At 39.1% G+C, this 120288-nt stretch overlaps 1 protein-coding gene and 1 long non-coding RNA gene across 3 annotated transcripts; one reads left to right on the top strand and one right to left on the bottom strand.

The window, feature by feature from the left end:
- Positions 1–11365: 11365 nt before the first annotated feature.
- LOC127416399 (D-glucuronyl C5-epimerase B) lies at positions 11366–112766 on the bottom strand. Of its 2 annotated transcripts, XM_051655755.1 has the most exons (6): positions 112623–112740; positions 78540–78611; positions 52278–52380; positions 25432–25937; positions 17188–17427; positions 11366–15025 (listed from the first exon to the last, which is right to left on the bottom strand). In XM_051655755.1, the coding sequence occupies exons 4-6, from the start codon at positions 25925–25927 to the stop codon at positions 14001–14003; spliced, it is 1761 nt and encodes a 586-aa protein (XP_051511715.1). In that variant the 5' UTR covers positions 25928–25937; positions 52278–52380; positions 78540–78611; positions 112623–112740; the 3' UTR covers positions 11366–14000. The 2 variants fall into 2 exon arrangements, with proteins under 2 accessions (XP_051511715.1, XP_051511706.1); XM_051655746.1 differs by lacking the exon at positions 78540–78611 and having other exon boundaries at positions 112623–112766.
- Positions 91660–98854, top strand: LOC127416491 (uncharacterized). Its single transcript, XR_007893118.1, has 3 exons — positions 91660–91687; positions 92260–92283; positions 97597–98854. It is a non-coding gene; the product is annotated as an uncharacterized LOC127416491 (long non-coding RNA).
- Positions 112767–120288: the final 7522 nt, after the last annotated feature.

Genomic DNA, 120288 nt, shown 5'->3' with positions numbered 1-120288 from the left:
TGTGACACTGTCAGATATAGATATAAATAAAAAAACTCTGTCGTCTTTTACCCTTGCTACAGTATATAGATCACCTGGGCCTTATTCTGATTTCCTTGGTGAATTTGCAAATTTTTTATCAGATCTTGTAGTTACTGTAGATAGAGCTTTAATTGTTGGTGACTTCAGCATTCACATAGATAATGAAAATGACACATTGGAATTAGCATTTATCGATATTCTCAACTCTCTTGGGGTCAGACAAAATGTAACAGGATTAACTCATCGCCATAATCATACACTAGATTTAATTCTGTCATATGGAGTTGATGTTGATAATACAGAAATTCTGCCGCAGAGCGATGACATCTCGGATCATTACCTCATCTCTTGTATGCTGTGATCAGCCAATGTTACTCAATCTACACCACGCTATCGTTCAGGTAGAACTATTCTTTCGACCACTAAAGGTTGCTTCACTAATAATCTTCCAGATCTATCTTATACACTCAGTAAACCCCATAGCCTAGAAGAACTTGATGAAATAACAGAAAATATATATACAGTCATCTCTAGCACTCTTGATAGTGTCATCGTTCCCCCTCGATTAAAGAAAATTAAATAAAAAATCCCTGCACCATGGTACAATGATCACACTCATGCTCTCAAGAGAGCAGCTCGGAAAATGGAGCGCAAGTGGAAGAATACAAAATTAGAGGTATTTCGCGATGCATGGAAGGATAGTGTCTGTAGCTACAGACAGGCACTCAAAGCTGCCAGGTCAGCATATTTTAGCAAACTCATAGAAAATAATCACAACAATCCTAGGTGTTTATTCAGTACTGTGGCTAAATTGGTAAGGAATAAAGCCTCAGCAGAACCAGATATTCCGTCGCAGCACAAGAGTAATGACTTCATGAATTTCTTTACTGATAAAATTGAAATAATCAGAAATAAAATTGGAATTATGCAATCATCTGTCACAGTACCTCAGAAAATAGTGTCTCATAATTTTACTCACGTGCAACTTCATTCCTTCGCTGTCATAGGTCATGAAGAGCTAACAAAACGTATCGAAACATCAAAAGCCACAACATGTTTGTCAGATCCAATACCAACCAAGCCCTTAAAAGAGGTATTCCCTGTAATCTCAGAACCTCTTCTCAATATTATTAACTCCTCGCTATCCTTAGGACATGTCCCAAGAAACTTTAAAATGGCAGTTATAAAACCGCCTATTAAGTAGCCACAACTTGATCCTGGAGAACTGGCTAATTATAGACCGATTTAAAATCTCCCGTTTATGCTGAAAATACTAGAAAAGGTAGTATCCTCCAAAATATGTTCATTTCTACAGAGAAATAGTATATATGAACAATTTCAGTCAGGATTTAGGCCTCATCACTGTACAGAGACTGCACTTATCAGAGTTACAAATGACTTGCTCTTATCATCTGATCGTGGCTGCATTTCACTTCTAATGCTTTTAGATCTTAGTGCTGCATTCGACACGATAGATCACAACATTCTCTTGAATAGTCTAGAGAATTATGTTGGCATTTGTGAAGTTGCATTAGCATGGTTTAGGTCCTATATTGCAGACAGCTACCACTTTGTCTATGTAATTGAGGAAATGTCAAACCAAACAAAAGTAAAGTATGGAGTGCCACATGGATCAGTTTTAGGGCCTCTGCTTTTCTCCTTGTACAGTGCATCCGGAAAGTATTCACAGTGCTTCACTTTTTCCACATTTTGTTATGTTACAGCCTTATTCCAAAATGGATTAAATTCATTATTTTCCTCAAAATTCTACAAACAATACCCCATAATGACAACGTGAAAGAAGTTTGTTTGAAATCTTTGCAAATTTATTAAAAATAAAAAAAGAAAAAAAAAAAAAAAAAAAAATCACATGTACATAAGTATTCACAGCCTTTGCCATGACACTCAAAATTGAGCTCAGGTGCATCCTGTTTCCACTGATCATCCTTGAGATGTTTCTACGACTTGATTGGAACCCACCTGTGGTAAATTCAGTTGATTGGACACGATTTGGAAAGGCACACACCTGTCTATATAAGGTCCCATAGTTAACAATGCATGTCAGAGCACAAACCAAACCATGAAGTCCAAGGAATTGTCTGTAGACCTCCGAGACAGGATTGTATCGAGGCACAGATCTGGGGAAGGGTACAGAAAAATTTCTGCAGCATTGAAGGTCCAAATGAGCACAGTGGCCTCCATCATCCATAAATGGAAGAAGTTTGGAACCACCAGGACTCTTCCTAGTGCTGGCCGCCTGGCCAAACTGAGCGATCAGGGGAGAAGGGCCTTAGTCAGGGAGGTGACCAAGAACCCGATGGTCACTCTGACAGAGCTCCAGCATTTCTCTGTGGAGAGAGGAGAACCTTCCAGAAGAACAACCATCTCTGCAGCACTCCACCAATCAGGCCTGTATGGTAGAGTGGCCAGACGGAAGCCACTCCTCAGTAAAAGGCACATGACAGCCCACCTGGAGTTTGCCAAAAGGCACCTGAAGGACTCTCAGACCATGAGAAACAAAGATTGAACTCTTTGGCCTGAATGGTAAGCGTCATGTCTGGAGGAAACCAGGCACCGCTCATCACCTGGCCAATACCATCCCTACAGTGAAGCATGGTGGTGGCAGCATCATGCTGTGGGGATGTGTTTCAGCGGCAGGAACTGGGAGACTAGTCAGGATCGAGGGAAAGATGAATGCAGCAATGTACAGAGACATCCTTGATGAAAACCTGCTCCAGAGCACTCTGGACCTCAGACTGGGGTGAAGGTTCATCTTCCAACAGGACAACGACCCTAAGCACACAGCCAAGATAACAAAGGAGTGGCTCCGGGACAACTCTGTGAATGTCCTTGAGTGGCCCAGCCAGAGCCCAGACTTGAACCCGATTGAACATCTCTGGAGAGATCTGAAAATGGCTGTGCACCGACGCTCCCCATCCAACCTGATGGAGCTTGAGAGGTCCTGCAAAGAAGAATGGGAGAAACTGCTCAAAAATAGGTGTGCCAAGCTTGTAGCATCATACTCAAAAAGACTTGAGGCTGTAATTGGTGCCAAAGGTGCCTCAACAAAGTATTGTGCAAAGGCTGTGAATACTTATGTACATGTGATTTTTTCGTTTTTTATTTTTAATAAATTTGCAAAGATTTCAAACAAACTTCTTCACGTTGTCATTATGGGGTATTGTTTGTAGAATTTTGAGGAAAATAATTAATTTAATCCATTTTGGAATAAGGCTGTAACATTACAAAATGTGGAAAAAGTGAAGTGCTGTGAATACTTTCTCGATGCACTGTATATGCTTCCCCTGGGAGATATTATCAGGAATCGTGGAATAAGTTTCCACTGTTATGCCGACGATACCCAACTTTATATTTCTTCAAAACCTGATGAGATTTCACAATTCTCCAAATTAGCAGAGTGTATCAATGAAATAAATGATTGGATGGCCAGAAATTTCCTTCTGCTCAATTCCGACAAAACAGAGGTACTAATTATTGGACCAAAAACCTCTAAAAATAAGCAGCTAATATATAATTTGACTCTCGATGGATGTACTGTTACATCATCTTAAACAGCGAAGAACTTAGGTGTTATATTTGATACCAATCTGTCCTTTGAAAATCAAATTACCAATGTCTGTAGAACAGCATTCTTCCACCTAAGAAATATTGCTAAATTACGACACATGCTCTCTGTTGCTGATGCCGAAAAATTAATTCATGCATTCATTTCCTCAAGACTAGATTATTGTAATGCATTACTGGGAGGATGTCCAGCAAGATCAATAAATAAACTTTAATTGGTTCAAAATGCAGCAGCCAGAGTGCTGACGAGAATCTAGAAATATGGTCATATTAGCCCCATTTTATCATTGTTACATTGTCTACCTGTTAAATTTCATATAAATTTTAAAATTCTGTTAACTAAGTACAAAGTTTTAAATGGTCTAGCTCCGCAGTACTTAAGTGACCTTCTACCATGCTATATTCCATCACGTTCATTACGATCGCAAAATTCTGTCCAGTTAATAGTTCCTAGAATATTGTTGGGCCTCATGTATTCAGATGGAAGACAAAGGCAGGCCTAACACAGTCATAAAACCTAACTGAGGCCCACACACAAATTCATAAATCTTACTGATAAAAACTGCGCCAAAAGGAGTCCAAAACAGACTACAAATCCCATGAAGCCTTGCTCACTAAAGGATCAAATTCTAAACTCCTATTGGATGAGGCACACAACAGAATGCCCCTCAACCATGAAGTCATCAGGAGTAGAAATATCTCTGAGATCCTTCCGGGAATTGCTTCAAGCAACTTTGCTCGCCATGTGTAGACGCAGCTCATCGCTGCTCTCATGTGTAGCCTCGTGGCACAAGGAAGTAACATCCGACTTGAAACTGTAGCCATACAATCTCCATCTCGCTGGACGAGTTGAGATTACTCTGTGTTCCACCGAACACTCTAATGGATCCGAAGGATTCATCCGTTTGCCTGCAGAAGTGAAGAGAAAAAGATTTCTCTTCCATCTTCAATCAAGTCGATGTCGCTGATTTCTCCGCCAGCCCGCCAAGAATCAGCAGCCATACCGCCCGCCGACAGAGCAAGGAAATGGCCTCCCGTCATCACCCAAGCCTCAAGGAACCGAGTCAGAGTTAAAGGACGGATGAACACACATTCTACCTGCGTCCTCATACGATTCAAGTAAGAAGTTTACGTCTGAGCAGAGATAGAATATTAAAGTGTGTTATTCTTGTGTATCAAGGTTATTGCTTGTACAGTTTACGGACTGCTGAGTCTGCTCATTGCTGCTAATAATACTCAAGGTATTACTGTAATGTTTTGTTATCACGAATGAGATCTGCTGTGTTGTAGTCCAACCACATTGGACTGTTGTGTATTTCCGCCATCGCAGGTGAGACCGTCACACTGAGTTTATCCATTAAAGAACCAAAGACCGCGGGACGGTTTATGAGCCGTCCACCGCGTCTCTGAGTGATAAACTAACAGCTGCTTTCTCTCCCACGATCGCGAAACCAGCTTTGGTGCCACCACTTTATTCTCTCTCTCTCTCTCTCTCGTACTAACCACACACACACGTTACCCCTCACAAACATTCTCGCACACTTTTTTGGCTAGTAGATAACTTTGTGATAAAGCTCAGCTTTGTCCCTAAGTTATCGTACAAGCGGAGACACGCAGTAAACTGGCAGACGCCATTAACCGGTTTCTCTCCGCCCACATTCGCGGCCATATTCTCTGGCCGGAAATCTCACGTGACGTACTCTCCACGAGAGTCTCGTCCCCCATTTTGTGTGTGTCACTCCTTACACACACACACACACCTTCCTCTCATGTGTTATAGAATTATTTTGGTTACCATATCTAATCATGTCACTGTTTAGTTTGTAGTTGTAAGTCGGAAGTTTATTGACTGCATTGTATTGATTATTAATTGATATTACTGCATAAATAAACTTTGTTATATTTCAAAGAGAAGTGTTTTGGTTTGTTTTGCATACACCTGTGTCAAATGCTGGCAGGGGATGTCAGTGCTCGGATTCAAGCTTTCATTGTTTCCTTTTGAATGTCGATATTCTTAAGAGAACAATCTAATATTGAGACTGTTATACTGTATGGTTATTAGTCCCTGATTCCAGGGTGGTGCCCCGGCGATATTAATCCTTATTAACATTCTATTGATTTTGATAACTGATAATTATCTTTGATGATTGTTGAATCTGAAGGATCAATAAGCTAGTGTTAATTCTAATCAATGTTCCATTGATTTTAATAATTGATTATCTTTGATAATAATTAATATTCTATTGAATTTGATGGTTATCTTTGTTGATGTGAAGGATTAAAAGAGCTAACATAGATTCAAATCAATGTTCTATTGATTTTAATAATTGATAATTATCTTTGATAATTATTAATTATTGCTAATAACCAAACCCGCTCCTGAACATAGCGCACTACATTTACTGGTGCCCCGTATGAGGCATTAATGAGTTAGATTCTATTATTTTATTTAAATATTAATTAATAACTAAAGAAATAATTATTAATTATTTCTGATAGTAACACTGATCTAAATAACAAGTAGAACCTACAATATCAAAATCCACAAAAGGAGGTAGATCCCTTTCATATTTGGCTCCTAAACTATGAAATAGTCTCCCTAACACAGTTCGAGATGCAGACACACTCACTCAGTTTAAGTCTAGACTAAAGACTCATCTATTTAGCCAGGCATACACCTAATTTATCTTTCAGCTCACAATTAGGCTGCTTTAGTTAGGTCTGCCAGAACCAGAAACAGTGATCATGATCTATAACTCTGCAATAAATTGAATGGCATCTATGCTAATATTATTTTATTTGTTTCCCCGTCTCAACCTCGGGACTCCTATCCTAAGGTCACCAAAACCGGCTGGATCCAGCTCCATTCCTACTTCGTGTTGGACTCCACTGCTACGTGTCGCTGTGTGATGATGACTAATAGCAGCCGTTGCCAGCCAAACATCACTTCAGTCTATTACGATGGACTTCAGAGGATGAACTGATGCCAACTCCAACCGTAAAGACATGGGATACTTCATATGCCATTGCCTGAACCTTGGATTTAGGATAGACCTCACTGAAATTACCAGCCAGGTTGAACTGCGATGCACTTAACTGATCTCTGCCTGAATCACCTTGGTCTAATGATGGACTACACTCTTGAAATGGAATACATAGACTATCAATTAATTGCCAATAAAACCCTTCATCAGCCAACTAACAAGTACAATTGCATCTATGTGAACTTCTGCAGTTAATCCAGGATGGACTTTAGTCATTAATCTTACAATTCATACAAAATCTTTGTTTTAAACACTGACCTTTAACACTTACTTAGTTTAATAATTTTAAACCATGACTTGTACTATACATCAGTAATATTGGCATTATATTCATGATGTTAGCCAGAGGGGAACTAGCCCCCACAGTGAGTCTGGTTTCTCCCAAGGTTATTTTTCTCCATTAACCAACATCTTATGTAGTTTTGTGTTCCTTGCCACAGTCGCCTTTGGCTTGCTCACTGGGGTTCTAAATACAATTATTATTTATTACTTAATTTTAAACACAATTCTCAATTGTATTTTATCAAACTACACAATGATGACTCTAAGACATTACAGATATTACAGTTTTATCTTCTGTTAATGCCTGATCTTCTGTAAAGTTGCTTTGAAACAATGTGTGTTGTGAAAGGCGCTATACAGATAAAAATGACTTGACTACACCACTGTAAAGGATGCATATTGCTCTGTCCCACGTGCAGCTTTAGTACTCTCTGGTTCATATTCTCCTGACCTACAAGCAAAAACTAAAATCAGTTAAGCCAGTAATAAGGACTGTAAAGAGATGGACCAGTGAAGCAGAGCTGGAACTACAAGCCTGCTTTTACTGCATTGATTGGAGTGTTTTTGAGGCTGCAGCCACAGACCTGGACGAGCTCACAGATACTGTGACATCATATATCAGTTTCTGTGAGGATATGTGCATCTCTACTAGGACATTTTTATCATTCAATAACGATAAACCATGGTTTACAGGAAAACTCAGACAGCTTTGTCATGCCAAAGAGAATGTTTACAGAAGTGGGGATAACACATTGTACAACCAGGCCAGGAACACACTTACTTAGGAAATCAGAGTGGCTAAAAGAAGCTACTCTGAAAAGATAAAAAAAACAGTTTTCAGCCAATGATGCTGCACCTGTGTGGAAAGGCCTAAAAAGCATCACCAAGTACAAGACATCTCCCCCTCGCTCTGTAGAACGTCAATTAATGGCTGTGAACTGAATGTGTTTTACTGCAGGTTTGAAAAGCCCAGTCTCACACCCCTACCCCGCTCTGATCTTCACTTCACACACACACCAACACCTCCTGGAATCCCCAACTTGCTACTCAATCTGCACTTATCATCTATGAGGAGGATGTGTTCCGTGTCTTTCGGAAACAATAGACTAGGAAAGCTTCAGGCCCAGACGGTGTTTCACCTGCCTGTCTGAAAGACTGCACTGAACAACTGGCCCCCATCTTCACACAGATCTGCAATAGATCACTGGAGCAGTGTGAAGTTCCCTGCAGCTTCAAATGCTCCACCATCATTCCGGTCCCCCAAAAACCCAAAATCAAAGGACTTAATGACTACAGACATGTCGCTCTCACGTCTGTGGTCATGCAGTCATTTGAGAGACTGGTTTTGGCCTACCTGAAGGACATCACTGGACCCCTGCTGGATCCCCTTCAGTTTGCTTACAGAGCAAACAGGTCTGTGGATGAAGCAGTCAATATGGGACTGCATTATATCCTGCAACACCTCAACAGACCTGGGACTTATGCAATGATCCTATTTGTGGACTTCAGTTCAGCATTCAATACCATCCTGCCTGATCTTCTCTCAACCATACTAACCCAGCTCTCCGTGCCCACCCCAATCTGTCGATGGATCACCAGCTTTCTGACAGATAGGCAGCAGCTAGTGAGACTGGAAAAACTCACATCCGGGACCCTAACTATTAGCACTGGTGCTCCTCAGGGATGCGTTCTCTCTCCACTGCTCTTGTCCCTGTACACGAATGACTGCACTGCTAAAGACCCCAGTCAAGCTCCTGAAGTTTGCAGATGACACAACAGTCATCGGCCTCATCCATGATGGTGACTAGTGTTCATACAGACGGGAGGTTGATCAGCTGGCTGTCTGGTGCGGTCACAACAACCTTGAGCTGAACATGCTCAAAACAGTGGAAATGAAAGTGGACTTCAGGAGAAATCCCCCCACTCTCCAATGGAGTTATTCTACTCCAATAGAGGATTATTGATGCCCCCTGCCCACCCTCCAAGTCTTGTAATTCTCCAGAGTGAGGAAACATGCAGGTAGAATCACTCTGGATCCCACATACCCTGCCCACTCCCTCTTTGAACTGTTGCCCTCTGGCTGGCGCTACAGAGCACTGAGTGCCAGGACATCCAGGCACAAGAACAGTTTTTACCCTCAGGCCATTTTCCTCATGAACAATTAAATTGCCTCAGGACTCCCCCATAGTGCAATAATGTAAATACATATTTCATGTTCATATGTAAATTCACTCATATTTAATTCAATAACTGTACATATCCCTACCTTGCACATACATTACCTCTTGCACATGTACATATGCCATTCTGTTATATGTCCTATTATTTGTGTCTATATATACTCTAACCTTGTTTTATATTCTGTGTCTCACTGTAATGTTCTGTGTGCACCTGTTTCTCCTATCACCAAAAAAAAAGGAAAAAAAAAAAAAAAAAAAAAGGAAAAAAAAAATTCCATGTGTATATGAGAACATTTGGCAATAAAGTTCATTCTGATTCTGAAACATTACATTTGTACTCCAGTGATGGTTAGGCTTGGGTTGGGAGGTACAGTTAAAAAAATATGCATTCCTCTTCACTATATTAAGCCTGTACAGCTAAAAACAACTTGCTTCACAACTCCCTTTTGGCACCCCTCCATGGACATTAAACCCAGAAAATGGATTTCACATGTGCCCATACACCCAACAACAGTTACAGCTTTGACCACTGGGGGCAGTGCTTCGAATTTCAGTAAGCACAGATGGATTTTAGCTAAAGAAAAGTCAACCTAGTGTTTCTGATTTCACTGTTGGATCAGTCTGATTGTTGCTAGAAGCATTTTTCATTTTACTAATAAGATTTTGAATTGATCTATCCAGTAACCATTCTGACTAGTTACATTTGACAAGTAAAAAAAGCAGTTCCAACTAGTGAAATGAGAAATTTTATGAACAACATTTGGAATAGACACTAGTGCTTAATAAATAAGCACTAGTATCTAATAAATATACACTCACTCAGCACTTTATTAGGAACACCTGTACACCTACTTATTCATGCGATTATCTAATCAGCCAATTGTGTGGCAGTAGTGTAAAGCATTAATAGTATGCTATAAACAGAATAGTATCTCAGAATACACAGCACATCGAACCTTGAGGCGGATGGGTTACAACAACAGAAGACCACGTCTGGCACTTTAGTAGGCCCATAGTGTTCCTAATAAAATGCTCAGTGAGTGCAACTACTACTAAACTGGAACAGATTCTAGTCACTATTGGAATACTTAGTAGGAATAAAAAATAAGTACTGGTAACATAAAAATAGATTTTAGTAAGCTTTAAAAAGTATGCCGGTAAAGGTGTTTACACGCAGACCGAAATCAGGGTAATGGGCAAAAATCTGTCTATGTAAAGGAAAACCGTTGTACGTTTAAAGTGTTTACATGACCTTACATGTTGTCCGCTTATTAAACATGATCGGTGAAAGATGTAAACGCGCTCACTCTCTGCACTCCCATTGATAGTCGTTGAGTTGCTCATTTGAATAAAGTTGAGCTCAGCTGTGCTCTTGTCACCAGAAATCACCAGCTCATTAAAAAGGAATGACTTCCAGTTGCTTTGTCGCTGTAATTCGCAGCAAAATTCTAGGTAAAAACAAGTGATAATCTGATCAGACAGTCTTAAGGATGAGCAGCATGGGGTGGCTTCACGTACAGTCTTCAAGCACCATGTGCTCAGCTAATGACATCTGCAATAACATACAGACTATGGAGACAGGCAGAGATAGGAAAGAAAAACAGTGTGAAATGCCAGAACAGACCCTAGGCTTTAGCTAATAATTAAACTATAGTGTTTGTATGTGTGACTGAGATAGAAAAAATGTTGTAGGGATTACAGTGAATGGGAATGTCCGCGTTGATTAATGCTTCTGGAGGGTGATGCAATGGTCAGGCAGCCTCAGACAGTGTACAGCACCCTCCGAATAGTCATTTATTAAATAAGTCAAATTTTTTTCATTATGGTTAATTACAGACCACACTCTCTCTCTATTCTCTAAATAAAAAGCACACTGGACTAATTTATGTATAAAAAAATGCCTTTATTTATACAACTTTAAAAAATCAATTTAAAGCACAAAGACTTTAATAAACATTTGTCCTGCATAAAAATGATCGCATGTGCACATTGTGCTTCCACAGTAAAGTCTGTACAACCACTGTGCATGCAGCTATTGCGATCCAGTTATACCATTTATTGCATACACATGAAACCCCGCATGTTGATTTATAAAGCATTCATGAAAAAAAAAAAGAAAAAAAAAAAAAAACGGAAGAAAGAAAAGGGGGTGGGGGAGATTAACCACAACTCTACAGTTTTACAATTCTAAACAGTAGCAGCTTTCAGAGGAGGGCTTTGCAAATTGTCCAGAGCAGAAATATTATTGAAATGAAAAAAAAAAAAAAAAAAAAAGATGAGAATAAATGAACGTAAGAAACTATAGTTGTGCTTTAATGTTGTTACTCCAAGGAGTTCACTCAAATGCAAACAACAAGGCTTGTTAAAACCCAACTCAAATAGGAGGCTGCTTTAAAGCAAGGCCTACAAGAACAGATCTGCTTTTCCAACTCTCACTTTTCCCTTTTGAAATATGAAGCACTGAGCACTAGCTCTCTACATCAAGAGTTGCACACATCCCCATAGATAGTGGTGATTAATAGTATTTCCTGTTCCCTTCTCTACACATTTTCTATTATAGAAATCTTAGACTGAAAAAATAACTGTATCAAAAGGCATTTCCTTGGAGGAGGAAGGCATATATACCACCCCAAAACATTCCTTTTATTACATCTTTTCCAAAAACAAATACTAGAACACATGCACCATGGTCTTCCATATACAACAACACAAAAACAAAAACAGATAAACAATAACCCAAACTTTAAATACTTTGGTTTAAACAAAATGTAAGCTTTCTGAAGTTTTCCCTCTTAACATACTTTTGTCCGCCCATTAAGTGACAAGTATGAAATGTGCATAGTATTATTTGTGAGATCAGTATTAGTGAAAACTAGCAGCAACCTAGTTTTCATGGGAAAACTAATGATTTTTAAACTGAAAATGGGTTAACACAGAGGTATGCCTTAGGGCTTAAGCACTGAGAATAGCCCAGAGTCTCTAAACTATATCTATACCAAACAAACATCAACAAACCAGCATCTTTGACGTCAAACATTTAGAAATGTCAAATTGTTCTACTCTGTCTGCTTGCCATTTATCTTCTGAACAAAATCTAAAGCTAAAAGCCCACATTGGAATGTGAACATCTGTTGGAGATGGTTCTGAACAGCAGGTTGGCAGATAATGGGAGTGTCTCTGCATTTTAGCTGCTGTGGTCATGTGGGATTAGAACAGACAGGACACGGCCAGGTGGAGGTTTTACTGCTGAGGTAAAGTGGCAGATCCCTCTGAGAAACATCGGGAAGTGAAATGGCTAAAACACTTCCAAACTCAAAATACTGTATGTCAGTCTCCAGGCACTCCAGACTCTTGGGTGCACTAGCCAGGGAGCTGTTTAAATGATTCTGTCTATGTGGGAAGACATTTAGATACCAAATAGATGTTATGCTTTTAAATGTGGATAATTTCATTTTTTAAATGATAAACGTAGTGACCATTTCTGCTTTTAATACATGAAAACCTCATTTTATTTATATTCATTTTACTTTTGCTTGGCTGAGATACAAGATATTCAACTGAGCGTGAGAATAAACACTCTCATTCTTTTGCTCTACATAATGTACGCAATTGTGTTGCTTGACATTCATCACCCAAAATATGGAATTAGATGTTACCTTAAACAATACAGTAGTCCTTTCAAATTATATAGAGTAAATGGGTATAGCTACAATAAACTTGGAGTCAGAGAAATCCTTACAAATGATTCATTGTCATCAAAGCATGAGATGTAGAAATGAAATACTAAATTGGTGTTGGGATTGAAATCCTAATTCAATCACAAATGCTTCTAAAAAGATATCCCAACAACACACACACCACACAAGTAAAGTGCATGACTAGTTTATATGTAGTACAATTCAACTGATGTTTGACATTTAGATTACACGGACAAACACCATGGCCAACAAAACCATTTTGTATTCCTTATGTTAATGTGCTGATTTCACCTTTATTAGTGCAGTACAGCGGTGTCAGGGTGTACATCATAAGAACTACATTTATGTGTCCCTAAATTTGATGTAATCGTCAAGAAAATGACCTACAACCTCTCTAAAGCTTTAAGTGCATTATGGGCAGGTCTGGGCCACATTAGTGACAGTCCAGTCTGATTGTGGTTAGGGTTTGACTGAGCAAAGGATCATGATATGCAGACTGAAGTCTGGACAATGAATCATAGTGTGTGGCTTCAACTAAAGGTGTCGTGTTTCCCTCCAATGTCAAACTGACCGAGTAAACCTTAACTGTTCTCTGACATTTAATAATGCTACACTTGTGGACATTTTCAGCATTTTTCTCTACAGCTTGTATGCATTAGTATTCCGCTATTGGGCTATGAACTTTAATAACTTAAATCTATTGCAGCTAATTTTTTATTTATTTTTTCCCTCTACAATCATTTCAACTGCTTATTTTGCCCATCTGGTTACTAATTATTTTCTGAGCTTTACTTTGGAAGAAGCTTCTGAAAGCTGCTTTGCGATCCGTTGTTTTGACTGAAGTGTGCCCAAAAGTGGCAAATCTCAGCAGACACATCTCTCACTCAAACCTGCAGGTCTGGAGCTTTGATTATTAAATAACCAAAGCCCTCCCCCTCCTCATCCAGACACATGCTGCAAGCAGCTGTGTTTGCTTCTAATTAAAACCTCAGCACAGACACAAGAAGCACTGCAATTACAGTCTCAAACTGAAAATCAGAGGGCTACTAGAGTGTTCAGTCTTTTTTTTTTCTCAAGACACTGCAGCAGATTGCGGCTAGCAGCTTTACACTTGGCCTCCTCTGGCTCTTCCTGTGGCAGTCATGAAGAGGATTTGAGAGCTTGAAGAGATATTAGAGGCCTCCTGTGCTCTAGTTGTGCTTGGCCCTCCCTCCTTTCAGGTAACTTTTCCAGCGCTTGATGAAGTCCCTGAAGATAGGCGAGTTGTCAAAAGAGCCCAGGAGCTGTAGCTGGTTGATGTGCGTTGTATGGTAATCCCAGCGAGCCAGGTTGGGTGCCGTGCCCAGTATAAAGTGGCGCAGATCATAGATGGTGCCCGACCCTGTATCGTACAGGGGCAGCATCACTTTGAGGGACTCCATCCCCTTGCTGTACAGCTGACCTGCGTCCCGACCAAGTTTCTCACCGGCTGTTTGTGCCAGGTCATAAAGGCCTATGAGGGAATAGATGAACCCATTCAATACAAAGGAGCTAGGGATTGTGGGATACTCCTCATACCAGTCATATTTATTCATGAAAACAGCTTTTACTCCATGCTGCTCTGAGGGCAGTTTGAAAGGTCTGGTGGCACGCAGAGCAGACTTTAAGTAAGTGTCATCTTTTGTGATCAGATAGGCACGCACTAGAGTAGACATTGCCTGTCCTTGAGCCATGGCAGAATACCAACCAGACTCCAGCGCACTAAAACCATCCCCAAGTTTACGAGTCACCATGATTGGCCAACCACCACGCTCGTCCTGGTTGCGCACCAACCAATCACTAGCAGCAAAAAAGGCTGCCATATGTGAAGTGGTGGAGATAGTGATATTGTCTATTGCTCCGTGACCATGTAGCACTATCTTTACGACATGCCGAGGCATGGTCTTGGTGGCTTTGACCGCCTTGGTGTTGGAGAGGCCAATGCCTTTGCGGAGGTCTGTGAGAAGGTCGCGGGTGACCATAGTCCATGCAGTCCGAGGGCCAATGCCATAGGTGATGTCACGATCCTTGAACGAAATAAGCTGAGTGGTGGTGACGTAGTGGATAACAAATGGAGGCCCTTTTTCTGTGGTCTCCAAGACGACAGAGACGCTACCATTAGATGTAAACTTCAGGTCAAAAGAGATGATGAAATCTTTCATGTTGCCAAGAGGAAGTGAGATGCCCTCTGAGTTTTCTAAAAAGAACAACAGAAAAATAAAATATGTTACAACAGCTTGTAATGTCTTGCACACACGCACGCACGCACACACACACACACACACACACACACACACACACACACACAAGTGACTAGTGCTTGTGAACACTGAAGGTAGTGTGTGGTCTTGAAGGAGCAAGGTTTCATGTGACACTTTCTCCTGGGGTTAATTAAACAGACAAGTTAGAGGCTGTGAGACAGCTGGGCTCCAACTGTGATAGAACAACTGAAAAATAATCCATCTCATATAAAACTCGTTTCTCCTGGAATACTGTAGAACACACTGCAATGCACCTCAGAGTGAGCAAATCAGAGTTTCCTATCTCTTAAAGACCTTCATCTCCCTTTCAACAGAAATGCATACTCAACACTTCATCCTAAAGTCATCTCTCATCATTAGCATCACATCCCTTTACCTGCCACTCTCTCTGTTGCATTATGACAAGCAGAACATAAAGTAAAACTCCTTATACCCTCTACTGAGGAGATAGAGAGAAAAAACAGAAGCATGAGAAGTGAGAGAAAGGGAATAGGAGGTTGAGTAAGTGAGCAAGAGAATATTAACAGCATTAAAGCAACAGAGAAAATAGGCCAGAGGAGGGATAAAAGACAAAAACAAATGTAAAGGTAAAGAGAGACAGCCGAGGACATTTATGCTCAAGGAGCCTCCTATCACTATTTAATGCACTCATAAATCTATTACTTAAGGCAATGCAGAGACTAAGTGGATTTGTACTGTCCTGCTCTGATTCCTCCTCCCCCCCCAAATACCAGTGATGTGGACAGAGGGAGGAGGTTGAAGGGAGCGCCAGGCTGGAGCCTTGGGCCCAGCATGTCCTAGTTGGCCAAGCTCTAATCAATGCTCTGGGTGATGACACCAATTACTGCCTACCAGCACAACATCCCAGTTAATTCTAATGACCACTGATTAACTCTATGCTAAAAAACAGCAGGGTGTGTTCAAAACCTTAAAAATGCTGTCTTATTATGCAGTACCCTGAGGGAAGAGAGCATTAAGGCATGTCCGAATCTAATGCTCACGTGACATCCTTCCTACTGAGATGGCTCCAAATGGTTGTTTTCAAAAGGAAGCATAGTTGTATTTAAGGCTCACCATTAAGCTATTCAAGGTACTTTTCTTTTGGACAAATAAAACTGATGTTACTTGTCTGAAAGCTTAAGTCACTTGCCCAAAAACAGGTTTTCTTCAATACAGAAACAAACTCTATGGAAGCACAAGATACTTCTAGCTATGAAAGCTCAATTTCGTGCATCACTGTTCCGAAATGTATCAGAGACCAATTCATAAATCAACACCAGTATGAGTTGCATTCTCAGCGTTGCCGCAATGGGCACTATAGTGGACATTAATGTGCACTGTACCCCAACAAACTGTGTGTGCGGTTCGGCATATGATTGAAAAATAAAAATGGTGTCCAAAGGAGTGGTTGAAAGTCATTTCACTCATAACTGTACTTTATTTTTTAACTTAAAATTCTATTTCTACTAAGAAATAAGCATTGTTGTCAGATATATAAATATTCACTTATCTTTAAAGTCTAATGCCAGTTTACTTATTAGTTACCTTCATATCAAAAGGCTTTTTTAAGCCACTGGCTGTATGGGAACTGCCATCAGTTTCAAACACACCCTCAGTGTAATGCTAACTAGAAAATACATGAGGCTGGGTGAAATGAGAGCAGGAGCAGAGTATGTTTTGAAGTTTTGTATGTGTTTGTGTGCATGCCCAGCGGGGCAGTGCAAAGATTCTGAAAAAAGTGATAAAAGAACACAGAAGAGATAGAGTGAGAGAGACTAAAATAAAACAGGGTGCAATAGATAAGAACAGATAAAAGCAATTGTTAAGGAAAATGGAAAATGAGAAAATAAGAGTGGTTTATGGGAATATAAGGAAGGGAAAGGTGTGGAAACCAGATTGAAACGTGAAGGTGATAACGTTATGAGGGTGGGGGAGATAATCCAAGAAAAAAAAACAAAAAAAACATTACAGTGCAAAATAAACAAATGAATTTTAGAAGAATTTAAAAAAGAATTCTAGGTTAACTAAAAATGCAGAAAATTACAGTAATGATGTAAAGAGAAATTCAATGCATGAAGCTCAATGTCTGCTGTGGTACCTGGAGCGCTGAACTGTCGCACTGACGTGGCTCTCGTCTTATCGTAGACTCTGTTGAGAGCGCAGCCCTTAGGGACACTCCACGGGCCAGACCTGCTGTCTCTCTCCTCCGCTGTGTCATACACCTCCACATGAGGCGGCCGCTCTGTCAGGTTCTTACTGTAATGACTCAGGCCATACTGAGCTATCTGAATAGCATAGAAATACCCTTGAGGGCCCCACTGGGTGGACAACGGTACTCCTGTTGAGAGGCGAGGAAACAGAGGAAGAGGGGATATGCTGTTAGGAAAGATAAATTGGTAAACTTTTGTTTGGGAGCTATAAAACAAATTCACATATAAAAATCAAGGGCGGTATAACAATATATACTGTGCAATAGTAAAACTGTGTCAATTAGGTTCTGCTATATAATTTATACCGTGGATTGATATAACACTACTAATTTATGTTTTCCATGATTTTCAAAACTTTTTGACCTAAAGGTTTTGGAGACAAATTTGTGTCTACATATAAATGTTTGTAAAAAATGCTACTGAATTCCTCTATTTAGGCATCCTTATGTTATTATATTGATGCTAATCAAATTTGTGGGTAAGAGGTGATAAATAAATCTAGTTATTGATATTGAATATGTATGGGTCACTGACAAATAAGATTGTTGGAGGTGTTTAAAGAAAACAAAAACAAACAAACAAAAAAATCTTTAAAAAAAATCTAGTTTAAAACACGTCAAGTTCGTAGAAATGTAATCTTTGAGTCCATGTTGGTTTCACAAATAAAAAAAATAAACTAAAAAATGTATAGTATTTTCTACAAAAAATAAAATAAAAAATAAAAATAAATAAAGATTAAAGAGCACTTAATGACTTTAAAAATGTTATGTGGTGTAACCATAAAGTTAAAAAGTACTCAAATACTTTCCTTGCACTTTGAACACATGTACGCAACCAAAGTACATTTTTTGTTTTAAGTTTTTTGTTCGTTTTACTGTCTCCGGACAGTTACATCACATGACATTTTTACATTTTAAGCCCCATAAAAAAAATATCTAAATTACTTTGAACTCAGTAATTGAAAACATGTTCATCATATAAGAGGTGTATTCAAATAATTATTTTGTGTGAATTTCATTTGTAAATGAAAAATCAAAATCCTTGCATTCCGTTCCATTCAGTTTTGCTCTGTTTGTTTGAACAGCCATTTTTAAGGTTTTGAACACACCCCGCTGCTTTTTAGCAAAGAGTTAATCAATAGCCATTATAATTAACTGGGATGTTGTGATGGCAGGCAGTAATTGATGTCATCACCCAGAGCATTGATTAGAGCTATCCATTTGAAAATGGATAGTGGATATTATTAAAAATTATTGCTTTCAGTTCCATTCTGTTTTGCTCCATCTGTTTGAACAGCCCCTGAGCTCATAGTCTGAGCAGCCACACCACCGACTTCAGCCAAATACTATTACTATATGGGAATATTGCTACCGTACATACAACTGTAATGAATGAAAAACACTGTGGTGTCGCTGTTATTACGAAGCTGAATGAGATTATGCTGTTGGCACTGACAAAAACGCTAAGGGCTATAGGTCATTAGGCTTTTCATCCACCCTCTCTCACTCTCTCCCTCAACTACAACTTACCTTTTCTACAGCCTGGCAGGACAATATTAAGCCACAGAAAAAACACTGAGACCACACTGCTAGTTTTAAAGCATCTATCCACAAGCATACACATAATAAAAAAAAAAACACATGTAGAGTTAAACAGACATAATGCAATAGAAATGACAAACACTCCAATGAGTCTGCCTCTTTCCATGGTGTGTGTGCACGCACACGCACGGTCTATGTGGGACCTGTATGAGGAGGCAGATGGGCGCTGTGGAGACTCTTTCTGGCCTAGATTCTATTCAGAGCACTCTGATTCTCTGCTGGAGGAGACGCCATCCCTCTAACTGAAGGAGGAGGAAAAAGGAGCTCTCTTTCACTGTCACCCTCCATACTCATCTCCTTTTCATTCCTTTTTATTCTCCCTCCCTCCCTTTCTCCTTCAGCTTTGGCATGGAGACTGATGAGTCTGTCCGCTGTCTCTGATAATGGGCTCTCTGCTCTAACACACAGCCACAGGCTCATGTGGCTTATTACCTCTGAGCTGAACATACTTGTTTTTCTGCCTCTAAACGCCCAGGATAAAAACGAGGGGAACAGAACCTTTAATTAATCTTTGTATTTTGTGTTTGTGTGCGTGTAAACACTGCAAAGTTCTTCCGACCTCTCAAACACATCTCACAAATGAATATACTTCATACCACAGCAAATAAAGCAATTAAACAGCTAACTGCCATGCTACATTTGAATAATCTTTAACATACACCTTAGCCAAATACATTAGTAGAGAGAATGATTTATTTCAGCTTTTATTTCTTTCATCACATTCCCAGTGGGTCAGAAGTTTACATACACTTTGTTAGTATTTTGTAGCATTGCCATTAAATTGTTTAACTTAGGTCAAACATTTTGGGTAGCCTTCCACAAGCTTCTCACAATAGAATTTTGGCCCATTCCTCCAGACAGAATTGGTGTAACTGAGTCAGGTTTGGAGGCCTCCTTGCTTACACACGCTTTTTCAGTTCTGCCCACATATTTTCTATCGTACTGAGGTCAGGGCTTTGTGATGGACACTCCAATACCTTAAATTTGTTGTCTTTAAGCCATTACGCCACAACTCTGGAGGTATGCTTGGGGTCATTGTCCATTTGGAAGACCCATTTGTGGCCGAACTTTAAATTTCTGGCTGATGTCATGAGTTGTTGCTTCAATATATCTACATAATTTTCCTTCCTCATGATGCCATCTATTTTGTGAAGTGCACCAGTCCCTCCTGCAGCAAAGCACCCCCACAACATGATGCTGCCACCCACATGCTTCACGATTGGGATGGTGTTCTTTGGCTTGCAAGCCTCACTGTTTTTCCTCCAAACATAACCATGGTCATTATGGCCAAACAGTTAAATTTTTGTTTCATCAGACCAGAGGACATTTCTTTAAAAAGTAAGATCTTTGTCCCCATGTGCACTTGCAAACTGTAGTCTGGCTTTTTTATGGCAGTTTTGGAGCAGTGGCTTCATCCTTGCTGAGCAGCCTTTCAGGTTATGTCGATATAGAATTCGTTTTACTGTGGATATAGATACTTGTCTACCTGTTTCCTCCAGCATCTTCACAAGCTCCTTTGCTGCTGTTCTGGGATTGATTTGCACTTTTCACACCAAACTACGTTCATCTCTAGGAGACAGAATGTGTCTCCTTCCTGAGCGGTGTGATGGCTGTGTGGTCCCATGGTGTTTATACTTGCATACTATTGTTTGTACAGATGAACGTGGTACCTTCAGGCATTTGGAAATTGCTCCTAAGGATGAACCAGACTTGTGGAGGACCACAATTTGTTTTCTGAGGTCTTAACTGATTTCTTTTGATTTTCCCATAATGTCAAGCAAAGAGACACTGAGTTTGAAGATAGGCCTTAAAGTACATCCACAGATACACCTCCAATTCAGTACACCTCCTATCAGAAGCTAATTGGCTAATTGTCTAAAGGCTTGACATCATTTTCTGGAATTTTACAAGCTGCTTAAAGGCACAGTTAACTTAGTGTATGTAAACTTCTGACCCACTGGAATTGTGATTATAGTCAATTAAAAGTGAAACAATCTGTCTGTAAACAATTGTTGGAAAAATTACTCATGTCATGCACAAAGTAGATGTCCTAAACGACTTGCCAAAACTATAGTTTGCTAATATGAAATCTGTGGAGTGGATAAAAAATGAGTGTATGTAAACTTATGACTTCAACTGTATCATATCACTTCTGAAGATATGGTGTAAACCACTGGAGTCGTACGGATTACTTTTATGATGCCTCTATGTGCTTTTTGGAGCATCAAAATTTTGGCACCCATTCACTTGCATTGTAATGACCTACAGAGATGATATCTTCTTCTAAAAACCATAATTTGTGTTCTGCAGAAGAAAGAAGACATACACATCTGGGATGGCACGAGGGTGAGTAAATGATGAGAGAATTTTCATTTTGGGGTGAACTATCCCTTTAAAGTGATAGTGCAGCCATAATTTAATATTCTGTCATCATTTCCCAACCCTCATGATGTTCCAAGCACGTGTGACCTTCTGTATTCTGTAGAACACAAAATATATTAGACAGAATGTTAGGGACAGTCTCAGTCACCATTCACTTTCAATATATATTGAAGGTGTATATAAAAAAATACATTCACTGAAGGTAAATGGTGACCAAGGCTAACATTCTGTCTAAAATATCCTTATTGTGTTGCATGGAAGAAAGTAAGTCATATGGGTTTGGAACAACATGATGGTGAATGATGACAGAATTTCCAACAATAGTAATAATAATTCTGTAATACATGTAAATGTGAATTATGTAATGAATATAGGGGAGTTAACATCCATTATGTTATTTGTGAAAGTAATGAGTTACTCACTACTTGAGCACTCTTTTAATTGGATACTTTCTTACTCTTCCTCAAGTAATTATTTATGTTAGTACTTTTACTTCTACTTGAGTCATTTTTTTATTTATTTATTTTTTTGCTTTATGGACATATGTTTGGTAAACTAATCCGGTCCAAATAGGGCTTTACTTTCTTCTGTGTAACCCAAAAGGAGATTTTGGGCAGAATGTTAAGTATCAGTCACCATCTACTTTCATTGCACCTTTTTTCAATACAATGAAAGTGAATGATGACTGAAGCGTTTGTGTTCAACAAAAGAAAATCAGTTATAGAGGTTTAGATCAACATTAGAGTCAATGCTGACAGAATTTACATTTTGGGTCAACTATCGCTTTAAAAATGTGCAATTAGATACCAGTCACTAAATTTAAATACATGCTAAAAGATAATCCATGTTACCACAGAGATCCAGCATTGATGCCCATAGGTCAGACAACCATCAGACCAGTACTGTAATGTTCCTTGAACACTGGACTCAAGTCTGTTTTTGAATGTTACACTTGTGCTTTGTGGCAGCGCTCTCTTAAATTTTCCATGATACTAGGCTAGAATCAGCAGCCAAAAAAAAATAAAAAAAAATTCCCCAACACGCTCCATCGTTGCAACACGTTCATTAATGCTACAGAGCTTCCGTGCAGCTCACAGAACAGAGAGCAGCACAATGTACTGTTAACACAATCTCTGAGTAATGGACTGCCTCTTGGTTATGGAGGAGAGGACACAAGAATGGAAACAAAAGCAGGGGACTAGTACAAACTCCATTGCTTTTGTGCTGCCACAGAAAGTGAGAATTTTATCTCAACTCATAGATAACCCAATTTTTCCACCTGCCACAAAGGATTATTGTACAAATGTGCCACAGAAAAATGTGTTTCTTTGAATGCCCACTCTGAAATGAACGAGGTCTAAATAACACTTGTCAAAAAAAAAAAAAAAAAAGGCTAGAAATCTATTTATTCCTGAATGCCAGTCAATGACTTTGCAATATGTGAAAGCTCTTCTTAGCAGCATGCCTAGATGTGCTACATTTCTGCATTTTTAATACAGTATTGATGAATATTTCCATTTCATTGGTGTGTAAAGTGTGCAAAAGTGCGTATATTTAAACATTTTGTTATCCTGATGTACTGTACATGTACAAACAAATAAACTGATTTAATCTGCTTTGAATTTGATTAATATTAATTTGATTTCAAAATGTTCAGATTTTATTTTTGTTTTATATTCCACTTATTGTTAGCTATTTGTATCCAGTGATGCATTCTTTACTGAGTAAAGAGACTTCACCATCAGTGAATAATAATGTTGTTGTGGTTTGGAGAGCATTCTTTATACTCCAGTATTGATCAGACGACCTCATTGTCAATATTTCCTTAAGAACTGATTAATTCATTACCGAGTCTCTTTATAAAGAAATGAATTTACAACAGTGAAAGGGAACTGAGTGGATCTGTCTTCTCTTTACAGAGTAGCACATACTTTTTCCAAAATGAAAATTCATCATTTTTTCATCTTCATGTCGATCCAAACCCATATGACTTTCTTTCAAAAGGAGGTGTTAGGTAGAATTCACTTCCATTGCATTTATTCCTTCAATGAAATGAAACAATGAAAGTGAATAGTGACTGAGACTGTCATTCTGCCCAACATCTCTTTTTGTGTTCCACGGAAGAAAGAAAGTAATATAGGTTTGCAATGACATGAGGGAGAGTAAATAACTGAATTTTCAATTTAGGGTGACCTATCTCTGATATGGTTATGGTGGTCTGATGGTTATAATGCCCCCCCCCCCCCACACTACACATTTTGGATATCTCCCTAATCAAACACACCTGATTCAACTCATCAGCTTGTTAGTGGAGACCTGAATTGGGTGTGTCAGAAAAGAGAGATATCCAAAATGTACAGTGTTGGGGGGCCCTCCAGGAATAGGGTTGGGAACCACTGCATTAGAGATCTGAGCTGTTAACGCAAAGGTTGCAGGTTCAATCCCGAGTAGAGGTGATCCAAAAACTGCCATGTTACTGGGATCAGAAAAATGCTCCATCACTACAATGCTTTGAGCAGAGCACTTAACACTGTCTGCTGAAGCACTGTCCTTGAAATAGAGAGATAAGAGAGAAAGAGAGAGAGAGAAAGACAGCAGGAAATGGTTGAAAGTAATCTGCCAGGCCAGAGAGACAGTGGTAGATCACTGACACAGCAAAGAGTAACAGATAGAAAAATCTGCTCAATGGACAGTGAAACGCATCTGAAGGACACAACTGAGACCACCATAATCATTCCTCTTAACGTATTGTCTATTTTCTTTAATAATGTAGAAAAATTAATCGACTTTAAATTTCTCTTTGGTTTACCTTTTTCTCATTGACCTTCAAATGTAAGACACATGGGAGTCCAAGCATAACATTTTTCTCCATTAAGTTTAAGGTCATCAAATCAGCTCTTGTAATGTGGCTGAATCAATCCCACTTTCATTTGCTTAATGTATAGTCCATTGAGAGTGCATTACTCACTAAGAGGCAAATGTAGATCACTTGAGTCTGGCTTCCAGGAAACTCATCTTGGACTGCAGTAAATGACTATTAATGGCCACTAACATGTTGCGTTAGAAATGAGGCAGGTCGCTTTGCCTATTACTTCTCCCAACCTGCTATAATTATGTGCTGCTCTAATGTGACATGCATTTACATGAATCTTGACGATGAGAAAGGAGTAACTGTGTAATTGTACTGAGAAACATTTAGGATGGACAGTTATGAGTTAGCCAAACAGACAGTTTAAAGAAATGCTCATTAATGCATTTGCATACAAATGACAGAGTAAATCTAAAGTAGAAAGGACAATCAAAACCACCTCAGACCGCGCTTACATCTGGTATTAACATAAATCTTGGGAGATGCAATCACAAGTGGACAGCGCTTAATACAGATGTACACAGTGTCCATTTCGTCTTGTGATTTGATCACTCAAACCACTTTCTGAGGTGGTCAGAGACGCATAAGTTCACATTGCACTTGTAGCATAAAATGCTAATGTTTGCTGACACATCCTGGACAAAGTCAAATGACCATCTACTCATGTAACAAGTAATCATTGCACTAAAACAAGGGTTTTAAACTTTGCAAGCTATGTACAGATTTAAAAGGAATCAATCTGATTGAAAAATGTAGAAAAGCATTGCACATATTCATAGAAGACGGAACATTTTCACTATGCTTTATGTTAACATGCAATGACACTGATCGCGTGAATCATGAACATCTGAAGATCTGTTAATAAAAGTGCTTGACCAAAATAATGAGAATTCTGCTTGAAATGTCACGACTGAGGTGAGATTAAAATTCAAGTGTATTTAAGAGCATCAATGTACCAACATTTTTTGTACTTTATTAAAATGCAGTGACACATTAAGTTAAAATAAAGCTTGTAGTTATGAAGTAAAAAAAACCCTCCCCTACGTCAAGTCCAATAACAATTGATCACTCTAGACGCATGTTAATTCCAGGTGTAAACGGCAATCTATCTTGACTGAACACTTGTGATCAGACACCTCAGAAGGATGCTAATGCCAGGTTTATATAGAGCCATCATAAGAAGTAATTAAACAATCTCGCAGAGCATTGTTAAGCAGTCATGACCATATTAGATTCAGCATAAAGTATGGAAGAGCTGAAACCATCGACATATAACTCACCTTCCACTCCACTGATGCACTTGACTCTGTCACGCACCTCCACGTTATACCCCTCAAAGGACATGAAGACTCCATTGGGGTGGTACGGCCCTCTCTGGGTGTATACTTTGGAGTAACTGTGAGAAAACTCGAATCGATCGTAGCCGTCATACTGTACCACCTTCCCGTATACCTCAAAGTACTTCTCCATCCAGCTGAAAGGCATGTACACCTCACTGCCTTCTCGACGGCCTTTAATGGTGGCATCCTCGTTGATCAGGCAGTCAATCTCTTCATAGCGTAGTCCACCGACCACAGGTGGTGGTTCGGGGGGCTGGGGTTGCTGTGGGTGGCTGTCTATTTTAGGGCTGGGAGGGGGCTGAGGATGCCGGGGGAGGAAGCGGAGTGCTTTCTCACTCGTGCACTTGTTCCACAGAACAACCGTGAGGAGAGTGAGAAGTGTACAGATCACTATCAGGGTCTTGTAGGGAACCCGGGCTGCCAGACAACGCATCATCACTGCTTACCTAGAACAAAAAACACATTTCATGAAATAGAACCCATTTGAAAGTCACAGAAAAATGCACAATCATAAAGTGCTTTTCCACAATCGGGCCGAATGGTTTTGAGCAATGTGAGTAACCGTTTCAGTTGCATTTCCACGTGCTCATGGTTCGGTATGGTTCAATTACAAACCGTTCCGGGTCCAGATTTCTCAGCACTGTTAGCTAACTCTACACAGGACAGAGAACGGTGCTGGTGGAATGTTTTTAGTGACGTGGTGACTCACAATTGGTTATTTGCTCAGTCAGTCCAAGCCATCGAGCCCGGATAGGTGTGGAAAGGCACAGTTCAACAATGAGATAAATTTGGCCCGATGGTGGCTACAGACATTACACCACACTACACCAGTGACATTTTATATTTAAGCTTTGGCAAAGTAATCAGTAATTCAGTTAGAGAAAATGTTATGCATTTCTACAAGGAATTAATCAGTTTAAAAGGTCAAATCAATACTTTTCCCTCTGCATGAATAATCAAATGCAGCATTAGAGAAATTCAATATCTGTCTGGACAACTGTGCACAATGTTAAGCATTCAGCTCACAAAATTCATAGCAGCAGCAAAAACAAAGTAGAGCGATGCAACCACACCAAATAAATGTTAAAAATCATTCCTTTCTAAGTTCGTCATTGAGGGTATAATCTGCTGTCTTTCACATAAAAATATGCACTGTGGTATCTGACTTACTATATTTATAAATATAACTGGATTGTGATTTTTATTTAACAGTTCATGTCTCAAAGGCAGTGCTCCACATTGAGCAAAAGTTTCCTCTGTATTTGGTGGGAGTTTCTAGCAGTCTATGTAGTGACTATTGCTCTTACAGTATATTAGTAATAAACAATGTTTTCACTACACATTTTCTTTACAAACAGAATTCCTTTCATGTGGTCTCTGTACGATGGAAAGAATCACATTAACTTTGTAAGCACAGCTCATAACACAAATTAGCAGCCTTTCGCTCATATCATAACATCTCTCTTTGGCATTTTATCATCCTTGCAAAGAATAAAAATCAATAAGCATAACAGCACTGCCTCCTGCTACAGTTAATTACTGCACTGGGCTTGGCATGGAAAACACGCCAATGCCATCTTTAGCAGTCCACACCACTCTGAAGCTAAAACTAAGTCTAAGGTCAGTTTAGAGTAAAAACTTATCAATTTCACAATGGATGAGATCCATCAAAAACTATGAGTGCCACGTACTCTATATTTAACAAGTTGGCAAAAATATGATGAATGGGAGCCATAAACACAAACACTTTTGGCCTGGCCTCATTATAGTAGGTGGAAACCTGATTTCATATAGTTCACGCCTGCAGATCTGAAATGCTCGCTGCTATGAAAGATCAGGGCAACTGAATCATTCTTGGTCCCACCCTCTCTATTTAATCCTCTTTCCCGAGCTCACACTTGTTTCGCAGACCTGCGCTCCATCACTTTCTAATCTCTCTCCCATTCATTTCCACTTTACTCTTCCTTCCCCATGTTGACTCCGCACCCTCTGTTCAGAGCAGAGAGTAGGCCAACGTCTGGCTGCTCTGTAAAAGATAAGCAGCTCATCTCTTTTGCAGAGGCTATAAATAATTTGATCTTTATGGCTTTTGCAGGAAGGGAGGTAGAATTCAGATGGGCAAATTTAGAAAGTGCCATCTGAATCCTAACACAGAGCACCTGATTCAAGCCTCCCTGATGGAGCATTTGGTTCAGGCGGCCCACCGCAATGCAGGGTGCATCAGTGTGCAAAGATAATTTGTATTCAAAATCCACTAATATGCAGGAGATATGGCTGAGCTCTGTATAATCCAGAGATCAAACCAAAAACAGGAGGAACACGGATGTAATCCCTCCTCTGAAAAAGTGGCACAGCGGACTTAAAGGAAGAATACACTAGGTCCTAGAGAGCATCATACCATGTTAGATTTAAGAAAATGGCTTTTCGTAGAGTGGGTTGGGGATGAATACGTTTTTACAACACACCGTCCCCATAGCTAAAGCTGTGGCAAGTCTGTGAGAGCTGCTCCTTTGAGGAAAGACGTGTTGAGCTTTTTTCTTTTTTTTTTTATAAATGCAGTGCTCTTAAAAACTGAATTTCAAAATAAGCACATCCATCTCTGCAGAGCAGTCCTATCAGTATGCACTTCGCACCATCTCAGTTGTCAAGCCGACTTGTCGCTGGCCACGTCCTCTCTGCATCCTCCTCATCATGTTGATTCATGAGCTAACCTTTCATCTAATGCAGCCCACTATCGATTTCCCACATCCTTAGTCGTTTCCTGCTACCTGGGCTCAGGAACGACACCCACAGGAGTACAAGCTGCCCTGCTCCACCTAACACAGCTGCACTAGGGGTGGGTGGTATGACCAAAATTGTAGTCAGGTGTTGTGTTAACCAACATTTTTTTGTCATATACAGATCATTTAAAACAATGGCAGTCAATTTAAAATGCCGTCCATCATTTTGACAGATAGAGAACCATTTAAAATAGCGCATTAGTTAAGAGAGATTTTTTATATGAAGATATATGCATTAATTTATCCAGTGTCATATAAATAATGTATTATGAGTTAAATTTATAATTTGTAAATTACTGTTGTAATTACGCATTCTGAGATGCTATTCTGCTCACTACAATTGTTACTGTAACTCGAACCAGTCTGGCCATTCTCCGCTGACCTCTCTCATCAACAAGGCATTTCCTTCCGCAGAACTGCCACTCACTTATTCTCAATAAATTCTAGAGACTGTTGTGCGTGAAAATCCCAGGAGATCAGCAGTTACAGAAATACTCAAACCAGCCCGTCTGGCACAAACAGTCATACCACGGTCGAAATAACTGAGATCAGATTTTTTCCTCAATCTGATGTGAACATTAACTGAAGCTTCTGACCCGTATCTGCATTAATTTATGCATTGCACTGCTGCCTCATGATTAACTGATTTGATAATCGCATGAATAAGTAGGTGTAAAGGTCTTCCTAATAAAGTGCTCCGTGAGCATAGATCACTGAGTCATATGTTGGTTTGGATGCATGTTAAATGTTGCACTGTTGCCTAATTTGCTAAAGGCACCACATTTTGTTTATTGCTCTGAAATGTGTAAAAAAAAAAAAAAGAAATGTGTAGGAAAATGTACAACTCAGTCTGTAAGAAAGATGGATACAGATTTGTTCTTGTGTGCAACCTCTGATCATGGTATGAGTCATTTAATGGTATACCGTATATCAAGACATTTTTCTGGAAATTCTATGAAAAATGTGCTTATACAATCACGTGGTAATGACTATTTTTGGATAATTCTGTGAATTAAATACTTCATAAATTAAAGGTACTTTTGTCGTTTTATTATTTTCTCTTTTTATGTGGAACTTCATAGGCACAAACCAAAAGGGAAGATTATTGTGTCAGTGCATGTAAAAGATTATTGCCAATGCATGCAAATCATTTAAATTCTATATTAATGTGGCAAGTTGTTGCTCGGCAACCGTAAACAACTAAACTTTGCTTAGTGTTGTAAACCCCTTAATAACAAGTTCTTCATCATCTTAAGTATTTTGGGGCAAGTCTGTTAGTTCACATTACTCTGTGTTTCTTCATCACTCTAACATGTAAACAAGGTAAAGCAATACTGCCCATTGATAGCCACACAAATATATCCACCATGATGTAAACAGTATAGCTCTGCCAGTTGACACGTTTCTACAATCGCATTGTACCGTCATACCGCTCAGCCCCAGGCTACGGTCCTCTGCTGGCACCATGGGCTCTGGGAGACAGTGGGAGGCATTGTTGACACATTAAATGCTGTCAGTAAAGGGGGGACAGAGCTGGCACAGAAGAGCTGAGTACAATGAATACCAAGGTTTCAGCTCATTTGTCACCACAGCCCACACAGACCTGCTCCCGGGATTGCACGCCTGTCCTCCCTACTCAGGCCTGCCACAGGCCCTTCATACCAGACAATGCTGAGAGGAGCTAGAGCCCCACTGATGAATGCAAGCTCGTGAATGTGTATTTTTTTTAATTTTTTTTTTTAATAATGTGCAAGTCATGGTAATCACAATCAGTTCTGCTAATGAGAATGAAAGCTTTAAATATTGGCTTTGGATTTTAGAAAATCTTAGAACTGCAAACAAACTGACAAATCTAACCACAGGGAACTTTCTAATGTATATGCTTAATCCACTATAAAACTTTTATCAAATCTAAACAGTTTGGTGATAAGAGTTTGGCAGGGAAAACAACATTAAGAGAATCAGTATCAAGCTGAATGGTATCAATCTGCATTGTGAAATACCAAAGTGGAATAAGATTTCTAGCACACCACATATTAATCACTGAAGACCTCAACAATTAGTAATTGTGTCGCCTTGTAACTCTCAAGCCAAACACAGTCTACACTATACTTTCCTCTAAAATTAAAGGCAAAAATGGATATTGGATAGTGAATGTTAGTCTATCCTATTAATGTTCAATTCCACCCCATGAGCAGAGGCTTGGATATATCAGCAAACAATTTTTTTTAATTCTTTTATTACAAAAGTAAATCACTCAATGCTCTTTTTATGCTGTCTTTAAGCACAATTAAACAAATGCAAGTTTGTTTGCTAGGGCTAGGTACTGGCAACCATCTCACAATAATCATCACAATGCATATGCATAAGCCGATGCTGATGTCATGAGAGCAGGGTGACTGAAAGGCCGATATAATGGCGATATATCACATAATTTTATATAATAGTAAATGACATACATAAACAAACCAAAAAATGAGTGATCTTTTATTTAGCATTATATTTTCTCAAACTTTCACACAAAACTTTGTAAAGGAAAAAAAGAAAAAAAGAAAGAAAAGAAAACCCAATAAAATCTTAAAAAATAATTAAGGGCTCTTCTGAATATTTGGGCTGATGAAAATGTACAACGTCGGGTCAACAGCATCTGCTGAAACGAAGACATGATTAAGAATATAGTCGCAGAATTTGTGTATCCAGTAGTGTTGGGTTGAGTCCACCTTAGACGAGTCCGAGTCAAGTCCGAGTCTTTAAACAATCGAGTCCGAGTTGAGTCCAAGTCCAAAAGGGGCCGAGTCGGACTCAAGACCAAGACCGAGTCCATAACAGGCCGAGTCCAAGTCGAGTCCGAATGAATCTGTTCATGAATCTGAATTAAAATTGTAACCGTAAACTCAACATCAATATTTTAAGCTTATTTTAAACTTCACAACTAAGAAAAACTGTTTGTCAATATAAATGTAACAAAAACACCTCTGTTGCCTTTAATATATATCTTTTATGATTAGAATCCTGCTGAACTAACTTCAAAGTGGATTCAGAATGAAAGCATATGCTTTAGGTGCATGAAGACAAAACTGTCTTTCAACACATTTCTTATTGCGTTCTGTTGTCAATTCAATTTGTTGCTTTTTACCTTCCACTCAAACATAGACTAAAGAAAGTGAAAGCTGCATTAGTCATTACAACCAGAGTTATTATTTCGAATTTTAATGTAGTTTTTATTTCTACTTCATTTTCAATTTGTCAATTCAATTTAATTTAGTTTTACTTAAAATGATCCCTATCTAAAGAAATAATAGTCTATACGGATATTTCTTTCTGAATCTTTTTTCTCTATCTGCCTACTGATTTGGGAAAATACATACTGTACAAATGAGTCAACACAGTAGTAATTAGCACTCGCTGAGAGGTTAAGTCTCACGATTTGACAGCAAATACTACAACCAAAAACACTGGAAAAGCCCACTGATAATATTAGGGCCATGTCGTCATAGACATGATTTTCTAGTTAATTTGAGAGAAACCACACAATGCAGGGCAGCTCTGCATGCTGCTTGTGCACCTAAATCACTGATGCGTCCATGTACGTCTCGCAGCAGCTGCCGCAGATGATACATTTTTTTTTATAATAATTGATATTTGCTTGAGCGGCAGCCACATTGGTCTGCAATCAGTCTGAAATCTTTCAATACCAACAACAACAAAAGATTATTTCATTAACCGCAAAAACATGGAGAATAATAATCTTAAATCATAAATTTAACAGAATTGTCCTTCAAAAGTGTCAGAGATATAGGTTAAAAAAAAGACGTGCATAAGTTACCCGGTGGTTTACAATAGAAATAAAATAAACATTTAAAATAAAAACGGCATAACCAACTAAATTAAACTTGTAACATGAAGTTTAGCTTCATACACAAACTGTCATCGAATAATACATTTATTTTATAGTCTATAATTAAATTAAAAACAAAATTTTTCACTGCCCAAAATATCCTAATATTTTATTGTGCATGGTTGAATTTTGTGAATGGTGGACAAATGCTGTAAAAGAATGTATTTTAAGCAGCTCGTCAATGCTTTGAAAATAGTCAACCAATAATAAATAGGTGCTGTTTATCTGTTTAGAGTTGCTGTCTGCTTTAGCAATAACGCTTTTTCCCCCGACTATTTAAAAAGTTACACAGTTAATTCATCAAGCTATTATGGACCAATTCAAGCTGACAACACTGCCCACAGGAGACTACAGAAGCATACATGTGTAGATACATTATGTCTAAAAAGACTTAATATCCAATATTAATACTATTTTTATTTCGATACGCTGTTTTTAGTAAACTGTGAGAGACCTGACTCAATGAAGTTCTTGATTTTAAGTTTTTAACCATGATGAAAACAAAATGCGAGCACCAGCTTGGCTGCTCAAACACCACATGCAATTTTACATGTTTTCGTTGTACCAGCCACCTCGGTAGTCGATTTTGTACAGTAGTCTCTGTAGTATCATTCAAACGTATTGGTTCACTGATGAGTGTGCCTGTGCGTGTGTGTGTGTGGGTGTGTTTGCTTAAACACAGTGAAACAACTTTGGCTACATCTACAACTTCATTACACTAATACAGCTGCATGCAGACAGAGATGTGTTCATTAATTTCTGTTTTGTTATTTATTTTTTCATTGCATCACAAATGTCATGGACTTGGCTGGACTCCCGAGTCCCAAAGGCTCGAGTCCGAGTCAAGTCTGAGTAAAAATGCATCCGAGTCTTTGACAAGTACAAGTCCATTAAAATTGGAGTCCAAACTCGAGCACCCCAACTCTAGTATCCAGGGCACAACGGTACAGGTTCAGGGAAAAAAAATTGTGGACACAGAACAATTCAGTGTTCATTTTGAGGGCTGCTAGTCTCCAGAGTCTGATACCTCAGCTTGAGTTTCCCTTTTGCTTGTGAAATGGGCAGGGTGTGTGATGTTGGCACCAGGACGGCGTCTTAAAGGCAACGCTGCGGGGCTATTTGCCCGATGGCGGGAATGCAGATTGATTTTGGTCTCGAGGTAAAAGGCTTTTGGCCCTGGCTGACCAGTTTATAGCCCTGGCTCACACTGGCCCGATAGTGGAAAAGCGGCTAATGAGAAATGCAGGTCTGAAAGTTTGCACTTATTAAGAAAAACTGCTTTATCACTGAAATTTTAGACAAGATATGAATATACAAATAGAGTAATAAAAATATTGATATCTCCGATATCTCAATAAGAAATTCATAATATATCTTAATATGATTGTATCGGCACAGCCCTATTGTTTGCATTGTACTGTAAATTGAGAATACTCTTCAATATTCTTTTTTTTTTTTTTACCCAATTCCCAGTGCGCTTTTAAGTCCTCGTGGCCGCGTAGTGATTTGCCTCAATCCGGGTGGCGGAGGATGAATCCCAGTTGCCTCTGCGTCTGAGACCATCAACCTGCGCATCTTATCACGTGGCTTGTTGAGCGTGCTGCCATGGAGACAAAGCGCGTGTGGAGGCTTCACGCCATCCACCGCGGCAACCACGCTCAACTCACCACGTGGCCCACTGATAACGAACCACATTATATTGACCACGAGGAGGTTACCCCATGTGACTCTACCCTCCCTAGCAACCGGGCCAATTTGGTTGCTTAGGAGACCTGGCTGGAGTCACCCAGCAGGCCCTGGGATTCTAACTTAGCGAACTCCAGGGGTGGTAGCCAGCGTATTTTACCACTGAGCTACCCAGGCCCCCTACTCTGCGATATTCTTAAATAATTCAATGCAAAAGTTGCTTGGAAAATGGTCAGGATCAGGTCTTAGCCTGCTTTCTAATCAAATACATCGTCTGACCTGCCAACAGTAGCAGAAATAGTCCACTGCAAGAGATATGTTGCCCTCCAGGTAGCATTGAGGTGCAAGTAATGTGTCTGAGCTCAGGTGCGTCAACTCTAACTAAACTCCTGACATTTCCACTCCCCTGACTTGCTGAACAGGTGGGGCATGAATCATGGGCAATCAGCAGCTACATGAGTTACAGACTGATCACTCATTCCAGACCTTGCAAATTAACGAAAGAAACTGATGAAATGAAATCTCAGCAATCCCCTTTGTTCTTGTATGAATCAACTACATTATTAGGCTCATTAGAGAAAAAGAAATTGCCGGCTGTGCTACTGTGCCTACTACAGCCCATCAGAGGGGTTCCCCCTGTGGAACAGATGCAGCCCATAATATATACTGTTGACAGGCTAATAATACTGCACTGGATGTAATTTAGTCTAATTCTCATTAAAAAGGGGGTGCAGGAGAACTCCACCATCAACAAAACAGCAGTAACAGAGAATGCACACATATGGACATTAACACACACACGCAAACATAACAATCGGAGGAAAGATCTTAAAGGAATGCTCCAGGATAAACAGAAGTTTGGTTCAATCAACAGAATTTCTGGTTGCGTTTCATTGTCAGACATTATGAATGTATGCAGTCAACAGGGAGACAAGTTTATGTTCTAGGGCTGAACAATTAATCAGCATAAAATCAAAATTGCGATATGACGTAGTGCAATTATCAAGCCGCAAGGGCAGAGATTTAAATAAATAAATAAATTGTCTGCACATGCTGCTTACTACTGTATGTGTACAGCGCTGTTCTCTGTAGTCTATTAAACATACTCAAAGCACAAGGGAGGCTAATGAGCTGATGGTGTTAAATTTACAGCACTCTAGATTCACTATTTGAACATTTGTGTAATTCCAAATATGCTTGGCCGCTAAAAGTTACAATAGGCATTAAAAGGTAGTCTTGTGTATAGTCAGGCGGCAAAAGGTCTGATCCATATTGCAGCTTATTTGGTCTTTGTTTCTAAGTGCCATTTAGGGGGTGGGTTATCTGAAATATATTATACCACAATAATGCACCAAACAGAAATACAATTCTCTAATATTGCTGTAGCAGTCTGTGCAAATGATAGACCTTTTTCACACTGGCTAGTTCTGGTGAGCACCACTGAGCGTGCAATGAAACTTCTAGTTTATCCTTTATCAATGGCAGCGACCATATTATTGTTGCTTTTAATTAATAATTTATCGAAAATATTTAATCTAAACAACCGTACCTCATTTTCTAATGATTTTCCACAGACGATGAAACCAAGAAAAGGGTTTTATGTTATTCTTCTGATGAAAGTACGCATTTGTAGTTTCAAAGGGGAAAAATGCATACATGAGTAACCAGCAGTGCAGAGTCTGACTACTTTTTCAATAAAGAAATGCAAAAATACTAAAAATATTGCACCATATTAAATAACATTAGAGCATGACAATGCCACACACCACAAAAACTGTACATTTATTTAAAAATAAACATTCTGTACATTCATAAAGAAAGAATGTGCAGATTAAGCAATGATAGCATCATGTAGATTAAACAACGGTAGTCTGATGTTCACATTGCCCTCAAGACCTTACTATTCATATACTGTAATCTCCATGTATGTTTTCAGACCAACTTTAAATTGATGAAATAAAAATAATATTTTCACCTCAAGGTTTAATTATTCAGGAGCCACTGTTTTAAATGTCTTAAACTCTGATTTGAGTGGAAGGATTGGGTAAATGTTCACCGGTGACTATAAATACGACAAAATACATTCCAGACGGGAGTTTGAATTTGGGAGTCCTCATCTGATTTGTAAGCAATATCAATAAATACATATGTAAAAAACAAAAAACAAACAAACATGGAAACACTACTTTTGTGATGTTTGGTTTTTAGTAATAAATCATAGTCCTTCAAGTTGCCTCTATCTTTATTGCTTGTTGAGTGCTCTTAACATGCAACACAGCAATTGCATTACATTTCAAATACAAATGGGAAATGAAAATTATGCAAATGCATCATCAATTAAACACCGTGTTAAAAGTAAAATGAACTTAAAAATGTTCTATTCGGTCTTGAGTTTGCCATGTTGATTCCTCAAATAATAAACGACACAGGGATGTGTGAAAAAGGTTTGTTATACACAAAACACTGGAAAATACTGGAAAATGTGTGCAGCTTCTGTAGTCATAAGATTAGAGGCCTGTCCAAAAGTAAGAAGCACAGACTTAAACTAGAAAAAAATTGTGATTATTTACCATTATTTACCATCAATACCATTTTTGCGTGTAATATGAGCCAGTTGGTGACGTGTTTATATTCAACAGCACTCCGTGATCGCTCGTATTACTACTACACTACTAAAGCTTGGAAATAGCTTTAAACGGCTTTAAACTAACAACTTCAGCATTAAGGCTTATCACAGCTGAGAGACACAACAGAATGATTAATTACACAAACTCAAGGTGCTTACCTCTTACCGGAGTTTCCACATTGGAGAGGACAAAATGGCAGAGGACATTGCGGTTTCTATAGTGAAAGACTCTTGTGCACTGTCTACTGTGAAATAGAGAGGAATACCCCCGCTTGGATGGCTATTTTTCCACAGAGAAAATAGGATGCATTTCACCAAAATGACATTATCTTCATAAAGCTGACTAACACACTACAGCAACATCAACAGGTGATCACACACACTACATCTCTCTCTCTCTCTCTCTCATCACACACACACACACACACCCTTGTTTCTCCAATAACATGCTAGTACTAGTACATACTAGTAGTACTGAAGTGATGTTTTTTAGAGGCTTGGACGCATCATTTGTTTTGAACCAGCAATGGCAGATTCTGATCCGTCGCGTAAGAAATTAGTTCCATGCACAAATGCATTTTTTGTGATTTTCTTTTCAAATTTACTTGTTCATTGAACTGTTGTATATAAGCAATATCACACTCGTGCTATATGGCCCTAAATCAGCACTGCTGCGATTACCTTCGGCCTCGTGCTTGCGGCCGAATCACAGCAGTGCTGATGTAGGTTTTCGGAAGTGGGTAGAACAGCGATTAACACACACACTTTGGTTCCGGCTGTAGAGCCCCAGCAGCAGGGCGTTTGGGTGACATCTCGGCAGCATACTTGCTCAGCAAAGCGACACCACTCTCCCGTTCCTGTTAGGGTTTCCAATCGATTCTCCCCACTCAGTGATGCACCCACTGAGAATGATGTTGAAAGCGCCCTTGTTTTAGGAGATTCTATTGTAAGGAACATGGAAATAGAGACTCCGGCCACTATTGTTAAATGCATTTCAGGGTGTCTAACATCAGATCAAATTTACAAGTGCTGGCTAATGCTAAATGTAGATTTTCTAAAATTATTATTCATGTCAGCACTAACGATGTCAGGTGTGTGATAAAGAGGTGTGTGAACTTGCAAAAACAATGTCAGACACTGTAATATGCTCTGGCCCCCTCCCTGCTCGTTGTGGTGACGAGGTTTATAGTAGATTAGTGTCACTGAATGGCTGGATGTCTGAGTGGTGTCTGGAGAATAGAATAGGATTTATAGACAACTGGAAGAGTTTTTGGGGTAGACCTGACCTGCTAAAGAGAGACGGACTCCATCCCTCTAGGGAAGGTGCCGCTCTCCTCTCTAGTAATTTGGCTCATAGTCTTAATAGTGATAGTATTTCACTAACTGGGGCCCAAGTCAGAAAGCAGACAAACTGGCTTAACCGAAAGTCTGCTAGCTGCCTTGAGACGTCACACAGGTCACATAAACTACAACACATAGTGACTGTAACCCCAAGATATCACATAGAGACTGTGTCTGTTCCCCGAACTACTAAACACAAACCGCTCACTAAATCATTTAGAAAAATTAAGGTAAAACTTGAAAACATTTTTTTTTTTTAAGATAAACATCATATAAAGGTAGGGCTACTAAACATTAGATCTCTTTCAACCAAAGCACTAATTGTAAATGAAATTATTACAGATCATAGTTTGGATGTGCACTGTTTGACAGAAACCTAGCTTAAACCGGATGAATATATTAGTTTAAATGAATCTACTCCACCAGGGTTATTGTTATAAACATGAGCCTCTTCTGAAGGGTCGAGGAGGAGGTGTTGCTGCAATTTACAGTGACGTATTTGGTGTTACTCAGAGGACAGGATATAAGTTTAAGTCTTTTGAACTAATAATGCTTATGTGACACAGTCAGAAACAAATAAAAAATGTATGTTGTCATTTGCCCTCGCTACATATATAGATCACCCGGGCCGTATTCTGATTTCCTTGGTGAATTTGCTAATTTTCTATCAGATCTAGTTGTTACTGTGGATAGAGCTTAAATTGTTGGTGACTTCAACATTCACATAGATAATGAAAATGACACATTAGGATTAGCATTTATTGATATTCTCAACCCTCTTGGAGTCAGACAAAATGTGACAGGACCAACTCATTGCCATAATCATACGCTAGATTTAATTCTGTCATATGGAGTTGATGTTGAGAATATAGACATTCTGCCGCAGAGCGATGACATCACAGATAACCTCGTCTTGTATGCTGCAATCAGCTAATGTTACTCAATCTACACCACTCTATCATTCAGGTAGAACTATTCTTTTGACCACTAAAGATAGCTTCAATAATAAGATTTATCTCATATACTCAGTTAGCTAAAAAGTACAGAAGAATTTGATGAACTTGATGTAATAACAGAAAGTATAAATACAGTCTTCTCTAGCACTCTTGATAGCATTTCCTCCCTTCGATTAAAGACAATTCAAGAAAAAAGCCCCGCACCATGGTACAATGATCACACTCATGCTCTCAAGAGAGCAGCTCGGAAAAAAATGGAGCGCAAGTGGAAGAATACAAAATTTGAGTTATTTCGCAGTGCATGGAAGTATAGTGTCTGTAGCTACAGACAGGCACTAAAAGCTACCAGGTCAGCATGTTTTAGCAAACTCATAGAAAATAATCACAACAATCCTAGGTGTTAATACAGTACTGTGGCTAAATTGGCTAGGAATAAATCCTCGACTGAACCAGATAATCTGTCGCAGTACAATAGTAATGACCATGAATTTCTTAACTGATAAAATTTAAATCATCAGAAATGAAAATTGGAATTACGCAATTGTCTATCACAGTACCTCAGAAAACAGTGTCTCAATTTTTTTTCACGATCAACGTCAATCCTTCGCTGTCATAGGTCATTAAGAACTAACAAAACTTATAGAAACATCAAAAGATACAACATGTATGTTAGATCCAATACCAACTAAGCTCTTAAGAGGTATTCCCTGTAATCTCAGAACCTGTTCTTGATATTATTAACTCCTCGCTATCCTTAGGACATGTCCCAAGAAACTTTAAAATGGCAGTTATCAAACTGCTTATTAAGAAGCCACAGCTTGATCCTGGAGAATTGGCTAATTATAGGCCGATTTCAAATCTCCTGTTTATATCGAAAATACTAGAAAAGGTAGTGTCCTCCCAACTATGTTCATTTCTACAGAGAAATAGTATATATTAACAATTTCAGTCAGGATTTAGTCTCCATCACAGTACAGAAACTGCACTTACCAGAGATACAAATGACTTGCTCTTATCATCTGATCACAGCTGCATTTCTGTTCTAGTGCTTTTAGATCTTAGTGCTGCCTTCGACACCATAGATCACGACATTCTCTTAAATAGGCTTGAGATTTATGTTGGCATTTGTGGACTTGCATTAGCATGGTTTAGGTCCTATTTAGCAAACCGCTACCACTTTGTCTGTGTAAACGAGGAATTGTCAAATCAAACAGAAGTATGAAGTGCCACAGGGATTGGTTTTAGGACCTCTGCTTTTCTGCTTATATATGCTTCCCCTGGGAGATATTATCAGGAATCTTGGAATAAGTTTCCACTGTTATGCCGACAATACCAACTTTATATTTCTTCGAAACCTGATGAAATGTTACAATTCTCCAAAGAAGCAGAGTGTATCAATGAAATCAAAGATTATATGGCCAGAAATTTCCTTCTACTCAATTCTGACAAAACAGAGGTACTAATTATTGGATCAAAAACCTCTAAAAAAAAAAAAATCCGCTATAATATAATTTGACTCTCGATTGATGTACTGTTACATTGTCTTCTACAGTGATGAACTTAGGTGTTATATTTGATAGCAATCTGTCCTTGAAAAATCACATTTCCAATGTTTGCAGAACAGCACTGTTCCACCTCCATTCCACCACCAATATTTCTAAGTTACGACACATGCTTTCTGCTGCTGACAAACTAATTCATGCTTTCATGACCTCAAAACTAGATTATTGTAATGCATTACTGGGAGGATGTCCTGCAAGTTCAATAAATAAACTTCAATTGGTTCAAAATGCAGCAGCCAGAGTGCTGACTAGAACCAAGACATATGATTATATTAGCCCCATTTTATAGTCATTACATTGACTACCCGTTAAATTTCATATTAATTTTACAGTTTGGTTAACTGCATACAAAGCTTTGAATAGTCTAACTCTGCAGTACTTAAGTGACATTCTACCACACTATATTCCATCAAGTTCATTATGAAGGCAAAATTCTGGCCTGTTAATAGTTCCTAGAATATCAAAATCCACAAAAGGAGGTAGATAATGTTCCTATTTGGCTCCAAATCTATGGAATAGTCTCCCTAACACTGCTCGGGATGCAGACACACTCACTCAGTTTAAGTCTAGACTAAAGACTCATCTATTTAGCCAGGCATACACCAAATTTATCCATCAACTAACAATTAGGCTGCTTTAGTTAGGTCTGCCAGAACCAGAAACATTTATAATGATCTATAAATCTGCAAAAAATGTAATTGCATCTAAGCTAATATTATTCAATCTGTTTCCGTCTCAACCTCGGGTTTCATATACCGAGGTTACTAGAGCCGGCCAGATCCAGCTTCATTCCTGCTTGGTGTCGGACTCCAGTGCTATGTGCCTCTGAGTGATGATGACTAAATGCAGCCGGTGCCAGCCAGACATCACTTCAGTCTATTACAATGGACTTCAGAGGATGAATTGATGCCAACTCCAACCATAAGTCATTGGATACTTCATATGCCACTGCCTGAACCTTGGACTTAGGATAGACCTCACCGAAATTAGAGCCCGACCGATATGGGATTTTTGAGAGGGAAAATTCACCGATTACCGATATGGTGGCCGATATAGTTTATTTTTGAGCTGGAATTAAAACAGACCTTTTCTATGTGGATTTTTCACCGATTTTGCACCGATATGACTATGCAAAGGTACCCAGAAGGCTGCTTTCTTAAATATTTTTATCAAAGAATATTTGACATTATTATTATTATAATACACTGTCAACAAATTCTAGAGATGAACACTGAGAAAATAAAGAATAAATAAAAATAAATAAATAAAAATACAATAAATAGCTTAATAAACATCAGTACTGTATGTTTAGTATAAGTCAATTGCTGACCATTAAAATAAAGAATAAACAAAATAAAATAAATAGCTAAATAAACATCAGTATTATTGTTTAATGTACTGTTTAGTATCAGTCAAATGCTGACCATTTAAATAAAGAATAAATAAAAATAAATTAAGCTAAATAAACATCAGTATTACTGTTTAGTATCAGTCAAATACTGACCATTAAAATAAAGAATAAACAAAAATAAAATAAATAGCTAAATAAACATCAGTATTACTGTTTAGTATCAGTCAAATGCTGATTATTTTAATACTGCCGAGTCACGATAAACAGCGGCAGTGGTGTTACACTGTATTCTGCTATACAAGTTCAGGGGAAACTTTCAATGGTGGAAAACCAGACTTTTAAATATTACATTTTGTAAATGCAGCGACTTGAATTGTTTGGTTGAAGGGGGTACCAAACTGAAATCCTGAACAAAACAGTTTGGTGAATACATGTTTACACATTAGCTTCCACTCAGCTGACAACAATGAAAGTAGCTACGTGATTAGCTAGTTAGCTATAAGCTCGTTGTCACGGGAGTAAAAGACGGACATTGTTTATTTTACTTTCCAGCATTGTGTCTCACCAACTAGATAATAACATAGCATGAAATCAACACACAATCCACAATCCACCACTGCACTGATGTCTGCTGAGCTGCAAAAAGATGCTCTGATGTTTACCTTTCAATCTGCTACATTAATGACTGCACTGACAAATTATAGCTGGCTAACATAGCAAACAATAGCAAAGATAAACATGAGTGACATGGTTGTCAGGGACAGGGTTAACATTATATTAGTAATATTGAAAAGGGAAAATGATGGGGTCATTGTTTATTAACTTTCCAGTATGTATTTCACAAACTAGTTAACAACTTACTGAGACAGCTTAACTCCGCCTTGTCTGCAGAGCCGCCATCAGCTCAGAGTCAGCTCTGTAAACAATGGAGTCGGAGCACACTCTGCTGGACAAACTACACTATGACACCAATTCTAAAGCATTGTTTTCTGCATAATATGTACCGACGGTCGGGCACTAACTGAAATGACCTGCTGGTTGAACTTCGATGCACCTCACTGATCTCTGCCTGCATCACCTTGGTTTAATGATGGACTACACTCTTAAAATGGAATGCATAGACTATCAATTAATTGCCAACAAAAACCTTCATCAGCCAACTAACAAAGGACAATGCATCTTTGTGAACTTCTGCATTTAATCCAAGATGAACTTCAAAGACATTAGTCATTAATCTTACAGTTCACGGGGGCCTGGTTAGCTCAGCGAGTAAAGACGCTGACTACCACCCCTGGAGTCGCAAGTTCAAATCTAGTGCGTGCTGAGTGACTCCAGCCAGGTCTCCTAAGCAACCAAATTGGCCCGGTTGCTATGGAGGGTAGAGTCACATGGGGTAACCTCCTCGTGGTCGCTATAATGTGGTTCGCTCTCGGTGAGGTGTGTGGTGATTTGTGCGTGGATGCCACGGAGAATAGCGTGAAGCCTCCACACGCGCTATGTCTCCGTGATAACGCGCTTAACAAGCCATGTGATAAGATGCGTGGATTGATGGTCTCAGACATGGAGGCAACTGAGATTCGTCCTCCGCCACCTGGATTGAGGCGAGTCACTACGCCACCATGAGGACTTAGAGCACATTGGGAATTGGGCATTCCAAATTGGGGAGAAAAAAAAATAAAATCTTAGTTCAAACAAAATCTTTGTTTAAACACTGGCCCTTAACACTTACGTAGTTTACAAATTTTAAACCATGACTTGCACTGCACATAAATAACTAATATTGGCATTATATTCATGCTGTTTAGCCAGAGGGGAACTGGCCCCCACACAGTGTGCCTGGTTTCTCCCACGGTTATTAACCAACATCTTATGGAGTTTTGTGTTCCTTGCCACAGTTGCCTTCGGCTTGCTTACTGGGGTTCTAAATACAATTATTTATTTTTATACACAATTTACAATAATATTTAATAAAACTACACAATGATGACTTTAAGGCTTTATAGATATTAGTTACATTTTCTGTTAATGCATGATTTTCTATAAAGCTGCTTTGAAATTATGTGTGTTGTGAAAAGCTATACAAATAAAAATGACTTGACATATATATATATATATATATATATATATATATATATATATATATATATATATATATATATATATATATACATACATACATACATACATACATACATACATACATACATACATACATACATACATACACACACACACACACACACACACACACAATACTCTGCAAAAGTCTGAGGCACATAAGATGTTTAACAAAAACATTTGTCTTAAGATGGTTATTTATATCTTTAGCTGTAATGTGTCAATAGGTAATATACATTTTAGACTCCCAAACATTCCTTCTGCAAATAGAATAGAATAGAAGAACATGTAGCCCTGCAACAGATGGCATGGCCCCACGGAGACCCCCACTGAACATCGAGTCAGTCTGGGATTACATGAAGAGACAGAAGCAATTGAGACAGCCTAAATATATAGAAGAACTGTGGCGAATTCTCCAAGAAGCTTGGAACATCCTAGCATTCTGAGATGATATTCTTCTCACCACAATTGCACAGAGCAGTTATCTGAGTTACCGTAGACTTTGTCAGTTCGAACCAGTCTGGCCATTCTCTGTTGACCTCTCTCATCAACAAGGCATTTCCATCCACAGAACTGCCCATCACTGGATGTTTTTAGTTTTTGGCACCATTCGGTGAAAATTCTAGAGACTGTTGTGTGTGAAAATCCCAGGAGATTAGCAGTTACAGAAATACTCAAATCAGCCCATCTGGCACCAACAATCATGCCACGGTCCAAATCACTGAGATCACATTTTTCCCCATTCTGATGTGAACATTAACTGAAGCTCCTGACCCGTATCTGCATGGTTTTATGCACTGCACTGCTGCCACACAATTGGCTGATTCAATAATTGCATGGATGATTGTTGGTGCCAGATGGGCTGGTTTGAGTATTTCTGTAACTGCTGATCTCCTGGGATTTTCACACCGATGCTATTCTGAGATGCGGGTTGGTGCTGTTTTGGCAGCACAAGGGGAACCTACACAATATTAGGCAGGTGGTTTTAATGTTGTGGCTGATCGGGGTGTGTGTGTGTGTGTGTATATATATATATATATATATATATATATATATATATATATAGACACACACACACACACAGTATATATTTCTATTATTTTGTCAAAAACTAAAGAGCATTGGTGGAGCACTAACAGCACCTTTACCATGACCTGCTTTTCTGCTCATTGATGTTGTGACATGTCTTACTTTGCAATGTTTCTTCCCACATTACGTGAAGGGCATCCAACACTACAGGAAGCTGTGCAAGTGGATTATGTATACACTACAGATAACAGACTACTGATATTATTAAACACCCAGTTATTACAGACATACCCAGAATGATAGCATGATGGTAAATTATGATTCCACACTACTGGGTAGCTTAATTTTTTTTTACAAATATAGTAAAAATACCCAAACTGGCCAAAGCAAATTTGCTGGTCAATGGCCTATTTAAATTAGTGCAGCGACATAAAACAGTGTTTATACACGATCTCTTCCTGCAGTGGGTTAACAGAGAAACTGCTTTGAAGCTAATGCCCCCTCATCCAATTCATCAGCAGTCAGAGGATTAGAGCTGTTATATTACCAAAAAGCTTATGATCTTACAGTCTAAGGGGGATTAAACACTTCTCATCAAATGAAGAAAGGAGAAGCAAACCATCTGACATAGCCATTATGACCCACACGCAAACAGTTCACAAACTGCATGAACAAACACACTGTAGTCACTCTTAAGGGCGGTTCATACTGACAGCAAAGTGAAAATGGCCAATGATAGTTGCCAATTTCCGGCTACATAAGCGACACTGATGTTGGCAATGCAGTGCTCAATGTGATTATATATATATATATATAAATTCATAACAATTTATAACTTATAAAGTCAAAGTCCACTACTGCAAATGCTTCTGTTTTGCCGTTTTTAATAATTTATTACAAATATTTTCATTACAATTAGCATAATTTGAGTAAAAGATTGAAAAATGTATGGAACATACATTCAGGATTATTAGTATTTGGTATGTCTTTTTTGCTTCAATGACATCATGCACTGGAGCTGGCATAGACTCCTAAGTTGTCAAAACCTGATGATCCATGTTATCCCAGAGTGATTTTACGATGAGTATGTTTACATGCACTCATTTTCGTCAATCTGAATCAATTTAATCCAATTGCTGTACAGATTATATTTGCCTTAAACTTTGCAATCGGGTAAAGATGTTTGTTTCCATGTGCATTACATGTATTCCAAACACAACTTTTGCACATGCGAAGATCGTCAGTCATGAAGAAGCAGAGAAAGCCAATCTATCTAAAAGAATATGCCAGGAAATCGTCATGGTTACTTGTGTAACCTCCATTCCCTGATGGAGGGAACGAGACGTTGTGTCGATGTAGTGACACTAGGGGTCACTCTTAGGAGCCCGATACACCTCTGGTCTTTGATAAAAGGCCAATGAAAATTGGTGAGTGGTATTTGCATGCCACTCCCCCGGACATACGGGTATAAAAGGAGCTGGTATGCAACCACTCATTCAGGTTCAGCGTTGTGGCAGGAGGGACACAACGTCTTGTTCCCTCCATCAGGGAACGGAGGGTACACAAGTAACCATGACGTTCCCTATCTGTCACTCACTCGACGTTGTGTCGATGTAGTGACACTAGAGGTCCCTATACGAAACGCCACAACTGGCTGAACTGTTTTATGTGAGCTGGCGGTGTGTGGTGGGCAGACTACTGTGTGCCTCATAGCCAGCACACCAGGTCGACACGTAACCTCCCCCAACATAGTTATGAGTGTCGAATGGCCCTTTGGGGACAAGTCGACTACCCAAAAGATAGAGACAGGCTTAACCCAGTCGTGGCCTCTTTTCCCCTTCTCTTTTTCCACTCCCTAAAAAAGATGGGGGATTATCCGACTGGGCCGCCAGGTCTAGTCGGGGGGTGTCCCTCCCAAGGGGAAGACACAGCGGAGACCACACCTCGCCCATAGAGGGGGGGGGGATATTTAAGTGGAAGGATACATCACATGGTCTTTCCAACCATGTGAAGAGTCTTCAAGGTAGATCCTGCCCAATGGGGGAGGAGTTACTACAAACATGGAGACTGGGGCAGAGGGGCTCTGCCCAAGGAAGAAGCAGTTTGCCAACAGGGAAACTAATTAGCGGAAGATATATATCACATGGGGTTAACCTTACAGGGAACCCCCACATGCGGAGCACCTACCCCAGAACAAGACTCTTAGCGCATGTACTGGGCTGGCAGCGAATCTCTCCGAAAACTCGACTGCCACAGGGCTAGGAGGAAGTCAACCAGGGAACAAACTTGTGAACACTACTAGGAATTAATGGGGCACGTCTTCAGCTCAAAAGGTGGTGGAAGGCACTATGTGCAAGCGATACACCCGGCCGGCTATCCCGGGCTTATCCGCTTGTGTTGCATGCCACTACCTGGGACGACCCGGAGGTTGTAGAACCTTGCAAAGGTGTTGGGTGTTGCCCAGCCCGCTGCTCTGCAAATGTCTGTTAGAGAGGCACCCCTTGCCAGGGCCCAGGAAGCCATTACACCCCTGGTAGAATGGGCTTGTAGCCCTACCGTGGGCGGCATGTCCTGGGCAACATATGCCATAGTTATGGCGTCAATGAGCCAGTGGGCGATCCTCTGCTTGGAGACAGCGCTTCCTTTCCGCTGTGCACCAAAGCAGACAAAGAGCTGCTCAGAGGTTCTAAACCTATGCGTGCGATCCAAATAGATGCGTAAAGCGCGCACCGGACACAGCGATGACAGGGCTGGGTCTGTCTCCTCCTAGGGCAGCGCTTGCAGGTTCACCACCTGGTCCCTAAAAGGGGTGGTGGGAACCTTGGGCACATAGCCCGGTCGGGGTCTCAGGATCACATGAGAGTAACCCGGACTGAACTCCAGGCACGTTTCGCTGACAGAGAACGCTTGCAGGTCACCTACCCTCTTGATGGAAGTGAGCGCAGTCAGGAGGGCAGTCTTCAAGGAGAGTGTCTTAAGCTCGGCTGACTGAAAAGGCTCAAAGGGGGCTCTCTGTAGACCCTGAAGAACTACAGAGAGGTCCCATGAGGGACGAGGCGCGGTCTGGAGGGGTTCAGCCTCCTGGCGCCTCTTAGGAACCTGATGATCAGGTCGTGCTTCCCTAAGGACTTAACGTCGACACCTTCAAGGTGGAAGGGTACAGCCTCCCTTCCAACCTCTCCTGCAGGAAGGAAAGCACTGATCCATCTGGGGGTCTTCGCGTCGGGAAGAACACCACTTAGCGAACAGACGCCACTTAAAAGGCACACAGGCGCCTCATAGAGAGGTCCCTAGCCTGAGTGATTGTGTCTACCACCACAGTTCCACGTCCCGTCCAGGGGCCAGACATGGAGATTCCAGAGGTCTGGCCGCGGGTACCAGAGGGTGCCCCGTCCCTGAGAAAGAAGGTCCTTCCTCAGGGGAATTCGCCAGGGGGAGCTGTTGCGAGGAGCGTGAGGTCCGAGAACCACATCTGGGTAGGCCAGTAGGGTACTACCAGGATGACCTGCTCCTCGTCCTCCCTGACCTTGCACAGAGTCTGTGCAAGCAGGCTCACTGGGGGAAACGCATATTTGCATAGGCCAGGGGGCCAGCTGTGTGCCAGCGCGTCTATGCCGAGGGGAGCCTCGGTGAGGGCGTACCAGAGCGGGCAGTGGGAGGATTCTTGGGAGGCGAACAGGTCCACCTGTGCCCGTCCGAATCGACTCCAAATCAGCTGGACCACCTGAGGGTGGAGTCTCCACTCTCCCCTGAGGGTAACCTGCCATGACAGTGTGTCCACTTTAGTGTTGAGGCTGCCCGGGACGTGAGTGGCTCGCAGCGACTTGAAGTGCTGCTGACTCCAGAGGAGGAGACGGCAGGCAAGTTGTGACTTACAATGAGAGCGCAGACCGCCTTGGCGGTTGACATATGCTACCATTGCCATGTTGTCTGTCCGAACTAACACATGCTTGCCCTGGATCAAAGGCCGGAACCTCCGCAGGGCGAACAGAACTGCCAACAACTCGAGGCAGCTGATGTGCCAATGCAGTCGCGGGCCTGTCCAGAGGCCGGCGGCTGTGTGCCCATTGCAAACAGCGCCCCAGCCCATTTTGGAGGTGTCTGTCATGACCACAACGCGCCTGGAGACCAGTTCTAAAGGAACACCTGCCCGTAGAAACGAGAGGTCGGTCCAAGGGCTGAAAAGATGGTGACAGACCTGCATGATGGCCACACGATGTGTCCCGGGGCACCATGCCCATCTCAGGACTCAAGTCTGGAGCTAGTGCTGAAGCGGCCTCATATGCATCAACCCGAGCGGGGTGGCCACCGCCGAGGACGCCATATGCCCCAGGAGCCTCTGAAAAAGTTTCAGTGGAACCGCTGTTTTCTGTTTGAACGCCTTCAAACAGGCCAGCACCGACTGGGCGTGCTCGTTTGTAAGGCGCGCCATCAAGGAGACTGAGTCCAACTCCAAACCGAGAAAAGAGATGCTCTGAACTGGGAGGAGCTTGCTCTTTTCCCAGTTGACCCGAAGTCCTAGTCAGCTGAGGTGTGATAGCACCAGGTCCCTGTGTGTGCACAACATGTCTCGAGAGTGAGCTAGGATTAGCCAGTCGTCGAGATAGTTGAGAATGCGAATGCCCACCTCCCTTAACGGGGCAAGGGCAGCCTCTGCGATCTTCGTAAAGACACGAGGAGACAGGGAAAGGCCGAAAGGGAGGACTTTGTACTGATACGCCTGACCCTTGAATGCAAACCGCAGGAAGGGTCTGTGTCGAGGAAGGATCGAGATGTGGAAGTACGCATCCTTCAGGTCTACCGCCACGAACTAATTTTGATGCCAGACGCTCACAAGAATGCGTTTTTGCTTCAGCATCTTGAACGGGAGTCTGTGTAAAGCCCGGTTCAGTACTCGCAGGTCCAAGATTGGCCGCAACCCACCGCCTTTTTTCGGTACGATGAATTAGGGGCTGTAAAATCCTTTATTCATCTCGGCTGGAGGGACAGGTTCTATCGCGCCCTTCCGTAGGAGAGTAGCGATCTCCGCACGCAAGGTGGCAGCATTTTCGCTCAACCGAGATGAAGTGAATACCGCTGAACTTGGGCGGGTGCCTGGCGAACTGAATCGCATAGCTGAGTCGGACGGTCCGGATCAGCCATCGCGACGGATTGGAAAGCGCGAGCCACGCGTCCAAGTTCCGCACAAGGTGGATCAAGGGGACAACGTCGTCGGATGTACCAGCAGGTGGGGCCTCGTGGTGGGGTGGAACTCCAGATGTCACACCACGTCGTGGCCGTGCTGAGTCTAGGGACATCGAAACACTTACCTGGCTCCTTATGACCACACCCAGAACAGTCTGACTGCCACATCGGGGGCGGCTACGTGCCACAGCTGGGCGCCCAGGGGCCGAAGGGAACTGCGGAATCGGGGCCAGGCAGTAAAAGTTGCCTCCCACGACTTCGTCAGCTCCTCGTGCACTTCCGGGAAGAATGGCACTGGAGCGGGGCGTAGCTGCTTTGAGCGGCGCCGCGAGCCCAGGAACCAATCATCAAGCCGCGAGGGTTCAGGGGAGAGCGGAGGGTTCCACTCTAACCGACGCTCGCGGCCACCCGGGAAAGCATGTCCGTCATTTCGGCATCAGCCTGTGGCTGGGCAATCGTCCCCGAAGGGGGAAGCCCAGCTGAGGCTTCTGCGCCCGACTGGACAAGCCCGCTCTCCGATGCTGCGCTCGAGAGCTCATCATCTTCGCGGGCTCCAAACAAGAAGCCCTTTTCTTATGAAAGCAAGCCGCGACCGCAACGTTGCCATGGTCATGTTCTCGCAGTGAGAACATGAACCATCCACAAACGCTGCCTCCGTGTGGGTCGCACCCAGACACGAAAGACAGCGATCATGACCATCCGAAGTTGAGAGATAACGACCGCAACCAGGAATAACACACAATCGGAAAGGCATCTTTAAAAAGACGAGTCTTTAAAAAGATGTTCTGTGTGTGCCGCTCTTTTAGAGGAGGAAAAGCTTTTTCAGAAAATATACTCTCTTGTTTTTCTGTCGAAGCACCCAGGGGCGTTCTCTGCAGTGCACCAGTGCAGAGGAAGGAGAAGCCGCTGAAATGCGCCATCAGATCCAGCAGAGGTGAATGAACAGTAATATTCAGCTCAGTGAGCATGACCGTTTGACTCCGAATAGAAAATATGAATGAGTGGTTGCATACCAGCTCCTTTTATACCCGTATGTCTGGGGGAGTGGCATGCAAATACCACTCGCCAATTTTCACTGGCCTTTTATCAAAGACCAGAGGTGTCTCGGGCTCCCAAGAGTAGACCCCTAGTGTCACTACATCGACACAACGTCGAGTGAGTGACAGATAGGGAACTTTATTCTTATATTACTCACTTTACTTGGCAAACAAAGAGAATTACAATCAGCATCACAAAATCCTGTCTGCTTTAACTATATTAGACTTGGTTCCATTCCCAGGGGTGGAAGGAAAAAAAATCATACACCAGTAAACATAAGTGCCTGTCCTAAAAACTACTTAAACAAGAGTAAAAAGTAGCTAATTCAAAAGTTATCAAGAGTAGCAAGTAGTGAGTATTGGGTTACGAATACAATGTCCCCTTTTAATAAACACTGTACAATGCAATTTAAAAATGTGTCATACATATTGTAAATCACATTCCATTTTATGGCTGTTTGTCAGAAAGAATGAAAAAATATAGGTATCCTCCAACAGTTTTATTTTTGTCTGCCATGTTTCAAAATTCATGTCAAAGTTGACGCGTTACCGCATGCGATTTATTTAAAAAGTTTTACGCCTTCATTTTTCTTAATCGCGATTAATGAATTTACCACTAATAAAGCAGAAACCAGAATATTCACTTGTCGGGGTAAGGTAGAACCTTAGCGATGTGTCTGCCCGGAGTCATTACACTGACGCACACGCTGTGACGGAGAACAAATGATGGGGAAAGGACCTCTTAATGCTATTTGTTGTAAAAACAAGCCCAGATGGGTCTTGTGACAGAAATCAAGCACTTTGCAGCCTCTGTTATGCACAACTTAATTACCACTGAAGCACATCAAGCAGGGGCGGACTGGCCATAGGGAGAACCAGGACTTTTCCCGGTGGGCTGGCCGCGATATGGGGCTGAACATAGCTGAGATCTGTGTTAAGTAAATTTAGTTTTTTTCGGTGATGGTGGAGTAATTTAGTGGCTGGGCTTGTCTATACAGTATTAAAAAAAGAACTTCAAATCAACATGATCACCAGAGTGAATTACCTCAAGCTGATCTGAAGCAGTAAAACCTTTAGCAAAGATCCAGTAGGATGTTTTCAACATAATCAAATGTGGATCCATTATTACATTTGGAACAAGATTGTGTGAAAAACACAATTAGTTGATTGCAAGCTTTAGGTTTTTTTTAATTAACACCACTCTTTCATATTTCTTACCCAGCTCCATTCACCAGAGAATGTCTGACTGCGCTGTCATTGCACTCTATGCCCCAGTTTTGTTCCTCATTTAGGGATCCATTTCACAGAGAGACTGTCATACCTGAAACAGAGGAAACAGAAACAGTATAAGGGATTAAGGCCTCTGCATACTCCTACGAAATAAAAGAACAAACGGGTGTGACATCATTTAGAACTAAATTTGGCCAAAAATAAGGTGTTTTTGCAGTTTTGAAGGTGGTTCATAACAGTTCTCCTGGGCGAACTTTTAGGAAAACTTCTTACTGACTGCTAAACACCTTCTTAATGCCATTAGTCCACGTCATTGGTAGGAGTGACTAGGGCTGCAACTAACGATTATTTTGATAATCGACTAATCTAATGATTATTAGAACGATTATTCGACTATTCGGGCGATTATTGCAAAGATTAATCATTAGCCCTAAACCGACTATTCAGCTTGTGCCCCAAGTTAAAAGGTTGTATTAAACGTGCTTACTAACAATAAAAAAGACAAAATCATCTTTTTAAAATACCTCTAAATGACATTCACTGAATTAAAAGAAAAAAATACTTATTATGTTTAATTCAGTAAAAATTTCACTACAAAAAAATCCTATTGTTATCAAGTGTATTTGTCTTTTTTTCCATTTAAAATTGTCTAAAAATCTTTAAAACAAGATACATTTACTTGAGAAGAAACATATGAGATATTTAGACTCGCTTTAAGAGAATGTATCTTAAATATAAGTGTATTTTGTATATAAGTGTATTTTTTTTTAACTTTCTTACGCTTCTGTGAGTGCAGTAAAGACAAAATATACTTCGATTCTAGATCTATTCTCTAAAAGCAAATCTAAATATCTTATATGCTGCTGCTCAGGTGAATGTATCTTTTTTTAAAGGATTTTTAGATATTTTAAAATATTTGTATTTTTTATATTATATTCAATATTCTCAGATTTAAAAAAAAAAATCTATATATTCTGCAGTATAGCTGCTAAAGTAAATGTACGTTGTTTTAAAGGAGTTTTAGATATTTATATTAGAAAACAAGCCAAAACAAAAACAAATAAAAAATGTATTTTTTTGCAGTGTATAATGGGGCGAAGACTACCCTCTCTCACCTTTTTGTTCACTTCAATCCATCTTTAACTCACAAAAAAACAAACTCTCTCTTATTAATAAAGTTGCGTTGACAATTTTTTTCACAATAAGAAATGCACAGTGACATATATTATGATTCAATAAGTTGCCATTGCGTTATAATTTAGCTGCATTAAGTGAGTGTACCTCAACCGGGTGCAGTTACAATCTCTCCCCCTTAGATTGGGACACTTCGCGCAACTCATAGAAGAGGCGCTGACCGCACAGAGAAATGCCAGTTTCCTTATTATTTGAACTTTAATAAAGCTATAACGCATTAAATATAACTGCATTAAAGATGTAACGATGGAAAGATGTTTCCTTTAAAGACGCTCGACACGCATGTTTTGCTTAAGCTGAGTGTCAGCTCCGGCTCTGCTTATTCCACAACAAGAGTGCTTCTGTATTTACTTATTTTGTATTTTTGCATTATAATTCCCTCATAATTCACAATCTACATCACCTGAAGCTGTTTGGAAAGTTTAGAGTGCGTCTGGACTGTGAGATGTGTTTTCTTCCTCTCCTCAGTCAGGCAAGAGCTGCAGTGCTGCTCTTGTGTGCAATCATTAGAGTTTCATATGATCTAATGTTACGTTAAGATCAAACGACTATTCGACAATGAAAATATTTGTTGACAATTTTTTTTATTGTCGACGTTGTCGATAATGTCGACTAATCGTTTCAGCCCTAGGTGTGACCTGGAGCTCCACCTACAGTACATTCAGAATGTATTCAGACTCCATTTTTTCACATTTTGTTATGTTGCAGCCTTATGCTAAAATGCTTTAAATTATTTTTTATCTACACCTATCTACACTCCATACCCCATATTAACAAAGCAACAACCAGATTTTTGATAACTTTGCAAATTTATTCAAAAGAAAAAACTGAAATTCCACCTTGACATAAGTATTCAGACCCTTTGCTTTGACAACTGAAATTTAGCTCAGGTGCATCCCATTTCTCTGGATCATCTTTGAGATGTTTCTACACTTTGATTGGGGTCCACCTGTGGCAAATTCAATTAATTGGACATTCAATTGATTTAGAAAGGCACAGACCTGTCTATACAAGGTCTCACAGCTGAAAATGCATATCAGAGCAAAAACCACGCCATGAGATCAAAGGAACTGCCTGCAGAACTTAGAGACAGCAGTGTGTCCAGGCACATATCTGGGGAAGGCTACAAAAATATTTTGGCTGCATTGAAGGTTCCCAAGATCACAGTGGCCTCCATAATTCTAAAATGGAAGAAGTTTGGAACAACCAGGACTCTTCCTAGAGCTGGTCACCTGGCCAAACTGAGCAATCGGGGGAGAAGGGCCTTGATAAGAGAGGTGACCAAGAACCCAATGGTCACTCTGGTTGAGCTCCAGAGATCATGTGTGGAGATGGGAGAAACTTGCAGAAGGACAACAATCACTGCAACACTCTACCGATATGGGCTTTATGGCAGAGTGACCAGACGAAAGCCTCTCCTCAGTGCAAGACACTAAAAAAACACCTAAAAGACTCTCAGACTGTGAGAAACAGATTCTCTGGTCTGATGAAACGAAGATTGAACTGTCTGGCCTCAATTCCACACGTCATGTCTGGAGGAAACCAGGCACCGCTCATCATCTGCGCAATAATATCTCAACGGTGAAGCATGGTGGCTGTAGCATCATGCTGTGGGGGTGTTTTTCAGCAGCAGGGACTGGTCAGGGTTGAAGGAAAGCTGAATGCAGCAAAATACAGAGTTATCCTTAATGAAAACCTGGTCCAGAGCACTCAGGACCTCAGACAGGGCTGAAGGTTCACCTTCCAACTGACAATGACCCCAAGCACAAAGCCAAGACAATGCAAGAGTGGCTTAGGGACAACTCTGTGAATGTCCTTGAGTGTCCCAGCCAGAGCCAGGAATTGAACCCAATCGAACATCTCTGGAAAGACCTGAAAATGGCTGTCCACCGACGGTCCCCATCCAACCTGAGAGAATTTGAGAGGATCTGCAGAGAGGAATGGCAGAAAACCCCCAAATCCAGGTGTGCAAAGCTTGTCGCATCATACCCAAAAAGACCTGAGGCTGTAATCACTGCCAAAGATGCTTCAACTAAGAACTGAGTTAAGGGTCTGAATACTTCTGTCAATGTGATATTTCAGTTTTTCTTTTTAATAAATTTGCAGTTATCAAAAATCTGGTTTTTGCTTTATCATTATGGGGTATGGAGTGTAGATTGATGTGAAAAAATAACAAAATAAAAATGTAAAGCATTTTAACATAAGGCTGCAACATAACAAAATGTGAAAAAAAGGAGTCTGAATACTTTCTGAATGCATTGTACTTTGAGGCCAACAGCTAATTTTTGTTCAGTCAGTTAAAATCAGTCAACATGAACACACAGGGAACTGGTGCAAACTTACCACCATCTGTACAATCAATTGCTTAGAGACATTTTCCAAGATCATGTCATACAGTTTTTTTGTTTAGTCTACAAAAGGAATTAAATCTACTAAAATATTAGAATATTATTTATAACTACAATAAATTACAATAACAGAGTGTAATCAGTGCATATTAAGGCCGCATACAGCATGTTAACTCTATGAATTCAGAATGTAAACAAGACAAATTACACAATATCTACTGCATATACTGTATATTACTTAAAATCATCACTGAATGGTTAAAACAGCATCTTTTACTGATCTTATGTGAATTCTACTCATAGAATGAGGCATGATGTCATTGATAACACATTTCAATGTCACAGCTGTATCCTCATATTTAAAAACGCCACCCACAGCAGCGTGGCCAGTATCTGAATGTTCGCTAAAATTATGTCGTTGCTCAGCTGTTTCAAACAACTTTTTACCTCTGAACAAAGAATGAAGAAGAACTTCTTCGCAAGTGTGCTGGGGCCTTAGTCAAGTTAAGCTGTTGGGATAAATGGACAAATTGGCTAAAGTAAAAAATAAAAAAACAAAATTACCTTGTATTCAAGAAACTTGACTGAGCTGGAAAAGCACTTTCAGGGGTACCAGCATATTCCATGAAGGAGTTCACTAACATAACTTCTGCAACTTGAGGGCTGCATTATCACTGAGACCATCTCTTCTGAGGAAGTAATCCAATTTGAGATTTCATATATTAACACCAACTGAGCCCATTTACTGGTTGCCATTTCATAAATTGGCATAAGCTATCCCATCCTATAAAAACTGTCCTGTTACCTAGTGTAACCTCGGTTCTCTGAAGGAAAGGAGTGAGACACAGACCACTCTATGGGAAAGGTGCACCCTCGCGCGACTGCTCTTGAAGCCTTTTAAAACATGCCTTTAAGCAGCAGGAATTGGCTGCTGACATCGGGAGCCCCGCCCTTCCAAATAAGGGCAGCAGCTCAATTCCTCTTCAGAATAAATAGCTCTGAAAGATGAAGTTGGATTGCAGGGCCCTCCTGGTCTGTCTCTCACTACTTTCCTTCAGAGAACCGAGGTTACACTAGGTAACCGGATATTCTCTTTCAGTCAAATTGTTTCAACACAGACCACTCTACGGGATGTTTTAAACACGCCCCACAATACAGTATACATTATTCATCCATCTCCAAAATTGAACTTCCTGTCCCTAGAACAGCATGAGCCACATTAGGCACGGTTACATCACGCCTGTAATACTTGACAAAAGTGTGAGAAGAGGCCCAGCGTGTAGCTGCGCAGATATCCTCAGAAATACCTTTAAATAAGGCACTGGATGACGCCACTGCCCTGGTGGAATGAGCTTTAACAGGACGTGAAAGTTCTTTCCCTGCAAAATGATATATGCACAAGAAATGGCCTCGAAAGGCGCTGCTTAGATAAAGCACGGCCTTTAACCGGCTCGGAAAATCATACAAACAATTGTGCATCCACTGTATACGTCACTGGACTTCCTGTTCCTGTTGCTGACAGCACACTGCACAAGTGTTTGTAGCCTGCTTAGCATTGCTTACTCTTATTCTCATACGTTCGTCTATTTATCCTTTGTCATTTTACTGTGTGTTTCAGGTTTTCCGCTTTTCTACTGTTTCATCTGTGTGTATTTTACCTGTTGCTGCTGGCGCCTAGCTCAAGTCTGTGTTTGTAGCCTGCTAGCTTTTTTTTTTTTTTTTTTTTTTTTAAATCGCTTATCTGTTTTCAGCCTTTAATCCTTAACATCTGCCATTTTTCAGCGTGCATCAGGTTTTCCCCCGCATTATTCTCTTATCGTTATTCAACTGCGTGCATTTTCCACGTGCATCCACTTTCTATTTTTATTGCGATTAAACTGCGTGCATTTTACAGCCCGCACCCATTTTACTCCTCTGTGTTACACGGATTATTGCATCGATCTCAAAGCACCACTTATCAAGAAAAAACAACAACAACAAACAACTGCGTGAGGGATTAACATCGATCTCAAACCGTCACCGCTCAGGAACAACCAACAACAACAAACAACTGTGGTAAGTCATGGCATATGCTCATGTTATTTCTTCCTGCATTGCATGTCACATGTTTACAATAGCCTCTTCCGTCAGCAGTGAGGGATTCACATGTGATAAACGTAAGGAATTAGTCAGGGTGACGGAGAAGGTTAACGAGTTAGAGACATTCATCTGAACGCTAGTGGAGGTTAGTGAGAAAGAGAAGCCGGTAGATACTGTTTCGGATGCGGGCAGTACAGAGAGCAACACAGACACTTTGGTTCTGGCTGTAGAGCCCCCACAGCAGGGCATTTGGGTGACGTCTCATCGGCATACTCGCTCAGCAATGCGACACCACTTTGTGATGCACCCACTGAGAATCATGTTGAAAGAGCCCTTGATATTGGTGAATCTATTTTAAGGAACGTGGAAATAGAGACTCCAGCCACTATTTTTAAATGTATTTCGGGTGCCAGTGCATCTGACATCAAATCAAATTTACAAGTGCTGGCTAATACTAAACGTAGATTTTCTAAAATTGTTCATGTCGGCACTAATGATGTCTGGCTTCGCCAGTCGGAAATCACTAGAGATAATGTTAAAGAGGTGTGTGAATTTGCAAAAATGATGTCAGACACTGTAATATGCTCTGGCCCCCTCCCTGCTCAGCGTGGTGACGAGGTTTATAGTAGATTAGTGTCACTGAATGGCTGGATGTCTGAGTGGTGTCTGGAGAATAGCATAGGATTTATAGACAATTGGAAGAGTTTTTGGGGTAGACCTGACCTGCTAAAGAGAGACGGACTCCATCCCTCCAGGGAAGGTGCCGCTCTCCTCTCTAGTAATTTGGCTCATAGTCTTAATAATGATAGTATTTGACTAACTGGGGCCCAGGTCAGGAAGCAGATAAACTGGTTAATCCGAAAGTCTGCTAGCTGCCTTGAGACGTCACACAGGTCACATAAACTACAACACATAGAGACTGTATCACCTAGATATCATATAGAGACTGTGTCTGTTCCCCGAACTACCAAACTCAAAACCCTCACTAAATCATTTAGAAAAAATTTGATGAAGGTCAAACTTGAATGAAACAAACAAATTAAATATAAACATCATATAAAGATAGGGCTACTAAACATTAGATCTCTTTCTACCAAAGTACTAATTGTAAATGAAATTATTACAGATCATAGGTTGGATGTGCTCTGTTTGACTGAAACCTGGCTTAAACCGGATGAATATATTAGTTTAAATGAATCTACTCCACCAGGTTATTGTTATAAACATGTGCCACGTCTGAAGGGTCGAGGAGGAGGTGTTGCTACAATTTACAGTGAAGTATTTGGTGTTACTCAGAGGAACTAATAATGCTTAATGTGAGACCATCAGATATAAATAAAAAAACTGTCGTCTTTTACCTACAGTATATAGATCACCCGGCTGTATTCTGATTTCCTTGGTGAATTTGCAAATTTCTTATCAGATCTTGTAGTTACTGTAGATAGAGCTTTAATTGTTGGTGACTTCAACATTCACATAGATAATGAAAATGACACATTGGGATGAGCATTTATCGATATTCTCAACTCTCTTGGAGTCAGAAAAATGTAACAGGACCAACTCATCGCCATAATCATACGCTAGATTTAATTCTGTCATATGTTGATGCTGATAATATAGAAATTCCGCTGCAGAGCGATGACATCTTGGATCATTACCTTGTCTCATGTATGCTGCGATCAGCTACTGTTCCACAATCTACACCACGCTATCATTCAGGTAGAACTATATCGACCACTAAAGAGAGCTTCCATAATAATCTTCCAGATCTATCTCATACACTCATTAAACCCCAAAGCCTAGAAGAACTTGATGAAATAACAGAAAATATAAATACAGTCATCTCTAGATAGTGTCACCCCCCTTCGATTAAAGAAAATTAAAGAAAAATGCCCTGCACCATGGTACAATGATCACACTCATGTTCTCAAGAAAGCAGCTCGGAAAATGGAGCGCAAGTGGAAGAATAAAAAATTTTTGCTATTTCGCGGTGCATGGCAGGATAGTGTCTGTAGCTACAGAGAGGCACTATAAGCTGCCAGATCAGCATATTTAAGCAAACTCATAGAAAATAACCACAACAATCCTAGGTGTTTATTCAGTACTGTGGCTAAATTGGTTAGGAATAAAGCATCGACTGAACCAGATATTCTGTCGCAGCACAAGAGTAATGACTTCATGAATTTCTTTACTGATAAAATTGAAATAATCAGAAATAAAAGTGGAATTATGCAATCATCTGTCATAGCACCTCAGAAAATGGTGTCTCATAATTTTACTCACGTACAACTTCAATCCTTCGCTGTCATAGATCATGAAGAGCTAACAAAACTTATCGAAACATCAAAAGCCACAACATGTTTGTCAGATCCACTACCAACCAAGCTCTTAAGAGGTATTCCCTGTAATCTCAGAACCTCTTCTTAATATTATTAACTCCTCGCTATCCTTAGGACATGTCCCAAGAAACTTTAAAATGGCAGTTATCAAACCGCTTATTAAGAAGCCACAACTTGATCCTGGAGAACTGGCTAATTATAGACCGATTTAAAATCTCCCATTTATGTCGAAAATACTAGAAAAGGTAGTTTCCTCCCAAATATGTTCATTTCTACAGAGAAATAGTATATATGAACAATTTCAGTCAGGATTTAGGCCTCATCACTGTACAGAGACTGCACTTATCAGAGTTACAAATGACTTGCTCTTATCATCTGATCGTGGCTGCATTTCACTTCTAGTGCTTTAAGATCTTAGTGCTGTATTCGACACGATAGATCACAACATTCTCTTGAATAGACTAGAGAATTATGTTGGCATTTGTGAAGTTGCATTAGCATGGTTTAGATCCTATTTAGCAGACCGCTACCACTTTGTCTATGTAAATGAGGAATTGTCAAACCAAACAAAAGTAAAGCATGGAGAGCCACAGGGATCAGTTTTAGGGCCTCTGCTTTTCTCCTTGTATATGCTTCCCCTGGGAGATATTATCAGGAATCATGGAAAAAGTTTCCACTGTTATACCGACGATACCCAACTTTATATTTCTTCAAAACCTGATGAGATTTCACAATTCTCCAAATTAGCAGAGTGTATCAATGAAATAAAAGATTGGATGGCCAGAAATGTCATTCAACTCAATTCCGACAAAACAGAGGTACTAATTATTGGACCAAAAATCTCTAAAAATAAGCCGTTAAAATATAATTTGACTCTCAATGGATGTACTGTTACATCATCTTCAACAGCTAAGAACTTAGGTGCTATATTTGATACTAATCTGTCCTTTGAAAAACAAATGACCAATGTTTGTAGAACAGCATTCTTCCACTTAAGAAACATTGCTAAATTATGACACATGCTCTCTGTTGCTGATGCCGAAAAACTAATTCATGCGTTCATGACCTCAAGACTAGATTATTGTAATGCATTACTGGGAGGATGTCCAGCAAGATCAATAACTAAACTTCTATTGGTTCAAAATAGCAGCAGCCAGAGTGCTGACGAGAACCAAGAAATATGATCATATTAGCCCCATTTTATCATCATTACATTGGCTACCTGTTAAATTTAAATTTTAGTTTTAGTTTTAAAATTCTGTTAACTACGTACAAAGCTTTGAATGGTCTAGCTCCGCAGTATCTAAATTACCTTCTACCATGCTATATTCCATCACGTTCATTACGATTGCAAAATTCTGGCCTGTTAATAGTTCCTAGAATATCAAAATCCACAAAAGGAGGCAGATCCTTTTCATATTTGGCTCCTAAACTATGGAATAGTCTCCCTAACACTGTTCAGGATGCAGACACACTCACTCAGTTTAAGTCTAGACTAAAGACTCATCTATTTAGCCAGGCATACACCTAATTTATCTTTCAACACACAATTAGGCTGCTTTAGTTAGGTCTGCCGGAACCAGAAACACTGATCATGATCTATAACTCTGCAATAAATTGAATGGCATCTATGCTAATATTATTTTATTTGTTTCCCTGTCTCAAACTCGGGACTCCTATCCTGAGGTCACCAGAACTGGCTGGATCCAGCTCCATTCCTGCTTCGTGTTGGACTCCACTGCTACGTGTTGCTGTGTGATGACTAATAGCAGCCAGTGCCAGTCAAACATCACTTCAGTCTATTACGACGGACTTTAGATGATGAACTGATGCCAACTCAAACCATAAGAAATGGGATACTTCATATGCCATTGCCTGAACCTTGGACTTAGGATAGACCTCACCGAAATTACCGGCCAGGTTGAACTGCGATGCACCTAACTGATCTCTGCCTGCATCACCTCGGTCTAATGATGGACTACACTCTTGAAATGGAATACATAGACTATCAATTAATTGCCAACAAAACCCTTCATCAGCCAACTAACAAGGACAATTGCATCTATGTGAACTTCTGCAATTAATCCAGGATGGACTTCAAAGTCATTAGTCATTAATCTTACAGTTCATACAAAATCTTTGTTTTAAACACTGACCCTTAACACTTACTTAGTTTAATCATTTTAAACCATGAATTGCACTATACATAAGTAATATTGGCATTATATTCATGATGTTAGCCAGAGGGGAACTGGCCCCCACAGTGAGTATGGTTTCTCCCAAGGTTATTTTTCTCCATTAACCAACATCTTATGGAGTTTTGTGTTCCTTGCCACAGTCGCCTTCGGCTTGCTCACTGGGCTTCTAAATACAATTATTATTTAATTACTTATTTTTAAACACAATTCACAATCGTATTTTATCAAACTACACAATGCTGACCCTAAGACATTATAGATATTACAGTTTTATCTTCTGTTAATGCCTGATCTTCTGTAAAGCTGCTTTGAAACGATGTGTGTTGTGAAAGGCGCTATACAAATAAAAATGACTTGACTTGCAGACAAAGTCAAAACTCCTTAGTCCTGTCTATATAAATACGCAACTCGTGAACAGGGCGAAGAGCATGCAATCTCTGGCATTCCGCAGATGAAAAGGGAGGTGGGCAGGAATGACGACAGTTGAAAAGATGAATCTGCATAAGCCTTAGGAACTTTAGGTATAAAAGCAGCGTTTGGATGTAAAATGACTTCAGAGCCATGAGCACTGAACTCAGTACATGACGGATGCACCGACAGCACATGAAGTTCCCCAACGCACTTTGCGGAGGCGAGTGAGAGTTAGATCTTAGTCTTGTAAGACAAGATCTTAATATCCACCTCATACAATGGCTTGGATGGTGCTTCACACAACAAACTCAAAACAACTGTCAAGTCCCATGAAGGAAATACTGATTTAGGAGTCGTGCAAAGCCGACGAACCCCTTTTGAAAAAAGACACGCAAGTGGATGTGCCTCTGGCAATACCCCCTCAAAGCCCACATGACAGGCTGATATCACTGACAAATAAACCTTTAATGTGGAATACGCTTTGCCTTGTTCATACAATTCTTGCAAAAATTTTAAAATGTACACAATGAAACACTGAAATGAAATAACATTGTATCGATTACACCAAGAATCAAACACATTCCACTTGGCACCATATAAGGATCTAGTGGAGAAAGCCCTAGCACTTTGAATGGTTTCAATAACATTTCAAACACACAGTTTATTCCTCTCAGGAGAAAGGCCAATTGATTCCAAACGGCTGGGTTAAATATCTGCCTCCTTGCCTGTGATAGGAGGTCTCAGTGCATCGGGAGGCACCAGGGTTCCCCCTCCAGCATTCTGAATATTTCCGCCAGCAATGGTCGATTGTGCCACCACGGGGCCACCAATATAATCGTTAACCCTTGTTCGTGCACCCTCGCTAAGATATGAGGAATGAGGTGTACAGGAGGGAATGTGTAAAATAGTATATTCGGCCACTGGTGAGCCAGTGCATCTATCCTCAAGGGTGCATCTCATTCGCAAATCAAGAAGAACATCTCCCACTGCGTGTTTTCGCACAATGCGAACAGATCTACAGCAGCCCTGCCACACCGTGCCCAAATCATTTCTATCACTCGAGAATGCACTTTCCATTCCTGGTTGGAAATTGAGGTCCTGGACAACAGATCCGCCCCCGAATTCAGGTGCCCAGGAACATGCGTTGCCCTCAGTGAGCTCAGGTGATTGTCTGCCCACATTAGAATTACATGGGCCACCTGATGAAGGCGCTTGGAGCATGTTCCCCCTTGGCGATTTATTTAAGACACTACCGTAGTATTGTCCATTCTCACTAGAGCATGATGTCTATGAATGAAATGTAGAAAGTGCTTTAGGGTGAGATACACAGCGAGTAACTCCAGAAAATGTGTTTGGTACTGACTCTGAAGAGCTGAACATGCCTCTCGCTGCACGCCCCTCCAGCAACACTCCCCAACCCGTGAGGGATGCGTCTGTCGTAATGACCTTGTGAGTCATAATCACGCCCATCGGCACGCCCCTGGGTAACAGGGCTGGATCCCTCCACACCTGAGAGATCTGAGGGATCACAAGTGCTCTGAGGCATGCACAAGAGATTAGAACAGTCTCGTTCCTGTGCGCACTCTGCTTTGTGTCCAGGCTCAAAGAATGTACCCATCTCTGAATGTTTCTCATAAATAAACGTTCCAGAGGAATGACAGCAATCATAGACACCATCAGTCCGAGCAGACGCAGATGCCTTTGCCCTTCCGTCCAACACCTTTGCTTTGAACGTGACTGAGTCCAAAGTGAGCCCCAGGAAATCTATTCTCCGAGTCAAAGTAAATACACTTTTCTGATGGTTGATTATAAACCCTCAGAGACTGCAGGTGAGAGACGAACATTAACATATGTTCCCTCGCCTGTTGTTCCTTTGCTGAAAATATTAGGTAATCATCTATATATGCCATGATTATCAGCCCCTTCTCCCTTAACGGGGCGATCGCAGCTTCTGCAATTTTTGTGAACACTCTTGGGGCCGATCTCAGGCCGAATGGCAGAACCGAAAATTCGAAGGCTTGGCCTTCAAAAGCAAAACGAAGGAACTTCCTGTGTGGTTCGTGAATTGATACATGAAAATATGCATCTTTCATGTCTATTTTCGTAAACCAATCTCCCCATTATATTGACAGTAACAACTGATGGTGCATCAGCATTCTGAATGAGTGAGTATTTCCTCATGTAAGTGTTCAGGGCCCTCAAATCTAGAATTGGACATAACCCCATCTTTTTTGGGAACCAGAAAATATCAGCTGTAAAACCCAGACCGTTCCTCTTCCCGCGGGACTATTCTAATCGGCCGTTTTGATGGCAGAGAGACAATCTCGTCTCGTAGGACCTTTGTCGAGCTCTCTATTACCCTCGACTGCAGCACGCCTCGAAATGCCGGTTGGCATTTCACAAATTACAACCTGTAACCCCTCCCTTTAGTGCAGAGCACCTATGGGCAGGTTATGCAAGCATGCCACGTCAGGAGTGAATGAGAAAGCATCCCCACTGTCAGAGCAGCACATGGTCTCCGTACGCCCTCTTGTAGACATTTGAGGAAAGGCACACACCCTGCGACAAGAAGGGGACATGGATTTCCCAATTCTTTTTAATTTAAATCCTTCTTTATTGGAGTTTGACATTTTTTGTGCAAAACACTGTTTTTTGTTTTCAATGCTTGTGTTGCAAACATTAATTGGGGCAGTGATTGAACAGGGGACTTGGACTTTATTATTTTTGTGCATGTTAGAGTGCTTGTGTGACATGAACACAGAATTGAGTGCCCTGGGGCTGTGAGAACACACTGTGGACATTTCTCTGAACTCTGCCCTGTTTTCAACAGACCCCTCACTACAAGTGGGGATAACTTTGAATGAGGGGAGACAGGCCAAACTATCACTGGCTTCACTCCTCTCAGGGGATTGTGGGGCAAGCACGTAGCTACCCCTGCTTCTTTTTCATTGGGTGGTTGCATCCTTGAGGTCTCTCCGGTGCAAGATGATGAGGTCTCCTCACCCAAGCTCCTTGTGGGGCAGCAACATTAGGAACATGATCGAGGGGACGGGCTGTGTGCTGATGGCATTTAGGAGGTGCCCAGTGACGGGGTGGGCATGCTGAAGCACTGTGCGTGGCAGGGGGTAAGTGAGAAACAGCTGCTGGAGCCAGAGTTTGTTTGTGGGACAGCAAAAAAACCTCCTATTCTTTCTTCTTAGACTCACAGCAAGCCTGCATATCTGCCACCACTGAGCCAAAAAGTCAGTCAGGAGACACAGGAGCATCAAGGAACAATAGATGGTCCTTATCCATCGTCTTGGAGAGGTTAAGCCATAGATTGCATTGAGTTGCCACAGTAGAGAAACAGAGAACTGAGCTCTAACTACTTGCGCCTGGGAATTGTAGATTTTATCAAGAAGCTGGGCTGAGACCCTTGGCTGTCTGAGGGGCAGTTGAGGTGCTGAATTCAACCCCAAATTCGTCTCAGGGGACAAATAGGCAGCTAGAGACTGTTCCACTTTAGGGCAATCCAAAAAGCCTCTGTTCACAGCATCCTCCATATATAAAAACGCATTAAACCCTGCAACAGGCACTTGTGCAGAAAAGGGTTTATCCCAAGTTTTGTCACTTCAAGGAGACAGTCCTCAAATGCCAGGACAATAATTTTAGAAGAGGATGAGGACTAAGGAAGAAAGTTCCCATCCAGTCTGTTGGCGGCCTGTATCAGGGGAGCCGCAGGCCATTCAATGTGGTTAGCCGCGTGATGGCAAACTGCGACAAAAAGGTCGCCGGCTGTGAACGGGTCCTTCTGAACGGCAGGATGAGCACTGGGGAGGAAGTCCTTGCCATTTTCATCGTCCTCCTCAGAGTCATTATTGTCTTCCTCAGAGGGCTCATCCTTCTCGGCGTGAGGAGGACTGAGCTGTGGGGTCAGTTGTGCCACCCATTCAGCTGTTTGAGCCTCGTCCTTTTCCCGGATCACCAAATCCGAAAGGAGTCGGTCTGATCCAGGACAATCAGATGCCTCAACTCAGCTGGAATAACTCACATCGCTTCTGCAGGGTTCATAAATCAAAGCAGTAGCAGTCCAGGCACGAAACCGGGTCCTGTAGCGCCACACGTGCGTGTTCCAGTCCGAGACAGGAAGCACAAATGTGATGCTCTCGATATTGTTTCCAAACGCATTCAGGCAAGACCACACATTGCGACGTGCTTTATGCATGATAGTACTCATGTCCATTGAGTGCAAGTGTCCCTATAAACAACACATACTCCTACATAGCGAGCAGCAAGCTGAAGCGGCCAAACAACTAGCAGTTAACGTGAGTCTGAGAGGAAAATGTATTTTCTCCGCACGGTCCTCAAGCAAGCTGAAGCGGCCGAGGTACCTACTAGCAATGCTAGTTGTGAGATTTATAATAAATGATCCTGAAGGACAAGCCATCAAAAATGTGTTGAAATCGACCACAGGATACCACAATGCTCATGAAGTCGAACACAAACTCTTCTTCCTCAAGCAGTTAAATTGCAGTATTTTGGCCAATCCAAATAACAAATCCAAGTAGAACTTGTAGAGCAAGTCTTGAAGAGCAAAATTCTGAAGAGGAATTGAGCTGCTGCCTGATTTTATTCGGGAGGGCAGGGCTCCCATTGTCAGCAGCCAATTCCTGCTGCCTAAAGGCATGTTTAAAAAGGCTTCAAGAGCAGTTGTTCGAGGATGCACCTTTCCCATAGAGTGGTCTGTGTCAAAACGACTTGATTGAAAGAGAACATCTAGGTGAATGTGAAGACCTCGGGATGAACGAAACACAGCCCTTGCGGTTTGGTAATTGCACCACATCATATCATGATTTAATAAATAAATAGTCTTACTGTATGTGTGCAGCACTGTTCTCTGTAATGTATTACACACACTCACAGCACATGAGTCTAATGAGCTGAACGTGTCATATTTGCAGCGATCTAGTTTCACTAATTGCACATTTGCGTAATTCCAAATGTGGATGATGAATATAAATAGTCTGGTTCATTTTAAGAGGACTCGAGTGTGAACACCCTTTCTTGAACAGTATTTCAATTGGCAGTAGAGCATGTATGGCCATGACTTAATTTTAGTAAAAAAAAAAAAATAATAAAACACTTTTTTTTAATGCTAATTATCATATTGCAGTTCAAATCAGTCACAATATTTTTCAAAATAATCGCAAGTACATTTTTTGTCCAAATCATTAAGTCGAAGACTTTTTAAAAATTCACCAATTAATTTTGTTTTCCACAAAAGTAAGAAAGTCCTAAAGGTTCAGAGAAACATCAAGGTGAGAAAATTATAAAATGTAATTTTTTTTTTTTTGTGAACTATCCCTTTAAAGTTACTATCAATCACCATTAGATGATATTGGCAGGTACGAGATTTGATTGTTTTCTTTAATTAATGACAAAGTTTTGTTGTAGGATGTTAAGGGGGTTCAAAGCCAAGCTAATTGTGCAGTTATTCATAAATTAACTTTGTTGTGAGTGAAAATGAAATTGGCACAGGGCATTTGGCCTGAGCGTTAAGTACACGTCCATGTCAAGGCACACTGACTTACAGGCTCTAAACAGACCATTAACGATTGAGTAGAAACAAATACATATTTGTAATTGCATTCATGATGAATTTACAGGCTTTTTGACAGCCCGGTCGTTAATGTAGTGACGATCCATCAGCTGCAGTGTGTTGAGTGACTGCAGCTCTTCACCCCACAATTAATCTCCATCATAACAGTCTTCCAGCACCCGAGGAGAGGCTTGTTAAATTAAAAACTGCACTAAATCAAAGGGGTATTGATCTTGTCGGATAAAAGCCTTATTGACAAGGCACCCATTCGTCACAATGTGACAATATTATGGGGTATAAAAAGAACAGAACACCAAGCATGATTAGACAAGTGTGGATAATTTATGATGATCCAGCCAAGCAGGGATATAAAAAGGCAACACAAACTCAACATGTGCGAAAGGTAAACCTCAGAAAAGAAAACTCACAGAGGACACATTTGAAAGAATTTGATTTATAGCTGTAGTAAAACATAGTCATACAAAACAGGACAATAATATTAGTGCTTACAATAAATGAAACTTTTTTTTTTACAGCTGACAGAATAATTTTTCATTTGAATTTTTACAGAAAGTCAATAGACACCCAGCACTGACAGTACAGCAACAGTAAAGCATTTTTTATTATTCTTGTTGGTGCAATTTATTTAATGCTTTTTACTGCATCACATCTATTTAAAGGGACAGTTCAATTAAAAATTAAAATTCAGTCATGACAAAAGATTTTCATTTGAAAATAAAAGGAGGTGTTAGGCAGAATGTCAACATTAGTCGACATTCACTCTCATCTTTTTTCCAAACAATGAAAGTGAATGGTGACTGTCTGAGGCTAACATTCTGCCTAACATCTCCTATTATTTTCCAAGGAGGAAAGAATGTCATACGGGTTTGGAACAACATTAAGGTAAGCAAATGACAGAATTTTATTTTTTGGGTGAACTAATCCTTTAAGAGAAATACACACAGACAGATTAACAGGTTGCCTGTCTTAGAGTCACAACATCTCAGTGCTAGTTAACACCTCATTTACGTACGGCTGTCTATGGGGCATTGTCAGCAGTTACTATTAAAAGCCCTTACTTACATGCTTGCTTGCTTTTCCACCCAAATTTACAGCATCTAAAAGATGAGATCCCAGCAATTTAGCAATTCCATCAGGTCATACTCTTATGGACTAGAAAGGAACGAGGGTTGCAGACTCAAGAAGCATGACATTAAATAGGCTTTTCAATCACCCCAGCAGCCAAAAGACAATCAACGAGAATCTGAGCAAAGCTCATTGTGCCATTGCGCCATGTACAGACAGCTTCCTCCAACTACTCGGGCACAAGAGAGGGACTTAATTGGGTTATGACATGAGAAATACATTTTTCCTTGAAGAGTTCTTTGTACTATGAAAACATACTGTAAGCTTCAGAACTCAAAACCTTCTACCCAATGGAAAATAGCCTTTATTGAAACCAAGATGCAAATATGCCTTATTCTCTACTTCCGCGACTTTGTGACATCACACAAGGGGCTCAATAATGCATTACATAAGGTGCATGATATACTGGAGGCCAATATATTTATTGGCTGATAACCGGGAAAATCTAAAAATAACTAGGAAAATCTAAATATTATTAATTCACACGATATTATCACTGATATTTTTGCCGATAATATGTGATGCTGTATTTGCTTGTGGCTGAGAATCTCTGACTGCCTGTGGCTTCTTTCTTTCAGGCAGGGACTCGGATAGCCGCAACCGGCAGTGTGCGTGTGCATACATGTCTGTTTACAACAAGTAACAGCCAAGCCATTGTCGCACTGAGAGGATTATTTCAACATCTTTTGCACCTTGTTACATTGTTTCAGGATGGTGTTAATGGGGATCATCTGCTGTAAGTAACCACATGCCATTTCCCATATTCTGTTTATGTTTCATGAGGCAAACAAACACGTGACAAAAACATGTATGTATGTTCAATAAGATTTCCTGATTTGATTAAATTCCATTTCACAAGCTCTAGATTCGATGTTATTTCAAATTTTATTTAATAAAATTTTTTAAGCTTTTTAAAATGCACAAATTCCATTTATTCCATCAATAAATATGATGTCTTAATATAATATATGATAAATTGCAGATATTATATTGCATATATATATATATATATATATATATATATATATATATATATATATATATATATATATACATATATATTGTTACGTTAATTGTTTACATGCATAATTTGCACTATTTGCATAATCTTAGCATCTGGAGCCTTTTGAATTCGACACCAAATTTTTAATTTAAGATACTACGTGAATTCAATTTAAATTTAATCAACACCTTATTTCTATTGGACTAGTTATTATATTCTGACTGTACAGTGATGTGTAATTAAAAAAAAAAAAAAAAAAAAAGTTATTTTTTGGCGCATGCAGAGTGTTGTTTGTTTTCCTCGTCAGTGTGGAATAGAATGTCAGGGCTGTCCAGCCGTTTGAGAGGTTTGACTTCCTCTACAGAGCTTTAAAGGTGCTATATGTAAGATTTACAACAAGCGTTTGAAATGGGTACTGCAGTCCAAATTCAAAATATTGGAGAGTTGTCTGCCCCACCCCAGACTCAAAGCTCATACGGGTTGCCAGAATGTTGACATGCAAATTAGCCAATGCAGCATCCGTTTTAAAGGATTTCTGGGCTTTATGCTGTCTACATCTTCCAAAGGCATCTCCAATATTTATCCTTGTTTTACTACGCCTCTGGTCATGGTGTTTTTAGATGGATGGCGAGGCTTTTTAGGTCGGGTGGAATCTGTTATCTCCGATCCAGTTCGTTTGCTGGCTTCCATGGCTGCAGCACGCAGTGTTGTTTGCCTCCAAACTTGTTTAAATCTGGCAACCTGGCAGTATCGAAATACTATTGGTGAGTGGGCAGTGGGCGGGATCACACAGGCCAAAACATAAACAGAAATTCTGGCCTGGAATGGAAACTTCAAAGAAGAATATACTGGCTGTAGCATTGTTATCGGAGAAGCCAGTATTTCAACTCAGCATGTTTCCTAATTCTCTAATGACATATTATGGTCATTTTATGATTTAGTACAGTAAAAATATTACATATAGCACCTTTAAACTAGAAATTTCAAGAATTCAAAAGGGTCTTAAGTTTATTAGTTTGCACCACAATATCAAGTTAAGCCATATATTTTGTTCTATATACACTACCGGTCAAAAGTTTTGAAACACTTGACTGAAATGTTTCTCATGATCTTAAAAATCTTTTGATCTGAAGGCGTATGCTTAAATGTTTGAAATGAGTTTTGTAGACAAAAATATAATTGTACCACCATATTAATTTATTTCATTATAAAACTAAAATGTAATTAAAAAAAACAAGTTTTTGAAATTGATGACTTGGACCAAATAATAAAGAAAAGCGGCCAATAAGTGCCCAACATAAATGGGAACTCCTTCAATACTGTTTAAAAAGCATCCCAGGGTGATACCTCAAGAAGTTGGTTGAGAAAATGTCAAGAGTACAAGTCTGCAAATTCTAGGCAAAGAGTGACTACTTTGAAGATGCAAAAATAAAACACAGTTTTGATTTATTTTGGATTTTGTTTAGTCACAACATAATTCCCATAGTTCCATTTATGTTATTCCATAGTTTTGATGACTTTACTATTATTCTAAAATGTGAAAAAAAAAATAAAAAAAAAAAAAAATAAAAAAATTATATATATATATATATATATATAATAAAGAAATATAGCTGCGAGCAGCAATTAATGGGGTTCAAGCGGTTTAAGGCCTTTAAGCACATGCGTAAAAAGGCATTATGTTTTATTTAGCAAGCATATAACCACCTAGATCATAGATAGAATAGACCATTTACAGCCAATACAGGCAATTTACTAAGGAAATACATGGTTTTCAAAGCTTTTTAAAGCTCATAGCGCCACCTATGGTCCGATCTCCATAAAAGTCTGCATGCTTGTTTAGAATCATATGCCGCATGTGCTCACCTAATTTCGCCCATTTTCTAAATGACACTGTTATAGCTACCCAAAGGGTAAATTAAAAAATATTTTTCTTTATAATTATTGACCTAGAGAGTCCAGAGAATTGTACTGCATTGGTTTTATTGAGGTTGAGCGAAAAACCTAGGACTAGTTCACAAAAGTAGGTTTTTTACATAATCGTGAATATTTAATGAACGATTTGATTTACAGCTGTGGTTCTTGAGGCAAAGTTGTTCAGTATGAGGAGATCTAACAAATTATATGAATTATAGCTGTGTCCCAATTCAGAGGGTGCATCCTTCAAAAGTCGCATTCGAGGGCCGATTGCATAACTGCTGCACGACATAGGCTGTCCCAATTCGAAGGCTCCTTCAAATGCGGCCTCCAAATGCGTCCTTCGTTTCCCATGAAATGAAGGATACAACAGATGGATCTTCACGGCCTTGCCTACCCCAGAATGCGCCAGTGACGACAGGATTTTTTTTTTAGAGAAATTGCCGAATTACACTTTTAAACGTAAGTATTGGGTTTCAACTTACTCAAATATCTAATGATACAAATGTTAAAAAAAAAAAAAAAAAACTTTAAAGTGGTTCAAATGTTGACATATCTTACTAAGATGCGATTATATGTAGTTTATACTTTTTATTATATACAGAAATGGACCATGGTGAAAATATTTAGACAGTTTGTGAACCCTGTTTTGTTTTCTGACAGTTTAATATAACTTTCAGAAAAGTCCAGTACAAACGTTAGTCACTCGGCAGCTTTCACAGTTGTTAGGTGACAAGAACAGTCCTCCATAGGCTAGACTGTCCCATTTAACAATGCTCAGTCTGACCTTTGCGGCCTTCGAAGGTGTGGCCTTTGAAGTCCGAGTCCTTCGAAGGATGCAGCTTTTGAATTGGGACACAGCAATTGTGCGTGTGTGTGAAACACCAAGTGATTACAGAGGCGTAAAACTCGTTAGCGCCATCCATTGGCCGATATCTTTCAAATTTCTCACAGACCTCTAGGGCCAGGAGTCGAACAGGCCCCCAGAGTTTTGTGCCGATCGGCCTCCGTTAACCTTGTCTAATAGGTGCTCAAAATTCATTGGCCGATGGTGGCCATGTTTTTTGAGATACGCCACTGTCCTCATAGACAGTCATGGCACCTTGGACAAAGACACTGCATGCTGATTTTCAACTCAATCAGACTAACGGTTGCATAGTTAGAGCTGTTTTCATGTTTTTTTTCCCTGTTACAGCACCACCAAGTGGCCAAACTCTGCGTTTTTTTTACCGTGACATCAGATTGAGCTCATACACATGTTCAAAGGTTGGTGAAAATATCTCATTTCGTTCGGGTGTTATAGCCATTTTAGTAAAAAATGGCCCGCCCTTTTCGAACGTTTTGGCACCCCTTAGCGACCGTGAGTCGAAATGTCAACTTTTTTTTGATAATTATTGATAATCAGACTCCAGAGTATATTTCTGCACTGGTTCAGTTCCGATTGGGTGAAAAACCTAGGACTAGTTCGCAAAAGTAGGTTTTGAACATTATCTGAAATATGTACTGAACGGTTTGACAGACACCAATGCTTCTTGAGGCAAAGTTGTTTAGAATGAGAAGAGCTATCAGGTGATAAATATTACTTGTGTTTTTTCACAACACTGCATTATATACAACCATTAACACCTACAAAAATCGTGATAGCACCACCTAGTGGCCGATTTTTTTCAACTCTGCACAACCCTCTCAGACCAAGAGTCAAATAGGTCCACCAAGTTTCGCTCCGATCGGTCATTGTTAACCTTGTGTAATAGCTGCTGAAATTTGATTGGCCGATGGCGGCCATGTTTTTCAACATACGTGAATGTCCATACAGACAATGATGGCAGCTGAGACAAAGACAATATATGCAAATTTTTCATGTCAATAGGATTAACGGTTTCATAGTTACAGCCAATTTCATGTTTTTTGGTATTATAGCACCACCATGTGGCAAAACCGCACCAACTTTCCTGGGCGACCAAAGATTGACCTCTTACATAAGCATGCCAATTTTGGTGAAGATATCTAATTTCCTTCAAGAGTTATAGCCATTTACGTAAAATTGGCCATTCCTACTTCCAATGTTTTCGCATACCGTAGCTAGCTCGAGTTGAAAGTTAAATTTTTTTTGGATAAATTTTGATATTGAGACTCCATAGAATTGTTTGGCACTGGTTTGGTTCCGATAAGACGAAAAACCTAGGACTAGTTCGCAAAAGTAGGTTTTATGAAAAATCCAAGATGGTGGAAATTTTTTATTGCCGGAAATGAAATCGGAGATATACATTTTGTTTGTACATTTATACACTTAAGTCTATGACAAACGGTCTAGGAGTTATGAGCAGTTTCGCATTTTTGATCACTGTAGCGCCCCCTATTGACCAATTTGGCCGAGTCAGTGTTCTGAGTAGCCAGCAATACTACTACCATCTGACAAAATTTAAAGTCTCTAGGCCTTACGGTTTGCTCTGCCCGATCAGTTTTATGGTGGAATAATAATAATAATAATAATAATAATAAAAATCGTAACAATTTCAATAGGGTTTCAGCGCTAAGCGCTGAGAAACCAAATATGCCTGGCTTACGTATTTGGAGACTTGAACATTTAACATTTCAAATAATGGCCCTGACGTCAATGAACCGCTTTCAGAGTGTTACAACATTAAATCTGCATATGCGGACACCATACAAATGAATGGGTTGAGCCATACACTGAAAACTATCTGTTGCAAAATTGTCTGTGATTTCTCTTATAAAACAGCAATTTTTTCATAGTAATCTCCCCACACCGTTCACTCCAAAAGGATTGTTTAGTGTAAAACATGTTGAAGATTGGCAGACAGATGGTAAACTAATTAAGTGATGAACTGTTTCCTCACAAAAGCAGTTTATTCAGGGTACTGAAGCATATAGACATCCTCTATAGACACCCATTCAAAAAGAACGGCCTCTGGTCTTCTCACAAGTGTACCGCTGCATTATGCTTTGTGTTGCTAACCCTTGGGTAGAGGGGTTCTGCCTTTACCTCATAAAACAGATACAGAGCTTACGGCCATCTTAACAGGTCATACACAATTTATAATCCCACATAGTCAAGCTCTACAATGTGATTTCTGCAAGTTTATCCATCATTTTATCTACAAACACAAACTTGATTATCATTCATGTTCATTAAAACAATATGGAAATCACATTCAAGGTGAACGATTCATAAAAACAGTTTGTCAAGTAAGAGAGAGAGCAGCACTTCTCTTGTTTATGTGGCAGCTCCCTCAGGTCTGTTCTCCCACTAGAATGAGCAACAGACTGAAGTCACACACACACACACACACACACACACACACACACATACTGAGGCAATTAAAACCCTAAAACAAATCTCAATAGAGAGGTCAAGTGAAGGTGGGGTTAGAAAAGATGCAAAACAAAGGAGATTTGAAAAATGAGCATAGGAGGTGGCAGTGGGGGAGAGATTGGGGCATGAAAGTGGGGGAAAAAAGGTGCAAGAAATAGAGTTCATTCCTAGTAATAAACATCAGTGAAGCAATTTCATTTACAGGCAGAAAAAAAAACCTCACTCCATTCCCTGCTGCATCTTATACCCCCCCCCCAAATATATATATATATATATATATATATATATATATCAGTATATATTTTATATTTTCCTCGATGGCTCTCACACCCTAATCAGACTAGACAGAATGAAAGATTCATAGAGAGGGAAACATACATCCAATCTGGAAAAAATGCCTATGTACACCAACTGCACAAAAGCAACTATGATGTTCTTGTGAACAAGGACATATGCAGAGACAAAAATTCTTGGCGAGTAAAGCCTAGGGTACACTACTTGACTCAAGCTCGTCTCCTTTGTTGTTTCGAGTCGGTGGCTGGTCTGCGCTGAGAAGTCTCGAATCACACAACGAACGGTCTTGTTGTGTGCACAGTCCAGCAACAGGCCGAGATGAGTCCCAGACGCTACGACAGTTTTTAAAACTGACATCTAGACATCTTGTGCGCACTAGGGATGGGCATTTTGGGCATTTGGATCATTCGTCGAGTACTCGAGGGGCAATGACATGTACATAATTGTATAAATAACTATATGTCTGACAAACATCTTTGGTTGCGGCATTGCGTCTTGTTGTTCCAGTGTATCGTCTATGCATTATTATAGGATGTTATAAAATAATCTGTTACAAAACATACAAAAGATTGCATAATCAAAATATAATGCATCATATTTTGTCATTATGTGAAGATTCCCTCAACAACGCATTGTTGTTGTTGTGGTGATTCATGAAGCGCTCCATTCAACTCAGAGAGTCGAAATTTCCACCTTTCAACTGGGGAAATTGTAACGGAATGACACAATATGTCGAACTTCTAACTTGGAAACTCGTGCGGAAATCTTCAACTCCCATTTCGTCGAGATGCAGGTGCGTGTTACTTCACGGAGGGCAGGGAGGTTTACAATCAGTGACAAACATTCACTTTTATTAAACAATATCCATTAACGGGTCAAAGTTCTTACATTAAATGATAAAACGTGCTTAGCAAACGTTTTGCAGAGACAGGTGTTCAAAACAAGGTTAATTACACTCTCGTTTGATTATCGTAAGGATAGCATTGCAGCATCGCAAATCAGTTTGGTTGCTGAGAAGTCTCTGACAATCAATGTACCCATCAAAATCACAACGTAATCAATCTCAAAATTAAAAATAAGCTCCATCTTTGCACGTTTGTGTTTAGTTGTCAGGTAATTGTCACTAAATTTCGAATTAAGTGAAAAGTCACATCATTCATGATCATCATCGATCATCGTTTTCATGATCGATCATTGCTGCCATGTCCAAGTACCCGAGTACTCATGCCCATCCGTAGTGCGCACTGTCCTGACAAGTGAAAGACGGACAATGAGCCACAGCCAATGAAATACAGAGAAAGCACAAGAGGAGGGCAAGTTATTAGGAAGCAGAAGACAAAAAATAATTAGAAAAAAAAAATAAAAAATACAACTTCACCCACATCTCCCTACCCTGTCTTTACTATTTTCAGCTGTTTTTATTTTTTCCCTTTGCAAATGGTGCCAACAAGCACGAAAACGTGCGAGAGCCGTTCTTTGTTTGCTGACATGTTATCAAGAATAAACTGCAGGAGTTTGTGAATTAATTTCATTATCTTAATTTTAAGATGCATTTTGGGTGATCCTATAGAAATGGGACAATGCTAAAGGCAGCTATAACTGCTGGTTTTTCTACAGTTACGTGCAGATTTAAGGGAAATAAGCATAAAATGTGAAAATTTTAAAAAGCAAATGCATGAACATGCACAATAGGGACAGACAGATATGAGAAGCATGCACATTAGAAGCTCAGTTACAGGTACTGCACTAAAATAACTCTATAACTCTAATAAATAATTCTGCTCTAAATGTCATGTTTGGGAATATTAAGAGAAACTGTGCTCTGGTTTTTAGTGCTTTCTTTCTCGTCTTTTATTTTTTGTGCTTTATTTATCATTTAGTAAAACACAGATGTAATGATTGATGTATGTCCTCATGAAATCAGAGACTCTCTCCACGAAAACTAACACAAGTGGTCAAAAAGAGATGACCAGATATTACGATATTACGGTGATGTCTTGCTTGTACATTTGTGATCGGATCACCCAAAATGCATCTTAATACCAGTGTACACACGGCCTCAGTCGGGGGACGAATGGTCATGTAGCTGATACACTACAGTCCTGAAGTTTTCGCACCAGCACGACGAAAAATAGGACTGAGAGTCGCAGTTTACAATGTGCTGAAGTGTGGGGTCCATTAAGAAAGAGTAATGAGAGCCAGCCCTCAGACACATTCACAGGAAATCATCTCACACTTCATCTCCCCAGCTCTGTGTTCAAGAGTAATGAAGATGTTTCAGCTTCAGATGAAAGAAAGAAGCAGGGAAAGTGGGAGGAGTAACAGAAAGGCACTGACAGAGGAGCACTCGATAAAATATGGTCAGTTATCAGATGTGCACTTGAAAGGGTCCCATACTTTACTTACATTAGGCTGCCAGACTTTGTTCCTGTGAGTACGGATTGGACAGGAACATCTTAATATCTTATTTGGATGAGTCTGGAAGCATTCAGAAACCAAACACATTGTTCAAAACAGTTAGAAACCGAATCTCCTTGAAGATGGCAGAGCACGGCTTCATTTCTTCTGGCCCCATGTCAACCACAGACGATATTAAAAACACAGAGCAGGCCAAACAGCAGCAACAAAAGCAACATCAAGTGTCTCAAAAGGAGAAAGACCTCTTTGTTTGACCCTGTGGACACATATCCAGGGCCCCAGCACTTCTTTGTTGTCCTGTAAATGGCCCGTGTGATCCGGCGGCCCCTCCTCCGGTCAGGCCCTCTCCCAGTGGAAAAGCAACCCTCACCATCACAGTGGATTTTGGGAACTAAGACAAGCTGGGAGTTTAAGTGTCACAGTAGGGGAGATGTGTGGAGCCTGTCATAGTCTCACAGGGAAATGGCACTCATCTGTAAAACTTCGATGGCTCTCGAAGTGGCTTTGCATAAATTCTCCCACTATCTCTGCGCTGCCTCCCTGGGACTCTCCGTCTCTTCTCACAGTCTTACTCACTCTCACTCTGAAACGAAGTCATGTGACACCTTAGCAGCTGCTACAAGACTGCTTACCTGCTGAGTGTCTCTACTTAAAGACATCTTAGGAATTTCAGCAACTTTCTCTCCCACACCCTCTCCCTCTCCCTCCATAATTATTCTCTTCTGCAGGCCTTGTGGTAGAGCTATGGCTTTTTATAACAAGTGAGTGGGGTTGGTAACTGAGAACTTGTTCCATTAAAAAAAAAAAACAAAAAAAAAACAGAACCAAATGATGTTCATAACTTTGGGTTCTGTAAACAGATCTTGATCATGCATTTTTTCACCAATGTGGATACAACATTGTGCTAAAATACTTGGAATGTGCTAATAGAGTTGCGTGATATACCGGTACTAACGAAATATCACAATACCAAAAAATTAAAACACATACGATATCATGTTGTTAATTTTGGTACCATATAAAAGTATGCTGCCATTAGCAAAATGTATTGTAATGTGAGAGTTTTGAGATGAAATCAAAGTCCATTTGAAAATAATAATATAAAGGCCTCTATATGGCCAAGTGTGATCATTAAACAACAGAAGGATGTCATTTAATTAAATAATATACAGTCACATGCGCTGCGCGCCACAGGCGCCTCTCTGCCAAGTCATCTCCTTCACTCACACACACACACACACAGGCACACACACTACTAATGTTTGATTTTCATGCAGTGTCCCCAATAGTATTCATCTGCAGAGCCACAGATGTTTAGTGTTTAGTGTATACACGGCTGTGAATTCAGCTTGCGATTTGCGGGAACCTTTATGTAACGAACGAACCCTTCACATACAGGAAGATCTTCAAAGATCTCTCAAAATAAAAGTCCTGCTGAAATAAGAGCTCTCTTCAACTGACTGTGTGAAATTGAAGACATTACGACAGATAAAGTATTACTTCTGTATAAAAATTTAATATTCAAAGCAGTCGCAATAATACCCATAGTAACAATAATATAATATTAAATGGTTATATTATTAGTATTATTATCTGTAAGCAATATTACATAGGCAAGAGTACTGAATTTCAGCATGCTGTGATTCAGCCATGGCAGCTTTTTGCCTCAGGTAATCAGACTGTTTTCATTTAATGTTGTCATTAATAATGTAAAGCTCTGTTGTGCATCTTACTACCAAAAAAATTAAAAATAAAAATAAATAAATAAATAAATTATACATATATATATATATATATATACACACATACATATACATATACATATATATGTATATATATACACACACATATACATATACACACATACACACACATATATATATATATATATATATATATATACACACACACACACACACACACACACACACATATATATATATATATATATATATATATATACACAGGTGCATCTCAATAAATTAGAATGTCATGGAAAAGTTCATTTATTTCAGTAATTCAACTCAAATTGTGAAACTCATGTATTAAATAAATTCAATGCACACAGACTGAAGTAGTTTAAGTCTTTGGTTCTTTTAATTGTGATGATTTTGGCTCACATTTAACAAAAACCCACCAATTCACTATCTCAAAAAATTAGAATATGGTGACATGCCAATCAGCTAATCAACTCAAAACACCTGCAAAGATTTCCTGAGCCTTCAAAATGGTCTCTCAGTTTGGTTCACTAGGCTACACAGTCATGGGGAAGACTGCTGATCTGACAGTTGTCCAGAAGACGATCATTGACACCCTTCACAAGGAGGGTAAGCCACAAACATTCATTGCCAAAGAAGCTGGCTGTTCACAGAGTGCTGTATCCAAGCATGTTAACAGAAAGTTGAGTGGAAGGAAAAAGTGTGGAAGAAAAAGATGCACAACCAACCGAGAGAACCGCAGCCTTATGAGGATTGTCAAGCGAAATCGATTCAAGAATTTGGGTGAACTTCACAAGGAATGGACTGAGGCTGGGGTCAAGGCATCAAGAGCCACCACACACAGACGGTGTCAAGGAATTTGGCTACAGTTGTCGTATTCCTCTTGTTAAGCCACTCCTGAACCACAGACAACGTCAGAGGTGTCTTACCTGGGCTAAGGAGAAGAACTGGACTGTTGCCCAGTGGTCCAAAGTCCTCTTTTCAGATGAGAGCAAGTTTTGTATTTCATTTGGAAACCAAGGTCCTAGAGTCTGGAGGAAGGGTGGAGAAGCTCATAGCCCAAGTTGCTTGAAGTCCAGTGTTAAGTTTCCACAGTCTGTGATGATTTGGGGTGCAATGTCATCTGCTGGTGTTGGTCCATTGTGTTTTTTGAAAACCAAAGTCACTGCACCCGTTTACCAAGAAATTTTGGAGCACTTCAGGCTTCCTTCTGCTGACCAGCTTTTTAAAGATGCTGATTTCATTTTCCAGCAGGATTTGGCACCTGCCCACACTGCCAAAAGCACCAAAAGTTGGTTAAATGACCATGGTGTTGGTGTGCTTGACTGGCCAGCAAACTCACCAGACCTGAACCCCATAGAGAATCTATGGGGTATTGTCAAGAGGAAAATGAGAAACAAGAGACCAAAAAATGCAGATGAGCTGAAGGCCACTGTCAAAGAAACCTGGGCTTCCATACCACCTCGGCAGTGCCACAAACTGATCACCTCCATGCCACGCCAAACTGAGGCAGTAATTAAAGCAAAAGGAGCCCCTACCAAGTATTGAGTACATATACAGTAAATGAACATACTTTCCAGAAGGCCAACAATTCACTAAAAATGTTTTTTTTATTGGTCTTATGATGTATTCTAATTTTTTGAGATAGTGAATTGGTGGGTTTTTGTTAAATGTGAGCCAAAATCATCACAATTAAAAGAACCAAAGACTTAAACTACTTCAGTCTGTGTGCATTGAATTTATTTAATACACGAGTTTCACAATTTGAGTTGAATTACTGAAATAAATGAACTTTTCCATGACATTCTAATTTATTGAGATGCACCTGTATGTACCATTTTTAAAGAAAACATGAGTGAGCAGGCAAAACACATTGCTTTTATTTCTTATGGGATTCATATTCAACTGAAGGTTATAACAGAATGGCACAATCATAAAACAAAACATGGCAACAAAGAAAAGAAAAATGAAATGACCCGTTCAAAAGTCTGCATACCCTTAGTTCTTAATACTGTGTATTGCCCCCTTTAGCATCAATGACAGTGTGCAGTCTTTTGTAATAGTTATCTATGAGGCCCCAGATTCATGCAGGTGGAATAGCTGCCCATTCGTCTTGGCAAAATGCCTCCAGGTCATGCAAAGTCTTTGGTCGTCTTGCATGAACCACACGTCTGAGATGTACCCAGAGTGGCTCGATGATATTAAGGTCAGGAGACTGTGATGGCCACTCCAGAACCTTCACCTTTTTCTGCTGTAACCACTGGAGGGTCAACTTGGCCTTGTGCTTATGGTCATTGTCGTGCTGGAAAGTTCAAAAGCGTCCCATGCACAGCTTTCGTGCAGAAGAATGAAAATTGTCTGCCAGTATTTTCTGATAACATGTTGCATTCATCTTGCCATCAATTTTCACAAGATTCCCCGTGCCTTTAGAGCTCACACACCCCCAAAACAGCAGTGAGCCACCACCACGCTTCACAGTGGGGATGGTATTCTTTTCACTATAGGCCTTGTTGACCCCTCTCCAAACATAGCGCTTATGGTTGTGACCATAAAGCTCTATTTTGGTCTCGTCACTCCAAATTACAGTGTGCCAGAAGCCGTGAGGCGTGTCAAGGTGTTGTCGGGCATATTGTAACCAGGCTTTCTTGTGGCATTGGCGCAGTAAAGGCTTCTTTCTGGCAACTCGACCATGCAGCTAATTTTTGTTCAAGTATTGTCATATTGTGCTCCTTGAAACATCCACACCGTCTTTTTCCAGAGCAGCCTGTATTTCTCATGTGGTTACCTGTGGGTTTTTCTTTGTATCCCGAACAATTCTTCTGGCAGTTGTGGCTGAAATCTTTCTTGGTCTACCTGACCTTGGCTTTGTATCAAGAGATCCCCGAATTTTTCACTTCTTAATTAGTGATTGAACAGTACTGACTGGCATTTTCAAGGCTTTAGATATCTTTTTATAACCTTTTCCATCTTTATAAAGTTCCATTACCTTGTTACGCAGGTCTTTTGATAGTTCTTTTCTGCTCCCCATGGCTCAGTATCTAGCCTGCTCAGTGCATCCACATGAGAGCTAACAAACTCATTGACTATTTATACACAGACACTAATTACAATTTAAAAAGCCACAGGTGTGGGAAATTAACCTTTAATTGCCATTTAAACCTGTGTGTGTGTCACCTTGTGTGTCTGTAACAAGGCCAAACATTCAAGGGTATGTAAACTTTTGATCAGGGCCATTTGGGTGATTTCTGTTCTCATTATGATTTAAAAAGGAGCCAAACAACTATGTGATAATAAATTACAGTTTTTTTGCATGATCAGTCACATTTTCAAAATCAATGCCAAAATTTCGAAATTTCTGCCAGGGTATGCAAACTTTTGAGCACAACTGTATGTATGTATGTATTAGGGCTGCTCGATTTTGGCAAAAATCATAATCACGATTATTTTGTTCAATATTGAGATCATGATTATTTAACATGATAACTTACTGACTTTGGAAACATCAAACTTTTTTTTATTTATTTTTTTACTTGTCTTATTAACAGTGGATTTCTTTGAACTTGAAATGTAAACTGCATTGGGTAGGGGAGAAGGCTATTGTCATATGATAATTATTTTATGTTACGTATGGTAGTCAAATAAAGAAAAGCCTCTATCGTCATAATTTACAGCAGGGGTGCTCACACGTCTATGGAATGAGATCTACTTCTTCATCATGTTATTGCAGCAAGATCTACCATGTACAATAAAGGCTATACATTATCGCAATACCAAAATTTCAGTGGTTGGTAGTGAAATTTGATGATTCAGCTTCAAAAACACAAATAACAACACACAATTATGGAAGAATGGCTTCTTAAGTAATTATTCAAGACTAGTAAACAGTCTATGAATAGAAATAGATTAAAAATAATAGAACAAAAAATACAGTTCTTTTTTAACAGCTTTAAAATTTTTAACAGCAGTAAGCTATCAAGTATTCAACTAAACATTCAGAATGAAATGCAACATAAAACTACAACTGGTCTTTACTGTTTGATTATAATACATTAATACTTTTTAAAGCTACTAAAGTTACTCAGTCAAGAGCAGTGAGTGTTTTCTCATTTTCTTGTTATGGTTGTTTGATTATTATAATGACACACTAGACGGCTGCAGGTCTATTAGCTTACATTTACACTTACAAATCCACTTTTTTTCTCAGCTGTTTAAATTAACTTCAGACATCACTCTGTGTTTACATGATTAACTCACCAAGACGAGAGTTTTGGCAGAATTTTGAAATGTATTTTACTGTTCAGGTGCGCAGTAGCACGAGCATTTTCGGAACACGCGCATGTTCAGCACACACACATACACCGCCTGCCAATCAAACAGGGCGCAGCAGTTTTTAGATCGCTAACAAATTCTAAATTTACGTGCTCTGGATTACTTTCAACAGCAGAATAAGAATATGAAATCTCTAATAAGTGACAGGCCTAGGCTATCAAAAATATAGGCAGTTATTTTTTCGTTATTGACGTTTTAATCAGTCTGCTTGTCCAGTCGGACAAGTAAAATTCTCTCTCACTTGCCCCTTCAAAAATCCACTTGTCCCGGACAAGCGTTAGAGTCGAGCCCTGATTAAATATTGTATTCAACATTCTCCGATAACACATTTTTTTCTGCAGTATAGCTAAAGTAAATGTATGTTGTTTTAAAGGAGTTTTAGATATTATTTTAGAAAACAAGCCAAAAAAGACTAAATCAAAAATGTATTTTGTTCCAGTGTATAACGGGCTAAGACTCTCTCACCTTTATGTTCACTTCGATCCATCTTTAACTCACAAAAAACAAACTTTCTCTTCTTAATAGAGCTGCGTATCGCCGATTTTCTTCATGATAAGATACACACAGTGAACGCGACACATATATTATGATTCACTATGTCGCGAGCCATAACGTTATAATCTAGCTGCAGTAAACATACGCGAGTGATTAGCATCCCCGTGCCAGAGTGTGCATCAGCCGAGAGAAGATTCAATCTCTTCCCTGGTCACTTCACGCAACTCATAGACATGGTGCTGACCGCACAGAGAAATGCCAGTTTCTGAGTTTATTTTCATAACTCACATCCTGATTATTTGAACTTTAATAAAGGATGCTTTAAAGATGTAAGATCGGGTGTTTCATTGCGTAACGGAATGTGGCACAATAATCGTTTTATATAGATTATCTTGTTTTCATAATCGTTGGAAGCCAAATTCATAATTGAAAATAAAATTATATATATATATACATATACACACACACACACACACTGGCAGCCAAAAGTTTGGAATAAAGTTTGGAATAATAACCTTTTTTATTTTGATTTTCTGTTTCAAAAGTGGCTTTTTCTTTGCAATTCTTCCCATAAGACCTGCTCCCCTGAGTCTTCTCTTTACTGTTGTACATGAAACTGGTGTTGAGCGGGTAGAATTCAATGAAGCTGTCAGCTGAGGACATGTGAGGCATCTGTTTCTCAAACTAGAGGCTCTGATGTACTTATCCTCTTGTTTAGTTGTACATCTAGCCTTCCACATCTCTTTGTGTCCTTGTTAGAGCCAATTGTCCTTTGTCTTTGAAGACTGTAGTGTACACCTTTGCATGAAATCTTCAGTTTTTTGTCAATTTCAAGCATTGTATAGCCTTCATTCCTCAAAACAAATACTGACTGACGAGTTTCTAGAGAAAGCTTTTTCTTTTCTTTTTTTTTTTTTTTTTTGCCATTTTTGACCTAATATTGACCTTAAGACATGCCAGTCTATTGCATACTGTGGCAACTCAAAAACAAACACAAAGACAATGTTAAGCTTCATTTAACAAACCAAACAGCTTTCAACTGCGTTTGATATAATGGCAAGTGATTTTCTAGTACCAAATTAGCAATGTATCATGATTACGTGTTGGAGTGATGGCTGCTGGAAATGGGGCCTGTCTAGATTTGATCAAAAATGACTTTTTTTTCAAATAGTGATGGTGCTGTATTTTTACATCAGTAATGTCCTGACTATACTTTGTGATCAGTTGAATGCCACTTTGGTGAATTCAAGTACTAGTTTATGTGTATATATATTAGTTGAAAAGTATTATATTTTCATTTGATTAAAGCAATATGTATTTGATTAAACACAATTTGATCATAAAATTTAATTAAAATATTTAACATGGAATCCAGAAAAATTAAAACAGAAAAGGCATAATTTGTATCTATTAGACTTTATTCAGTTCTTTTTGTCAATAATTTTCTGTATAATTTCACCAAAAATTTGTTAGAGTATCGAGTTAGTATTGATACTGAGGTACCAGGGCTGGTATCAAACCGAAGCCAAAAATTTTATATCGGAGCAACCCTATGTGCTAACAATCATCGGCAATGCAATATTGCTACTAAATCACCAGTGTGATTTACACCTACCAGTGTGGTCCGATTCATGAAAAAATGACTCTTATGAGCCAGTTCACTTGAATCTACATCGCGCAACACAGTGCGTCGAGTGTAGTTCCATTCCCGAATGAATGACTCTTATGAAGTGGTTCTTTTAAATCTACAGCGCTTCCCATCAAATGAATACATTTTTTCAGCCCGTTCTTTTTAGTTTATGGAAAAACGTAATTTCGTCATGTCTGACTTGAAATGACAAAAGAATTCAAGGGAGCTAATTACTCGATGGTTGTTGATATTGAAATATTATGTTAAAAGATACACATCGAGTTGTAATTAATATTTAATTGAAGTGGTATTTCATAAAATTTAATTATCACTTATTTGCAATAATCTTTTCTGTTAAAATATTAAATGATCTCATCATTTGGTAACAGAATGCTGAGGGCAGTAGCCTAAATCCAATAGAATTTTGTTTCTTAATTCCAAGATTCCTCTGTCAAAAAAAGAATTGTTTAATGGAACCCTTTAGGAATTAGAATCAATTTAGAAAGGAACTTTAAAAATTGATTACAAATCCTCACACTTGACACGTTCGCTCTGCTCATGTGCACACACTCTACGAATGCGTCAAATGCAAGGAAATGCAATCAAGCTTTAAATCGTGATCATGCCAAGGAGTCTGCAGATGTCAAGATTTATAGTTATAGTTTGGTCTGTTCTCACCCAAAAATTATTGTATGCAGGGTTTGAAAATAACTTTTTAGCTTACTGGCCACTGTGGCAAGTAGTGTTCCAAGGTCACTATTTTCACTAGCCAAAATTATCCACCCCACAAAAAATGATAAAGGTAATTGGAGACTGTAACACCATGCATTAGACTGGACATTTTATTTAAATGAGAATGATGTTATTTTAGCAGGACACAAGCCTAATGACTCTTCTTTAGAATATCTGAAGGCAAATATGGCCAGTTAGAACAGGAGTAGGATAGAACAGGAGGATTAATGTCCAACATTTGCCCACAATTCACAGAAGTTTAAACCCATTTATTCTAAATTGTACTTGCCTATATGAGAGTTTACCATTGTTTAACAGTGGCATTTGTAAATATAAGGCCATTACCACAGGTAAGACCATGGATGGATCTTCATTACTGTGGTTAGGTTTATGTAGATAGTCTTTATTAAAAAATAAACTGTAGTATTTGCTATGAAAAAACTAATAGCATAAACACATTTATCTTTAACTATAACTTTTACAGTTTAATAAAAATAATATGAAATAGATTCACCCTAATAGATTTAATATGAAATTAGTAAGGATGATGGATGTGTATTTTAAAATCTGATGATGTTTTTGACTCCTCTTTACCTCGTCAATGTGGTTTATAATGTAAAAGTTTCTGGCAGTTTGAGAGGTTTTGTGGTCTCGGCCGGCCGCTATGATATAGAGTGAAGCCCAGCTGAATCACGCAAGTTTTGGACAGTCTGCGCGAAAACACGCTTAATTCGCCCAGCAGAGACGCGCATATAAGTTATGAGAGGCATACTCAGTGCTTATAAAGCGCTGAACGTGTGACGAAAACAATTACATTTGCTTTGGCTGCGACCTGAGTCACCTGACATTCACAGTATTTCCAATACAGGAAAAACTCTGAAAATGCCAAGAGTGGCTAGTAAGCGTGAAGTTACCCACCAATGCCCACTTTTACCCACATTTGGTGGGTTGGCAGGTGTTAATTTCAAACCCTGATTGTATCGCTTCGGAAGAACCACTGAAGTTGCACTTATTACCTTAATAGTACCTTTAGCCCATGTCATTTTTGGAGCTTGAAAGTGTTGGACCCCAGACAGACATCATATATAATTCAAAATATTTTAGTTTGTGTTCTGCTGGAGGAAGAAAGTCATATGAGTTTAAGACGGCATAAGGTTCAGTAAATTATGAGAGAATGAGCCTTTTTGGGTAAAATGGTTATATTAAAAATTTGCTGTGAAGCATGTAAGGACTCTCTGGGAGACACTGGCTCTCTCAGAGTCACTCCAGCTAGGCTGCAAAACCAGCACAAAAGCCCTGGAGCTCTACAAATTAAGAAGGAAAGGAGTTCCTCTTAAAGCTGAGGCTGGATGCATCACTCCTGATGCATAAACAACTTTGATCCCTGACACTTTAAACAGCCGCATTAAGGCTGAGATTCCAAACTTCTTCCTCAAGAGAATGAAGCAGCCTTCCCTCAGCTGAAGACGTGGCATTGCACAAACAAAACCAACAGACGTTCGGTCAGATGGCTGTGGGCTTGCGCCTGATTGCTGGGGTATGTGTGCGATTATTCACCGATGACGAGCTCAAGAGTTTGGATGGGCTAATGTTTCAGTGACAGCACTGAGCAGGCCTACAATCAACCCACCAGCCGGGGCAAATTGTTACTCATGGCAGCCTTCTGCCGATTACCGAGATACAAACCCCAAAACACACAAAGGCACAGGTGCATCTAATAACCTCTGACCCTCAAGTCAGTCGTGAGAGCCAGAGTGCATCTTTCAGCTGTCAGCAGAAAGATAAGCACCATATCCTCTGCACCTTGTTTGCTTATGAAAGGAACTCACATGGAATATTTATCAGCTGATGCTTGAAATCAAAAGCCTTTTGTGCTAAGAGTGCTTCAAAAAGCCTTGGCGATATCACAGCATCTCTATAAGGGTGATATGAGGATAAGGACAAAATGGATTGCAGTGGAAAAAGGCTTCCTGGGAGCAGACAGAAAGAGAGGAGGATAAGAGGGGAGGATTATTCATTCATATCTGAACTTTGCATAAGCGCAAGACATTATTTGCTAATTAAAGGCTTTGCTTTCATATCAGGATTTATAATTCATAAATTATGAGAAGAAACTGTCACAGTGGAGGGGGAAATCAAAGAAAGAGAGTGAGAGAGAGAGTGAGAGAGGGACTAGGAGATGAAGGAAGCTGTTCCATTTCTTGTGCAGATAAAGGCCTAGTTGATGATGATGATCTTCAGTGTGCATCTGGAATTGTCTTTCCTTCAGTCTTTCCAATGCGGCAAATACATTACCAAGCCTGGGGCAGACACCACACAAATCAAATGCTTGAAACAAAACCCCACAAGCACAGAAGAACTGTCTAAAATTCATATTCTTTTGTCACAGTGGAAAGGCATCTCTACACAGAGGCTACAAAAACAACAGTTGGGTGTGTTCTAACATGTCTTTTTTTATATCTTGTACTTAATGCACAAGGCAGCACAGAGCTGGTGGGAAAGAGGTGCAAGACAATTCACTATTGAGAACAAAGGGATGTCAAACAGTTGAAACTAAAATAAAAAATGTCTGTCAGAACGTCTTTCTACAATATTGCCTGTACAGAATACAGACTCAATTCGGTACCCAAGCGATGTCTGATTGACAGGCGGCTAGTTTCGAAACCTTGAACTACATGTGTTTGTGTGCACATGCTCTGAGAAGAGTGCTGCATCAACTAGGTTATGGCTAGATGACTTTAATACATTTTTTACATGGCTCACTGGAATACTCAATTCTGATTGGTCAATGGCGCCATCTAGCAGTCTGATATGTCTGAGTAACAACTGCACATACAGGGGATCAAGTCATACCAGACTGGTTTTTCAGGTATTGTCATCTTTCCTAATTCTCATACCACTGTGCGATCTGTACGCTAATAAAATAATTTCAATTCATATCAATGTTTCATGTCCATTTATTTATTTGTTTGGCACAAAGTCTTGTAATAAGCTGATAATGTGCAGTCAGACAGTCATTTTCACAAAATAAACACCACCAAAACTCCAAAACAAACCGGAGGTGCAAATCAGCTGTTCATGTGATTTCTTTCTTCTCAAATAATAACAGGCTAATTTCAAAGCAAATCAATATTTAATGTCCATTTATTCATTTGGTTATTAGCCATGTAATAAGTGGGATAATGTACAGTCAGCCAGTTGTTTTCACAAAATAAACCCAGACAGGGTGATGCAAGACCTCTTGGCTGTGCTTCACATTGGGGTCCTGATCACCCTGTTGGGTTTTATTTTGCAATAACAACTGGCACACTGTCCCTTACTTATTAATAAGCTCTCTACAATCGAACATGCAGATAAAGTTATGCCTAATTAAAAAAAAAAAAAGAAACCAACTTCAATAAAGGCCAATTTCTCAGTGAAACTCCAACAGCATTGAAGACCCATGAAATCAAAATAAAATTTTGGGCCATTTCTTTTTGCTTTAAGCCCATCTACACTCACTGAGCACATTATTAGGAATACCAGTACACCTACTTATTTATGCGATTATCTAATCAGCCAATCATGTGGCAGCAGAGCAAATCATACAATCATGCAGATACGGGTTCAGGAGCTTCAGTTAATGTTCACATCAACCATCAGAATGGGGAAAAAATGTGATCTCAGTGATTTCGACCGTGGCATGATTGTTGGTGCCAGACGGGCTGGTTTGAGTATTTCTGTAACTGGACCAATGACGTGACGTGCAATTTTGATGTCCAAACCCCTTTATGGAGTAAAAATAAGGAAAATGTTTTTAAAAAACACATTTATTGAATCTATTCATCTCTGTTTATCAAATTATATGAACATGTAATGAGGGTTTTACAAAGTTTAAGAATTATTTGACATTATAGTCACACAGTGTCATATCGGATAACTGTCCGGACCTCATGGTGAAATGCAAAAAAGCTACAAAAAGTGTTAAAAATCAAATAAAACCTAAAATCTCAGCCACAGGCAATATTGTATGAGTGTTGCCAACAATATATTAAAATATTTAAAAACAATATGACATCCAGTTGATTGTTATGCTTTGGAGCATTCTGTCCCAAAACTGGCAGTCAGCCAATGTCATCCAGAATAACAAGCAATCTGCAGCAATTTTATGGGGCATTTTATTTTGACACGTTATCAGACAGGATGTTACACAATCAGGAAGACCCTGAAGGACCCCCAAACAATGGTGAAAGGTTAGTAAGCCTCTCTTAAAATGTGTTTAATTTACCCTTTTTGCTCACTGGTACACTATGTAGTAAAATCTTGTGTTATTTGGGATAACGCTAAAAAAACATATATAATGTTAATTTTATGCAAATGTGTTTATTTAATATGAATTTAAATACTTGGAAGTTGAAGGTCAAGGTTGCAGATTTCTATAGGTAGCCAAAACAACTGCCTGATTAAGGTTCAAACTGAGTTTTGTCAGACCGGATAATAATTTTGTCATATAGGATAACAGTTATTTTCTGTTAGCCCATAATGTCATCCGTTATCCTGGATGACACATGATTGACATTATATTATTTTTACACAGTTTTCAGCTTTTATTTGTATAATTTCCATTCTTACTGTTATATTAACATATTATTATGAACATTGTTTAGTTAAATACTAACAAATTGTATATTAATAATAATATTTATTTATTAAATTATAATTAAATTAAATGATTGTCCAACCTGTCATATTGGGGAATCCGCCCGTTTAAGAAAAGTCTATCCACTCTAGTGACATCACAATGCAGTTTTTTTTCTCTCTTCAGTGGTGGGAAATTCAACTGAGATGAGTGAGTAGCTTACTTTCCTACTGACACATTTTCCATAGGTTTGCTTGCTTGCTTGCTCTGCCCAAGCTTAACATGTTAAACCTGTTGGCATAAAATATGCCAGAAGTGATTAGAATACATTTTTTGCAAAATATGTAAGTTTAACTATACCAAATTCTCTTCAACAACCAGACTAGCTAGTTAGCTAGTCCCAGTTTGTTATAAGCTAATATGCTAACTGAAGCTCAAAATGTGGACATATTGTCCCTCCCCCCAACCGTACACAGTGCGTTATTAGTTATTTCATGTTTAAACTTGTCAAAAGAGAATGCACCATATAATAACGTTTTTCATTTACCTAGATGCTTAATATTTATATAATTATTCATCATTAACTGTTAATATGTATATGTACATTTGTTCACATTTTGATGATTTTTCTAGATGCCACTCTCAAACAAAGAGAGAGCAGCAAGGTTTCTTTGCAGCGTAGCCTAATTCATTTCCTTGAAAATAATATTTTCAGTGTGACTCCCTTTGCATAACATAAAAATTAATTATTTATGAACATCAATTATGTGTAAGTTGTGTAAAACTGACAATTCATGTGTAAACTAAGATGTCATACCAAGTAACAATTTCAGTCAGGCGGGATAACGCTGATTTTTTCCCTTAAAATGCATTATTTCATTTTATGTTGAGAAAACAATAATAGTATGATGCCAAGTACTTTAAAACATTTTCAGACATTTTGCAGCTTTAATCACATTGCAGCGTTAAAATGTGGGTAAAGAACTTTAACAAGTAGGGTCACGTTTAAAGCAAACACATTATAATGAGAAAAAATTATTGTGCAAGTTTTATTTTCCGTGCTCTAAATATTGGTTACTGCCTCACTTTATATATTCATTAAGTATTATTGATTGTTTGTTTGCTTTTAACGCCATGCCAGCTTCTATGGCTATTTCTATGACGTATTATTGATTAAAAAAAGTTTTAATATGATAATATTTTGAAAATTCATTAACGTTATCCCGTATGACATTTTGACTGGTGTCATAATGTCATACGGGAGTGTCACCACTGGTGTCGTCAAATAATTCTCAATTAAAACACTTAAAATATATTGTATGAATATAAGATTTTAGTAATAAGGCAATAACATCCTCATAAAGGCAAAAACAACTTTGATATGCAGTTTTAACCTATTTTAATTTTTGGTCAATTGAAAACCTTATTTGTCATTGGTCCAACTGCTGATCTCCTGGGATTTTCATGCACAACAGTCTAGAGCAGGGATACTCAATTGGCAGACTCCGGTCCGGATCCGGACCGAAGGACAATTAAATCCGGACTAAACTCTGAAGCTTTGTGCTAGTTATCTGACACCTGGCTAAGTGATTATGTAAGCATACGTGTATTCGCCGCTTAGCGGGAATAAATAGCGTTCAGCGCTAGAGAGAAATATTTCTCTCTAGAGTGGGAATAAAGCAAGTTCAGCGCTACTCACTTTATTCCCGCTCTGTGCACGTTGCCTCTCTCCCCACTATAGACATGAGGCGCCACATAAAGCCTAATTTACTGTACATATGAGTTGCAGGTGCGGTTATTTTAACAACAGTAGCGGAGACACCGCTACAGATACTGGCATCTTTCGCTTAAACACACTGCAGAAAACAAAAATTAAGTAAAGTGAAACTATCTTCATCTGTCTGATATGTGATTCAGCCGGTTCAGCTAAGCCAGGTTTGTGTCAGGATAAGTTAAAGTGCCGCCTTAAAATTATAAAATTTTTTCCATCTAAATTTAGCTTCATTAATCAGCATGATACGAGCCTTTCATAATAAACATATTTTTGTTCTAATTTTGTGAAAATTAAGCAGAGATGTCATCATGGCAAGGAAAGCCTATTATCCTTAAATTAATCAAACAGATAATTAATGCTTCACTGTTATGTAAATTATTTGTTTGTTTGTTAGTAGATTCTCACTTTTAAGGAAAATATAAAAATGGTCAATTCAGGCTTTTACATTTTTATAAATTTTCTCTCAGGGGACACCCCTGAACCCACAATATTTTATCTGTCAAAACGCCTCCTATGTCCCATACATAGGTATAGATTCTGAATGTAAAAATATTTCAACAAAACTGGACTGCTGTCAATCAGCTTCAAAACAAACTGTTGATCTTATCTTTTATTATTCACATCCAAGTGCCCTCGACTGATGAAATCTTGATGAAATATTTTAATCTTTTGGTAGAAAAGATCTCTCAGACCCCACTAGCTGTCTCTGGGCCCCTAATGTCCGCATCAGGATTTTTTTTTTTTTTTACAAAGTACTATTGCTGTCAACATGGAAATCATAATTTCCTAGCCATATAACTACAGACACCATGTAAGCTACATACTATCCGGACCTTTGCTGGTAAGGAAATGTAGAGGCCGGACCTCTTGGAACTTTAATTGAGTACCCCTGGTCTAGAGTTTACTCAGAATGCTGCCAAAAACAAAAAGCATCCAGTGAGTGGCAGTTCTATGGACAGAAATACCATGTTGATGAGAGAGGTCATCGGAGAATGGCCAGACTGGTTCGAGCTGACAGAAAGGCTACAGAAACCCAGATAATCACTCTGTACAATTGTAGTGAGCAGAATAAAATCTCAGAATGCACAACATGTCAAACCTTGAGTCAGATGGGCTACAACAGCAGAAGGCCACATCAGGAACTTTATTAAGACCATAGTGTTCCTAATAAAGTGCTCAGTGAGTGTATGTGTTACTGTAATTCTAGCTGTTGGCAAAATTCGCTTTCAAGAGATTTATGCATTTAAAATTTACAGTCTCTGAGTAAAAATACCCAAGAAATTTCACGATGTAACAAAGCAGTTGAGAAATTTTGTCCAATAAAATGCTTTCTAGAACAAAACATCAGCTTGAACATGCTGGTTTGTGCAATATACAGCAGAGATGATATTCACTTAATTGAGATATATTTGAGGGCTACATTCCATAGTTTTAATTTAATTTGTTAATATTTACATTTTGCTTTTAAAATAAAGGAGTTTATTTTACTGGTCTTTATATCAACTGCTGAAATTCGGTATTGTAACAATCCTATTAGAATGTATTTTAGGATGAAATCAGAGGCAGATGAAAGAAGGTGGAAGAGGAGCCCCGTGGCTATGTTAAATATAACTGCACATTAACATGAGACATTGCAAGAATTCACACATTCATTGACAACATTTCTTGAAAACATTTTAGAATAGCTTCACTGTGGTTTTACTAAAATCTGTTCCTTAGTCTACAGATTTAAAAATAATCTTAAATTAACTCTAGAGGTGATAGGAATGTGTCAAAAATTAACCATAATTCTTATCTCATCTAAAAGCCTGCAGCTGTAAAAAATGACAAACATATTAGAAACCACAGGAAAATAAAATGACAACAATGACAGCTCATCAGTTTCTTAATAGATGGAGAATCAGTGTTAACAAGAAGTTAAGAAGACCTCAACAGCTTGATTAGACAAACTTATCAAACACTCGTTTACACGGACACCAGAAAGCGGGTTATTGCGAGATAGCGGCGTATTATGAGAAAGCAGCATTCTTGATTACATTAGGGCTGAAACGATTTTTATTAAAAAAAATTGTTGACAATTTTCATTGTCGAATAGTCGTTTAATCTCATTTCAAGTAACATGAGATCACATTAAATTCTAATGATGACACGCGAGAACAACACTGCAGTTCGTGCTTGACTTGAGACTTGAGAGGAAGAAAACACATCTCACAGTCCAGATGCACTCTAAACTTTCACAGCTTCAGGTGATGTAGATCGCAACATATGAGAGAATTATACAAAAATACAAAATAAGTAGAAGCACTCTCGGAATAAGTGAAGCAGGAGCTGCCGGTCCGCTGAAGCAAAGCTTGCATGTCGAGCATCTTTAAAGGAAACACCCCAGTGTTACATCTTAAATGCAGTTTTATTTAATGCGTTATAGCTTTATTAAAGTTCAAATAATAAGGAAGATGATCATGTAAATAACTACAAACTCCGAAACTGACATTTCCCTCTGCGGTCAGCGCCTCTTCTATGAATCGCGAATGTCCCGATCTAAGGGGAAGAGATTGAAACTGCACCCGGCTGATGTACACTCTGTTGCTGAGACGCTCATCCCTCGAGCGCGCGCTTGCTGCAGCTAGATTATAACGTGATGGCTCGCGACTCATTGAATCATGATATATGTCACTGTGCATTTCTTATTGTGAAGAAAATTGGCAATACGCAGCTTTATTAGTAAGAGAAAGTTTGTTTTATTTCTAGTTAAAGATGGATTGAAGTGAACAGAAAGATGAGAGAGGGTAGTCTTCGCCCCATAATACACTGCAACAAAATACATTTTTGATTTGTTTTTGTTTTGGCTTGTTTTCCAATATAAATATCTAAATCTCCTTTAAAACAACATACATTTACTTCAGCAGCTATACTGCAGAAGAAAAAATTGTTATCTGAGAATGTTACAAATATTTTAAAGGTGCAGTATGTAAGATTCAGAAACCCTTGTTATTAATGACACCTGTGGCCACTAAGTGAACTGCAGCCAGTTACCTGTTGCTCGTGATTGCACACACACTCCATAGGGATGCGAGCATCGACCAAACAATGACGTAATGTACAAAGAGGCTGAACGTGATTCACCGACATCATGCTGACAGATGAGGTAGCATAATTAAAATGACACAGTTTATGGGCAGCTACCCTGTATGTGTTTGTGTGTGTCTTTTTGTTTAAGTTTATCATTAAACTTTATTTATATTGTCAAGCCGGTTCTCGCCTCCTTTCCCTTATAACCCCTTTACATTTTACTACAAACTTTGAGACTGTATATTATATTTGACTCTCCAGTGCTGGAACAGGGCTAAAAGTGTGGATATAGGTCTGACTATGCGAGACTGTAGTTTGAAGTAATTACTTTTCTTTGCATGACACATTGAATTCATTTATACGATAGCCTATGTCAGTGTTAGCTAGCTAGCCAGTTTTATTGATAGCTGTTAGCTAAATTTGGTGGATGATGACAGTAGCTGTTTATAAAATAGACTGTACATTATAAATATGTTGACACAATTCAGTATTGATGTGATTCCATCACAACTGTCATTTTTATATATCGATTAACTATTGTTTTATAATAATAGATTGTATATATTTTCTGTATAACCAAGTTACGTTACACTAATGAATGGAGCTTTTTGCATTATCTTGAACATTGTCTAGCATTCAGTTAATGTATTATTGTAGATAACCTTGCTGAATAATTACAGAATAACATTGACATTACTGAGGAAGTTTGGAATGAACCGCCACATCCTCACACGGTTCTACACCTGCACTGTGGAGAGCATCCTGACTGGCTGCATCTCCGCCTGGTACGGCAATAGCACAGCCCACAACCGCAAAGCACTGCAAAGGGTGGTGCGAACTGCCAGACACATCATCGGAGGTGAGCTTCCCTCCCTCCAGGAAATATATACAAGGCGGTGTGTGAAAAAAGCTCGGAGGATCATCAGAGACTCCAGCCACCCGAGCCATGGGCTGTTCTCACTGCTACCATCAGGTAGGCGGTATCGCAGCTTCAGCACCCGCACCAGCCGACTCCATGATAGCTTCTTCCCCCAAGCAATCAGACTTCTGAACTCTTGATCTCCCACGATCAAAATACATCAGCACTGCACTTTATTACCCTTACTCTTATATCTCATACCGGACTGTCATAAATTATATTATTATTATTATATTATGTTCTCTCTTAACAACTGACTATCAACCGACAGCCTGAATGTCAATACAGTACAATACTGTACATTCTATATATATATATACACACACACTTTTTTTTTTTTTGTTTATATATATATTTTTTTTTAATTTTTATTGAATGTGTATCTATATAGTAAAAAAAAAAAAAAACAGCGTATTGTATACTGTACAGTGTATGTTATTATTTGTATACTGTTGAGTGTAATTATGTGTATATCAGATGTTTAAATTGTGTTGTGTTAATTTGATGTTATTGTAAATTGGTATATGTCTCATCACTGTCACGACTGCTATGTTGATCGGAACTGCACCCAAGAATTTCACACACCATTGCACTTGTGTATATGGCTGTGTGACAATAAAGTGATTTGATTTGATTTGATTTGACATTAACCTGACTTTTAGTATAAAAAGAATATCGTTTAAATTATTTGAAAGTTACGAAGCAAGGTAGCTTGCAATTCATCAGTGTTAGCAGGCAAGATCAAGTTAGCTAAAATTACACAGATCAATCCTCATGGCACTATATTTCACATGCTTTGCAGTTATAATAAGTCCAATAAGAAGAAAGCCAATTCAGGGTCAGTTTTGATCCCTAAAACCGAACGAAGGTCCATCCAGGAATCAAATGCCATGTTCATTCTAGTTTTCGCTTGACCACGATCACATTCCAGCTTAGCCAGACAGGATTCAGTAGATAAATGTTATTTTTATTTTTTTGGCTTACTCGGAGTTTGTGTAGGAGTCAGTGTTGTACTGTGAGCCGGACGTTTGCTGGATTCCATCTCTAAGATAACGTTACCTAGTGTTGCAGTTTGTTGTCGCTGTTGAATAGCAGAAGAGAAGCTATTATTGTCTGAGGCAAGGCTCTCGGGAGCGCGCATAAACGTCACATCCTTTGGATTTTCCCGGCAAAAGGGACCCACTCCAGTCACATGAAAATCAGTCTACAGGCTTTAATAGGCAACCTAGGAAGTCCAGGAAGGGCTAATTTTTTAAGTTGCATTACAAGCCGTTCACACATTGGCCAAAAAAAGGCAAATATTACATGAAAATTGTTACATATTGCACCTTTAAAATATCTAAAAATCCTTTAAACAAATATGCATTCACCTGAGAAGCAGCATATAAGATATTTAGACTTGCTTTTAGAGAAATGATCTTGAATATGAGTATATTTTGTCTTTACTGCTCTCACAGAAGTATAACCAAGTATACCAAGTATTATATACAAAATACACTTATATTTAAGATACATTCTCATAAAGCAAGTCTAAATGTTGCTTCTCAAGTAAATATATCTTGGATTTTTAGATTATTTTAATTGGAAAACAAGACAAAAACACTTGATAACAATAGGAGTTTTTGCAGTGAATTTCTTTACTGAATTAAACTTAAAAAGTATTTTTTCCCTTTAATTCAGTGAATGTCAATTAGAGGCAGTGGCAATTTCCCAGGGCCAGCAAAGCCTTCTCTGCTGGCCTAACATGCCAAATAAATAAATATTTTTCATCCTTTCATTCTCAATCACCTTTTTGCCTATGTATTTTTAATCGCTTTCCACTCTTAATTAATCTACAAACAAATAGAGAAAAACAAAAAGTTTATCCAGTCAGAATTTATTCCTTGATGCTTACAAGCAAAGTGTGACAGCTGTTTCACAAAAAGCACGCCAAAGCCAAGCTCGTTAGCCGAAGCAGCACGTGAGTCTGAGCTCCACCCCGTCAAGCCTTCAGAATTTCTGCAGAATCCCTCAACAGTGCAAATGAATGCGCAACTAAAGTCAGACTGTCAGATTCATCAGCAAATCAGATTGATTTATTTGTTCTTGGTGGGTGTGATCTTTAGGATATGTCCCAGCCGAGGCCTTCTAGCTGGCCTTGAGTGACGCAATCACGCTTTAAGTGATGTACGTAATTTGAAAGTGAAGAGCGCGAGATCGTCATCACTGCTGCTATAGCCATTGAGAAAGAGATCCTTATGGATTTAAAAACGAGATGTTCTGCATGACCGTGTGATTGCTTAATTTATTAAACAGGAAAGGAGGGCTGATTTTCACTTCAAGTAAATTGGTAAGTGCTTTTTGCATCGTTATAGCAACATCAGGAGTTTTCTGAGTGTAAATTAGGCTGCTTGAGCATTCAGTGTCGGATCAAGTTTTGAAAAGTAGTGTTGCGTTCCATTCAACTCGGAAAGTCGGATTTTACAACTTCCTACTAGGAAGAGTGCAGTGGAATGAATCTTGAAGTCAGAATTACAACTTGTAGGCTCGTGCAGAAATTCTCAACTCCGATTTTGCCAAGATGCAGGTGCATGATGTCAGACAAACATGTCGACACTCAGGGAGATATACAAAGTAAGTGATAAACATTCACTTTATTAAGTAATATCGATAAATGAGTTCATTTCCACTGCATGATATTAAAGCTTGTTTAACAAACACTTGCAGAAACAGGTGTATGAAACATTATAATCTCTTTTAATAATCATACACCTGAAGCACAAATGCTAGCGCTGCAGGATTGTTTATCAGTTCGGTTGCTAGGAGACATCTCTAATGAGAGTCAAACCCCTGCTAAGCTAACGGGAGTGCTGAAGTTTTGTTTCCTTAAACGTCATCTTCCGAATATCGGGGAATGGAATGCATTTATGGTCGGAGATATCAAGTAGGAATATCCCACATCCAACTTGAATGTAACGCAACATAACCGTGTACCCTGACAAAACAAAATTTATGGCAAACAACATTTAAATCGCAAATATTTTTAGATATATTTTCCCAGGTATTATAAGAATATATATGTAGATTCATATGAAAAATTATGATTTTTGATGTTCGTTTCACAAAACAGTCATGCTGCAGTTAACATTAGGCTTGCTTGAGCATTAAGTGTCGTTTCAAGTTCTGGCTTTCATGCATGGACGTGTTTTTAAAACGTCAATTGATATTACTAGTTAGCTGGGACATAATGTATGATGCCCAAAGGCATAGCGTCTTATTCATTGTGAAACTGTGTTTTCTTAATGGCATGAATCACACTGAAGGCCTAGACTTAAAATGCACAGCCCGTGGCTGTTTAGAGGTATTTTTAAAAGATGATTTTGTCTTCTTTATTGTTAGTAAGCATGTTTAATACAATCTTTTAAGCTGGGGCACAAGCTGAATGATTGGTTAAGAGCTTATGATTAATCGTTGCAATAAATCGCAGAATAGTCAAATAATCATTCTAATAATCATTAGATTAATTGATTATCAAAATAAGCAGCCCTAGTTTACATGCACTGTTTAAGTGGTGTACTCTTTACTCCCATATGCATGTGGCTTGGTCAGTAAGCGGCTTTCTTCAGAGCAATGTATTTACCCTGCAACACTTGTGTAAATAACAAACATGGTATCTGAGGAAGACTTCACTATTTTATTCTCTGTTGCTTCGCTTTATTTTCCAGATATTCCAGAGTTGTTGCTGTGTTTGTTTCCTTTCCTTCCTATCGCAACCTGCAGTGGAATTGCGCTTCAATAATAGTAGGGTTTCCTTTTATGTAAAACTCTAGGATTCCCTCAATGTACAAGCGCATATACGCGAACGTGAGGGACCGTCGATATTTTACAGTGGTGTTTATAAATGGGTATAGTTTATGGTGTATGTGCTTTTCCCACTGTACTCCCAGAAACGTTTTGCTGAATTGTTGTTGGACTCCTATGACATTTGTTATTCAGTCTGTTCCACACATATGCGCACTCTTCAAAAACCTGAAAGAATGCCGCATGTGTTTACATTAGTGCCCGACCGATATATCGGTCGGCCGATATTATTTTACTTTAGAATTGGTGTCATTACGTAGTTTGTCCAGCAGAGCGCACTCCGACTCCATTGTTTACAGAGCTGACTCTGAACTGACGGTGGCTCTGCAGACAGGGCGGAGTTGAGCGGTGTATTCACGGTAAATTGCTTACTAGTTTGTGAAATACATACTGGAAAGTTAATAAACAATAACCCCATCATTTTCCCTTTTCAACATAACTAATATAATGTTAACCCTGTCCCTGACAAACATGTCACTCATGCATGTTTGCTGTTAGCCAGCTATATTTTGTCAGTGCAGTCAGTAATGTAGCAGATTGAAAGGTAAACATCAGAGCATCTTTTTGCAGCTCAGCAGACAACAGTGCAGTGGTGGATTGTGTGCATTGTGTACATTACTGACTGTTGAGTACTGATTTCACGCTACGCTGTTACCTAGTTGGTGAGACAATGCTGGAAAGTAAAATAAACAACGTCCGTCTTTTACTCTCCGTGACAACGAGCTTATAGCTAACTAGCTAATCACATAGCTACTTTCATTGTTGTCAGCTGAGTGGAAGCTAATGTGTAAACATGTATTCACCAAACTGTTTTGTTCAGGATTCACAGTTTGATACCCCCTTCAACTGAACAATTCCAGTTGTTGCATTTATAAAATGTAATATTTAAAAGTCTGGTTTTCCACCGTTGAAAGTTTCCCCTGAACTTGTATAGAAGAATATGGTGTAACACCGCTGCCGCTGTTTTTCTCTTGTCTCGGCAGGTGTAAATGCTTCTTGTTTTACAACCTGCCAATAATTGACTGGCAGTATTAAAATAATCAGCATTTGACTGATTCTAAACAGTAATACTGGTGTTTATTTAGCTATTTATTTTATTTGTATTTATTCTTTATTTTAATGGTCAGCATTTGACTGATACTAAACAGTACTGGTGTTTATTTAGCTATTTATTTTATTTGAATTTATTCTTTATTTAAATGGTCAGCAACTGACTGATACTAAACATACAGTACTGATGTTTTTTAAGCTATTTATTGTATTTTTCTTTTTTCTTTCTTTTCTCAGTGTTCATTTCTAGAATTTGTTGACAGTGTATAATAATAATGTCAAATATTCTTTGATAAAAATATTTAAGAAAGCAGCCTTATGAGTACCTTTGCATAATCAAATCGATGCAAAATCAGTGCACAATCCACATAGAAAAGGTCCGTTTTCATTCCAGCTCAAAAATTTACTATATCGGTAATCTGTGAATTTTCACCCGCTAAAATCGGTATCTGTCTCAAAAATCCCATATCGGTCGGGCTCTAGTTTACATGGCCACATAAGCAGCTTTCTCCAGGAGAAACAAGGTGTATTAAACCACTTTCTCTTAATCCTTTAAACGGCGTAAGGAAATCGGCGTTCTCGTTTATATGATGTTTCAGATCACTGCTTTCTGCAAAAACCCTGGAATAACCCGCTTTCTTAAGTACATATAAACGTAGTCAATGACAAAAAGAAAACTCCTCAAAAAGGGAAGTGCATTCCCTTTGACATTTAGGAATTAACTTTAATCCCGCTGCAAAAAAAAATTAAATTTCAGTGTTTTTTTCTGTTAAGAGCCAGCTCAAAGGACCATTATGGCAAGTTAGAAGCACTCAGTGACATTAATTAGAGAGGACATCCAGCAAACAAAGCAAGAGTTAAACGGTGCTGACACATCAGAGAGCGGGTCTATATAAAGCCTTTGGTATGCATTCAGACAGCAGCATATGGCAAGTTCTCACAGGCCAAACATGAGTGACTGTGACAGAAACCACCAGCACAAACGCAATTACAACGACATATGAGGCTATATTTGCACCACACTCATGCCTTTGAATCCCCCAAAACACTTTTAACAACCATGGATAATACAGAAATAATAATGAGAGATGCATTAAAGCACTGCTCTCATGAATATTCATAAAATATACATCAACAATCAGAATGCATGCTTCTTTCCATTTGTCTCTGGAACAGTGCTGTGCTAAATAGGGCTGCAAATAAGGATTATTTTGATAATCGACTAATCTAACGATTATTAGAATGATTATTCGACTATTCAGGCGATTATTGCAGCAATCATTAGCTCTTAGAAACACTAAGTTTAATTCAATAAACAAAAATCACTGCAAAAAATCCTATTGTTATCAAGTGTTTTTGTCTTGTTGTCCATTTAAAATTGTCTAAAAATCTTTAAAACAAGATACATTTACTTGAGAAGCAACATATGAGATATTTAGACTCGCTTTAAGAGAATGTATCTTAAATATAAGTGTATTTTGTATATAAGTGTATTTTTACACTTGGTTATACTTCTGTGAGTGCAGTAAAGACAAAAAATACTTATATTCTAGATCTGTTCTCTAAAAGCAAGTCTAAATATCTTCTGCTGCTTCTCAGGTGAATGTATCTTTTTTAAAGGATTTTTAGATATTTGTATTTTTAATATTACATTCAACATTCTCAGATTACAATTTTTTATTCTGCAGCATAGCTGCTAAAGTAAATGTAACATTGTTTTAAAGGAGTTTTAGATATTATTTTTGGAAAACAAGCCAAAACAAAAACAAATCAAAAATGTATTTTGTTGCAGTGTATAATGGGGCGAAGACTACCCTCTCTCACCTTTTTGTTCACTTCAATCCATCTTTAACTCACAAAAAAAAAAAAAAAAAAAAAAAAAAAAAAAAAAAAACTCTCTCTTATTAATAAAGCTGCATATTGCCAATTTTCTTCGCAATAAGAAATGCACAGTGACATACAGGTGCATCTCAATAAATTAGAATGTCGTGGAAAAGTTCATTTATTTCAGTAATTCAACTCAAATTGTGAAACTCGTGTATTAAATAAATTCAATGCACACAGACTGAAGTAGTTTAAGTCTTTGGTTCTTTTAATTGTGATGATTTTGGCTCACATTTAACAAAAACCCACCAATTCACTATCTCAAAAAATTAGAATATGGTGACATGCCAATCAGCTAATCAACTCAAAACACCTGCAAAGGTTTCCTGAGCCTTCAAAATGGTCTCTCAGTTTGGTTCACTAGGCTACACAGTCATGGGGAAGACTGCTGATCTGACAGTTGTCCAGAAGACGATCATTGACACCCTTCACAAGGAGGGTAAGCCACAAACATTCATTGCCAAAGAAGCTGGCTGTTCACAGAGTGCTGTATCCAAGCATGTTAACAGAAAGTTGAGTGCAAGGAAAAAGTGTGGAAGAAAAAGATGCACAACCATCCGAGAGAACCGTAGCCTTATGAGGACTGTCAAGCAAAATCGATTCAAGAATTTGGGTGAACTTCACAAGGAATGGACTGAGGCTGGGGTCAAGGCATCAAGAGCCACCACACACAGACGTGTCAAGGAATTTGGCTACAGTTGTCGTATTCCTCTTGTTATGCCACTCCTGAACCACAGACAACGTCAGAGGCATCTTACCTGGGCTAAGGAGAAGAAGAACTGGACTATTGCCCAGTGGTCCAAAGTCCTCTTTTCAGATGAGAGCAAGTTTTGTATTTCATTTGGAAACCAAGGTCCTAGAGTCTGGAGGAAGGGTGGAGAAGCTCATAGCCCAAGATGCTTGAAGTCCAGTGTTAAGTTTCCACAGTCTGTGATGATTTGGGGTGCAGTGTCATCTACTGGTGTTGGTCCATTGTGTTTTTTGAAAACCAAAGTCACTGCACCCGTTTACCAAGAAATTTTGGAGCACTTCATGCTTCCTTCTGCTGACCAGCTTTTTAAAGATGCTGATTTCATTTTCCAGCAGGATTTGGCACCTGCCCACACTGCCAAAAGCACCGAAAGTTGGTTAAATGACCATGGTGTTGGTGTGCTTGACTGGCCAGCAAACTCACCAGACCTGAACCCCATAGAGAATCTATGGGGTATTGTCAAGAGCAAATGAGAAACAAGAGACCAAAAAATGCAGATGAGCTGAAGGCCACTGTCAAAGAAACCTGGGCTTCCATACCACCTCAGCAGTGCCACAAACTGATCACCTCCATGCCACGCCGAATTGAGGCAGTAATTAAAGCAAAAGGAGCCCCTACCAAGTATTGAGTACATATACAGTAAATGAACATACTTTCCAGAAGGCCAACAATTCACTAAAAATGTTTTTTTTATTGGTCTTATGATGTATTCTAATTTTTTGAGATAGTGAATTGGTGGGTTTTTGTTAAATGTGAGCCAAAATCATCACAATTAAAAGAACCAAAGACATAAACTACTTCAGTCTGTGTGCACTGAATTTATTTAATACACAAGTTTCACAATTTGAGTTGAATTACTGAAATAAATGAACTTTTCCACGACATTCTAATTTATTGAGATGCACCTGTATATTATGATTCAATAAGTCGCGAGCCATCCCGTTATAATCTAGCTGCATCAAGTGTGCGCATGAGGGGGATGAGCATCTGCGTGACAGAGTGTGCCTCAGCCGGGTGCAGTTTCAATCTCTTCCCCTTAGATCGGGACATTCGCGCAACTCATAGAAGAGGTGCTGACCGCACAGAGAAATGCCAATTTTGGAGTTTGCGGTTATTTACATGATCTGCTTCTTTATTATTTGAACTTTAATAAAGCTATAACGCATTAAATATAACTGCATTAAAGATGTAACGCAGGGGTGTTTCCTTTAAAGATGCTCGACACACACGTTTTGCTTCAGTGGAACGGCAGCTCCGGCTCCGCATATTCCACAACGAGAGTGCTTCTGTATTTACTTATTTTGTATTATTCCCTCATACTCTGAGATCTACATCACCTGAAGCTTTGAAAGTTTAGAGTGTATCTGGACTGTGAGCTGTGTCTTCTTCCTCTCCTCAGTCATCTGCGAGCTGCAGTGCTGCTCAAGTGCGCCATCATTAGTTTCATATCTGATCTCACGTTACGTTAAATGAGATCAAACGACAATTCAACAACGGCAATTTTTGTTGACAATTTGTTATTGTCGACATTGTCGATAAAGTCGACAAATCGTTTCAGCCCTAGTGCTAAATGGCAATAAAAGGAGATCTGAGGAATCCTTTTTTTCCACCACATTAGTCTTCTAAACCTTCTTAGAAAAAGCACCCATTCCTGAACTCCCTACCTTGCATCACGACAGTCAACAGGGTGAAAAATCCTCTTATGGGGCTTATGAACAACTCTATTCCCCAGTGAGAGAGCCTCACGCTAGGCACACCACCCCCCATCCCTTCAAACAAGCTGGAATATTCCACAGAGGCCTGCGGGGAGACAACTCTAACTAGGTGCAATGGGTTTCTGTGAGTGTGTGTCTCTGCTGCACAGAACGGTGAGGAGCAAAGTGCAGAATTTCAGTGCGTGACTGAAATACCATGCTAACAAAGGTCATTTTGAGGTGAAAATGTGCATAAACCCCTCACAATCTGGAATAAACAGCACAGCAAAAGTGCAAAGCTCACCCTGCTCTTGACATCTTTGAAAGTAAATTAGAAAAGGCAGTCAATACATTAATGTGCACTTTGAAAGTTCGAATTCAATAGGACTAAAACAATAATTTGTCTTTTTAAATGTCAGTTCTGTGGACGAAAACGCCTTGTTGATGAGAGAGGTAAACGGAAAATGGCCAGACTGGTCAGAGCTGACAGAAAGGCTACGGTAACTCAGATAACACCTCTGTACAATTGTAGTGAGCAGAATAGCATCTCAGAATGCACAACGCATCGAACCTTGAGGCAGACAGGCTACAACAGCAGAAGACCATGTCGGACCCTTTATTAGGACCATAGTGTTTCATATAAAGTGCTCAGTGAGTGTAAATCAGAAGTTGAACACAACACAAACAAGGTATCATGGCAAATGATTGGAATGTAAATTTTTGAATGGATCAGGAGATGGAAATGCCTACGTCTCTTTCTCAGCTGACGTCCTTCCTTCAAATTTTCAATTACACATTGTGTCCCTTATACTTGGACAGATATATGAATACTGTCTCATGACTACACAAAAACCTGCAGTAGCTCCGGAATAACTGCGTATTTAAACATATGACTAACAATATAAAGCTCCATTGTTTAAAAACATATATATAATATGAGATCTTAATATGCCTAAATCTGAAAAATCAGATCTGGATTTTTATGGGCACTTATCAAGAGAGAACAAACCTGGCAGACTGAAGTAAACATCCACCAACATGAGTAATATCATCCTGGCTCCACAGAGACCTTTCAGATCTAAATGGTCTTTGATGTCAACTGCTGTAGCTGAAGGGAAATCTAACTTCCTGTCTTCTGTGAAAATGACATGATTAAGTCAGAGGGTTTTCAGGGCAACCAACATATTAACAAATATCCAAGCTGTTAATCCCATTTAAAGAAAGGTAGTAAATGTAAGTATTAGGGCTTCCACACATGTGTATGTGAGTATTGCGATTTTCTGTGTGTGCACAATGAAGAAATATCAGAAGAAAAAAATGCACAGCAGGGTTCATTTCAAGCCTCTCTGCTTGGAAAACACTTCCTGGCGAAAATCCAGTTTTCTCCACAACTCTGTTTCTTGCACTGTAAAAAGACAACGTCTTATTTTTTGAAAGCAAACATCAATAAAAGATGACACCATTTCCTTTCATTATAGCAGCTGGTGGTCTATCTCATTTTTCGGAGAGTCTGGCTCTTTTACAAAGAGGTCATAGTTGCAAAGAATTTTCCAGAAGGAAAGAGCTAGTATCTTTCCTCTGACTGCACCTTCATGGCTACCTCACACTACTACTTCAGAAAGTAGGCAGTCTCAACTTATTAGAGGGATCCATTTAAGCATAGCTCTGAATGTTGGCTAAATGAGTTTTCAAGAACTCTCTAGGTTTCACAGAAGAAGGCCTGATAAATAGTGGTTCTCTTGACCTCAAAGCACTCCATCAGCCTAAGGTGCAAAAGAAGCACAAAGGATGCTTAAAGAACAGCTATTATGCATGCAGAAAGATGGGCAAATAAGTGCAGATGACTGAGCAGCACACTTTAAAGGGATTTTTCAGACAGCCCTTGTGAAACACTTTCAAAAATCCTTACTTCACCATATGGAACGAACTTGAGTGCCAAATATTTTAAAAAGAAGCTTAGAAAATGACAGACACAAGGAAGCCTGAATTCACATGAACACATAATCATGAGGGTCTTATTGCTGACATTGACGGACTCATTAACAAAGGAACTGACTCACAGAAGTGTGTGGGAGATCAATATCTTAATGATCTTGAATAAGATGTTTTGGCTATTCAACCAATTAAGTGGACGAATATATGGGAGAATATCAGGCCAATGGTTTGCATGGTAATGCCATTAACACAGTTAGAACCTGTTCAGATCAAGCGTGTTCTTGTGCTGAAAAAAAAGCTAGATGATAGAGGTCGACCGATAATGGGTTTTGTCGATACCAATAAATGAGGTGGGAAAACAGGCATGTGTATGTGAGAAACTCAGAGTTCAAGCTCAGATTTGTGCGCTGACAGTTCAGTAACATTTACAGAACAACAGATAGACTGTGCATTGACTGTCCATATATCTCAGTTGCCCAGGACGCGAGCGGTCTTCTTGTCTGTGCTGAGGTTCAGTCACTTCAGTAAGGTGTCGGGTGTGTGTGTGGCCAAACTCTCATACAAGTGTCTGTTCTCGTCTTGTTTGTTGACTGGCATGAGTGTATATCACTTCATTGTCTCGGCGATGTGTGCTCATGCCAATTGGTTCTTTTGCCTGCTTGTGAGAGCACGCGGTAGGGTTGTGCCGATAGACGACGATGGTCAGAGTGATCGCCAAAAGCTGATGCCTTTGACGATGTCAAGACGATATTTGGCACGTTTTCCCATTATTATTAGGCTATTATTAATATTACAAGTAATTTGCCTGTAGAGACACAGACACGTGCTTGAAGAAACACACTTTATTATATTATTAAGAACAGAAGACAGCCATCTATGCGCATGTATGACACGTTTGTACAGAGACGTGCAGTCTCGTGGCATGTAAAATGTTCACTCTTTCTTTGTTTTTGTCTTCTGAATTTTTTTTTATTTTAATTTTGTTTTTGCAAGAACAGCATCGTCTATGAGTGCTGCAAATGACCTCAGACATCTCAGCTCAGGAGGTGCTTTGAGTTCAGTTCACTTTATTTCCACAGAGCAGTTCATTGTGACCAACTCTGCAGCCTATACATCTGTGATTAAAACATAAAATAATAATAAAACCATGATTATTATTTTTACATTTATAATTGTTTTTATGTCTTCATTTGTGTAAGTAATTTTCCGCCTGCATGATTAGACGGATTCTTGCCTGACGGTAAACGGAAAGGTGGTTACTTATATATATTATTTTTTTTTGATCACTTCATTATTTTAATTGCTTTTTCGTTTCGTTTTTCTAGTGCAGTTTGAATTTAGAAATTTATTTCATTTAACTTTTTCGTTTTTTAAATAAATTAATTTAATTTTCAATGCAAAATCACTAAATCACTGTTCTGTTTATACGGTGCCGATCGCGTCTTCTTGCCGTGCGTCTGATCATAAACAGGACAGCACGATAGCTTGTTCAAAAACAGAAGACAATGATGTAAACCGAAAACTCAGTCATGTCAACTCTATCTTTGATCTACTTTACATCAAGTTTCCGGGATTTACGCCTATTGTTTACCGGTGTTGTGTCGTCATGAAAATGGTGTTGAAATACTGTAAGTATTAGTGTTGTCACGGTACCAAATTTCAGTAGTCGGTACCGATCCCAGTGAAATTTTGTGGTTCTCAATACCAATTTCGATACCACAGCAAAAATATGCTAATATGATAATGTGCTATTGAACATACCAGTTTAGTTATTTTTAATTATTTACTAATTATTTTATCAACAAAATGGTGTCTAATCAATAAATTCTTAAAACTTTTAAGAAGTTAAAATAGAACTTTTCAACATTTCATTGCATTTTTTTTTTGCCAAACTTTAATTCAACAGCTGTCTTGCTTGTGATATTATGATTCATTGTTACTATTATTATTACAGTGGATATTACATTTAACTACATATTTGTAGCATATTATTATTCAGTTTCTTCAATTTCAGGCATTTCGATTTTATTTTGAATCGTGCTTTTATTATGATGAGTGTTTTTTGCCGGAAGCTTCACTTTTTCGGATAAACAGTTCATGGCCCAGTGTGATCACTGAAGACTTTTAAGTCACGTCTGAAATCTCATCTGTTTACACTGGCCTTTGTGTCTAACAACTGAAATGCAGAACACAGTTTTGGACTGTTTGTATTTTAGATTACTGGTTTGTGTATGTGGTTTTTAAAAAACAGTGTGTATATGTTTTGTGTATCGGACCTGTTTATGTGCCTTATTACTGCACACAATTTTTATTTTTATTTTTTTAGAAAAAGAGGGATGAGTCAAAATTATTTTCTACTGTCAATAGAGTTTAACTTGTCTTAAACACGAAACACTCCTTGTAAGAATAAATATATATGAATTATTTTAAGTCTTAAAGCAGTGCTGGTTTTGATGGTAGTGTCTGCTCTGAGTGCTGTTTTCACTTCATTCTTAAAAGTTTGAACAAAATATCCAAATCTTTTTACAGGTTTGCTAACTATTCTTTCACCTTAACTCTTCACGCTTTTGTCCCATGATTAATATACAGTCCAAAACCTTTTCGTTTTCATCTTCACTCATAATGCCACATATTTACATATTTTCCTCAGTCTGAGGTATGAAACTTGAGGCTCAACTAGGTGGGTGTCCTGACCTTTTAAGGTGCACTCAGTTACTTTTTTGTCATCTTGGACTTACAGTGACACCTAGCAGTGTGGATGCAGAATCATTCAAAATCAATAGTTTTCAATTACAAATGTCAATGTATATTCACTATTCACAGTCAGCCGTGATTAATTTAATCCAAGAGTGAACATTTCTAACAACAGGACAATTGCTGAGATAAAGCGAGTAGTTTTCAAATGTGATTCTAACATGGCAGTTAGATATAGATAACATAGATCCATAGACAGTAACAAACTGGCTGCAGTATGGGCTTTACATCAGCTAAGTGCTATCTGAAATGGCTACAGGAGTTGGGTATAGTTTCAAGGATCAGGTGTAGGACGGAGCGCAGTCATCATATTTGACCTGCATGAAATTGGTTCACTGAAAACTGTCCAACTGATAGCTGCATCATTTGCAGTAATACTAAGCTAAGTCCAGTCCAGTATGATTAGTGGAGCTACTTTTATTTTATTTTTTCTTGTCCTGGTTGTGCCAGCACTTGCTGTCTTCAGAAAGAAAGAAATTGCTATTCTGTTCTGCTCTTCTTCAGATATAGATCTTCATCTCCTCTCTGGAGTCATCACTGAGGTGCCACATGTTTAAAGGGTTAGTTCACCCACAAATGACCTGCCTTGAAATACAGTTTATTTATCACACGCACTCACTAGCAAGGGTAAAGGAATTTCTTTAAATCCCCGACAGTCGCAATGACATGCTGAGAAACAGATAAGCACAGTGACGTTGCTAAGGGAACACGAGTTGATCGTTTATTGATTTTTAGTAATGAAAAGTTAAAAGAGCTAGAATGACTGGGACTAGCGGCTAGTAGTCCTGATTCCCTTTCTCGTCGACATGTTAGCACTGCAGAATTTGCAAAAACACACACACACACTCGCAAAGGCACAGAGAAATAGTATTCACTCACCTTTGAAGCATTCAAGTGTGCCGTTATTCGGGCATTTAAAAGTTCAAAGGTAACATAAACAGCCTCAAGAGCGAAGGTTGCACCTCGCTTGAGAGAGAGACGCTCGTTCTTGTCTTCTGGCAGTCGCGCACACACTCTCAGCTCTCTACATCGCTGCTGCGAGAGCACATTTGCTCAAATATCGCGATACAACAAGACGAGAGACGGCGCTGAACTGACCAATCATAGTCAAGGTATGACGTCCAATGAAAATACAACAGCAAAGACATCCTCAGTATTATTGATCAGTTCACTTTGATTGGCGTCTGCGAGAGCGGTTTATAAAGCATAATCAACCAGGTTGTTTACAAATTTGTGGACTGGACCCTTTGTTGGTACGAGAGTTTGTCAAATGCCGAACATTTTACGCCAAACCAAACATAGGAAAATTACCCAAATGTAAGTATTCAATCAAATATGAGGCTGCAGATTTTACAATTATGAATGTCAGGCCAGAGTGCATGATCTTGCCTGATAAATAAGACACATTTTGCAGGCTTAAATGAACTGAAATCTCTTAAATAGCTTAAAAGGGTATTAAAGCACTTCTCACAGAGTTTAAGAGGAAGAAGCAAAAATGTTTAGAGCAGTGGCAAATTTTGTAATTTACCACTCACTAGGTTTGCCACTTTTGAAGTTTTAAAATAAGAGACACTTGAATGGGGGGAATCACGGCCCCTAACCACATCCTTCACAGTTTTAGCAATAAATGCGTTGAGTTAATATGCGTTATTAATTAAAAATGATATCCTTTCTCATTTTACCATATAAGAACTTTCCTGACCCATGACTTATAAAAAAAATAAAAAATAAAAATACCCCATTTGTATGTTAAAAATATATTTATTTACATTTTTTTGATTATTTGTGTTCTTTATCTTATTTATGTATACATTTTGGATGGTTTATAAAAACATTTTTTATATAATTTTTATTTATTTTATTTGTTTATTTTTTCCTTCACCTGTACTTGTCTTTATGATTGTATTCATACATTGTTTGATCTTATTGAACATTTATAAATAAATAAAAAACTCCACAGTTTTACCACCATTTGTGGACTTTTCAGACGGTCCCTTACCCACCGTAGGCAAATTTTCCAACTTATATCAATGTTAAATTGACGATCTGGAACGATTTCGCTGTGACGCCATCTGACCAGCTTAAATACGGGACAAATCACATCTCGTATTGATTCAATAAGGGACGCATCATTTTATCTTTAAATTATTGGATGATCCCATATTTTACGGGACGGGTGGCAACCCTACAGGGCTCCAGACTGCGACTAAAATGGTCACAAATGCGATCAAATATAATTTATTGCGAATATCATTTAAAATCTAGTCGCCATTGGCAACAGTTGGGTTGTGTGTGTTCATATGCGGTTTCGTCAGATATCATCTTGTGAGTTATTGAATATATTTTTAGAACGCGCACAACCAGTGTGTCTCTCGCCTCTTTTCACCGGTTCTGTTTCTGACGAGCTCGCTGCACCACACATAACAACAAACCCAGCGCAAGAGAGCCGTGACCAAATGACTCTTTTGAACCGGATCTTTTTCGTGAATCACCCGAAAAGAACTAAGGGTTTCAATTCAGGAGCTCAGGTTAGCAGTTTGAATCAGATTCAATTTCTCAGCGAATCAGCCGTCAGTGAGCTCACAACTGGGAGTGCAGACATTTCAAAATAAGAGTCCCATGTGTATTTTGGGCTTCTTTATAATTAAAAGTCCAGTATCACATATATATATATATATATATATATAAATTTATGAGATCAAGCTTTTGATACTTAAGACAATTGAGGGACTTGTTCACAACTATTACACAAGGTGCAAACATTCATTGATGCTCAAGAAGACAACAAACTACTATATGCTTACTATACTATATTTTATGTAATTATCTGTAATGTAGATTGTGAAGAGCAGTATTAAATAAAATATTTGTATCTCTTATATTTGTATAAATTATGAAAGGGGTGTGAACATTTATGAGACAAAAGGGAATGCAAACTTATCTTCTCAACTATATATACTGTTTATTAAACCTTCGATTAATGGGTTATCATTTGTCTTCCTTTTCTTTTGCTTTCTATCTTGTTTCTGAACAACAATCTAAATCAAGCAATTCTGTGATTTGGCAAATAAAAACAGCCATTTGGCTCCTTAATGTTTCAGTTTAGGAGCCAATGGCTCCCAAGTCATTTTTTTAGTCTGGAGCCCTGCCCTTCCACTCACCCTCATTTTGTTCCAAACCTGTATGACTTTCTTTTATTCTTGGAGCATAAAGGAAATGTTAGGCAGTACGATAGCCTGCCTAACACGGAGCAGTAATTTTACATGAGTAAATGACATTTTTAATTTGGGGATGAATTTAATTTGGCTCTGGCACAATTTAAGCCTTGCAGTGTAACAGCAAACTGATAGGACATAATTATACTTTCAAAGTGAGGAACATTTGAATTAATAAAGTAAAACTATAAAGCACCAAAGTTTACAAAGTGCTTTACAGAAGACACGTGTTCATAAACATTAACTTGCCCACACTTCTTATGGAAGAAGATAAAAGAATATAATTGATAAAAAATTATTAAACGTTGTATACATTAACATTAGGCTACCTAGTGCATTATGAACATGAATTAAAAATGGCATTTAATAACTTAACATTGAGCAGTATTAATAAATGCTGTAGATAATTAGTGTCCATTGTTAGTTCATGATACGTAATGTTTTACCTATGCAAACAAATCAAACCTTGTTGCAAACTTATGCCAAATAGTCCATACTGCTATAAACTTGGTGAAAAAGCAGGTGTGCCATGATCTCAGTCCTAAAATCAAAAGTACCTCTCAATGACCCAAGAGTTTGACCCATTATTAATGACACTGACTTCTCTCTTTTTAGTGCATGTGCATGTTGTGAACAGAGTAACACAATGAGTCATTTTGCAGAGTTAAGGAGCATGACAATGATCATGTACACTGTCACCAAACTGCATCACTACCCATGATCCATCTGGAAAAAATCCTAATGACCAGCCCAATGACCCTCATGAGTTTCACAGCAAATGGATGTCAAGCTGCTCTAACAGGCACCAAATTATTGTGATTATGCACACAAACATTGTTCCAGCACAGAGACAAGTGATTCTGAATGAACTTCCTTCTTTAAAAATCTGCTAAGGCTAAGAAACAAAAGCCTTTAGAAAGACTAATCTAAGACCTAAAATTTATCTTGACAGCTCTCTTAGGGAAGTGTGGGAATCCTTTTATATATAGGTTCAGTTTTATCAGACATGACATGCCATCTTAACTACTGCAAATAAATGTCCTCTATCTTTTAATTAAATTGTGATTTATTCATTTGTTTTTAACTGTTTATGAACTGTGGTTCTTGGCTTCTATACCTTTCAGACTCCAACCATACATCTACAAACTAACATTTTATGTAGCATACTCTATTTGACTCTCTAATCACATTCTGAAATTAAGAATGTGTATGCCATCAAGTGTATGCCAAGCCTTTTCCTCTATTATTTTGTGGATTGCCAAAATGCAGTCCTAAAGGGTTAGCCATTAAAGTGCAGACTGAGTCCAGAAAATGGTCTATTCAGTGTGTCGTGAGAGTAATCCATAGGGACTGCAGTTTCTTTTCTCCTCCATCAGCTGCAGAAGACATGTACATTTATTCATTTAGCAGACACTTTTATCCAAAGTGACTTACAAATAAGGAATATAGCAAGAGTGATTCATCATTAGAAGGCAATAACATGAGTAGTGCTGCAATACAAAGTTTTGAATTGCTGAGAGAAGTACAAAATGAGAGGAAGGGGTGAGAAGGTGGAGAAAGATTTTTTTTTAAGAAGTAAGAAAGTAAGTGCATTAGTAGGATTGGGTCATGTGCTCATGGAAGAGATGTGTGTTTAGATATTTCTTAAAGTAGCTAGAAAATCAGCTACTTGGGTGGAGCTCGGAAGGTCATTCCACCAGCGAGGAACGGTGGAAGTGAAAGTTTTTGATCAATTGCTGAGGTTTGACTACATGCAGGATGTCATGCAAGAAGAGCATTGCAGTAGTCCAGTCTCGATACATCAAGAGTCTGAACAAGGAGTTCTGTAGCATGCTCAGACCTGATCTTCCTAATGTTGTACAGTGCAAATCTGTATGATCCTGCTGTCTTTAAGATGTGGTCTGTGGAGTTCAGCTGATCGTCAAACACATCCCTAAGATTTCTGTATGTCCTGTATAATGTAATCATTGACAAGTCTAGCTGAATGGTGAAGTCATGTTGTATTGCTGGGCTTGCTGGAACAACAAGAAGCTCCATCTTTGCTAGGTTGATTTGGAGATGATGTTCTTTCATCCATCATGAAATGTCCACCAGGCAAACTGAGATCCATTCAGCTACCATGGGATTGTCAGGCTGGAATGAGAGGTAGAGTTGTGTATCATCAGCATAGCAGTGATAGGAAAAGCCATGTGCCTGAATGACATATCCCAGTGACGTCATGTATATGGACAAGAGGAAGGGCCCAAGCACTGAACCCTGAGGTACCCCAGTAGCTAGTTGGTGTGACTTCCAGTGGAGATGTTAGCAGAGAAGGAAGAGAGTGTTGATTGATACCTACTGAATGACCTACCCTAAAGGACCTACATGTGAGATGAGACTCAAACCAGTGGAGTGCGGTTCCCGTGATGCCCATTGTAAAGAGTGTGGAAAGGAGGATCTGGCAGTTAACCATATCAAAAGCAGCCAACAGTTTCAGCAGAATGAGAACAGAAGATTTGATTACTGCTCTCGCCAGCCTCAGAGCTTTGGTGCTGGACAGCTAGGCAGTATCAGTTGAGTGTCCGCTTTTGATGCCAGACTGGTTGCTGTCTAGCAGGTTGCTCTGGGAGAGAAAAGAGGAGACCTGGTTGAACATGACTTGTTCAAGTGTTTTCGCTATGAAGGGGAGGAGAAAGACGTATCTATAATTTTCTTAGAGTGCAAGGTTAAGTGTGCGTTTCTTAAGCAGTGGGGTTACTTGAGCCTGCTTAAATGTAGTGGGAAAGGTACCAGTGAGAAGAGATGTCTTAATGTGTGTGATTGCTGGTAGGGTTAAAGGAGAGATGGCTTGGAGGAAATAGGATAGAGGGACAGGTACTAGGGTGGCTGGAGAGGAGGCCTAAGAGAAAAATAAAGAGGGGAGCAGGGGGTTGTATGTTGGTGATGTGTGTTTGTGGTGTGAAGAATTGACTGCTGATGGTAGTTATTTTGTTTGTGGAAAAAAGTAGCACAGAAAGGAACTATAAGAAAGGATGTGGGAGGAGGAGGGCAGAGGAGAAATGTGATTTTTTTTTATTTATTTATTTTTTTTTTATTATTATTATTATTTTTTTTTTATGAGCATGTGAGTGCCAGAAGTGCTGTTGATGTTGTTTTGATATGTTTTAGCAGTGGAGACGTTAGCAGAGAAGGAAGAGAGCGTTGAGTGATACCTGCTCAGGTCATCTTGATCTTTTGATTTGTTGCATTTTCTCTCCACAGCCCTGAGTTTAGACTGATGTACACAAAGAACATCATATGGCCAGGGGTTGGAGGGTGTAGCACAGGCTGGCCTGAGGAGAAGGGACAGATGTTGTCTAGACCAGATGTTAAAGTGGAGCATAGAGTGTTAGTAGCATTATTGACATCAAACAGGGAGAATTGGTTAGAGAAATGAAGAGAGGATGAAAGACAGGTAGGTGAGAGATGGTGAAGGGCTATGACTGTTGCCATAGAAACAAAAAAACTTTCCGAGGACGTGAACAGCTCTGAGTAGAATTTGTGAGTTGCCATCTCGTTATTACACTATTTCCGACATGACAAGAACGCAGCATTAGTACACGTGTACACGCATTAATGTTGCTACAATGCTACATTTGTATTCCTCCACTAAAAAGGGAGGGTTTCAAAAACACTTTTCATTACTGCATTTTTTGGAAAACGATGACGTTAGGAAACTGAAAACGGAGTTATCAAACGGATTGGAGTGGATGTGGCCTTCAATTTTCATTTAATCTGGAACCCATTCTGTTTCAGAGAGAAATAGATCACCTTCATACTCCTAAGAACTTTTGGAGCAATTATTCGCCTGCTCGATCAATTTTTTCTTTGTAAGGAGTGCAAAACTATAGTAGTTTAATGCAAGGATTAGAATTTATGCTTTCACCCTGTTTCCAGATATTAAAAAAAGTACTTTGAGTAGCTTTGAATTTCATAAAAGTAGTTTCAGCCACTGAACAAATAATTCAATTTTCTAACACAGAGAGAGTTTCATGTTACCTCTGCCTTACAGCTTTGTTGATTTTGCAAAATGATAACTCAGGAAATAGGTATGTTAGTTTAGAATTTTTTCTACCCAAATTCGGACCCAATGTGCCAAATTCTAGACAAAGGCCACCATGCGGCATCTGTTCATGCAACGAAAAAACAGCAGCATTGCACCTTTGACATTACATCTATGGGCACGACTGTAGTTCCAGCTTCAAAAAACTCAGAAAGTGTAGACCAGTTTACCAAATTTAGCACTTAACCTCCTTTCGCCTAATGTTTTTTAATTTCCCATGAGATCAGTCTGGATTTTGCGTGCTAACATGGTTTTAATGTTCGACAATAAGGAAAAATTACATAGCAAAGTGTTTGTGCCACTCTATTTAAATAATATATTTTAAGTTGGATAATTAGTGCTGTCCGTTGTTTAAAAAAGTTTATCATAATTGTTTTATTTTTTTTATTTTTTTGTAGTTAAAGCCATATTCGGTCTTTTTCGCACATATTTTACTATGAATGTAATCCACACAAACTCAACTCTTACACATTTTGTTCTTGTCCGATGCAGTCTGCTGGTCTGCAGAGAGAGTGACGGGGGCTGACAGCTGATTGATTTCAGGGTTGATGTGTGTGCTTGCTGCAATCCTTTGTTGTCTTTTATTGTTATTGACCTCTAAGCATATAAAAGATTCATGTGGACTGCTTACTGTGTTTGATAATGTACTTCAGCGTGCCACATCACCCTGCCAGAGAGCTTCAGCACTGCCTTTATAAATATTTACAATCATTTTCTTTATTTTACTTTCCTATTCTCCTTATTTCATTGCTTATTGCTGTCACACTATTCCTGAGATCTTTCCACCATGAGAAGGCCAAAGTGACACAAGTTGATGACCTGGCAATATGAAAGGATGTAATGATGACAGAATGGAACAGAACATCACCTTATTATGAGAAAAACCCAACCATTTCTAAAAATAAGTAGGTCAAATGTAGGAAACCGTTTCAAATACATGCTTCATTACATCCAGCATGCTTATTTTTCATAAAGAACTAAATAAACATGGACAAACACATGTATACACACACACACTCCACACGGTTTGCATGTAAAAGAAAACATAAAAGTAAACCAAACTACAAACATCCAACAGTAATGGCTCATTGGCATTTGCAGTCACTTATTCAGTGTTGGTTCCCAAAGGAAAGTGAGCAGGTAAAACAGCTGTGGGCCATTGGACAAGACATGCTTGATGAACTCTGGCAACCTGTCACATCTACTTATATAAGACTGACATCACCATGTCACCAGTGAGAAGTGGCAA

This window comes from Myxocyprinus asiaticus, chromosome 2 (assembly GCF_019703515.2).
Source record: "Myxocyprinus asiaticus isolate MX2 ecotype Aquarium Trade chromosome 2, UBuf_Myxa_2, whole genome shotgun sequence".
NCBI classification, from domain to species: Eukaryota; Metazoa; Chordata; class Actinopteri; order Cypriniformes; family Catostomidae; genus Myxocyprinus; species Myxocyprinus asiaticus.
This window is presented reverse-complemented; position numbering and strand designations above follow the sequence as displayed.

Coding starts and splice junctions, on each gene's coding strand:
- LOC127416399 (XM_051655746.1), bottom strand. CDS start 25,927: ATGATGCGTTGTCTGGCAGCCCGGGTTCCCTACAAGACCCTGATAGTG. Junction 17,428..25,431: donor GTGCATCAGTGGAGTGGAAG/GTGAGTTATATG, acceptor GCCTCTCAACAG/GAGTACCGTTGTCCACCCAG. Junction 15,026..17,187: donor GCGACAGTTCAGCGCTCCAG/GTACCACAGCAG, acceptor TGTTCTTTTTAG/AAAACTCAGAGGGCATCTCA.